The sequence below is a fragment of the Pinus tabuliformis genome, chromosome 2_1 (assembly GCF_031772625.1).
Source record: "Pinus tabuliformis cultivar Carrire ecotype Pingquan chromosome 2_1, CPIR1, whole genome shotgun sequence".
Taxonomy (NCBI): Eukaryota; Viridiplantae; Streptophyta; class Pinopsida; order Pinales; family Pinaceae; genus Pinus; species Pinus tabuliformis.
In genome coordinates this window covers 179,699,462-179,843,640 of record NC_142299.1, presented here as the reverse complement: position 1 = coordinate 179,843,640, position 144,179 = coordinate 179,699,462, and the positions used below count along the sequence as shown (strand labels likewise).

Here is a 144,179-nt window from a genome sequence, read left to right as displayed (position 1 = left end):
TATTTAATTATGTGACACAATATGATCTAGTATAGACCAAGTGATCTGTGATTAAATAATTTATCCAAATAGCTTAAATTATTCTCAAATCACTTTTACAAAGACTCGATATAACATTAGGACTCACCTAAGACCTTGTCAATGAATTCCACCCTAGCTTTGGGGTTTAAGCTAGAGGAAAAACTCTGCCGATTATCTGTGTTTAGAAACACACATAATTCAGTGAGGTTAAAAAATCTCCTATGATGAAATTCGTCACCAAAATCAAAGGCTTACCTAGGTGTTGTTACAAAATTAAACGATCATACTAGCATCATTTACATTACAAATTGCAGAAATTGCGTTTACAATGATATAACATGTGGTTAACTGATGATTTTGATCTTTGAAAAAAAACACTGCTTCCTCGGACTTGTGAAAAAATGGGTACAATAGGCCCCAATAAGGAAATTTGGACCCGACAAATAATTACGATAGATGAAACAATAATATGACCTTAATAAATAAAATTTCTTCAGAAAATATCCAAAAGTAATTTTGCCGAAATTTTAGAAAATTCCAGCAAAAATTGGACAGCTATTGAATCACAAATTTTTATTGAAAAATGCCACAATTTTCTAGCTCCAACACTTGAAATAATTATTCTCCGGAAAACAGATTGAGAATTTTAATCCACAAACTTATTTTTCAATAACCATTTGGCAATACAAGAAGTTTGATTTTAGCCTATAGCTGGCCAAAATCATGCTTTGATACCATTGTAATATCCCTTTCGGAATATTTGGCTAAAATAATGGCTATTTCATTATAGCAAAATTATCCTAGAAAGTACATGTAAAAACACCATAAATTTACAGCAATTTTTGCTAGTAATATTCTTAATCTGCAATATAGCCTAGAAAATACACAATACTAATACTAAGACAAATTCATGAAAATTTTGCAACACGGTAAATAACCAGAAATGCCACAAGAAAAAGTGAACACAAGGAAAATGTAGCTAATCTTAGCTTTATTATATTAACCATAAATAGGAGTACATGGCAATATGAAATAGCTGGAAATAGTTGAGAATCTCGAACAACTGCTGCAAACTAGATCCGACCTCAAAATATGTCTGTTGTGCCACTAGACCTGACCTCTCAAACTACAAATCAATAAACTACACTTATGAATTTTGGATGAATTCACCAAAGGGAGAGATGGGTACTCACCCACTCTCACTGAATTACACGAGGGTTTTCTTCCTGGGCCTACTGCTGAAACTGGGAACTCTCGATTCTCCAAACCTCTCCACAAGAAATAAGCTCAAATCCAAGATATCCCAAATGATCTCCTCCTCGTACTTTTAAAGACTCCATAGATAGATCTCCCAACTTTTAGAAGTATTTTATTTTATTATTTTATTAATATTTTAGAAACTCCTCCTTGACTTTGTCTCAAGTGACTTTTAGATTTATTTAAGTCATTTTTGGCCTTTTCCCCTTAATTAATATTTTCCTTTTTTAATTAAATGACTAATTAAAGTCATTTTTAGGTTGGGAAAATGGTAAATCATCCACCATACTCTCTTCGGCCACTGTAAATCGCTTCTAAACATACCATCTGGTAGATCTTCTCGTTCTGGTTTCAATGGGCTAATACACTAAGGTGTTTCTTCAAATATTCCTCTCAGAATGCCACCTTGAGTGTAATTAATTAAGTTATGCCCAATAATAACCTCATTTTATGGGAATTATCATAAAGCCACAAAATGTGATATTCCCACTTAGCAACATTGCTAAGGGAAATATCAATTTTTCCCAGTTTTGAATAAATTTGCATTAGCACTTAGGAAGTGTGGGTTTAGAGGCCCCACATGTATTTTTGGTCAAAAGGGAGCCCAAACATTAGAAGATGGAGGAGGAAAATCGAGCCTCTAGTGGAACGTGGGGGCCACCCATAGAGAAATGCGACCCACAAGGGAAACACGCACCCATTGGAGCGAAGTTGGTGGGGGAAAGTCGAGTTGGGCCCACATGGGCATTTTGGAGGCTTTTGGACAAAAGGAGCAAGAGGCACTCATTTTGGTCATTCATGAATATTTGAGAAATTGTCTTTGACATAGCACACTTGAGTTGAAGCCAAGTCTGCAAGTGTTGTTTAGCACAAGAGTGTTTCCGAGCGGAAATCTCAACCCTTGCTTCGGTGGACTTCGAGTGCCAGCCCAAGGAGGGAGTCCCATCTATTCTAGTTCATACCAGCAGTAGGGAGTGCGAGTTTGTGGAGAGGTTCAACAACAACAATGCAGGGATTGCACAGTTCTTGGAGGAGGCATGCTTGGAGGTTGAGGAGTGAAGTGAGTTTGGGGCTGAAACTTGAGGAGGAGTCCGGGGAAGTATTTTGTTGGAGATTGCAGCTATTTTGGGGGTTTTTTGCAGCAAGTTTTATGGTGGGTCAAATTTCCCAGCAGGAGAGCCATTGAGGGAAAATAGGGCTGAAATTTCAAGGTCAACCATTGGCCAATTCATTAGTGGGTTATTCTAGGTATCTGGTGGAGAGCCTGGGGTTAATTTCCCAGAATGTTTTGAGCACCGAAGGAGGCCCTAGCAACCATTCGACACAGCCAGAAGCTCATTTTCTAGGCATTTTAGCATAGAGCCAAGGAGAACTAGCTAGCACGCTTGGAGGAGATCTCACACTCATCACTTGGGCTTAGCTAGCTTGCCTTGGGCAAGCCCAAGTGCATACTTTCCAAGCACCTATTGTACTTCATGATTTATCAATAAAATGGCTGAACAACGCAATTTTTGGCTCTACGTTGGTATTTTGATGTTTGAGTAATTTTTTGTGTTTATGTCTATGCATGCTTCAATTATTTACTGTAAAATTTCCTTAGGGATATTACACGAAACCATAAACAAGTTGTGTGGAACTGCACATGGTGATGAAAATTCCAAGCCAATGTCATCGGATCCCATAAAAACTCCTCAAAACTCCCCTGGAACCCCTAATGACATTATCTTGCTCCTGTGACCTGGCCATCCTATGCCCTGAAAATCCACCCTCATTGTACTATAGAGGAAAATAAAAATGGGGACATCACAAGAAAATAGGGTATTCCATACAAGATGAACACTTTCAATAAATATTCACACAACTAGATCAAATATCATAATTCCAATACTTTTATGTGGTTAAAATCCTCTAAGTGAGAAACAATCCATGGCCCTAATCAATGTGGTCACTTGAGGCAATTTTGTTAATGCAAAAAAAATCGTGCATAAGAGAATTTTTCACATTCAATTATTAGCAAATAACCCTCCATGCTCTTTAAATAGAGATCATGGATCAAGCGGGTGTTAATCCATGGATCAATAGTTGTTCATATCGAGGATAAAATGAGTTGTTAGATCACTCTATGTCTAGAACATATTGTGAACATTGGATTACTAATGCATACTAAAGAAATACAATTTTAGCTAAAGACACATTAAACCAAGTTAAACTTAACTAACTCCTAAGTGTTTAAAAATCCTAACAAAAAATTTCTTCAAAATTCTTGGATTTTGTAAATTCTAGGGCTAGCACTGGATAACCCTAGAATTCACCATAGATCCCCTTAACCTCTCCAAGGGAGTCCTTAGTTGACTCCATATGCCCCAAAAATAAGTAGGTACTAGTGTTTCTTCCAATAGTCAATCATAAAAACCAAACTATTATTTTTTTTTTTTGGGGGGGGAGGGGTTAGATTAGGGTTTATAACATCACAAAATTCAATTTCAGCCAATAGCTAGAAATCTAGAGTATATGAGTATTTGTATAGTTCAAACAGATTTATTCATCATATATCGCATTGCTAATTTATTTTACAGCCCCAAGAGGGCTGGATGTCTTGCATTCTAGGGTTGTTATATGCTCTTTCAATTCGAGAATTTGTATGTTAATTAAATTGTAGTTTAATTCTTGTTTTCAATGCTAATTTTCATTACTATTTATTTTGTTCAAGGGATATTTTATTTGCTGTTGTAATAACTTGTTACATTGCTGAAATGTACTATATTAATTGCAAGTTTTACAACAACCATATCTTTTCTTTATTTGTAGTGTTTGGGATTCCCTATTTGACCTATATAGATTTGATAACCATCCTACACTATCTTAGAAACCTCATATACTCAAACTTGGAAATCACCTTAATAAACTACCTTTTTCTTTAACTTGAATGTTTAAGATTAACTTGTGGTATTTAGTAGTTAATATAGGAGGCCATAGACTTGATTTCTTCTTGCCTAAGGATTTCTTAAAGTTACCTAAGTCACCAGATTTGGCGAACAAAATCGTTGAATTTCGAAATTCGCCGAATTTCAAAGGAAAACGAATTTAATCGTTCGAGTTTGCCGAATTTTATGGCGAACTCGAACTTAATCACGAATTCGAATTTTTTGGTGAATAAAATCGTTGAAGTTTGTTTGCAATTCGAAAAAATTTATTTAGGGTTGAAAAAAATTCGTTGAAGTTCGTTTTTTATGCGCGTTTTACCAAATGAACAGTCTACGGGTTTCATTGTTTGCGGGTTTCATTGCATGGGTTTCATTGTTCGCTAATCGCAACTTCGCCGGAGGGTTTCATTGTCTACAGTCCAGTCACCAGTGTACAAGTCATTGTTGCCAGTTGGGAAAGTTTCTGCCGGGAGTCTTCACTGATAGTCTGATACATTACAATTTACACCGAGCGGCTGTTAATAATTTCCAGTTTGCTGAAACTTGAAGAAACAGATTTTGGTGTTTACCAGGCTTGATGTTTATGTTGGCTAGCCAAGACTTTGGTGTGACGTTTTCAATGCATCTTTATGTGGAACTACATTTTGTCAAATTTACCATGAATTGTTTGTTTAATTTCACAATGTTGCTGCCAGCTGGAGACGTGTAAATCTTGTTTGGATTTTCCCAAAAGTCTGAGCTTTCTAAAATGCCTTTTTCACCCTGCCCAGTTCTGCTTTCAACATGATGAATACTGGAGAAGTTCACTATTGCTTGGGCAGATGAATGGAAAGAAATATGAGCTCTCATTTGTTTTATTATTTCATATCAATCAGCAGGCATATGTAAAAAGCACAATCAAGAGGTTTGGAATGTATAATTGGAAACCTGTTACTACGTTTATGGAAGTAAGATTAAAACTAACGTGTAAGATGTGCCACCAAAATGCTGAAGAGAAGCACAAAATGTTAGTGATTGCTTGTCAATCTATAGCCAATAGCCTCATGTATGTTATGGCTTGTAACTTCTGCCACAATCTCCTGAGGCACTGTTATTTTCAGATGAACATGGAGAATCATTACATTTAATCAGTGAACTGCTGTTGTTTTTTTAGAAACTTTTTTGGGTGTCAAATGTTAATGCATTCATTCATCTTGGAATTATGTAACTTCCAGTCATAGACTTAATGTTCAATTTAGTTGTTTTATGATTTCATAAGAAGAATACTATTATACTACATCACTGTCATATGAAAATTCTAAACTGTTATGCCAACAATCCTTTTGAAAATGCTCAACTTTTCTAGCCTCTGTTCTCTTGCTAAGCCAAAAATTTATTTGAATTTGACTTTAAATTGATTATATATATATATATATATCTATATATATATATATATATATATATATATATATATATATATAATATACATTTTTTTTCGAATTTCTTTATGTCGAACTTTATTGACAAAATTTTAGTTGCCGAACTTTATTCGAATTTCATGGTTGCCGAACTCGAACTCGAACACGAACCTGGTGACTCAGAAAGCTACTAGGGAAGTCTCCCTTGTGTTGGATATGTCCTTCACTAAAGAGAGGGAAATGATTACTCAGGTGACAATTGGTAACGCTGCCATGTTACACTTTTCTTAACACCTTGTGAAAGGATTTGTAGTAAGGTATTAGATTTTGTGATAACAAGCACAAATCTCCTAGATGAGAAATTATCTTCTCATACTACTTAGCAATTATCAAAGAGACTATTGAGTCTTGTCTACCTTTGGTATCTTATAGAGCTGATCTCCCAAAGTAACAATGATACTACAAGGCTTAGATTGGTAAAAAACAAGATGCTTCCACATATATGGTTGTCCTAAAAGAACTTCACAAGCCTAAAATGGGACAACATCATATAGTACCTTATCTTTGAAGGGATTAGTGTTGTATTGCAAGTGGCATTGTTGATTGACACAAATGTCTCCTCCCTGGCTTAGTGAATTGATGTTGTATGGTTAGGGTTGTGGTGTTGTTAGTAGATTTATCTTCTTGATGTTATCCAATAAGATCAAGTTCTTCTAGTGATTATTGTTAATCACGAAATGCAATGCTATCCCTTTCACCCATATCTATGAGTAGAAGAGGTGCTCATCTTCCTTTGGTTCCTTTATCTAGACTTTGTGGTGGAAATAGTAACATTAGATTTCACCTCAATGATTCATTTTCCCTTATCCATGGTCTTTGGTGACATCAAGATAAATTAGAGGCTTCTCCCTAGCTTAGTGAATCAATGATGTACAGTGGGGCGTGTGATGCCATTGGTAGCTTCATCTTCATGACAACATTAGTTGAGACCATGTTCTTTTAGCTACCACTATCCAGCATGAAAGTTCGCGGTGTTCCCTTCCCCCACATCAATGAGTGGAATAGGTAACCACCTTCCTTGGGTTCCTTTAGTTCCTTTGGTTTCCCTTTGGAAAAACCTTAGTGGTGGCTATAATAACATTAGTTTTCATGTCAATGATCTATTTTCCTTGCCATCGATGGTCAAGGCTAAATTAGATCTTGACGTTTTCAACTAGGAAAGTAATCACGATCGGGAAAAACATCCTCAATTGTTAAGCCGAGGGATTTTCCTATATCCTTCTTTGACTTTCCATTTTTCTTCTTTGGATGCTACTTGGATTGGTAGATTTGAGGTTATTTATCCTTAATTTATCTTCTCTTTTGAGATTTAACATTGCCTTTACCCTTATTTTTCTACAGTGTGTATCTGGCCCCAGACTTTTTCTTAGCCTTCCCTTGAAAATTTTCCTCAATATTGGCAACATAATCATAAGCAACTCTTAGTGAAGAGATGTCTAGAAACTATAGTTCAGTTTGGATGTATCTATGTAGGCCATTGTTGTATTTGAAAACCATTTGTTGCTTCGAGTTCTGGAATCTCAGCTTTGAATGCAATTTATGAAAGATGTTGGTGTACTCTAGCATGCCAGTTTTTGTAGCATTGGAGGTGTTCTAGTCTTGAAATTTTGTGGAGAGACTAAGACGCAGGAGCTCTCCATAACCTAGAAATTGTTTATGGAAATTCCACCTAGAAGTGTCTCAATTAGATTATTAGCCTATTTTTTAATATTTGCTAAGTCTAAACTTAGGAAAAGTGGTTAATTAATCAGAATTAATTGAGATAAGGCGTGAATCATCTAGAAACTCACACGGATCGACTTTGATATGATCTTGGCCCTTGATTAAGTTTCTTGGCCGTTTGAGGTCCAACAGAGGATTATAAGAAGAAGTCAATGGGTAGATGGAGAACACACTTAAGGAGTTCGATTTCCTTGGAGAGTTTGATTTTCTATAGAGTCAGTAGTTGTCGGAAGAGTTTGAGCTTCAGAAGGGAAGCAGAGACAGAGAGGGGCAGGGACAGTGAGACCAGAGGAAGATTTTCCAAACCCGACGAGTGCATTGTAGAGAGGCAGAGATAGCCATAGTGAGGCTAATGCAAGGGCTGCACAGAAGCCTCTAGAGGTAGTTCGATTCTGCTGGTGAAAAATTGAGTTTCAGTTCCAGAGGCTAGGAGAGACGTTTTCCCAGTTAGGAGCAGACTAGATGGCTTGAGAAGAAGTTGATTCAGATTGAGTGTGGAAGGGATTGTTGAAAATGGCAACAAGAAATGCTAAAAATAGAAATGATAAAAATAGCATTGCCATAAATAGCATTTCAGGATATACTCCAACTCTGTTGGAAATAATAAAAAATAGAAATGCTAAAAATAGCATTGCTACAAAATAGCATTTCAGGATACATTCCAATTTTAGTTAGTCCCTGAAATAAAATTGAGAATTCAAATTCGAATTTGATCTTAGTAGCTATTTGAAAGATAATTAATTAATTCATCTTGAGTTAATTAGTTGGAGAAAACAAACATGAAGTCTAGGTGAAGACATGCAACAATTATCCCTTTGATTGAGGAAGTTATCCCTTAATTAAGGAGATCAGGATGAGTTGTACTTTGAGTTGTAATTAGTTAACTCAGTTAACTGAGTTAGGTCCAGTTAGATTAGTTCAAACAGTTTTTGGAACTGATTGTGAGTTTAGTTAGTTAATGCATGCATGCAACTGCTGCACTTCAGATAATTGAATATTCTCTCATAAATAACTCATGCATGTCAGTTCAGTCAGAGACGCAGTTGAGATCAGAGGAAGGGACAGTGTATTATCAGTTGGAGGAATTTTCCTATATAGGAAACTCATCCATATAGAAGGAATCATCTCCTTCAGGATTGCGCAGTTAGTTTAGAGGTTAGTGTTGTGTGTGGGGTGAGATTCATACAGGTTGTAGCTGGAGGAACCAGGAGAAACTGCGCAAGGAAATAAGAGGTTTGGAGGATTGAAGGAAGGCAAGGTGTTGTCTATTCTGTCTATGAGTAGCATTGTTGCATTGTACTGAGAGCAGGATAGCTTGTGAGCTAATGCTTTGTGTAATCTGGATGTATTTCCACTTGTATGATAATACAAAGATCAGGGTTTTTAGCTGAGGCATTCCCCAGGGTATTCTTCTGTGTTCATGTGTGATTGCTTTCTCATTCTCAGTTATATGTGTTCTATTTGATCTTGCTCAAAATTGATTAAGCTTCTGCAAGTTTGTTGTAGAAGTAGATCTTGTATTTTGCTTTAGTATATTGCATAATTTGTTGATCTACAATGGGAAATTCTACATGGTATTAGAGCAAAGGTGATCAAAGCGAAGAACAATATACAAAGAAGGGAGAAGTTGGAAGATTGAAGTTCCTGATTATAGAAATTGAAGTTCTTATCACATCTCAATTTCACCAATGGCGTTTAGCGGTTTGAGACTTGAGTATGCCTTTGATGGCAGCTCGAATTATATAGCCTGGAACGATACCATGGAAGTGGTATTAGAGGACAATGGTTTGAAGGACTTCATTGATTAAGAAGTCCCCAAGCCCACAGCAGCTAGTGCCCAAGAATTGGCGGAATGGAAGAAATGTGTGGCTAGAGCGAGGAGAATCCTTTTGGAGGGAGTTCGAGACCACATAGTCTCAAGTCTCCATGGGAAGGAGACACTGTTTTCAATGTGGAAAACATTGAAAGATCTATATCAGAACAACAACGATCAGAGGAAGCTGGCGCTGAAAGACAAGCTTCGGAAAATCAAGTGTGAAAAGGGCGACACGATCTCTACATATCTGAACAAGCTCACCACCTGTAGGGATGAGCTTGGAAGTGTAGGGATCATGACAACCGATGATGACATGGTGAGTCTTGCTCTCCTTGGTCTTCTTAAGAGCTGGCATAGCTACCAAGACTCGGTAAATGGAAGAGAGAAACTGCCAGATTGGGAACAACTTTGGTCGGATCTGATGCAGGAGGAGATAAGGAGAAGCACCAGAGATGGTTCTTCATCCAAGGAGGATGAAGAAAATTGTGCCTTAGCGAGTAAGGCAAAGAAAGGGAAGGAGAAGGATTCTCATCCCAAATCGAGTTCTTCCTATGGTGGGAAGAAGTTTGACAAATTAAAAGTGTGATGCTTTCATAGTCATGAGGTGGGAAATTTTGCTACAAATTGTCCACTGAAGAAATCCAAGAAGGGATCCAAGGAAGGATCAGAAGGTGAGGCACTTGCCTCACAGTTCAAGTTCGATTTCACCCTCTCATGCATGTCAGTTCAGTTAGAGACCTAGTTGAGATCAGAGGAAGGGACAGTGTACTATTAGTTGGAGGAATTTTCCTATATAGGAAACTCATCCATGCAAAAGGAATCATCTCCTTTAAGATTGCGCAGTTAGTTCAGAGGTCAGTATTGTGTGTGAGGTGAGATTCACACAGGTTGCAGCTGGAGGACCCAAGAGAAACTGCGCAAGGAAATAGGAGGCCTGGAGGACTAAAGGAAGGCACAAGTGTTGTCTATTCTGTCTATGAGCAATATTGTTGGATTGTACTGAGAGCAGGATAGCTTGTGAGCTAATGCTTTGTGTAATCTAGACATATTTCCACTTGTATGATAATATAAAGATCGAGGTTTTTAGCTGAGGCTTTCCCCAGAGTATTCTTCTGTGTTCATGTGTGATTGCTTTCTCATTCTCAGTTATATGTGTTCTATTTCGTTTTGCTCAAAATCGATTAAGCTTCCGCAAGTTTGTTGTAGAAGTAGATCTTGTATTTTGATTTAGTATATTGCATAATCTGTTGATCTACAGTGGGAAATTCTACAAGGATTGTGCTAGGGTGATGCAGGTCAGTGTAGAAGCAATTTGGATGGCTCATTTGGAGCTATAGTCATAGCCCGAATTTGCCTGTGGGGTGAGGAAAATTCCTCACTAGATTTTTGCTAGTAATTTTTTTGCAAGATAGCCAATATTCGACATTTAGATTGTACTAAGAGAAATTCACTGTTGCTTACTAATATAAAACCCTCAGCTATTGCATTGGTTTTCCCATGTTGGGTTTTCCGGTGACATTTGTCCAAAAATAGTTACGTTAATTTTTATGTGTGTGCGCTAACATTTCTCAGTTTCTAGCGCTATTATTTCTCACATTGTTATTTGTGAAGGTTGCAGTGTGATTTATTCGATATTTGTCGTAGCAAATAAATTATTAATTTAATTAGAATTAGAAGAATTAATTCCAGTTGCTACAATAGGATTTCAGTATTGAAATTTTCACATAGTACAATCTAGTCTTTTGCCTTGGAACAAGGTTGTCCATCTCATGTATTGGTATTTATAGTTTCCAATAGGGTGTTACTCTTCTTTGAGGTCATCTAACAAATGTCCACAAGTGGGTTCTACGTTAATTATGTTAGAGTCATCTCCTCTATGTTGCACATAGAAAGTGTCCCACCCATGTTGGACATGGGAAGGGACTTCAAGAGTGTGAACGTAAACTTCTCATTGTTGGAAAAGTTACGAATAAATAAATATCCCTCTAGCTAATTTAAGTATCTCTCAAAATCTTCTACATCTATCATTCCTTCAAATAGACAAATAACAAAGTTAACTTCTACCTTGAGGGTTGTCATCCCTTCTAAAAGACTACTTGTCGAAGGTGCCTTCTTTATTTTGGATTCACTAAAGGATATAGGCCAGAATAGTCCATCATATTATTCCTTTGTTGATTAAGGAATTTATGAGGAAACAACTTGATCGGATCTCCTACTTCAACATCTTTCTTTAGTTCATATGCCATGTGGGGTTGCTTAGGCAAGCAAGGAAGATCGTCACTTTGCTTGGATAGCTCAAGGATCAACTTCTTGTACTTTGACCTCATGGTAGAGATGCATGAACAAAAAATAGAGAGAAAATTGAACTAGTATCATTGACCTAAACTAGACCAAGAATGAAATGAGAGAACACATACATAAAGAACACAAATACATTACTAAAAGTTGAATGTTACAGTAAAAACCCATTTTTATTAGTGATTAATGATGAAAAGCACTACACTGTAGATTGTAGCACATAATGGCTAGAATGATGGTAACTCATCTAGAGATGTGATGGTTGAGATCATTCATAAAACATAAGAAGAGATTGGAACTACATTTTATAATATTTGTGAAATACCCTAAAAGTGAAAAATCTTAATATGCAAGAATGCTAACACTAACATCAGTTAGGGATGAATGTGAACACTAACCTAGATGAAGCTAAGTTGTAAAAGGGAGAATTGTTGAGACCATACTATTTTTCTCATTGTTTCGTTTTAAGTTTTGTTCAGTTCATTGGAAAGATAATTTGCAAGTTGGGTTGGATGCCTAATTATTATGCATTAAAACCTTGAAAAAATGCATTGGTAGGTATTGAAAAATGTATTTGGAAGTTCATGACTAGAAAACGACTAGTGTCAAGACTATTTCTGAGATAGCCTTGGATGGTCACCTTGGTTTTTTTTACAACAAAAATGAGGATTTGTATTGCATAAAAATTGTGCCTAGTCACAACAAATACTCAGGGTATACATCGACTTTGTTCAACATACTCAGGGAATACATTGAATTTTTTCAACATGCCCCTTATTCTTATACTAGCCATGGACTTCTATAACTTCAAATAGACTACAAAATATCACAATTTTCATTATGTTCCAATATGTATATATCCAACAAAAGGTTCCTAACAACAAACAAAATTTTCTATAGTACATAGATCATTTAGAGTCCGCACCCTTTGCCACTGGTGTCTAGTTCAAGTCTAGACACCTGTGTACCTCTGTCCAACTTCCAGCAGTAAATTCATTTATATTTGAGTTCAATAGCCTGACTTGCTCTTGTAGATTGACAATCTCAAGACAAAGTGCCTAGATCTCATCCCTTTGCTAGAGTATCGTGTCTTTTAGGTTTTGAATTTCTTTTAGCACATTCACATTGGTTTAGATCTATTGTTGTTGTTGCATGTTCATCACTATCATGTCAATTTGGATAGCATTTGTTTCAGCTACCAGTTGAGTTACTTTCTCCTTACATCTGCAATTGTATTGCCTTTCATGGCCACTGTCGCCCCTAGTTGTCTCCTTGCCTCTCCACATCTTCCCTTTCCCTATCTTGAGAAATTCATTGTCTTCCTTTGTGTTCATCATAGTCTCCCCCTATCTCTATCTTCAGTAGGGTACGTCGTCTACTCCAAATCACCACCAATATTGTAATGCACCTCCAAAATCAAACAACAATACTTCCAACTAGTCAACTCAATGTTGGAAAAGACCTTCGTCTCTTGTTGCCAATTGTTGCTAGTGAAATCAATATAGAGTCTGCACAATCCTTAGATTCTTCACCCCTGTTCGTAATCATCGCACCCCCAAGTAATGCTCTAGTAACTAGATTGGGCCACAGAGAATACCCTTGGGGCGACCTAAGTCCCCACAGAGAAAGATAAGCCCAGTCCCAAGCTCCGCAATACTGCAAATATGACAGCTGCTTGATCGAGTACCAGGCATTGAATTAAGAGCCAATAATCTCTCCTATAATGAAATTCAAACCAATATATTCTTTCCCATATCTATTCCGTGCAATAAACACACAACTTTGCAACTAGAATGCCCAGGCTGAATCATCTGTCCATCCAGTCCATATGAAATTCCAATTGACAGTTAATTCCCAGACATACAAACACAATTGACCAAGCAATAAACAAGGGTTAGGACCAACTTGGAGGTCAAAGATGTAAACAGGGGAAGAGGGCATACCAAATAGGTTTTGGCTCCATGGGACTTGCTAGACTCAACGAACTTTTCCACTACTTCTCCTCACCAATGTGCCTCTCGAAATTGAAACCCACAACATTCAACTTCTCTACATCTATTTCAATTTACGTTGTTTCTTACAAATCCAACATGATCTCAGAATTAATGTTGCATACCGGTTCATAATGGCCTCTCCTTTCTCTGTGATCATCATGTGATGTGGGAGTACTGCAACATAATGGATGGTTTCTTTCATTACTAGAATTTTGAGGTCTTAAATGGGTCTCCTAAGGAAAATTATAAAATAATAGTTAAAAATAATAAAATAGGACTTATGAATTTTTAAAGAAAAAGAAAGGAAAGGATTTTTTAATTGTATTTTTGACTTATCTCGTTGTAGGTTCACTCAAATTTGAAAAGTAAACACCCATTGGATGCATAATTGAATTCCACAACCAACGAGTACCCATTCTACATAGTTTTGAGTAGATCCACATAAAAAAAAGTTGAAAATACATGAAAAAATGTGTTTTCATTGATTTTTTTTTTTTTTTTAATGTGGATCTACTTAGAATTATGCCACAACCAACGAGTACCCATTCTACATAGTTTTGAGTAGATCCACATCAGAAAAAGTTGAAAATACATGAAAAAATGTGTTTTCATTGATTTTCAATTTTTTTTTTTTTTTAATGTGGATCTACTTAGAATTATGCATAATGGGTACTCGTTGGATGTGTAATTTAATTCCATATCCAATAAGTTTCTACTCTTGAAATTTGAGTGAATCTACAAGGAGATAAGTCAAAAAATACAATAAGAAAGTAGTTTTCTTCTTTTTCCTTTAAAATGTTTTCCCTAGGGATGACATTACCATCTTGAATCCTATTGTTTTTTTAAAGTTAGTTTTTTTAGTACATTTTTTGTTTTGAGGCCCATTTTTAACCTCAAAATTCCCCTAATGGGTCTACTTCTCTTATGCAAGGAAGGTGTAATTGTTTTTCTTTTGCATGCCCCAAATTGACTTTAGGCATTGTTACCCACCACCAGTGGGTGATCCCTATAGGAGAAATTTTCTTCTAGACTTGTCTTCAGCTATTAGCTAGTAGCCCCTTGTAGCCACCAGATGGCTCTTGTGCCACCATTCTCTGCCACGTAATCCAGCCATTGTGTTCCCTCACCCATCTATTATGATCATATGTTTGAAGGTGGGCCTTCCAACCCTGAAGGTATGAATTTTCATTATGTAATTGGGTGTTTATGCTTGCTTTTCTTGGGCACATTTGGACATGGATTAGTGGGGGGATTCGATGGAAAGAATGGGCTTGGACTGTACTCTTGTTCCCTTGTCCCAACCTAGGGGTTAATCTTGTATCCTAGTCCCGTGGGATCTCCTCTATTGGCTACTAGTTTTAAGAGTAGCATTACATGGGAAACCTGATTTTAGTTGCGTGGTCCTGTTTCTGGACACCATATATTTCACTCCCCTTCGCTCATTACAAGAAGTTTTCATATTTTACCTATCTGGGTCCACATTTGCCCATTGGGTCCACAAGGCATTAGCCTCCCCCTCCCCGTGTCCACACTTTGGGTCGGGCTTGGAAAGATGCCTCAGAGGTTGATACAACTAAAAAGAAAGATAAAAGCATAATTTGGCCACTTACAATAGGAAATGTACCACAAAATGCAAAAGATGGCCGAGACATAAAAATTTAGTGCGTGGGCAAAAGCCAAACATGAGCTCTACCCCATATCACTATGGCAATCACCTTGGTTCCTAGGGCCCCTATGGGTGCCCCCTACATCATTAAGGAACCCATGATTATCTCGAACCCTGGTGGGCGATGAATTGTCCAAACTTAAAAGGGCAATCACTGCTACATCATACGCATCATGCTCTCATCCCCTGGAGCCCTGAGCAGTAAAATGAAGAAAAATCAATAAAAAGGCAAAAGGGCATATGAAGCAGGGTGGAAAAACAAGGTTGGGTAACTCATGTACCACGATTGCTGCGTCCTACATTCATATACCCAAGGTGTGGGCTTCCCTAATTCTAGCTTCCCTTGTACCATAGCATGTGGCTTGGAGCCTTATCTATTGCCTCACTCCATTCCATCATCATTTCACATGACCCTGCCATTTGATGGATGTACCATGGACATGTCATTCCCTTAGAGGTTGAAACCAATTAATGGGGTCCTTTATTAACCTTTCTTTTCGAGCAAGGAAACTCCTATACATTTTGAAGCCCATTTGGAAGTCCATGGCACTATGAAGTTTCCACTTCTTCCCTTGATTAGCAAGCTTATTTACTCAATTGTACTAATGGATTGTTGTATTGGAAGGTGAGGAGACACATTGGATCTTACACGGGATTGCAGGTGGGTCTCCATCTTAGACTTGACCTCCCTATACAGGATCCAAGTCCTCCAGAGGATCATAATGGCACTTGTAGGGTAAGCATTGAGAGCCATGGGCCTCTACCACAACAGAGCATTCATTGCTATACCATGGACTTCTTTAGCACCACACATTGCTTGTTCGTGCCCCAACCATATAGAGATGATGATGCACTTGGACCATGTTGCCCAGTTGGCCACACATTTGCACCCAATACTTGGCACTTGATCTAGGGCCCAAGTGAGGTTTTGTCTCATTTGAAGAGATACAAGAGGGCATGTATCATATTCTAACCCTCACTGATGGAGCATCGACTTGTTATTGAGCCACTGGAGACCCATGAGACCATTGATTGTGCCCCACAACCACTTTGGAGCACCACAGGATGTTTTGCTTGGAAATCAAAGGGCCACCCCCTTGATCATCATTAATGGAGCCCTCTTCTTCATCATGGCACTTAGAGGACTTGTCTTGGCTTTCCAATGACCCTTCTTACTCCATTTTGCACTATTTCAACCCTCTAGGGATGACTTATTTTTCACTTATTGAGCTATTTGGTGGGCTTGTCACCAATAGAGATGTTATTTGCACATAAAATATTATTAAGGGCTTAATTAGGCCAAATTAGACAAATTCAAACTTGAGGAGACTCATATAAATACAAGAGGCCTCATTTGTATTTGACATCATCACTTGGATTTCGATCTCTCTACTTGAGAAACTCAAAACCTGCAATTTTGGACGAAATTTTGGATGTTGGGATGCACTTTGACGGAAATTTTCGCTATCTTTTCTTGTATATATATATATATATATTTTTTTTTTTTATATATTGATCGATGGATATATTCTCATTGTCTTGTAAGTACATTTTGATCCTATATTTTACAAAGATTAATGTCTAATTTATGGAATGTATTTTCATGATCTTTAATGTGCCCTAATTAATGCGAAATTATGAGAACATTAAAATTATTGGAAGTATTGCATGCATTACTCATGGACTATGATGAATGAATGTTCTGTTGTCACTCAAATTGTACAGGCACGGTGCGACAACGAATCAGGGTAAGGGCTATCACTTTGATCCATGCCCTCTCCTTTCTAGCTGTCTCCCAACAATAGGCTATGGGGGGTAGTCCCTATGGAATATGAGAATGTAAGACTCATTGACAACCAACAAGTTTGGGAGAAACGATTGAATGGCCTAGTCACTTCGTTGATTTTAGCAAGTTAAGATATTAGATTGGATTATTTATGTGAGACCAGTTGGCAGTGCCTTATGGAGTTAATTACTTGCTTTATATCGATTAAGTACAAAATGACCGGATGAACAATCGTTGCTTAATAGATGCTTTGCCATCCTATATGAGATGCAAGTCTTACAATCTAGATAAGATGCAAAAATCTTGGTTTATTTTAATTATATGCCTAGCTAAATGTATTCCTTAATCCTCAGTGGTTTTGAGGTTAGTCTCTAAAGTAAGTTGTAGAGAGACATCAAGGGGAAACAAGCAAAGGCTTCGTTAACGATACCTCCCCTTGAAATCTAACATCCCAATGCCTCTGGCACTGTAGAGACTGTGGCTCTGACGACTGTAAGGTCATCGTGTTAACCACTAGATAGGGTCTATTCTTCGCAAGCTAAAAGAAGAAGGGTGGCTCTATATGTCTATCAACCAAGCTTATGCTTGGAAGTATATTTATTAATGCCAAACTAGGCCTAAGATACAAATGCAAGAAGTGAGCGACTTCTTTAGGTGAGATTGTTTTAGATATTTAAGTACTCTTATAACGGTATTTGATTTAAAAGCATAAGGATAAGTACTTAACAAAATTCAAGGACAATCTCCACTTAAAAGAAATGCTTAAAAGATTCCAATGATTAAAATTAGAATATCAAGTGACAAGGAAATGTTAAATGCTCTTCAAAATACAGTGGACAAGTTATAAATATCAACAACTATGAAACCACAAGTCCAATGTTCAAAAGTTAATGTGCCAATTTAGAAACAATTTTAATAGGGTGATTAGCAATTTGATTAGCAAATTTGAGTGGTTTATTATTTGCAACGATTACGATGATGAACAATACTTATTGCAGAAGTGAAATGATCACTTATGAGAGAAAATTACCAAGTTAGCAAACTCCTTTACAAATATGTGAAGCAATTATTACCACAGTGATTTTGCAAGAGTAGTATAACTACTTATGCAGGGGCAAATGAAACCAATCATGTAAGAGCAACAAAGTTTATTTCAATAGCCAAACTACTTCTATGTAACGCTTCTCAAATGATAATCAAAAGGAGAACAATGCTACTTGCTAACAGAACTAGCAAATCAGATTTGTAAGTAATAATGCAACTGTTAGAGCAACAAGTCTACCAAGATGGGACTGCAAACAGATTTTGCAACTTTAAGAGCAAGGACTGAATGCAAAATGCAATTGATGCTAAGATGCAACTACAACAAATGCAATCTTTGGATCATGAGACAATGCAACAATACGAAAACGATGCAACTACACAGAAAATTGCAAATGAGAGAACAAGAACAGTAGACAAATGATGTCCTTTACCAATGCGTCGAAGCCAACCTACAAACCTTGTAATTTTAGAGGTCCTTAAATTAGGTTTTCCACTGTAAATTTACTAATCAGACTTCAAAAGATAATATCAAATTTTCAAATTAGTATGCAGCCTTCCAAACACAGATATATTTTGCCAATTCAAAATAGAGATATGCTTTGCCAATTAGGGATGTTTGCTTGTGTGTTTAGTGATCTTTCAACAACTTTTAGTCACTGCTACTTTGTATTCATAGATTTGTCATATATATATATCAAACCATCAAATTAACATATCAGTCACTAGCAAATCAACTTAAATGGAAAGTATTGACTGTCAAGCCCTTGTTATGCCATTGTAGGCTTATGATCAGACCTTAGAACATTCAGATCAGACCTCAAAATTGAAGTATCAGTCCTCAAAAAAGCAAACCATGAAGATGCCAAACAGTGACTGATGAATGCAAATGATTTCTCAATGAAACTAGATGACTGTAGATTTGTCTTTTAGGCCACTGTCATGTAATTAATGCCACTGCAAACAAGTGTTTCAGTGATGCAAATGAAACAGTGATGAGAAGAGGAGAGTTAGAATGCAAACCCTTTGGCCTAAGGCCCTCCTTTGATGACTCTACCTGCAATCACCAACGTTAGGAAAACAAAAAGCGCTGCAAAACAAACCTCAGTACTGAGAAATTTCTGTGAATTAAAATATGACAGAGATGAGGGTTGCATGAGGGCACAAGGGCTAAGGGAAGGCAGCAAGAGGGAAAGAAGGCTTGTAGGCCTGCGATAGGGGAGAGGGAGACCCGTTGGGGTCTGCGGCATACCATAGAAGGCAGAGGAGGGGCTGCTGTGAGGGTTTGAGGCCTGCCAGGTGGAGGGTCAAAGGAGGCTGCAGCTGCAAGGAAAAGGGGCAGGAAAGGCTGCCGAGAGGAAGAGGAGGGCCCTTAGGCCTCATGTTAAGGATAAAAGGGGCAGCAGATTACTGGAAAGGAAAGAGGAGACTGTGGCAAGGGTAAACTAGCCGTCAACTAGGCCTAAGAACACCTAAAAATATGAATCAGACCCCTACACACACTGAAAGGGTCAGCAAAAGAACAAAATTTGACTCTGAAAACCACAAAGCTTACCCTAAAATGACTGCAGCCCTCTCTTTTTGCTTGAGCGTTGAGCTTGTAGGGCTTTGGGAGGCTAGATCTAGGCCTCAAGGGCTTGACTCAACCCTTCTCTTGCTGAAGAATTTGTCAAATAGGCTAGATGTCTTGCCTTGGAGGAGAAAACCCTTGAAACCCTAGCCCTAGGGTAGCTCCTCCACCAAAATTTTGATCCCCTTTGGTGGCTTGGGAATTTGCCTGCACAAAATGAAAAGGAAATTTCCCAAAACCCCAATATATACAAAAATAATAACACCCACAAGACCCCTTTAACTATACAAAATGTTGACACCTAATCTTAAGGATTGGGTGAACAACTGTAATTAATGTAAATGTAAATAAATAATAGAGAAGATAGAGAGTCGGGAGATGAACCGAACAGTCACTCCCTCTTGTATATAACAATGAACAACCTGAATGAATAATATAGAGAGTTCATGTTTTGAGGAGTTATATCCTAGTCTGACATGGTATCAAAGCAGGCACCATTTCTGGCCTTCCTTTTAAATTTTTAACTCCTTCACTCTCTGTTTTGCATCACTTGCAGGCTGACATCTTTGTCAGATCTCTGCGAATGCTCATCATTTGAATACTGTAATATCCCTTTTACGGGATACCCTTCAAACCCCAGCAAACTCCAACCAAATACGTACAAATGATATAGTAACCAGGAAGCTCAAAGTGATAAAAATAACAGTGGGAGAACATATAATAATGTAAACATGAAATATAAGCAGATACTCAAGAAATGCAGAGAGAAATGCTAAGCCATTTTATTATAATGAGTAATGGAATGAGTATAGGAGGTGATCAAGAAGATGGCACCTCGACTTGCACAGGGCAATTGAAGAAATACACTCAGAATAGCAAAGGAATGGCCTCTCTCTGAACTGCGTCCAAGCTGTTGGAGAACTGCCGTGCTGCAGCCTGCTGCTACTAATGGCTATCAAATGTGGATTTGGGGCTGTTCCCCTCCTCAGAAAATGTTGAAACTCTGGAATCAGACTCTACTCAAGAAACCCAGAGAAACCCAGAAAGCTTTTCTGAAATATCCAACCCCCGAAAATCACCCCCTTGGGAATCTACGCTGTCCCTCAAAGCTCTGCGCTGCCACTGAATAGAATCCTCCAAAAATCAGCCCGAAACTCTACCAAAATCCTCCAATATGCAAGAGTTGATCCCTTGCTCAATCTCCCAGCTCAAATCCTCCACAAAACCCCAATCTGGAACTCCTACCAAAAGAACTGCATCCCTCTCTCTCAAGACTGCGCAGTCATCCAAATGCTCAGCTCCTCCACAACGTCAAGGATCAATCCTACTGCAAAAGACTACTAAAAACTACCTTGCCCGAGTAGGCACTTGAAGTCCCCCGAGGCTAAGGGTGAGATCTTTGAACGAAGACACTCAATGCACTAAACAGTGTTGCAGACAGGCTAAACAGCCAACGTGCTCTCAGTCGAAGTGACTAGCTCAAATGCACATAATCGAATGCAAAAATGAGGAGGCTCCTCTCTCCTTTATAGTGTTGGCCTCTCTCAATCCCAAGGCCCACCTCCTCCAACGTAGTCCCTCTCTTGCCACATGTTCTTTCCCATCTGTGCAGTCCCTCCAAGTGTCTGCGTGGGCCCCATCTCTGCGTGGTCCTTGGCCCCCTTGGCTCCCCTTTAAGTCACAACGTTGTGCTACTAGGGAGTGACTTTATTTTAAAAGTGAGTTATGTCCCCTTTCCCTCACCTTTTATTTATAAATAACTATAGAAGGCAAAATTGAGCAAAATCGAATATTCCAATTAGCCATGGCTAATTAGGAATATTACAAATACTTTGCTGCTGTGTTGAATAATGCTGCAATAGCCTGATTTTTCTTTGTTGCTGCCCTTTCGTCTGAAGAACAACATGTACTTGTTTGTATTTTTTACCATACTTACCGTATTTCACCATCATTTCACATATTCACCGTATTTCACCGATTCACCATTCTTTTCCTATTGCTTGATGCATTTACCGGACCCCACTCGGACACAGTTCCCGAGGTTTTACAGGCTCATTCTCGACCGTTGATCTCCACCCTCAGATCCAACGGCTGACGATGATATTGGGCGCATTAGTTGCACGGTGGTTACCCACCCGATATGTGCACCTTTTTCTCTCTCCTCCCAATCAACCTCGACCATAGATCTCTTGACCTCAGATCTAACGGCCCACATCAATATCGCATGGCCAACATGCTCGACCATTTCACGCACGATATAAGCGGTTTCTTCTCTCTCATCTGAGCCACGTGTCCGTCGCTCTATGGAATTACATGCTTCCCTCTCTAAACCACTTACTGCCTTGAGCCCGCGCGATATTCCACCCATCGCCCTAAAACCACTCTCCGATAACCGTTAACGATTGGACTTCTTCGCCCCCGATAATCGTCGATCTTCGACCCGATAACTGTCGATCTTCGACTCTGATAACTGTCGATCTTCCACCATCAACGGTCCTCCTCCGCATTATTTCTCCGCTTATCTGTCGCTCATTCTCCACTCATCCGCTGCTCATTCTCCACTCATCTGCCGCTCATCGTCCTCTGTTTATTTTTGCCATAGACAATTACAGTCAGACTTTGACTCCAGTATTCGGGTGAAAGTTGAATGCTGAAGTATTACGTTGTTCGATATGCATTCAATCATATCTATTATGGGAAAAAGAGAATTATCCAGAATGGTTGAGGAAAATCCAACACACCCTTATTTTTAATGAACTGTGGAAAGGAGTGTGTGTTGGAGAAGGAGACAAGGATCCAGTTGAACCTACCTCTGACAAAGAGCTCGCCATCTGGGAGAATAAAAACAGCAAAGCATATGCATTGATTGCTGCATCTGTAAGTGAAGAGGTGAGTCAACACATCAAACCATTTTCAACTGCATTTGAAGCATTACAAAAGCTGAAGGAACTCTATGACTCACACTCTGCACTTGAAATTGTTCAACTCATGATTAAACTCTTCACCCTTGAATTACAAAATAATGATCCTCTTGCTCTGGCATCCGAAGTAAAATCAATAATGCATGATATTAAAGCCACTAAGGTTGAAATGGATATTCCTCTGATTTCTTTTCTCAAGGCACTTTATCCTACTTACTCTAATTATCTTGAGTCATTGCAAGCAAATGGAAATCTCAAAGATATTTTTTTTTTTTTCTCGATAAAGACTAATTCTATTAAGTGGAAAATATAGTACAATCAAGAGAAGCATGAGATCCGCAGACCGGAAATGATGTATCCATCAACCTCGGTCCCGGTGAAAAGATATAAACTTAAGGTGATAGCAGATAGCAAGAAATGACAGACAAATCAAATGATCTTTACCCCATAGGGGTAGAAGCTACAACGCATTGTTTTTTCCCTTTCTTTTTGTTGACTCTTGTCCAGCCATCCTGGGGAGGATGAGCTAGGACAACTTGAAGGCTGGGAAATTCTGACGTCTGAAATTCCTTTTCAGATTCTGAGGAGGTCTCATGGCTGCGCTTCAGGGCAATTGTTGCGTCCGGGGGCAGGTCCTCAGTGACCATGGGGGGATCCATCAGCTGAGGCCCCTGCTCTGGTTCTGAATCACTGTCTTCATCCTTCGAACCTGGGGAGCTGGGGCTCCCAGTCGGCGGAGGAGGGCGGGGAGTCCAGCGCTTGGGCTTGGATTTTGCATTATAACCCTTTTTCGATCTTGCTGTCAGCGATGGGCAGGAATTCTGCAGGTGTCCTGTAAGGCGACAGTGGCGGCACCGAAAGGCAGTGTTCTCGTAGTCTAGAGGCTGAGTCCAGACATAGTCCTTGATCTTGAGATTGATTTGCTCTGGCAGTCCCTTGCTTAAATCTAGCTCCACACAAATTCTGGCATATGTGAAAAGACCCTGTATTTCCCTATTGTAATCCCCCATTAAGAAGCAACCCAAAGTGTTGCCTATTTGCCTGTAAACCTCTACGCGCCACAGGTGAATTGGGAGATTTGGAAGTCTGATCCAGACAGGGGCTTTTGTAATAACTGCAGATGCTGGATCGAAGTCTGGGAACCATGGAGTTAAGAAGAGGCCTGCCGAACCCATGAACCAAGGGCCTTCTTCTAATGCCTCTTTGTAGTCCTCGAGATTGTCGAACAACACTATAAAATATCCTTTTGCACAGAAGTAAATCTTGCATCGATGAGTCCAGTTTTCCTTGATCCAGTCATATAGATCCTTTGAGCGTGGCCAGAGACCATTGAATCTACAGATGATGGCCCTTTCTGCAAATTGCTGGGTGTCATCTGCTAAATCAGGGTAAGAGATCTCAACAGAGGGGACCTCTTCCAATTTGTCAACCAGAAAGGGCTTGGGAGGAGCCTGCACTGGCGGATCTGTCTTTTCAGGCTTGTTAGCATGGACTGCATCTTTATAAGAAAATGCCTTTGCTGAGGAGGATTCTCCGGCAGCTCCTCCCCTCAAACGAAGGGTTAAAATAATGCATGCGTCTTTTTCAATGCCGAAAAAAGAAATGGGATATAGATCCTCGAGTTGTTTACCTTCATAGAGAAGTCGTTGAGCTGCAGAGGGGATTCCCAGTTTGATGCTCAGTGCATGCTTGAGATTCTGCACTAGATCCGTCCGGTTGACCCATTGTAGCATTGTTTTGCCAGTAATGAGCTTGATTTGTATCTGGAATGATACAAAGAAGTTCGAATGCCTCTTTCCATTGCAGATCTGTGCATTGAGGCAGCATGCGTGATTGATTTGCGAATCTTGGATTTGCCCCATATGCCTAGGCTGCATACTGCCCTTCGACGCAGGCTTGTCTTTCCCCTTTTCCAAGATCAATGGAGACGCTTCGTGGGAATCCGTTGGAGCGCCCTTGGCTGCTGCGTCGACAGACTGAGGAGGGCTCCATGGGATTTTAGTGGAAGCGGGGAACTGTTGCCGTTCAGCTCCAGGGCATTTTGCAAAGTGTTCCGCACGAGCAGTCTCATTTGTTGCCACATCATTCATCCAGTGTGCAGCCTGTGCTTCTGCCTTGAGGGATAAATTCCTTGTTCTATGCTCACTGTGCACGATTCCTCTTGCTGCAGGCGCGTTCTGAGATGCCATGGCGTCCTGAAGAGGGCCATAGAAGCGCGTTGGGGAAGCAGGGGGTCGAGGCCCTGCTGCCCTAGATTTCACGGCAAAGAGATCTTCATACGCCTTCGTTTCTGCGGCGCCAGCGATCATGGTGTGGCCCTTTTGTGAACCTGCATAGGGGAGAAAGCTCCTTGTCCCTCGCCTGTTACTTTCGAACCCATCCTCTGCAAGAACACTCAAAGACCTGATGGCAGCCAAGGGCATGGATGCGGCAGAGCTAGGGTTCATCGTGCTCTCCTCTAAAATGGAAATCTCAAAGATATTACCTTTGACTCTTTTGTGAAAAAATTTGTTGAAAGAGAAAAAGCTTTTGGAAAGAAGACAATCCCTGAATCTTCTGAAGAGGCTATGTGCCTTGCTCATAAAGAAAAGAATCCTGCTCAAGATTCTTCCAGAGGAAGAGGTGGTCGAAGAGGAAGAGGAAGATATTTAAGAGGCGGGGGGGCAGACACTCTCAAGGAGAAAAGTCAAATTTGCACTGCATACGCTATAAAAGAAATGGATCACATGATGCCTCCACATGCAAGATACCTTGGGATAAAATTGAGCAGCAAAGAAACCAACAGAAAGGTAAAACTAATGACACAGACAAAGGTAAAGCACCTGAATCAGCTCATTATGCTGTGGCACAATGTAATATTGGAGTAAATGAAGACTTATTTAATGCTTCACTTGTTTCTTGGAAAAATGATTGGTTGCTTGACTCAGGAGAAACTTGCCATATGACTCATAGAAAAGATTTTTTTGAAGAATTCACTGACAATGTTGATGGAGCAGTATACTTTGCAGACCAATCAAAACTCAAGCCATGAGGGCTTGGCACAATCAGGCTTAAATTTCTTGGTCTTCCAGACTTTCTTTTGCATCATGTTCTATATCTCCCACAATTGAGGAGAAACTTGCTGTCCTTGGTCCACATCCGCCAGCAAGGTCACTCCATTCATATGTTTGATGGCAAGCTTGAGGTGAGAAAAACATCTGACCACTCACCTGTCATGAGGGGGATGGAAGAAGAAAGGCTTCTCAAGCTGCAAGGTACCTCTGCTTGTGCACAACATTTATCATACAATTCTAATTATGAAGAAGGTACACTTCCATCAAGTTTATTATGGCATGCTAGATTTGGACATTTGAACTATGACAACCTCCGCTTGTTGAAGAAAAATGGTGTTGCTGGATTGCCTACAATTCCTAGGAAGCTTAAGCAATGTGATGCTTGTATTCTAGGAAAGCATAGCAAACAACCCTTTCATGATTCACATTCCAGAGCACATAGAAAACTTGAACTTATTCATTCAGATTTATGTGGTCCAATGCCTGTCTCTTCTGCAAATGGAAATAAATATTTGATGACTACATTAGAATGTGTTGGGTATATTTATTGAAGAACAAATCTGATGCTTTTCAAACATTCAAGAACTTTCATGCATGCATTGAAAATGATGCACAAACTCATATTAGCTCTATTCGCACTGATAATGGAAAAGAATACACTTCAAATGAATTTGGAAACTATCTTTGCCAACATGGGATCAAACATCAAACAACTGTGCCTTATAATCCCCAACAAAATGGAGTAGCTAAAAGAATGAATAGGACAATCTTAAATATGGGACGCTCCATGCTCTTCTTCAAAAATGTAAAAGTAATGTTTTGGGCTGATGCTGTTCTATGTGCTGTATATATAAAGAATAGATGTCCATCTAATGCTATTAGAAACAAGACTCCTTATGAAATGTGGTATGGGCACATTCCTTCGGTAAAGCATCTCAGGGTCTTTGGTTCCACCTGTTATGCCTTGATACCAAAGGTACATAGAAACAAACTTGGTGCAAGAAGTCGTAAATGTATCTTCCTGGTTATTCAAACACCTCCAAAGCATACTGTCTCTATGATGAAACCAACAAAAAGTTTGTGGTATCTAGAGATGTAATCTTTCTTGAATCATCCAAAACTGACAATGTTGTTGAAAGACAACTTGATCGCTTGGATAGATTCACAACTGCAAATCATTTCAAGAATTTGATAATCAGATTCCACATCTTGAAGGGGGGATTCCTATACTAGATCAACCTGTGGAATCTTCTTCAGAAGCACTCTCTCCCCTGCATGAATCTCCAACAACAGATGATGCTTTGAGTGATGTGATTGATAGAATTGGGAGACTCAATCTTGATTCAGTCCCAACTCAGTCAACGGAGCAGCCTGGACCATCTGAGAAAGGTCCCCCAAAGTGGCTGACAAAGACACTTGAAAGTGTTCATCCTGATGAGGTTGGAAAGACAGGAACTAGAAATTCAAATAAAAAAAATGGAGATAATGTAGATGACTCTGATTCACCAGTTGATATGGATGTTTCTTATGATTGTGAATTAAATTTGTCTACAGATTTTGAACCAAATTCCTTCAAAGAAGCTGCTTCTCATGATGAATGGAAAGAAGCAATGCAAAAAGAGTATGATGCCCTGATAAAGAATGGCACTTGGAAGCTGGTTGATCCTCCATTGGGAACCAAACCAATTGACTGCAAGTGGGTCTACAAGAACATGTATAAAGCTGATGGCTCACTTGACAAGCACAAAGACAGACTTGTGGCAAAAGGTTTTGCACAGAAGGAAGGGGTCGATTATGAGGATGCTTTTGCCCCCACAACAAAATGGGGCAACATCCGAACACTCTTTGCCCTAGCAGCTTAGAACGGTTGGAAAGTCCATCAAATGGATGTAAAAACTGCTTTCTTGAATGGAGATCAAAAAGAGAACGTTTTTATGTCCCAGCCTGAAGGATTTGCTGTGAAAGGACATGAACATAAAGTATGCAAACTTGTGAAATCCTTGTATGGCCTCAAATGTAACAACCCAGCTAAATTAATCCATTTTATAAAGTTTTAAACTTTATAATAAAACCAAATGTGATGAAATTTAAGCTATAAGTATGTTAAGTTTATAAATACATTATAAATTTAAAAACATATATAAGTAAAAGTTCTATAAAATATATAATTACACTTTATAATATATATATATTAAATTTACAAAATATATAATTAAATTTTATAATATAAATGTTATAAAGTATATATAAATGGAACTTTATAATACAAATGTTGTAAAGTATATTAATGGAACTTTATAAATATAAATATTATAAAGTATATAAAACGAACTTTACAGATTATGTGATGATATTATATGCTATAATATACGTAAAGGGACTCATGAAAATAATATACGATAACCTACCTGACACTCATGACTGAAACCATTTAACCAAGGCGCGTCCAACCAGCTGAGAAGTTATGGCAGAGCGGCTTTTCCAGGACAGGAGCTGAGAGTTAAATTGCATGCAGAGGCGTGTCAGGAGGAAGAAGAGCGGTGGTCGGAAGCAGGGGGGTGGCCACCGCCAAGCCTGCCTTTATAATCGCTATTCTGAACCGATGAGCATGGGGGGAAACCAGAGAGGGGCAGCAGAGAACGAGAAGCATAAATTCATCAGCAGGAAACCGGGAGAAGGGAATTATCAATTGAAGAGCTTTAAGTGGTCTGGGGTTCTGGGTACGGAGGGACAGGGAGCCTCTGTGGAGAGCTTTCTGGATTGAGCAGCTAGGTTTGCTCAGTCTGGTTGGGTGGTATTGGCCTCTCGAAAATTGGGTCAAAACAGCCACGACATCACCAGCAGCGGGATCGCCAGTTCAATAGCAGAATCAACAATCAGCTAGCAGTTCAGGTATGTGCAGATTACATTTTTATGCATTATTGTTTTCCAGTTTATGAGTATTTACATGTTTACTGTATTTCGAAATATGGACATTACACATGGTATCAAAGCCCGTGTTCAAACCTTCGAGACCTCCCAGGCCTACGCTCCTGTACGCTGTGATTTAATTCGTTCTGGATACGACAGTCTTAGGGTTTGTATCGAACTGAAATGTGGAGTGAATCTTTTCGGCTTTCCTCTTATATTTTTTTTTTTGCGTACATCCGTGGCCGTTTCACTAAATTGCAGTCTCTCGGCTCAAACCCGCACTCATCGAAAATGAACGTTGTGTTCTCATGAATTGTCTTTTCCGCTATGTGAATTGCTTGGATTCGAATGTTAGCTTTTGTTGGAGCTTTCAATCCATAGGTGAGATTGGGATTAATTGTTGTCACAGGGTCATCGTGATCACCAATCATATTCAAAAAATTCTGTCCACTTATCTCCTCTGGAAGTATCTGTGAATATATTGCCTCATATCTGTGAGGTTGGAGGTTACAGACGTAATCCAGCGTTGCTTCTTTTTCAATCAAAGCAGGGTCATGTTCATCAAGTTCATCACGGATAAATCCATTGCTGTCTCCCTGTGAAGTCTCTGCTGCTCGAGGCAACAGAGATGATGCAGTTGACTTTATAATCTGGCGGCCCGTGAAAGTTCCGACCCTTACAGAACCATAGTCTGCTCCACCAACACTAGGAAATCGCCTTTTTGTTGGGGTTTTAATTTTTAACGCGCGCCTTGAAGCTGTGGTCACGACACTAAATTTGATCTGAAAGTGTTTCCTAATTCAACTAAACAATAAACAAATTTATATGTTTAAACATTTTCCCAGTGGAAGTTTGGTGTTTCACCGTTTAGTCTGTTGGTTCTATACAGAGAATTGCGGGAATGAGTCTTACGGTCCCAATACGACATCTGTCCGAAAGGTTCGTTTTTTTTTTGGGATTCATTTTTATCAGAGTTTTCGTTGTTGAATTCATCGATTCCTCCATTTATTTTGCGTTCTCGACAAACCCATATTCAAGTTATTGTGATTCATCGTCGTCATCTGCATCATAATTTATTTATTTTTTTCTTTTTCTACTTCCTTGGCATTTATTAGACTCGGATCTTGTGATTGATTCACTGTCTTCACGGATTTCCACACACCTCATAACATTCGTGGCTAGCCTTTATACAGCCCGAGAAATATTCCCATTTTCTCTTCTTAAACTGCTAAGTAATATTGACGATAATCGCTCCGAAATGACTTCGCTTTCACTGAGCGCATAAGCAATCAGAAGTAAAAGTTCGCATTACAGATTAGAATGTTCTAAAAACTGTGTTCAACCTGTGACAAGAACAATCCGTGTGCCATTTGCTGTGGTAAAGATTGTGGAAGACTGGGATTATTACTGTAGGAAAAAGGGAAATTTGAGCTACTATAATGACCACGTTCCCCCTAATTTTATGCACTGTATTCCTGATAAAATGACTGTGATAATGCTTGCACTGATTGCTGATTATATATATATATGGGTTATTTATAAAGGAGAAACAGTGGTTTGATAGCTGTAGCTTTCCTGTTTCAGTGCAAATGTTATATGTGCTATATGTGTCTGTCATTCCTTGTGCTGAACGATATATTTGGAGTCTATGCATTTGTTTTGCTTAGTAAATTAAAAGAGAACACCTACAACAGCTTGTAAACAAACTGTTTGACCAAATTCCATAATGACCAAAACCATATAAACTCTGATAAAATATAGTGGGTATTTTGGTAAAATCTAAGAAGGAATACTACTCATTCAGACCAAGATCTGGCAGATTTCGGGATTTCAGTTCAGCTTCTTCTGTTCCACGTTTCTCTGTAGAGTGATTTCTTTTAGGTGTTTTTCTTGATGAACTTCCAGCATTAGTAGTTCTATGACCTTAGTCCAATTCCTAGGTGAAAATGCAAATTATGTTTTAGGGGCACTGGCAGCCTTTCATCCATGTACATTCCTATGTCTAAATGGGAGACCATTTCTATGGATTTTATCACTGGACTACCTCTCACTTCTCAAAGACACAATGCCATTCTGGTAGTGGTGGATAAATTAACAAAAAGCACCCATTTCATTCCAGTACGAGATACTTATGATGTTGCGGACGTAGCTCGAGTATTCATAAATGAAATTATCAGATTTCATGGAGTACCTAAGAAGATTATATCCGATAGAGATTCGCGATTCACTTCCAGATTCTGGACTTGCATGCAGACAGCCTTAGGTACTCAGCTAAATTTAAGCACTGCTTACCATCCTGAGACTGACGGGCAAACTGAAAGAGTAAATCAAGTACTTGAAGACATGTTGCGAATGTATGTAATGGATCAACAATCACTCTGGGAAAAGTATTTACCCTTAGTCGAATTCGCATACAACAACAGTTACCTCAGTTCGATTGGGATGCCTCCATTTGAAGCTTTATATGGCAGACCTTGCAGAACACCGTTAAGTTGGGACAAGTTAGAAGATCGAGTGATAATAGGACCAGAATTAATCCATGAAATGGAAGCGTAGGTCAGACAGATTAGACAACGACTAAAGGAAGCACAGGATAGACAAAAGAGTTATGTTGATGCTCACCGAACTGATAGGAAGTATGAAGTAGGGGACCAGGTCTTCGTCCGCATCAAACCAAATAAAAGTACTATTCGATTCGGAAAAGGGACAAAGTTGTCACCCCGATTTATAGGACCGTTTAAAGTCGTGGAAAGAGTTGGACCTGTTGCCTATCGTCTTGCCCTGCCACCCCACCTGCATAGAATTCATAATGTATTTCATGTTTCTGTATTAAGACATTATGTAGCTGATCTATCTCATAACATCCAGTGGAAAGAATTGCAGGTATCGGACGAGGGAGTCATAACGGTCGAACCTTTACGTATACTGGAACGTAGAGTTCGACAGTTAAGGAACCGTCTGGTGGACCAAGTTAAGGTCCAATGGGACAAGTATAGTCCTGGATCAGCAACTTGGGAGAATACGGAGGACATATGTCAGAGATACCCTAATTTATGTCCATTTTGAAGAACTTTACACTATGTTTAGTATATATTTACTTCACTACAGTCAGAGACCCAAAAACATTTGAATGATTAGTGATAAACATGAAACTTTGTGGCATAATATATGTTTAAATTCCTGCTGGTACATGGATACCAAAATAATATGTGTTTAATTCCTGCTGGTACATGGATACCAAAACAATATATATGTGACTATTTTACTAAATTATGAATGTTGAAGTAAAGTTAAGGCCGTTAAATGATTTTACTTCGGGTAGAAATTGAAACAATATAAATCTGTTTTATTTATGCATGTCAAAGATGAGCAACTGAAATGGAAGACAGGAAGTGAATACATCCTAAAGAAAAGTCAGAATACATGCATAGAAAATGACAAAATTATGTTATGCTGTAGTATCATATGTAAATAATACATAAGTTATTTCGAATATGCTGATGCACATTTTACAAATGCATGGGTAAGTGTAAGATTGCAGATAAACTATGATTGCAGATAATTGATCCAATTTTCGAGATGACCACGTGATGACAGAACCTCAGATCAGTTAAAGCTCAAAGTGATTCTATGATAAGGTGTTAGCCCAAATTTTACTGGGAAGGGTGGAGGTGTTACCCACCGTTTATACTTCGAACCCTGGAGTCATGGGAGGACTGTGCGAGTCACGCTCCCCTAGACGTGTGATGATGACTGCCGGATGCCTACTGAGAATCAGGTCGGTATAACCGACGCTGTCACCTTAGAGTTATGAATGGTTAGGTCAGTGAAACTGACGCCACGGCATACTCCAGTAGAGGACGGATAGGATGGGAGCGGAAGAGATTAGGAAGGATAGGATGATTTTGAATAGCTTGGGGACCTGGATAGAAAAGGTCATGTCCATTAAAACCTTGACCCTAAAACTCTAAACTTCGGGACGAAGTTCTCAGAAGGGGGGGTGTATGTAACAACCCAGCTAAATTAATCCATTTTATAAAGTTTTAAACTTTATAATAAAACCAAATGTGATGAAATTTAAGCTATAAGTATGTTAAGTTTATAAATACAATATAAATTTAAAAACATATATAAGTTAAAATTTTATAAAATATATAATTACACTTTATAATATATATATATTAAATTTACAAAATATATAATTAAATTTTATAATATAAATGTTATAAAGTATATATAAATGGAACTTTATAAATACAAATGTTGTAAAGTATATTAATGGAACTTTATAAATATAAATATTATAAAGTATATAAAACGAACTTTACAGATTATGTGATGAAATTATATGCTATAATATAAGTAAAGGGACTCATGAAAATAATATACGATAACCTACCTAACACTCATGACTGAAACCATTTAACGAAGGCGCGTCCAACCAGCTGAGAAGTTATGGCAGAGCGGCTTTGCCAGGACAGGAGCTGAGAGTTAAATTGCATGCGGAGGCGTGTCAGGAGGAAGAAGAGCGGTGGCCGGAAGCAGGGGGGTGGCCACCGCCAAGCCTGCCTTTATAATCGCTATTCTGAACCGATGAGCAGGGGGGGAAACCAGAGAGGGGCAGCAGAGAACGAGAAGCATAAATTCATCAGCAGGAAACCGGGAGAAGGGAATTATCAATTGAAGAGCTTTAAGTGGTCTGGGGTTCTGGGCACGGAGGGACAGAGAGCCTCTGTGGAGAGCTTTCTGGATTGAGCAGCTAGGTTTGCTCAGTCTGGTTGGGTGGTATTGGCCTCTCGAAAATTGGGTCAAAACAGCCACGGCATCACCAGCAGCGGGATCACCAGTTTAATAGCAGAATCAGCAATCAGCTAGCAGTTCAGGTATGTGAAGATTACATTTTTACACATTATTGTTTTCCAGTTTATGAGTATTTACATGTTTGCTGTATTTCGAAATATGGACATTACATCAAACAAACACCACGAGCCTGGTATGAAAACTTAACTGAGCATCTTCTGAAACTCAATTTCAAACATTATGATCTTAATGATGCAACTCTGTTTGTAAAGAAGGTTGGAAAAAGCAGTTGTATATCTTGTGGTATATGTAGATGATCTTTTGATGACAATGAACAATGAATGTTACATTGCATCCATAAAGAAGGAATTGAAGAAAGGTTTTGAAATGACTGATTTGGGCTATGTTCATTACTATCTTGGTATTGAAGTAACTCAACATCCAAAGTCCATATTCCTTTCTCAAAAGAAGTACATTGGAGATTTGTTGAACAGGTTTGGCATGACTGAATGCAATCCTTTGACTACTCCAATGGAACAAAACTTAAAGCTCACATCCATTGAAGGAAAAGAATTTGAGGATGCAACAAAGTATAGACAGCTTGTAGGAAGTCTCAACTACCTGACTACTACCAGACTAGACATTTCATTTGCTGTTGGAATCCTCTCCAGGTTTATGCAAAAACCGTGTGAGGGACATTGGTCTGCTGCAAAAAGAGTTCTAAGGTACTTGAAGGGAGCTCAAGACTTTGGAATTAAGTATACACAGGTGGGCGACTTCCGCTTGATTGGATACTCTAATTCAAACTTCGATGGAGATAAAGAAACAGGGGTATCTACTTCAGGCTATGCTATGAGTCTTGGATTAGGAGCTATCTCCTAGAGATCACACAAATAGTCAGTCCCGGCAGATTCCACAACAAAGGCAGAATACGTGGTAGCGGCTGAAGCAACTAAAGAAATCGTGTGGCTCAGGAAAATTCTTGAAGATTTGCAGGTAAAACAAATGCAATCCACTCCACTCATGATTGACAATACATCTGCAATAAAGTTGGCCAAGAACCCAAAGTTCCATGATCGAACAAAGCACATCGATACTAAATATCATCTGATTCGACATCATGTTGAGGCCAAAACAATTCATCTCCACCATTGCTCCACTAATGAGCGAATTGCAGACATCTTCACCAAAGCACTTGGAAGAGAAAAGCTTGAAAGATTCAGAACGATGCTTGGACTCACCAACACTCCTTCAGATTAGGGGGGGAATGTTGACACCTAATCTTAAGGATTCGGTGAACATTTGTAATTAATGTAAATGTAAATAAATAATAGAGAAGAGAGAGAGTCGGGAGATGAACCGAACAATCACTCCCTCTTGTATATAACAATGAACAAACTGAATGAATAATATAGAGAGTTTCTGTTTTGATGAGTTATATCCTGGTTTGACATAAAATTAAAATTAAAATACAAGAGTTAGATTAAATTACAAAAAATTATAATATTAAATTTAATTTATAATCTCTCATTAGCAAAATAATTCTCTTTAGCCCAGGATCAAAATGAAATTATTTTTTGACAATTTTCGAAATAAAATTTATGGATTGATAATTTCTTTAGATAGCCAGGCCAAAACCCTGTTGCAAAATAATTTACCAAAATGAAAGCTTAAAGCCCAAACAAGGTTGGCTCTTCTCCACAATCTGTGAACAGAGAGCCCAAGGGCTAGTGTACTTGTAAATCTCTATAAAAAATTCTCAAGATTAATTGTTAATTCATATAGTGAATCAGATCACCTCCGATACTACCTACCAATATTATGTTCTTATCACCGACAAATGAAATAATAGTTAAAATTCATTTAGCACGATATAGGATAAACACATAGCTAACACATACCACAGATCAATAGATATAAGAACATCGTGAACTGACCCCAAAGTCTTTTTATTATGATAAAAAAATGTTCCCAGCAGAGTTGTACCCCAATACAAAAAAATCATCCCATCCAAAGATTTGAAAATAGAAACTAAATGGCATTTTTATATAGAGAAACTCCTCCAAGTGGAAAATAATGGCTAGTTGGCTTGATCCTTATCAAATTAATCACGACAGTTGAAAATAGCTTGATCATCTTTTAATCTCCATCGTCGATTTTTTAATTTTGAGGAAAAATTCGATTTTTTCTTAAAACCTAGTTTTAATTAATCCAAAATTTATTATTTTGGATTAATTTCCTCAAAATTTTGACTTTGACTTAACTACCAAGGTCCAAGGGGTCAAGTTTTCTTAAAATACCAATTTTTCCCTTGGCGGGGGCCTCCAAAAATTGACTTCTTTTTGATCCACAATTTTTTTATTATTTTCCACTTGGAGAGAAATTAATTTCTCTCTAATTGTTTTTTGACTGAAAATTAATTAATTTTCTGGCCTAAGCTTTTAATTTAATTTAGCCAAAAAAATGATTAATTGACACTAGAGGGGATTAATAATTTTTCCACCCTCAAATATTTAAGCCATAGTGTCTGAGTATGAGGGACCATGCACAAAAATATTTTTTACATCATATATTACAATTAATTCAACCCTCAAAGGGAGAATACACCTTTACATATAAACCCTCTTGACTCTACCCAATTTTGCAAATCAACATGATCTAGTATAAACCAAATGGTTTGTAATAAAATAATTTAGTCAAATGTGCTTAAATTATTCCCAAACCACTTTTACAAAGACTCAATATAACACTAGGACTCATCTAAGACCTTGTCAACAAATTGCACCCTAGCTTTGGGGTTTAAGTTGGAAGAAAAACTCTGTCGATTATTTGTGTTTAGAAACATACATTATTCGGGAGGTTAAAAAAATTCCTAGGATGAATTTTGAGCCAAAATTAGAGGCTTACCTAGGTGTTGTTACATAATTAAACGGTCATACTAGCATCATTGACAATATAACTTGCAGAAATTGCATTTACAATGATAAAATAATGTTGGCTGATGACTTTGAACTTTGAAAAAATTCCTTCGCGTCTTTGCATTTTGTTTCTTTGGAATGTTGACAAAATGTGGTCAACATGTTCCTAAGGGTTAGTCTTGCATATTGCAACCTTGAAACTCCATCAAATATTGACAACAAAGTATAAAATTCTTTTGTAGCTGCCTCCTCTACGGTTAGCGAAGCTGCATTAGGCCTCCTTGAAGAGTGAAATCATCATATATAAGTAATTATTGACTCCATTTTTCTCCCAATAGGCAAGCACTGGTCTAGAAATCGTTGGTGATCACCTTCTCATTGAAAAATCTCTTTTTCTTCACCTTCTTTTCTCTCTTTTTCCTTGTCCCTCGAGGGTTAGGGAGGCTCTTTATGAATTCGTGCGAAATTTTAGGGAGGAGGAAATTTTGGATTCTGTTGAGACGTGACTCTTCCTTAGTGTCTCCTCTAGGTATACACAAGTTTTGAATGAATTACGATGGTGGAATCTCATTTTATTTAATGCCCTAGCTATCACACCAAGTGGGAACCCTTGAAGTTGCCCTTCAACTTAGGGATTTCTTGAAGGTTTGCGCTTTGATAACATATCATTCGTGTGAAATTTTCACTCTATCGCAACAACTAGAAATTATTCTTCTAACTCAATAATATTATGTGTAGTTTATTTGCTATTACGACAAACAACTAATAAAATCACTACTGCAATTTTCACCAAAAATAAATACGCTGCGGAAATAAAACTGGAACTGAGAAAATAAAGCGCACACACAATAAAATTGACACTGTTTTGTTTAGACAAAATTCCCCAGAGAAACCCAATGTGGGAAAACCAGTGCAAAAGATAAGCGTTTTATTATTATTATTATGCAGCAGTGAAATCTGAGTACAATATCTGGATGCCCAAACTAGAAATCCTCAGCAAAATAATTTGGCCTGAAATTAGTGAGACAATTTTTATCTCACCCAATACTAGTCTTAGCTCCGAATCTAGCATCAACTGGGCCATTCGAAATCCCTGCGTCAGCCTCTACGCTGCCTCTGCACTAGCAAAACTCGCACTTCTTGTGGAACTGCTATGATGTTGTCGTTCTGCCCAACTTAGCCTCTAAAGATGACTCGCTTGGCCTTTTGGAATTTTTCTCCACCACCAGTAACTGAATCAACCCTCTCTCCAGCTAAATCGAACTGCCTTGTGAAGCTACCAGCGCAACCTCACTAAGGAAAAATCGACCCTTTTGCTTCTGACTCTGTCATTGGAAAATTCCACCGAAATCACTGCCTCTACTCCCTCAAGCCTCTACATCCCTTCTGGCTTGAAATCTACTTCCTTGCTCAACCTTTGCAGCTGGATAGCTCGATTTGCTAAGAAACTTGCTCTCTTGATGTGTGTATCTCCATCCCCATCATTCTGCTCTTATAATCTCTCATTGGTGAATCAACGACCATGACCTCCATCAACAGCTAAGACCATCTCAAACTCAATTTGTGTGAGTTTCTAGAGAATTTTCACCTTTTCTTAATTAATTCTTATTAATTAACCATTTTTCCTAAGTTAGACTTGGGAAAAATTTAAATGATGGTTAATTAATTTAATTAAGGTGTTTCACAAACTTATCTCATGAAACCTTTTATGGGTTTTGAATATCTCGTATTCTTAGCCTCTCTGGCACAAGTCGAGACTGGAACACATGTCTGATGCTACACAAACTAACACTTCTTCTTAGCGAGGAAGGTGTTATATCCCATAACATCTTCCCTCACGGTGTTGATCTCTGACATTTGTGACAATCTGCTACTACCCACTAAGCCACTGCACATACTCTGATTCATCTACTAACCCTGTAGTTGAACCATACTACATTTGTGCTGTTGTTGACATTGCACTGTGCTTGTTTCCAACTCTGCTCTGCACTGCAACTACTGCAACTAAGAAAAAACCTCTAAATCAACTATGCCCTTGTATTGGCTCTGCATCTTTCTCCTAAGTCTCTAATTGCAACTAGCCTCTGTACTATCTACTGAGTATCTGTCTGTGCCCTGACTGGTTTTGCGTCCCTCAATGACTTACTGCAACTAGTTCTGCAACTGTCCCTCAACATCTAACTGCAACTATCCCCAAGATCTAACTGCGCCATTTGACATTGATCCATCTGCTACTAAAAACTGTGGAACCTCGTAGCAAAGGTAATGATTCATGAGGAAACATTTGTTTGATGTCGTCCTCTATAGATCCTTCCCAAATCTCTGCAACTATGGGAACTAGAGCTTAAGATCTCCCCACCTCTCTCTTGGAGGTATAGCTGCATACAAAGCGAATTCGTCCCCCAACCTGTTGGACAAATTATCAATCTTTGTGAAGTTGCTACTTGCTCTTGCTTCTCCTTCTTGTCCTTCTTCTTCTTGGGACACCAAGTACTATAGTAACCAAACTCACCACATTTGAAGCACTTGATCTTCGATAGATATTTCTTCTTCTTTTCTTCTCCCTTTGAACTTTGTCCCTGACTGGGACCTTTCTTTGCCTTCCCTTTCGATGTAAGGGCTACATTCTCCTTGTCTTTCACACTCTTTGGTCCTTTTCTACTAATGTCATTGATATTAATCTTGACAAAAGAAAGCTTCATTTATTACTGAGTGGAATCGCTCCACAATCGATTCCATCCAGGTTGTTGATTTCTTCCAGTGATATCTTGGACGAAATTTGCCCAATCCTTGGTGAAATTGTTGAGATTTGTATGCACTAGCTCACTCTCATGAGGTGTCTCTCCAACTGCTACAAGCTCATCTCAAACATTCTAAATTCTAGTGAGATAAGGTGTAACTCTTTCACCCTTTTGCATCCTAGTGGTCTTCAAATTCTCTTTCAAGAACATCTTCTAGTTCTCGAAAGGATTTTAGAAGAGCGTTGCGACTGCATCCTGTTGGAAAATACAAAGTGGCAACTTTTTAATTCAATTTTCCTTTACTTTAATACTTGCTTGTGAACTTAGTTATTCTTCTTGTGTTCTTTAGTAAGATCTATTCATCAAACAAATATTAAGAATGAAACAATAACAATAAAGGACATAGAAATTAGGCTCTTAGCTAGGGAAAAAAACCCTCTAAGGGGAAAACCCACAAAACTCTTCTCTTCTTATAGAATTTGCTTCAATTGAGACACAAAGACCCAAACCCTAGACCAAGTACCAAGTCAACCCTCCAACAAGTCTTTCCCTAATTTTGCACCAACCAGCTTCAAATTGCAACTTCGACTTGCCAACTTCAATACTGCAACTTCGACCTTTTGATTTCAGCCTTGTAGCTACTACATAAATCGTAATCCATCTTCCTCCTAAGACCTTCCTGGAGAAAGACGACTCCTCCCAAGGTCTATGAGGTCAAGGTAGGGTATTCTTCCCTCCAGCCACAAGATACTGCATTTCATCCTCCTGCAACTTGGACCTACAACTTTGGCCTCCTTTTCTAGCACTAGAAACCCTAGAATTTGCATGTGTGAGAGAGATAGAGCCCAAAAACAAGATTCTTCGTTCTTCTTTCTTCTCCTAGACTTTCGCTCTTATTTTTCTAGCTACACATCGAATTCTTTCTTGAGAGATCAAACTTCTTGAGTGAGTGAGTGGTAAATGAGATCAAATTGCCTCTTTATATAGCCTTTCTAGGGGGTCAAATTTCCTCCTTTAGGCCAACTTGTAACTGCCAGGGCCGACTTGTACTTTTGGAGTTTCCAAGACTTTCTAGACTCAAAATATTTTTTTTCCAATTACATTTTTCCTGAAAGGGTCTTACAAACATCATGTTGACTCCTTTGAGTCATGACAATAAATCCTAAGACCTAGCAAACCCTAGAATCATGAAGAACATGCTTTTATCTAAATGACAATCAATAAGGAGCATGAAAGTCATCCTTTAATAATAATAACTTTTTTATTTTCTTCTCTTGTTTGTTACATAGGATACATATTGAAATGAGTACAACAACAATTATGAAGACCAAAACTAGTTACATTTTCAACACATCCCACATTTCTTTGGCAATATTCTTGCCAACTAAATGCAAGACTATATGATCTCGAACTCCATTGAGGATCATTCTCTTTGCCTTGTCCATCTCCTTATTGTAATTCTCTAGTTATTGTGGATTTGTAAGTATGGCCTTAACTCTTTCTGCATACATCTTCAAACCATGCTCATCTAACAGGAAAGTCATTCTGGATTTCCAGATACAATAGTTAGAGGTTCCTTCGAGCTTGTCTTGATCTCGAAGTCTTGCTGCGACCATTTCTGCAAAACTCAAATTCAGGAAAATAAACAAGAATCTCCTCTCTTTTCTGCTCGGTTTCCTGCTATGCTACTAGCACTCCCTCCTGAAATGCGCATATTTTCTCTACCATTGCCTTCTTCTCTAGAAGTCTTGGATTTCCTCCAGAAAAATGGATCTGGAAACCCTTAGGGAAACTTTGGAAAATTCCTTTCTCTATGTGTTATTTCTCTTCCACCCAACACTGTTCTACTACTGCAAAACCTGCTGCAAAATCACTGTGCCCAGATCTGCTCAATGAAATCTCTGATTTGCTCACCAGAACTGCTTCCTGGCAACACCACTGCCTACAAATCACTGCAACTAAGGCTCTTCGATTTTTCTGTTGCCTGCAAACTGGAAATCGAACCCATGCCTCTACTAATTCACACTCCCTACTGGTGGTCTGCGTAGATCCAGAAATTTTGCCCATAGACTCCCTCTGAAGCTGCAAAATTTCTCCCTGGTCACCGAGCTACTAATACATCTTTAGAATGCTCTTATGCCATGTGAAATTTTCAATCTATTACAACAACTGGAAATTATTCTCCTAATTGAATAATATTATGTGTAGTCTATTTGATGTTACAACAAACAATGAATAAAATCTATACTGCAATTTTCACCAAAAATAAATACATTGCGGAAATATAACTGGAACTAAGAAAATACAGAACACACACAATAAAATTGTCACTGTTATTTTTGGACAAAAGTCCCTGGAAAAATCCAATGTGGGGAAATTGGTGCAACAAATGAGGGTTTTATTATTATTATGCAACAAAGAAATCTTAGTACAATATTTGAATGCCCAAACTAGCAATCCTCAACAAAATAATATGGCCAAAAATTATTGAGATAATTGTTGTCTCACTCAACATTGATCTCAGCTCTGAATATGGCACCAACAGGACCATTCAAAACCCCTTCATTACCCTCTGCACAGGACAAACTCACACTGCTTGTGGAACTACTCTGATGTTTTCGTTCTGCCCAACTTAGCCTCTGAAGATGACTCACTTGGGCTTTCGAAAATTTTCTCGGTCACCAGCAACTGAATCAACCTTCTCTCCAGCTAAATTGAACTGCCTTGTGAAGCTGCCTACGCAGTCCTTGCGCAATCTCACTAAGGAAAACTTGACCCTTTTGTTGTTGACTCTTCAACAATTGAAAATTCCACTGGAATCACTATCTTTGCTCCCTCTAACCTTTGCATCCCTTCTGGCTCGAATTCTTCTTCCCTGCTCGACCTCTGCAACTGGATAGCTCGATTTACCAAATTGCTCTCCTGATGCGTGTATCTCCATCCCCATCATCCTACTCTTATAATCTCTCATTAGTGAATCAACGACCATGATTAGATCTCTATCAACGGCTAAGATCATCTCAAACTCAATTTGTGTGAGTTTCTAGAGCATTCTCACCTTTCCTTAATTAATTCCTATTAATTAACTAGTTTTCCTAAGTTAGACTTAAGAAAAATTTAAATGATGGTTAATTAATTTAATTATGGTGTTTCAAAAGCATATCTCGTGAAACCTTTTCTAGGTTTTGAAGATCTCATGTTCTTAGCCTCCCTGACACAAGTCGAGACTAGAACATCTGTCAAATGCTACAAAAACTAACAAGTCAAAACCTTTTCTCCTAGCTATCTTGACCTTGGATGAACTCTTAACTCGTCAAATATCAAAACCCTAGGTCTCGTATAGTATTTCTCTCAAGGGATTTTTCACAGAAAGTTATTTTGGCTTCTCCCAAAGCTTGAACTTTAACTGAAACTTTCTGCTGAATGAGCCATCCTTGCCTCACTTTGGACCCCATCATAGACATATTAATCGCAAGTGAGGGATATTGGGACTCCTCTTGTCGGTGAAAATCTAAGAAGAGAAGGGGACATAGGTTGTGGTGACAATGGGCCTTTGTCCCAAAATTTTGTTGTTCCCTTTAGCTCCAACCTATATAATAGGCCTGCTAGTTTGTGCAGGAACAAGCGCCATGACAACCATTAGGCCATCTGCCCACTTTTTAATTTGGATTGCTTCCCAATCACTAAGCTGGACCATGTTAATATTGAAATTGAAATTTTCTTTTGGAGAAATAAACTTTACCATTTGAATTATGGCAAGGACCACTAACTTGAGTCCTCGTTGACCTTTAAATGCCTTGCCTTAAGCTAGCAAGCTTGATTAGCCCATTTGTCCCTTCTTCATTTTGAGTTCTAAATATATGGAAGTACTCTTTTTGTGGTATGTCTTCAAGGAGCCTCTTTAATTGGTTTAATAGGGTCCTCAAATGCTTGTCTCAAGGAAATGTTCCTTTGAATAAGTATTGTATCGTAATAAGTGAGTCATCCAAAATTTTGATGTTAGACACCTGTGAGGCTTCAACCAAGATCAGACCTTGCAACAAGCCATGCATTTTTGCTTGATTATTTGTAATTGAGCCAAGTCCCCATGCAAATGCTTTGACCAAATTTCCTTCAGGGCTGTATAACACCCCTCTCGCTCCTTCCACCCCTTGGATGGCTACCTTGGATACTCAAGCCATTATAGTCACATTGCATTTGTGGGTCTAGTATCTTTCCTTCTCCATCTCTCAGCTTTTGTAGTCCCTCTACCCTTTCAAGTTTGGTGACTTTCTTTCTACAACTCTTTGACCTTTTCAACACTACAACTCTATAGGTAGAGAAGCCTAAATTTCAATTGCCTACTACATTGCAACCAAGACTTATAATTATCTCTTGGCCCACAAATCTCCACATACACAACTACATCTTTTGGTGGTTTTATACAATTACTACCTCTGAACTTTTTGTTCCTTCAAAATCACATTAGAAGATTTGTATCTAGATTATAAAGATTATCAGCTAGATCTCCAATAATCAACTATTTTTCTTTTACATTCTATCTTTTAACAACAAGAGGATATTGTCTACAAGGACTAACTTTTTGTTAATGAAAGTCAACTATCAAAATACTATTTTTTCTTGTTCGCTCTTGGATGTTTAATTAGGGGTTTAGATTGTCTTTCACAATGTATTTCTTTTACAAATATTTCATTTTCTTAGGAACGAAAATTCCACATAACTAGATATTTTACTTATATTAATGTACACTAGTGGCCATGATTGGATATTAGGACCATCAAATATTGCAAAAGATGAAGATTAGGTATGTTAAAACATCTATAGAAAGTGATAAGGAGTGACAAAAAAGAAAGACTCAAACCATAGGAAGTCTAAGAAAAGTGAATGGGAAAGGGTCGAAAGAGTATCGAGCGAGTAGTCTTAAACCAACAAAGCTATCAACGATTAACTTTCCTCACATTCAAGGTTGAGAAAAAATGGGAGATGAGATTTCAGAGATTGACTAGTTGCGAGTCCTTATCTAGATTAGCAATTGACATAGTATTGGGGTGCTACTCATGATGCCTCTTATGAAAATAACCATCTAGCTATTAAGATTTGACAAGCTTGAAATTAGCAATATGGAAAGGTATATTACTACGGTGATATAATTTTGGTCCTTGTACTATGTAAAAATCCTCAAAAGACATGCGACTCTTTAAACTAGTAGTGAAAACAACAATGAATTGTACAATAGATAAGGTATTTGAAGATGGAATGATTTTCTAATTTGAGATAACATATATGCAACTTACATGTGCAATGATGACGATCCATCTCCATCTGCAACTAACGGAAAGAAACTAGAAGTTGTGCTAGAGATTCTCAAAGAGCAAAGTAACTACATTTAGGTGTATCTTAAAGTAAAATGGAACTCTTCTTTAAAATGCATAGTGTGGTGGAAATAACAACAAGCTAGTTTACCAAAATTATTGCGCTCAAAAACTACTCAGGGCATGTGATAAACTATGAGAAGTATAAGAATTAAACTTCAAGGTTACAAAAAGATAATGAAAATATCATTAAGGCTCAATATAAATGGGATGGATCAGCTTCGATGTTTTACTATCTAATTTCCATGTTTTGCAGTGGGTCATTGGTGAGGCTTTTGAACTCCAACTTGATGGTAATGCGCTCTTAACACCAATCCTCTACAAGAAATTATTTCAAATTAGCTAATAAATAAAATATATCAATGTCCATCTTAAATTAAATATTATATCTATATATATAGAGAGTAATTGAAAGTAATTTTTTTTTTTTTACATTTTACATCCTAGTATCAAAAAAATGTGTAACTAGTACACTTTTCAAAATATATACCTAAAAAATCAATTTTTTAAATAACCATAAAATATTAAAAAAAACATTATATTTCAATATCAACCATATGTATGTGTATAAAATTATAAACTAATTGAAAATAAAAATTTTCTTATTATAAAACAATACAATTCTTTCTTTCTATATTGCACATGAAATGAACATAGACATGCCTAATTTGTTTTATACATCCGGTATAAATTCATTTTTACTCCCCATCTATCGTAAGTCATTAGAAATCAAATTCTTAAAACTGCAAACTTTTTCTAAATATTAAACTTAATTTTTTTTAATAAATTTAATTTCTCTTACTTCATAATAAATTCAAAGTGCTCTTGCTTTTCTTTCCCTAATCCACCACTCCACGTATATAGCTTTTGGGTTCGTGTTTTTGGCTTTATAGTTTATAAAAAAGTACCCATGAAGATTAAAGTTTTACGAACAAAGTCCATGTTGTCTTCCTTTTAAAATGCTTAATATTTTATAATAAAAAAATATAATCTATATATAGGAACCTGAAATTTAACTGAACAAAACGAGCCCCAAAAATAAACCCCAAAATTAAATGAACAAAACACGAGGCCCAAAAATATCATAACAATTGAAAACACACTCCATATTAGTTGACTTGGGATGCAGGCAATACGTTTGGCAGCGGACTTACCTCGAGCTGATTAATCAAATGTGTTTGCTTCAGTCATTAAATCAATCTTGATGCAGTGGAATTGGTGTCGCTCGGGTCTCCACTTTGCTTGAAGCACTTTGCGAGCTTATCAATTCGAATACGCGTTCTCACTTTAAGTAGATTTGTATTCGATTCCATGGGCGGGGATGGTGGCACATCTCTGTTTGGGTTCTCCTCTGTAATGAAACTCCAGCAGCTTGTCAATATCACCTTCCCACCAAACGAAACCCTCGTTTTTTGAAATAAAAAGTACAGATCATGGTAAAACATCATACACTTGCCTTTCCCTCGTTAAGTCCCTTTATTATAGCTGTGTGCAAAGAGGGCCCTCTTGTATTTTTCACGTCTTTAATGCTGCCTCCGCAACCGAAAGCTCTCATCCATTTCTCTTCCACGATAACCCTTTTCTCCATATGTTCTCCTTTACCTAAGACGTTTATATGTTTTCCTCCTCATCTTATTAACATTATATAAGAAATAGGTGCTCTGTTTTGTGTCTAAATATTCTGCCGTTATGCTCTAGAAAGCTTCTCTGCTTGGTGGGCTTTGCCATTTGCAATAGTAAGGTAAAGTAGCAACACGAGCACGAGGCAATATCATTTTTGAAGGGAAGACTGTACTATCTTAAATGTCTCCGGTACATATCCCTGTCGTGGGATTTCATTCCATTTGAGGAAGGCCAACCTGGGTTTTCCAAAATTTTGAATTCTTCAAAATCCGCTCTACCTCCAACTTTTCTTTCCACTCTTCAGTTAACAAAATTATTTGATTAAACATCGCCCAGGTTCCTCTATGCTCTGTCACGCCTCGCTCTGCTGGATTTCATAGAAATATTGATTGTTCTTAATCGGGATCTTTCATTGCCGGGCTTAGTTGAGTTTTATAGCAATGGACGGCGACAGAATGTGTGACTTCGACACTGTTTACAGATCCATTTTGGAGAATTTTGAAATATTGAGATCAATTCATGTATCCAATAAGACGGAAAACCATTTGGGCATTCTGGAAAACGTGATAAATGCTGAAAGGAGCCAATGTCCCTCTGTCAGGCCCACAGAAAATACCATTCAAGAATCAATAACTGATAAGCAGATCCACCGAGCTGCTACGGAGGATGGAATGGCGTTTGAAACTCAAGAAAGAGCTGATAATCAGACACAGGGTGAAACATCTTGTAAAGACAAGGAAAACGGGGGGAGGTTGAGTAAGACTGTAATTAGACCATCTTCTCAATCGATAGAAGATCTCAGGAAGCAAGCGAAAGAGTGGGCCTGCGAGCAGATCATTGGAGTATTTGAAGACCACTCTCGGGAGGTGGGGAAAATTGGGACTCTTAATCACGATATGAGTGAGATATTAAAAAATGTAACCAAAGTTCTGCAAGAAAAAGCGGAAGAAGTCCAAGTTAAGCACAAAAAAGTAACTGATTTAGAGGAAGCCTTATCTGCGGAGAAAAGTCTGGTTGATGCTGTCCGACAGAAGGAGCGGTTTCTCCAAGAGTTATTAGACAAAGCTTTCGACATTGCTGAAAATGGCATCTTGTATGTTTTCCTTACATCTTTCTGCTCACTTTTCCTTCAAGCTCTTCCCAATAAATTAACCACGAATTTATCTACCTCTTGTGATTTGACAGCATTGTATGATTTTTTAAGCGTTGCTTTTATTCGTTGGAATTCAGGCCTAATCACTTCCTGGTTGCACAGCTAACTAAACATCTTTAGCCACATAACTTTGCTCTTTTTATTTACTGTGTTTGTAGAAGCATACGGTCGGAAATTGTTTACATGTGCTGAGTTGTGTATAATTATTGGGTTGGAAATTGCAACATGTGCATGGTTTTTAAGGCATGTTTTGTTTTGATGCTCCCTGACTAACTTACCTGCTAATTGCAACCAGAGAAACTATGGCGTATCATCAAAACTTGATGCAATGAAAATGTGTTAACATTTATTGGGCCGACTAACGAACCAAGTAAATATAAAAATTGGGAAACCCGATGTCAATATTTCACATCCTATTGCATTATTAAGGTCTGTGTTGATTGCTTGACGGTGATAGACGGATATTACAGGCCAATCCTCAGGCTTGGACACAGATTAATGACAGTTCTTGTAAAGAGGGCTTATCCTTTATGTATTTATCTCCATTCTCTAAAGATATACTTTTCTTTATTTTTTGTCTGAGTTTTTCCAGCTGTAGGAAGGAGAAGATTTATGCACTCCTATTTTCATTTTTTATATTTGCTGTGTGTTTTATGTAAGAAATTTTTACACTTTCAACAATGATTCTTCATGCGGAATAAACTCAAAGAATCATTAACTCTTAATGCCCAGGGATACGAATTACCTCCAGCCATTGGTGATGTATTGATGCAGGCCACAGTCCACTTGCTTCTTCTTCAGCACTCCAGCTTCAATCCAAGTAAAAGAAAAACATACAAAATTCTGAAGGCACTTGCAAGCTCTACTATCTCAGCTAGATGGTGTAAAACTGAAGGGGATTGAGATATGAGCTTGGGGACCAAACAGATGAACATATAGCTAAGCTTCCATCAAGCTTCTAAAAGCTATGTGTTAGAAAAACCACAAATCAAGGTAGAGACCAGATCAAAGTAATGGACCACTTTAGTAGCTCCCAATTATAAATTTAGTAATTGCAGTTGATTTTTTTAACTTAAGGAAACTACTGCAGTTGGTTTCCATAAGTTAAGAAAAGATGCAATTCCATAAATCAAGGTAGCTTTTGTGTAAAATCAATGGAGCTTAACATTCTCCCACTTGGTCCATACTTCCAAACTTAATGTCTCAAAAACCATTGACAATCTTTATTAAGTAATAGATACATGAATCATGGCGATAAGTCCTCTAATGACGAGTATTATCTTCCATGTATTACTATGCATTTATTCTTATTCTAATTTATGTGGCAACAATTTCTTAATGAATAAACCTTATGTTTATTCTTGGTCCTTCTTAAATGAATTTTCTCAAATCAACTTAAGGTGCACATAAATATGAGAAAAAACATCACAATAATTAAGAATTTCATTAACATTGTCCATACAATGAAAAACTGCATAATGGAACCAAGTCCCATATTCAATACATGATCCTTGAATTTAAACGGTGGCATGCCCTTAGTCAAAGGATCAACGATCATTAACTCAGTGCTGACGTGCTCAATGACCACTTTCTTTTCTTTAACACGTTCCCTTATAGCTAAATACTTAATGTCGATGTGTTTATTTCGACTCCCACTTTTTTAGCCATAATACCAGCAGCTGAATTATCACAATATATTCTCAATGGCTTAGAGATAGAATCCATAATTCTAAGCCCAGAAATGAAATTCTTAAGCCATACACCATGTAAAGTAGCCTCAAACAGGATATACATAAGCATGTAGTCTTTGGTCCCTTGAAGGTACCTCATTACTTTCTTTGCAGCTCTCCAGTGGTCTAAACCTGGATCACTCTGACATCGTCCCAACATTCCCACAACAAATGCAATGTCAGGTCTTGTGCAGACTTGAGCATACATTAGGCTTCCGACAGCAGAAGCATATGGAATGTTCTTCATTTGTTCCCTTTCATAGTCGTTCTTCGGGAATTGGTTCAAATTGAACCTATCACCCTTCACAATGGGAGCTACACTTGGTGAACAATCCTTCATCCGAAATCTCTCTAAAATTTTATTAATATAAGTTTCCTGGGACAGACCCAAGATGCCTCGAAATCTGTCTCTATGGATCTTAATGCCAATGACATAAGATGCCTCACCCATATCCTTCATATCAAAAATTTTAGAGAGGAATTGTTTCACCTCATGTCGCAAACCCTTATCATTGGTTGCTAGCAAAAGATCATCCACATATAAAACAAGAAAACAAATTTTACTCCCACTAACCTTCAGGTATATACATTGATCCATAATGTTTTCAAAAGAAAACCAAAAGAAGAAATTACATTATGGAATTTCAAATACCATTGGCGGGATGCTTGTTTTAAACCATATAATGACTTCTTGAGCTTGCAAACCAATTTCTCACCATCACTAGAGAGGAATCCTTCAGGTTGTTTCATATAAACCTCCTCCTCTAGATCTCCATTAAGGAAAGCCGTTTTCACATCCATTTGATGCAACTCCAAGTCAAAATGGGCTACTAATGCCATAATAACGCGCAAGGAATCTTTCTTAGATACAGGAGAAAAAGTCTCCGTGTAGTCGATTCCTTCTTTCTGAGTGAATCCCTTAGCAACAAGTTTTGCCTTGTATCTCTCAATGTTGCCCAATGAGTCTTTCTTTGTCTTAAAGACCCATTTACATCCAATGGCTTTTGCACCATCAGGCAACTCAACAAGATCCCAGACTTCGTTACTCTTCATGGAATTAATCTCTTCCTTCATGGCATTGTACCATAGTTCTGATTCTTTGCAACTCATGGCTTGTGAAAATGACTCAGGATCATTTTTGGCTCCAATATTATAGTCAGATTCTTGTAGATACACAACATAATCATTAGGAATTGCTGATCTCTTAGGTCTAGTAGATCTTCTTAATGTTGTACCATCATCTTCCTGAGAATTATGTGGTTCAACTTGTTGTTCAAAAGTTCCTTGCAATTTTTGAACTCCTTGATCTACTGGAATATCGTCAGCAGCTTGTGGAACTTCAACAATTGGTTGTTCGACACCAGTTTGTACTTGAGGGGTGCTCTGAACAACAACCAATCTATCACTTGAAGTGGAAGGTTGAGATTCTGAATGATCCTTCTTAGAAACTATGTTTCTGGTTTAATCGCTCCCACTGATCAAGTCATTTTCAAGAAACTTTGCATTTCTTGATTCCACAATCCTAGTGCTGTGAGATGGACAATAAAATCTGTAACCTTTAGACCTTTCAGCATATCCAATGAAATACCCACTAATGGTCCTTGGGTCCAGCTTCTTCTCTTGTGGATTATAAATTCTTACTTCAGACGGGCATCCCCAAACGCGCATATGTCGCAAACTCGGTTTCCAACCTTTCCATAATTCAAATGGCGTTTTAGGAACCGCCTTGGTTGGAACTCGGTTTAATATATACACTGCCGTCTTAAGTGCTTCAGTCCACAAAGATTTAGGAAGATTGGAGCTGCTAAGCATACTCCGCACCATGTCCAACAATGTTCGATTTCTTCTTTCTGCTACACCATTATGGTCGGGTGAACCAGGCATGGTGTATTGGGCAACAATCCCATGTTCTTGAAGAAACTTAGCAAATGGCCCAGGTGCTTGTCCATCTTCTGTGTATCTACCATAATATTCTCCACCTCTATCTGATCTCATGATCTTAATTTGCTTGCCGCATTGTTTCTCTACTTCAGCCTTAAAGATCTTAAAGGCATCTAATGCTTCGCTCTTATTATGAAGCATGTAGAGATACATATATCGTGAGTAGTCATCTATAAAGGAGATGAAGTATCTCTGACCATGTGAGTCCATGTCTGGACTACATATATCAGTATGTATGATTTCTAATATGTCTGAACTCCTATTGGCACCTTTCTTTGACTTGTTGGTCTGCTTTCCCTTTATGCAGTCCACACAAGTCTCAAAATCAGTAAAATCTAGAGTATTAAGTATTCCTTCATTTACCAATCTTTTAATTCTATCTATGGAGATATGACCTAGTCTCCGGTGCCATAATGTAGAGGAATCTTCATTGATAACACATCTTTTAGTGCCAGTGTGAACATGCATTGAATCATAAGTGACATTGTTTTGTAAATTAATGCAGTAAAGACCATTAGACAAAATACCATTCCCAACATAATCAGATTTATAGAATAGACTGAAATATTTTTCTGAAAAGTTTAAGGAATATCCAAAAGGTACAAGCCTTGAAACTGAAATCAAGTTTCTAGAAAAACTTGGAACATAAAAGGTCTTTTCTAACTCCAAAACAAACCACTACTTAAAGTCAAATAGCATGTTCCTATAGCTTCCACATGCGAGCCCATCTTGTTTCCTGATAAGATGCTTTGCTCACTTCCCACTGGCTTCCTTAGGTTTTGCAAACTTTGTAAGGAATTCGTAATGTGAATTGTTGATCCAGAATCAATCCACCATGTGTTAATATTAACGTTAACCATATTAGATTCATAACAAACAAATGAGATTGTTTCCTTAAGTTCGGGAATGTCACAACGAATTTCAGAGAAATTTCCAGGTCGTACTGCTGCATCAAAAGGATCACATGCTTATGTTAAAATTGAGGCTTAATAACTTTCATGTTTTACCAATGTAAATCATGCAAAAAAGAATTGAATCAAATGACATGAAAATTGTCCGTGGGCTAAATTTTCAATTCAAACAGACTCAATAAAACTTTATGAACTTTCATGTTTTACCAATGTAAAACATGCTAAAAAGAATTGAATCAAATGACATGAAAATTGCCTGTGGGCTAAATTTTCAATTCAAACAGATTCAATAAAACTTTATGATAAAACTTATTAATTCATAACTCCCGTGGGTAGGTTATGAAATTTTATCCTAATTAATCACATAAATATAATAAAAATTCCTGTGGGATAAAATTTATTATATTCAGTGTAATTAATTACAATTTAATGTCTAAATAATCTTTATGTGATCTTGCCAATCAATATATAATTTTATTTAATTAAAGATGCTGTGGCTACTCTCTAATTAATTAAAATTACATGGATCACTAGACATTAATTTTGTTGCATAAACAAAACTTAACCAGAGAGAAAAATAATGTTTACTGAAAGGAGTAAGTCAAAATGACATTTAATAAACTCCATATAACTGTAATATTTTTCCGCTTTAACATTTAATGCTCTCAGTCTCTGGATTAGTAAAACATCAAAGTTTTAAATTGAAATCCACTGAATTGAGATACTTCCAAATGAGCAAAAAAAATGTAAATTTTACATTAAATATGTAATAAAAATTATAAATGGCTACTCTACCCTAACCCAATATCATATGATACAACATAGAATATTTAGAGTGCTGAAGTGACCCATTATGGTAAACCATATGATACGTGTATTATATTCCAAAACTAAAGTTGAGCAAGCCCCACATAAATAAAGCACATAATAAAATATCATTAAATTTCCAAAATGTTCATATTTCACCCGCATTCCAAAAAAAAAAAACGCAAAACACCAGCTCGATAAGTATGGAAAACGGTCAATAAAAGAGATTCTCAGTAAGATTCACCATTTTCTTAAGGGGTGCAAAGCCTACTGTTATGCATGAACAGGACAGATCCATTTTCAGCTAGTGGAGGACTTGAAGAATCGTTACAGAGATTCAATAGCAGCAAAAGTTTCATCGGTGAAACGGTGATTTAAATTTTTAAGTTGATCTTGTTCAATTGACTTCAAAAAATGCATGCATTTACTTCATAACAGAGTTATTACTCGCAATCAACACAACATAAATAACGGAGTTGGAAGATATGAATCCAAGACCCAACACAAACAAATTATTTGTCATCGACTCTCCACAAAGAAATGTACAATATATGTAAATTTAAGAAGACAGATCCATCTCAATACTGACTGTTACGCAACTTCAAGCTTAGACGTCACGCAAACTATCTTCCCACGGACCCACAACAACCTACACCCTTCGAAAATCGACCTCAAAAGAACCGGAATTCAAGACCGCCGCACATAAACTTTCAGGAAATCCAAAAATTCTAAAAAAATAAGCAAAAAAAAAAACGCCATGCTTCACGAGCGACGTTTCAAAACTCTTAGAATACATGGCAAAAGGTAATATTTATCAAAAGAAACTACAAACACGATTTGCATGCGGACCCAGAAAACCAAAGTTGACAAATGCCCTCCACAATTCGAACGCGGATTCAGATCAAGAAACCTCGCAAAAATCAGAACTAATTTCTAATGCTATTCGAATCGCACACCAAGGCAGAGGCAAAAATGGCGCTCTGATACCACATGTTAAACATTCTACAGTTTCAACAATGATTCTTCATGCGGAATAAACTCAAGGAATCATTAACTCTTAATGCCCAGGGATACGAATTACCTCCAGCCATTGGTGATGTATTGATGCAGGCCACAGTCCACTTGCTTCTTCTTCAGCACTCCAGCTTCAATCCAAGTAAAAGAAAAACATACAAAATTCTTAAGGCACTTCCAAGCTCTACTATCTCCGCTAGATGGTGTAAAACTGAAGGGGATTGAGATATGAGCTTGGGGACCAAACAGATGAACATATAGCTAAGCTTCCATCAAGCTTCTAAAAGCTATGTGTTAGAAAAACCACAAATCAAGGTAGAGACCAGATCAAAGTAATGGACCACTTTAGTAGCTCCCAATTATAAATTTAGTAATTGCAGTTGATTTTCTTAACTTAAGGAAACTACTGCAGTTGGTTTCCATAAGTTAAGAAAAGCTGCAATTCCATAAATCAAGGTAGCTTTTGTGTAAAATCAATGGAGCTTAACATTTTAGTGTAATTGATAGGCTTTGTTCCTTTGTGAAAATTATTATAATTTCTTTGTTGCTTCATTTTTTATGTCAAACCGGCCAATTTTTGAAAAGCTGAATATTGTTTGGCTCGGCAAAAGCTCATAAGAGTATTTTCATAAAACTGATTTAAAATCTTATTCAAGTAGTTAGCAAGTTTGTTTTCTTCTGGCTTTCAATGTTTTGCGTGCATTGACTGTCATTTGAATCAACAACCCTTTTTTGTTTTGTTTTTGTCTTTGTCATTATTGCTTCTTAACAATTTGGATTCATAATTATTCACTAGTTATCTTCCTACGTCCTTTGTGTTTGAAGATTTTTTTTTTATACATCTTTATATTTATAGAAAAATATCTTAAAGCATGAAAAAAAATGTGGAAGGTTAGATACAACTAACATCATAACCTATTTTACAATCACCTTTTCTTTAACATTACTTTAATAATAATCTTTTAGCTTTTCAAAAAAAGCACTTACAATTTGACTGGAATTGAAAGCTTATTATGGCCATTTCATTTAGCTTAACATCTTACATAAGAATGAAATTGGTCATTGCTTCAGCTCAAAATATTTTCCATCGTAACAAGCAATGACCAATTTCATTTTTCTGTAAGATGTTAACCTAAATGAAATGGCCGTAATAAGCTTCCAATTCCAGTCAAGTTGTAAGTGCTTTTCTTGAAAAGCTAAAAGATTAGAAAAATGAAATTGGTCATTGCTTCAGCTCAACATATTTTCCATCGTCATATATATATTATAGAATAGTATCAATCTTATTGCCTATATCTAAACGCGGGCTGCATCCCAAGATTTAGGGCTTTACCAAAAGAACACAGTTTCCTGTGTAACTGAGGTTGACACTTGATACGAAAGATTTAGAGGGGCTTAAGATATTGTGCCGCCAGAATAATATTAGATCCACAAATAGCCATTGTATAAAATGAAGATGTCATTTGAAATTCTTCCATCCTTAGTGATATTTTTGATGCCTACTAGAACATGGTGAAAAAATCCATTTTTGACATGTATCTGAAACTCTTTCACTATTTGAACAATAATAGGTCTTTCAGAAATCAACAATATTATGAGTTCTATTGATCCTTGAAGTCAATCAATATGGTGACTGATGAATGTATAACTTCACATGGAACTTTTGGAGCGTCTTCTTGCAAAAATATTCTTAGGGCAAGTACTTAGGTACAGGTTCAATCTTATTGGATGCCACTGTAATCCAAGAGTATATCAAACAGCTTGCAAGCTAGATAAACCAATAGCTTGTGACTTAGCATGGGCTGAGGCATCCGTAGGCACACCCTAGTGGACATCTATGCCAAGGGGCATCTACCTTTCTAGTCTTATTACAACAAGCCAACATGACACTTGCCAGAATTGAACTTGGGTGGGAAAGAAAACAAATAGTATACCTAATCACCCAAGCTATGAACAGTAGACTATTCATCTGAAATTGTCACATAAATAATATATTCATTGTTAATATCTTGCTCATTAGCTTTTGCTTCACAAAAATATAGATTTTCGGCCTTCCAAAAGTTACCTTTTCTTATACTTATCATGGTACTTATAGCACTGTTTTGTAGGCTTATGGGTTTCTTTAATTGGAATTTGATCCTTCTAATGAGAGTGGAAGGTATTTTTTAGAAGATACATTACTGGTGGGAGGAAATGAGTTAAAACATGATTTGAAGTTCTCCTGACATGGCTTTTAGAAGGCCTTGTCATTCTTCAACTTTTCCTTGTGATTTTGTTGATTTGAAATGGATCTGAACAAGTAAACGGTTGTAAGACCTAGTGCCATAGTCCAATTCAACAATTAAATCATGGATATATAAAATATTAAAGAGAATGTGAATGTAAAAGTAAATGAGACAAAAAAGAAGAAGAACAAGAATTAAATAAAATAAATAATAATAATAAGAGAGAAGATTGAGGAATAGGAAACAAAAGTTCATGCTGGTTGGCTTTCCCATTACTCTATTTTTCCTTACTTCTTGTAACTTCACTCTTAGAAGGATTTTAGTGGATTGCTAACCAAGCAGAGGAGGATGCACAAAGAGACATCTAATTGCATTGCAAATATGGTTACTGAAATAAGATTGAGCAATTCATTTGATGAAAGCGTTTTCTCCTTCCGGTTTCCCCAAGCGAAATCATTGTATCCATTATGTGATTAATGTTGTGGGCAATGAAAATCTCTTATATGTTCTTGATATATTTCCCTTCTTTGTTCCTAATTGTTATTGGTGTTTTTAATGGAAGCTACTTTGTGTTAATGGCTACCTGCTAATTTTTTTATGGTGCTATGCTTAAAGAATTTCCTCATGGCTCCCTCTCCATTTGTCTAATATGAATTCTGAAATTTCTATTTTCTCTACCATTGGATTTGCAAAGAGATGAGAGATCTATGGATTGCATTATTGGATTATTGCTTTCTTTTAGGGGTTTCTAATTCCATTCTTGTGTTTATTGAGTGTTGGAGTCATTTTCCAATGAAATTGAATTTCATCCTTCACCATATGCTTCTTATTGCTATTTGTTGAACTCATACATGGAAAAGAGGCCACCCTTGAGGTCATATGTTGCATTTAATCTACTAGGATGATTGTGCATTGCCAATCCTGACCCAAGAGGTTGTACATGGTACGTACAAGTTCATTGGATGAGTAGGGGTTTGTCAATGTGTCCACTTTCTCTCTTGCAACTACGTTGGATTCTTTGGGGCTGTAGACAACATATGAAAGTCTAATTAAACAATATACGTTGGGTTTTTTGCGCTATAAACAACATATGAAAGTCTAATTAAACCATACATGTACCGACCTCATTTTTCCTTTCTCTAACAGTTGTATACTCTTATTAGTTGAGGTGATGAATCAACGAACAAATGTGTGGGCTCGTTATTGTTTTGTTTATTGCCATAAAGTGTTGAAGTTGTCCACTGATATTAGATGTAAGTTGTTTTCTGGATTATATTCACTTGGCATTGTTTAGAATTGAGATTGATCCAAGCATGTGTATGATCACCGTCATTATCTTGAATTCTAGTTGGGAGAGTGATTAAGGTGGAATCGAAGGAACGAAGTGGATGGATAGAAGCTTATCTCTGCAACAAAATGATAAATGGAATTAATATTTCCTGAATTGTATAAGAAATTTGTCAAATGTTTCGTAGGCATAGAAAACTGGACCATTGAGCTCAGTTTTATTTCAAGCATTGTTTACATAATAAATCTTTTTATCACATTTATTAATCAATATCCATTTCATATATGTGATTTGTTTATCTGAAACCTCATATAGATGTGGTTGGATTGGTATTGAAGTTGGAGGTAGCTGATTATAGATACAAGACAATCTGGTATGAGATATGTGTAAAGGAACAAAAGGCCCTATGTTAAGGCCCTAATACTCATTCCTTATTAGTTGATTAATTATGGTTAGGTTGGTTTAGTGGTAAGTTACATCATGTTCACTTTATCTTCTATTATAATTTAGGAGATTCATTTGTAGAAGTATCTTGTTTTGTGCATTGGATGTATTGTAAAACAAGGTTTACCCCTCGAAGTTCATTGTTATTCATTGACTTGTTATCATTATCAAGGCGTGGAGTTTCTTATTCTTGCTATCCTTCTACTATTTGTAGAGTTGGGTTTATAACATTTGATATCAAGAGCATACAATCCTAGGGTTTTTGTCCTTCAACTAGACACATTTTGACATTTTCACTATAACTATTTCTTTGGGATGTTTTAGACAATGAAATTATGAGGATATTTACGAGAATTATTAAGGTACATGTAAACAAAATTTTAGGATCTAGTTATTATAATTTCTAAGATATAGCATGAGAAGTTAGGGTTTGTCACTAGTCCTTAAATCAATTTCAAGAGTCATCTCAAAATTTCGCTATAAATTTTTTCCTAATATTTTCAGACTAGAATTTTTAGGATCCCGAGGAAACATAGAGAATTATTCGTGGTAAAAAATTCATATTCTATTTCATGATACTTTTTAGATATATCTTGTGGAAGTTAAGGTTTGTGATTAGTCCCAAGATCAATTTCAAACAAGTTATCTTGGAATTTTCACTATAATATTTATTTAAAGAGGTTTCAAGATGTGGAATTTTTAGGATTTTTAGAAGACTTCTCTTAGTACCTTTGGTCGAATTTTTAGGTTCTAAGCTAAGTTGCATGAAATGAGGAAACGGGTACGAGTTTCTGAAACACACATGGGTACGAAACGTGACCCCCCAAATTTTGGAAACGGGGAAACGCGATCTATCTATCTATATATAGATATATATATATATATATATATATATATATATATATATATGTATGTATATGACATTTAAGAAATGTTATGTTCAATCATAAAGCATACATGATACATTATAATTTATTACATTTAAAGTTTAAATATTATTATTAAATTTATATCACATTTACTCATGAATTATCACATAATGAAAATAGCAATATCCGAATATCCAAAATCAACCTTTATTATATATCCAAATCTCAAAATCAGTGCAAGTACAATAAAGACTATGAGGCTGCAAGAACTATAAAGACAAAAGACCACTGTTCTCTTCCTCTTTTCTCATTTGCTAAAATTGTCTGTCTCCAAGAGAAACAACTTGCTCAATTGTGTGATGAGGGAATGAGGTGGGAGTCTTTTTATAACTTTAGAGAGTCATCTAGAAGCATCCAAAAGATATTTTATTCGCCCAATAAAAAATTAGAACTGAAAAAACAAAAAATAAATAAAAGAAAAATCACAATATGAAGTGGAAACTCTGTCGTATGGCCAGAAAACTCATTTCCGGCCGTACTGGCGACATTTCCCCAGCGTGAAACATGCCAGTACAACTGAAAACTCGTTTCCAGGCCATATGGTACGCGTTTCCGCATTTCGGTTTCGTTTCCTAGTTGAAATAGACCTAGGGCCAACGTTTCTTGCAACATAGGTTCTAAGACACTATCATTTTAGGAATTAAGTTTGTGGAAATTAGGGTTTTTGATTAGTCCTAAACCAAGTCTCAAACAGGGTTTTTAATAGAATTGTCATATCTGAAGCTTGAAAAGTTTAAATTGAGTGCCATTAGTTTCTTTGGAAAGTAGATAGGCCATATTATTTCATGTACAAATTTATAAGCAAATCTGAAATATTGGAGACGTGGCATTTCATGCATGTTCTCTACCTGGAAACAGAGAAGAGTCAACAAGTTTTGGGAAGGTTACCATATCTCTCACTTGGCACGTCAAATTGTGGTCAAACTTGCAAAAGATATATCTGAGTACTATGGGAAGAAATTTCAAACTCAGAAGGGCCGAAATTTCAGAGATAAATCAAGACAATAGTTAATTAGAAATACAATATCAAAGTTAGGGTTTTAAAGGTACATAAATTATAATTGGTTTAAATTTTGAATGGAAGAATTGTTTGTGGTGTTTGAAAATTTGTGATAAAGAGGAAAAAGGGGAGTATTATTATTGTTGTCTATCATGGCTAAGGGTGTTTAAAAAATTACTACACCCATGAAACCTCTTGAAAGCTCATCCATGACTCATGAAGAAATTGAAGAGATGTTGAACTAGGTATCCATCTTGGAGAATCGTTTTAAGGAAATTGTGATACTATGTTAAAAAAGGTTGATTTGTCACATTTGCAAGAAGTAATTAAAAAATATTAAATCAAAAGATGGAAAAATTACAAAATTCCATGGAACAAAAGATGGATGAAAAGTTGGAACAAATAAAACATAAGTTGGTGATCAAGATCATACAAACCCTAGATGGAAGGCTCCCTAAAATTGATAATATAATTTAAAGGATTCATGAAAATGAAGGTAGCATTCTTGTCAAACAATTTTCCAACAATAAGCATTTGTTAAGCGGATATAACTTAGAAGTTAGAAGTAATGGAATTAATTATGTATGGGTTCTTGTGGATATCAATTTTCCAAAGTTTGAATTAAAGAAGTTTGATGGATCAGAGGTATTTACATGGATTAACCAAATAGAGCAATACTTTGAATTGCATAATATTGTGGATGATAAGAAAATGATATCCTTAGCAACTTTATACTTTCAGACAAAACCCTATCAATGGTATCAATGGGTAGTGAAAAAGAAGCCCCATTATTATCATTACATTTGAAGTTATTTACAAGAGACTACACAATATGGAAGTTTGGGAGCAAGACTAATTTAGTCAATTGAGAAGAATCAAGCACTAGGGTGATATTAAATATTATAATTCAAAATATCAGGTATTGGCCACACGGGTAGATAACATGTGATGAACATTTATTGGAAGCTTACATGGGTGGATTAGAAGAAGACATTAAACATGGGATTTTCTAAAAATGTCCTAATAATATTTTGGAAGCAATCAAATTTTCTCTTCATATTCTAGCCAAGAATAGGGCTATACACAAGTTCACCACTGGAACACATGCAGGAATCAAAGATCATTTTGGGGTTCATAAGACAAGCCTACCTCAACCTATTTGATTATCACAAAAGGAAATGTTGGAACGGAGAACAAAAGGACTATGATTTGGTTGTAACAAGGAATGGTCAAAAGGGGATAATTGTTAAGGGAAAAAACCATTCACCTTGGAAAATAATGATGAAGAGAAAATGGAAGCATCTACACAAAGGCATGAGGGAGAAGTTGTGAATTTAAAATAGCAAGAAATAGATGTTGAAATTGTGCACAATATTGATTCAGAAAGTGTGAAATATCTGTTCATGCATTAGTAGGTTTGTTAGCACCTCAAATCCTTAAGAGTGCACGATGCATTAAGAAGCAAATAGTTGTAGTGATTATTGACTTGAGCAGTTGCCATAACATCATTGATAAATGTTTAGTAGAGTGCCTCAATTGTTTTTTGTATCTAGTGATTAATTTCAAGTTTTGGTTGCTAATGGGGGGAATATTGATTGTGTAGAAAAATTCAATAGCATTAAATTATGTGAGTATAATTTAGAAAGCCCAATGAATGTCATTTCCATGGATGAATAGATGTTATTATGGGGATTCAATGGTTGAGAACATTAGGTATAGTTTCTACCAACTATAAGGAATTATTAATGAGAGTTTAATGGCAAGGAGTTCAATATGAACTCAAAGGGTTAAAATCTACACCTTCTCATGTCATTAGCTCTCACAAAATGGAAAAGATCCTAAAAAAGGGTCTTGAGGGAGTTGTGGTTAGACTTTATTCTATGGAAGTAAAGAAGGAAGATGCATATATTCTAAAGGAATTAAAAGGCACCTTGGAAAAGCACCATAGTGTCTTCCAAGTTATTCTCAAAGGTTTACCTCCACCTAGAGATAATGAACATTAGATCAAATTGAACTAATACTTGATACCTAGTAGTATTCCTCCAAATAGAAAGACATAGATATCCTTATTAGCAAAGGGGGAAATTGAAAAAATGGTACAAGGAATGTTGGATTCATATATTATTCAAACAAGTAGGAGTTCATTTTTAGCTCCAATAGTGATGGTGATGTTGGGATCACTATTGTCGTTACACCAAAACCCATAGGTGTTAGTAAATGGATGCATCGCTAGAGTTAACGGATCCTCGAGAGGCGGTTAAGCACATGTCGCTAAACACATGGGGAGTGCTGCCAAGTCCAACAATCTCCCCCCTAACATGAGTCGAGGGTGTTTTGAACTTGAGACCTTTGGCTTTGATACCACTTGTTGGGATCACGATTTCCATTACACAAAAATTTGCAAGTGTCAGTAAATGGATGCATTGCCAAAGTTGTCAGATCCTCGAGAGGCGGTTAAGAACATGTTGCAAAACGCATGAGGAGTGCTACCAAGTCCAACGGTGAGGAAAATGATAATGCTTGGATGATGTGTCCTGATTATAGATATTTAAAGAAAATCACTATCAAGGATAAATTCCCTATTCCAAATATTGATGAGTTATTAGATAAGCTTCATGGAGTGGCATGTTTTACGAATTTAGATTTCAAATCAAGATACCACTAGATGAGACTAAAAAAAAGACATTCCCAAAACAACTTTTAGGACACATGAAGGATGCTATGAGTTCTCAGTTATTCCTTTTGGGTTGACTAATGCTCAATCTACTTCCCAAAGCCTTATGAACAAGATTTTTCGACCCCATCTTTAAATATTTGTATTGATTTTCTTTGATGATATGCTTATCTATAGCAAATAATGGGAAGACCACATTAAACATGTGGATAAAGTCCTACAAATTTTGGAGAATAATCAATTATATGTAAAAGGGGAAACAAGAAGTAGAGTATTTGGGTCATATTATTTCAAGGGATGGGGTTAAGGTTGATCCTTAAAAGATGCAGGCTATTACAAAATGACATATTCTTAAGAACATCAAGAATCTTGAAGGATTTTTGGATCTTATAGGATATTATCAAAAAATTGTTAAGAATTATGCATGCATTGCAGGTCTATTCACATCTCACTTGAAGAAAAAATAATTCATATGAAATGAAGAGGCTACCTTTGCATTCTCTCTCTTAAAGAACACATGTCCTCTACACCAGTATTGGCAACATCTGATTTTGGTAAAACTTTCATAGTTAAATGTGATGCAATAAGAAAAGTAATTGGAGTGGTATTGACACAAAAAGGGAGACCATTGGATTTAAAAAGTAAACAATTCAATAGAAAAGACTTGGTGAAATAACCATATGAAAAAGAAATGGAAGCAATTTTACATGCAATTAAAAAGGGTGACAATATATCATTGAGAGGAATTTTAAAGTCAAGATAGACCATCATAGCCTAACGTACTTTTTGAGAAAAAATTGTCCTCAAAAGAGCAACAAAAATGGGTAGAAATAATGTAGAGGTTTGATTTTGAAATAATTTACAAAAAGGGTAAAGATGATGTGATAGCAGACGCTCTATTGTATTTTTATTACATCTTCTATGCCAATGTGGCTGAAGGAAGCTTGCCATGAATGGGAAAATGACAACAACACTAGATAAAAGATACAATGTGTAGAGGAAGGGATGAAATTTATGGAACATTGAGAGTGGAAAAGAGATATACTTTGGTACAATGGGAGACTTACTTTATGCCCTCAATCAAGTTGAAGAAATGAATGGTAAGGGAAAACATATCAAAGGATCAAAAAATATTGTCTCTGGGGAAGGAATGAAGAAAGATATTAAAAAATTTGTAGGAGAATGTCAAGTTTACAAAGAAATAGAGGAGAGACAATTAAAGCTACAAGGATGCTTTAGTTGTTACACATACCTAATCAAATATGGGAGGAGATATCAATGGACTTCATTATAGGTTTACCAAAATCTAAGGATAAGAATGCCATTCTTGTGGTCATGGATAGACTCACAAAATATGCACATTTTTTTGGAATTCAAAGTACATATATGATAATGCAAGTAGCAAAAACATTCATGAAGGAAAAACATAGAATTCATGGATTTTCTAAAGTAATAGTAAGTGACAAATATTCAAAATTCATAGGAAATTTTTAGAAATAATTATGGAAGATGAGTGGAACTACAATAGCTATGACTTTACCATATCATCCACAAATAGATGGTTAAACAGAAATAATTAAAAAATATTTTGAAGGTTATCTATGATGTTATTCTTCAAACAAGCAATCTCAATGAGTGAAGTGGCTTCCTCTAGTAGAATGGCGGTATAATACCACCTATCATGTCTATTAAAATGCCCCCATTTAAGGCCCTTTATGGATATCCAACTTCTACTATCTTGTACATCTTGCAAGATGAGTCCAAATTATAGGAAATAGAGTTATATATGGACAATACTAAAGAAACTTTGACAATTCTTAAGGGAAACGTTCAAATGATGCAAATAGGATGAAGCAACAAGTAGATGAACATCTAAGTGAAAGACATTTTGCCAAGGGTGATTGGGTATTTTTGAGACTGCAACCTTATAAGAAATCTACACTCTAACAAAGAAGAATTAGAAATTAGCTCCAAAATTTTATGGACACAACAAGATTATTTGCAAGTTTGGACAAATAGTGTATGAGTTAGATTTGCCTTCTTACATTCTATAGGCAACATTCATAAAATTCCTAACTATGCAATATACATATTTTATTTATTTATAATTTTAAAAGCACCACAAGGTAAATAATACACAATTTGTTCATACACAATACCATACACAAATACTTTATCAACAAAATAAGTTACGTCTTCCAAGTCACTGAGTTACAAGAATAATAACTAATAAACAATGAAAATTTATCTTTCTTCATTAAATTACCCTTTGAATAATTACAACCTGTTAAATTTGGAAACTAGGGCCAAATTCCACTATTGGACAGTTCATTTGATGGAGATAATTATTGCATTGAATTTCTCTTTTCAAGGACCAAAATCGACCTAAATATCATCAAATTTGGACAAGCAGAAATGTTCTTTTTAATTTATGCTCGTACATGTGCAAATTGTCAAGGTCAGCCACATCATCATGTAGGCTCAGGAAGCTCAATGGACATGTCACTTCACCCTCAATGACTTGTATAAATATAAGTGACCTCTCACCTCATTTGGCATCATCATCACTCACACGTTTTTTCTCTCTCCTTATCTCATTGGTTTGTACAACTATTGAGCATACCTTTTTCTCTCACACATGTGGCAAGGAGGATGAATTTCAGACTGAATTACAGGGCCGAGAATTTCAGATTTTCCTGCAATTTGACTAATGTTGATCAGTGTTCACTTTGACTTTCGAGGCAACTTTTGACTTCGATCTTTTGGGAGGATCTCTGTGCCGCATTTATTGGCCCAAAAATTGAGGCTTTCTATTGACTTTGACTGTGTTGACTTCAGACCTGCAACTAGGGTTTCTGTAGCATATTTGACTTTGACTTTGACTGAGTTTAAGGAAGAATTTTGGGACTATTTTCAAGGCATCTTGACCAGTTGATCAGGCCGCATTTGACCAAGGTTGACCGAGCTCTTTTGTGGATTGTTTGTTGCTACACCATTGACTAGTTAGGGCTGATTTAATTGTTGTTGATTGAGAACAACATTGTAGATTTTGACAGGGTTGTTTTGGACATCTATTGGCAAGTCAATTTTGAATTTTATATTCTCTCTTTCTCTGCTGAACATTTGATATAATAATAAGAAGAATTGATCAAAGGGTTTTCCCCATCTTGGGGTTTTTCGCTGGCATCCGCCAAATCTGTTGTTCTCTTATCTTGGCTTGTCTTCTGTATTTTATTGTTCATGTTCTATCTACATTTATTGTCAATGTGATTTATGGTTAATGTGATTGCTATTGGAAACTAATTTGGAAAGTTTCATTAGGCTGTTAAAAGAACATTGAAGTAATTGTGTTAAGCATAGAACATACCATTGTCAACTAAAATTGAGCATGGTTTCAGAGCCTAGGTGAAGATAAAGCCCAAGCAAGAGAAAGAAAAGAAATCACTGAGAGATATCTGTTGGACAAGACTATTGGACAAGTCTTCATGGCTTCTACATCTTACTTCAAGGCTGAGGACAAGCTTAATGACATTTGACTATCATGCATGGAAGATGACTTTGGACTTGACTTTGGAAGAGCATGATGCAATGGACTATGTGCAGGGAAAAGTGGTGGAGCCTCCTTCAAATGCATCAGCTATTGCAAAGATGAAGTATAATAAAGGTGAGGTCAAAGCTAAGAAAATTATTAGAGACTATATTTAAAAGCATTTGGTTGATTATATTTCTAATTTAGGAACATCTAAGGAGATGTATGATAAGTTGGTTGGGATGTTCAAAGTAAGCAATGCTAATCAAATCCTCTTTCTCAAGATGAATAAAGGGGAGTCCATCCAATTCTACTTCATGAGAATAACACAAATCGAGAATGACCTACTATCTATTTAAGAAGTTATTGCTAACAGGGAGGTCACTCTCATTGCACTTGGAGGTGTTTCAAGAGCACGGGATGTGTTTAACATCGCCATTCTCAACAATGACAAGATTCCTAGTTTCGATGATTTATTGGCTAGATGCACTCAAGAGGAGACGAGGATGATTGAGAGAGACAAGCCTTCCAATGGAAATGAACCTACTTCCTTCTTTGCTCATGCAAAAAGGAAGAATAATGATGGTTCAAGGAGACATGGTCAAGGATCAAACAAGGGATTCAAAGAAGGGAGAAAAGGAAGATGCTACAATTGCATCAAGTTTGACCACTATGCTCAAGAAGAATCATCCAAGGGATGATGGTGACGACAAAAATAATAACAATTTCAAAGGCAATGGCAATCAAAGGAACAACACATTCAACAAGAAAGAAAAGAGGAATTCTCTCGTTGCTCAAAATGGAAATGGTCAACCTCCCAAAAGGATGAGAAATACCAGGTATGATGAAAGTAATATTGTAGAAAAACAAGAAGATTTTTATCTTATTTCTACTCTATCCATTGCCTCTCCTCCAGACACATTGGATCATTAGTTGATTGATTATGGATCCTCAAGGCACTTCACTGGGTATAAGGAGGCCCTTTCAAATTTGGTTGAAAAGAAGACTAATCTAGAGATCATACTTGGAGATAATGCCTCCTACCCTGTGAAAGGGATAGGTATTGTCACTCTTAACCTGAATCAAGGTCAAACCATTCACCTACAAGAAGTATTGTATGTGCCCAATTTGAAGAAGAACCTGGTGTCTATTTCTGCAATGGAAGATAAAGGCTTTAAGGTAGCATTCATTGATGGAAAGGTAATTATTTGGCAAAGAAACCCTCAAGATGCATTTACTCTTAGATTTAGGGTTGATGTGAAAAATTGAAATCCTATTGTAGCAACTGGAATTAATTCTTCTAATTGTTAATTAATTTAATAATTTATTTGCTACGACAAATACCAAATTAATCACATTGCAACATTCACAAATAAAACTGTGGAGATAAATAGCGCTAGAAACTGAGAAAATACTAGCACACAATAAAAATGACACCGTTATTTTTGGACAGAAGTCCCTGGAAAATCCCAACTTGGGAAAATTGGTGAAGCAACTATGGTTTTTATTATTATGCAGCAGTGAAATTCTAAGTAAAATCTCTGGATGCCCAACTGGAAATCCAAACAGCAAGAAAATCTGGCCAAAATTATTTAAGCGAATTTCCCTTCTTCCACAAGCAACCTCGGCACAACTTCCCTTCAGAAAATTCATCCTCCTGGACCCTCTACGTCAGCCTCTATGCAGTGCTTGCGCAGACCCTTGGACGTCTAAGCCCGAAATTGCCTCTGATGAAGTCATTCTGCCTGTCTTTGTTGAGGAAACTGATTCTCCTGCCCTTTAGAAAACTTTCCTGGCCTTTGGAAGCTGAATCAATTTTTCCTCGAGCCAAATCAAATTGCTTTTTTGAAGCAACTATGCAGTCCTCTGTGGCATGTGCTACCTCACTTGTAATAACTCGGTGTCCTTGCCGCTACCTCTTCGGATCTGGGAAAATTCCTCCGGATCACTGTCTCTGGTTCCTCATTGAAGCTCAAACTCTCCGACAACTGACTGCTGCTACTTTGGAAAATAAAATTCTCCAAGTGACTCTGGTGTATTCTCCATCAGCACATCGATCCCTTCTTATATCTTCTTGTTGCGACTCCAACAACCAAGATTAAATCCTAATCGATGGCTCAGATCATTTCTGGATCGATCCGTGTGATGGTTTGAAACGTCGATCACAACTACAAACCTAATGCGAGATGAATCTGGAAGAAGATGTACACAAATATTAAAAAAATCGGTTAATAATATAATTAAGTCATCTCTAGGTGGAATTTCTAGAAACAATTTATGGGTTTTGGAGATATCATGTATTCTAGCATCGCCACCAAATTTCGTGGCTAGAACAGATATGATGCTACAAAAATTAACGGTTGATGGTCTCTATCAAATTGGTGGAAGTCCTTTGGGAGCTTTGGCAAATGATACTCCACTTCAATCTCAGCTATGGCACTGGAGATTTTCCCACTTACATTACAAAGCCTTACTTGGGGTAAGGAAGATGGTCACAGGTATGCCAAGTTCAACATGAATCATGACGGTGTTTGTCAAGTTGTGATGTTGAAGAACTTACAAAGGGACCATTCCCTTCTAGTGAAAGCAAGAATACCGATATTCTTCAACTGGTCCATTCCGATCTGTCTGGTATGTTTCCCCTAACATTGTTGTGAGGATATTCATATCATGCAATCTTTGTAGATGACTTCTCACGCAAAACATGGATCTATTTCTTGAAGAGGAAGGATGAAGTGTTCAAATGGTTTTGTTCTTTCAAAGCATTGGTGGAAAATAAAACAGGGAAGAAGATCAAGATATTGAGGACCGATAATGGAACCGAATATGAATCAAATGAATTCGGTGACTTTTGCAGAGAGGCTGCCATCAAGAGGGAGACAATTGTTACATACACTCCTGGGAAAAATGAAGTTGCTAAAAGAAAGAATCGAATAATCATGGAAGCCACCCGTGCATTCTCCATGATCAAGGTCTACCGAAGTTCTTATGGGGAGAAGCTTCAAACACTGCCGTGTATGTTCAAAATAGGAGCCGCATCAAGCATTGGATTTCAAGCCATCTGAGGAGATATTTACTGGTAAGAAACCTAATGTTTCTCATTTTAGAATATTTTGTTGTCTCGCATATTTTCATGTACCAAAAGAGAAAAGGAACAAGTTGGAAGCATCCAGGAAGAAAGGTATATTTGTTGGCTACAGTGAAAATTCAAAGGCATATAGAATCTATGTGCCTGGTCAAAGAGATGTGGAAGTAAACCATGATGTCACCTTTGATGAAGATACTGCCCTTGGGAAAGCCAGAGATCTCCCTATCCCAAGGAAGGATGATGATGCTGCGGAAAAACAAGATGAACCTCCAACGGATGAGCCTATGCCCGATGTTGAAGGCCTGATGGATCCCATTGATCCACCTCCTGGTGATCCCTCTACCTCGAGGAAAAGACCTTTGTAGCTCAAAGATACTCTCGAAGATGATAAAAAACATATTGCTCCGAGAGGGACATTCCGTGAAAGTAAGAAGCCAAATAGGTACCAAGGACATTTGGTTGCTATGAGTACTATTGTTCAAGTTGAACCATGCACGTTCGAAGAAGTTGTAAAGCACCAAGTATGGAAGGATGTGATGAATGAGGAATACAAATCAATCATGAAGAATGATGTTTGGGACGTGGTGCCTAAACCCAAGGACAAGTTTGTAGTCACCTCAAAATGGCTTTACAAAATCAAACATGTAGCTGATGGGAGTGCTGAAAAGTATAAGGCCAAGTTCGTTGCTTGAGGCTTCTCTTAAAAAGGAGTGGACTATGATGAGATATTTCCACCGGTTGCTCGATATACTACTATTCGATCTATTATTGCTCTCGCTGCCACTCAAGGATGGAGCCAACATCAAATGGATGTCAAGCCTGCTTTCTTGAATGGCTCACTTAAGGAGGAAGTCTACTTGGAACAACCTCAGGGGTTCGAAGTTCAAGATCAAAGGACACATATGGAGGTTGAAGAAAGCTCTTTATGGGTTGAAGCAAGACCTTAGGGCTTGGTACAATAGGATTGATAGTTATATTTTGAAGCTGGGATTTATGAGGAGCTATGTTGATCCTAACCTATAGTTCAAGGTTGAAAAGGATATGCATCTTATTTTGGTTCTTTATGTTGATGATCTCTTTCTGATCGATGCGGACCCTCACATTTATCGATGCAAGAGGGAGTTAACTTCCGAGTTCGAGATGAAGGACCTAGGTTTAATGCATTACTTCCTAACCTTGGAGGTCTGCCAAAAGCCAGGTGAGATTTTCCTTTCTCAAGGAAAATACATTGTGAAGCTGCTAGAGAGATGTGGGATGGTCGATTGCAAGTCTGTGTTTACTCTGATGGAACTCAACTTTAAGAAGCTATTTGGAGTGAAAATTTTTGAACTTAGCACATCAGAAATCCCTACTGCTATTTCTGGTTTATTATCTCCTACTTGTTCTTTACATCAACAAGTTATTTAATCATATAAACATCGAAATAAACAAAATAACAACCTTCACAAATATACAGATCAACAACTGAAATAAATTGAGACAACACAAGGAACACTGTTATTTTTGGACAATCATCCCTAGAAAAACTCAATGCTGGAAAACCGGTGCAGTAGATATGAGGGTTTTCATTATTATACAGATTTCTAAATACAACTAGGTTGCCAGAAATGGCTCACCCTTCAAATATTTTCCTTGGCAGAAGTACCTTTCTCCGAAGACAGATATTTCGGCTAATTTAGTAACCAGATGATTGGCCCCACAATGACTTCGATTGTTCCTTAGTAGGACAACAAAAGCTACTCCAAGTTAACTTCCGGAACTGCGTCACCTTCTACGGCTCTGCGTTTGCCTCTCATCTCTCAGTCTGCTCCACAGAAACACCACAATGCAGCTCCTTCAGCCCAACGTCAGCTCTGCTAGCCTCTGTGTCTACCTGCATCAACTTCTCGACCTCTTGCGTCCTCTGTGCTGGTCCTCTAAGCCTCTGTGTCAGCTCTGGTTGCCTTTGCGTTGTCTCTCTGGCACTTTCTCTACCTATCTGCTATGTATTCTCGACCTCCTGCTGAACTGCTCCTCACTGCAACAGATCACTTGTTTGATTTCCTCTGCAAACCTTGCCCCAGAAAATCGAACTGACTGATCAACTTGATGTGTCTCTAATTGACCCTCAAGCCTCCTCTTATACTTTTCCTGTTGACGATTCAACGGCCGAGATTAAGTCTCTAATCAACAGCTAAGATTAGATCTGGATTGATCCTCGTTATTTAGAACTTTCTCACCCATATTATATTAATACACATTAATATTATAATTTCCTAACTTTAGACTTAGGGTCTCATTAAAAATATTAATTATTTTAATATCTCTCTATCCTGGTGGAATTTCCCCAAACGATTTTTGGGTTTTGGAGAACTCATGTGCCTTAGCCTCTCCACCAATTTTCATTGCTAGAGCACATCCGATGCTATTGAAAATCAACACGTGGAAGTGTAGTTGGGCCTGAATTGGCAAACCCTTTCGAGTATCGACAACTTTTGGGGGGCCTAATGTTTTTGGTGAACTCCAGACTAGACATATGCTTCATTGTGAATACTTTGAGTCAATTTATGGTTGAGTCTTATCACATACATTGGATTGTTGCTACGAATCTCTTGAGATATCTTCGTGGCACATCAACTATGGACTGAGATACATTGTTGGGAATTTGAGGCTACATGGATATACCGACGCTGACGAGGCTGATAGTGTGGTGGATAGAAAGAGCACGTCAGGTTGCTGCTTCTCAATGGGGGTTGCTTCAATTTCATGGATGAGCAGGAAGCAGAAATTGGTTGCTCTAAGCACAGCCAAGGCCAAATACATTGCAGCTAGTATGGCCTGTTGTGAAGCTATTTGGTTGAGGAAGTTATTCAGTGAGCTATTTAAGCATGTGCTAGATACCATCGTGATCTTTTGCGAAAACCAGAGTGGTATTCGCCTTTCAGAGAATCTAGTATTCCATGACCTCTCCAAGCACATTGATATCAGGTACCGCTTCATTCAGGATATGGTACAACAGGGAGTAATAAGGTTGCAACACATTAGGATTGATGAGCAGGTTGCAGACATCCTCACGAAGCCCTTGGGGAAGGTCAAATTCTTAGCCTTCCAAGAGAGACTTGGAGTCTTGGAAGGCCCTCCCATTAGGGTCCCGCTTGAGTTGGACATTGAGCTTTGGGAGCTCTTAGGGGCTTGGGGTACTTCTTGGAGCTATGACCAACCATAGGGTGAGTGGTTCACCTTCCCCTATAGGTGTGCTATGTACAGGGTGAGTGGTTCACCTTCCCCTATAGGTGTGCTATGTACAGGGTGAGTGGTTCACCTTCCCTTGTGATACGCCCTGTTGGTTGACATGTGTGTAGGGTGAGTGGTTCACCTTCCCCTACGATTGATATCACATGTGTGTAGGGTGAGTGGTTCAACTACCCCTACGATTGATGATATATGCATAGGATGAGTGGGTCACCTTCTCCTGCGGATGCCCCAACATACATCCTACACATGTAGTCCAAGGCTTATGGGAAGTATCTCTCATCTGGCCAATGAGTTGGGAAAAGTGGATAGGGACCATAACACTAAGATGGATGCATCGTGTCCAGTCGTACTGCCTATGTCTAGGATGCATGGTTTTCAACAACTTGATTATTTAGGATCAAATCTAATTGGGGTTCTACCCCTGGATTGACTTTTGTCAGTGGAGAGTGGCAAGGCCTTGTGACTCACTCTTGATCAATTAGTCTTCATTATTACTTCATTGTTCAACAAATTTGAGATGAGATGCAAAGATGGTACATGACAATCGGATGGCATGATGGTCGATGATGACAAATGGATTGACAAGTGGAATTCTCCCTAGTTTAGAGGGAGTGTTAAAATTGGCAACTAGGGCCAAATTCCACTATTGAACAACTCATTTGATGGAGATAATTATTGCATTGAATTCCTCTTTTTGAGAGGATGAAAGTCAACCTAAAGATCATCAAATTTGGACAAGCATAAATGTGTTTTTGAATTTATGCCCACACATTGCAAATTGTCAAAGTAAGCTACATCATCATGTAGGCTCAAGAAGCCTAATGGACATGTCACTTCACCCTCAACGACTTGTATAAATATAAGTGACCTCTCACCTCATTTGGCATCATCATCACTCACACATTCTTCTCTCTCCTTCTCTCATTGGTTCGTACAACTATTGGGCATACCTTTTTCTCTCACACGTGTGGCAAGGAGGACGAATTTTAAACAAAATTACAGGGCCAAAAATTTCAGATTTTCTTGCAGTTTGACCAACATTGACCAGCGTTGACTTTGACTTTCCAGGTAGATTTTGACTTCAATATTTTGGGAGGATCTTTGTCTCAGTAGGCCGCATTTATTGGCACAATAATCGAGGCTTTTTGTTGACTTTGACTGTGTTGAATTCAGATTTACAATTAGGGTTTCTGCAACAAATTTGACTTTGACTTTGACCGAGTTTAAGGAGGAATTTTGAGACTCTTTTCAAGGCATCTTGACCAGCTGATCAGGCCACATTTGACCAACGTTGACCGAGCTCTTTTGTGGACTGTTTGCTACTTCACCATTGACTGGTTAGGGCTGATTTAACTATTGTTGACTAAGAACAACATTGCAGATTTTGACAGGGTTGTTTTGGACATCTATTGGCAAGTCAATTTTGACTTTTGTACTCTCTCTTTCTCTGTTGAACATTTGCTATAATAATAAGAAGAATTGATTAAACAGTTTTACCCATCTTTGAGTTTTTCCCTGGCATCCGCCAAATCTGGTGTTCTCTTGTCTTGGCTTGTCTTTGGTATTTTATTGTTCATGTTCTATCTACAGGTAATGTCAATGTTATTTATGGTTAATGTGATTGCTATTGGAAACTAATTTGGAAATTGTCATTGGGATGCTAAAAGAACATTGAAGTAATTCTGCTAAGCATAGAACATACCATTGCTAACTAAAATTTAACACAACCAATCATAAGAAATACACACTAGTTCAAGATACATATATCCACAACCAAGAATTTCACAACTACACATTATTCTTTAAGACAATGACCATAATAAATAAGAGTTTTTTCTAACACTAGTAATATCATGCACCAAGGGGAAATGAAATCTTGATCTTAGGTTTGTTGATTATTTCGCTCCCATGATGTAGTCCTAGAACATCTGTGGAGATTTTTGCATCCCAACCGAACGTTGCTAACTTATCAGTTGACCTCCCAACCTACTCCTTGGGTATTCTTCTTCCTCATGGACCTTCGAGTTGCAATGGGGCTGTATGGAAGAAGAAAAATACTAGCAAGTGGAAGAGAGCACTCTGTGAAATTTTAAATACTATTGCAATTTTTGGTTATTATTCTCCTATCTGATCAGATTATTTGTCTTCTGCAAAGTACTTGTGGCAAATATTGAATAAAAAACACAATTTCAACTTCATTGAAAAATAATTAACCACAGAAGTTGAGAAAATTATGCCCACACAAATAATGAAAACCAATGTTTTCAGAGAAATGTCCCTGGCGAATCCCCAAAGGGAAAACCAGTTTGCAGATTATGGTTTTATTACTAAATTTTTTCAGCAAAAATATTGCAATTGGTTTCCATAAGATGGCAAACCTCTGGAAAATTCTTTTGATCACTTTTGCAAGTCTCCCTGGTCTCCTAGAATCTATTCAACCCACCAAAACAAATTCAACCTCTCTTTGAAGCTAGTTTTGTCTCACACGTGCGACTTGGAAGATAAACTCGACCCTCTTGGCAACTCGCACTGGGTGGGAAAATCAACCCTACCTCCACTGAAAATCTTGACTTCGATTGGAAAATCGATCCTCCTGTGCAAATCGATCTCTCTTGCAAATTTTCTTTGCTCCAAAATTTCTCCCTCTAAGCAATTCACATTGTCTGCTAGGCTAATTCGCACCCCCATTGAAGCAACTCACATTGCTAGAAAATCGGCCTCTCTCGGTAGAAAAATCGCTCTCCAGTTCTCCATGGAAATCTCTGTGCAAAATATCTCCGACAATCTTTGCTGAAACCCCTGCTGTTGATGTCCCTTCCCTACCTCTGCGCCTTTGCTATCACTGCAACTTTGTGTGTTGATGTGTTTTCCTAATGCTCTTTGATTTCCTCTATAATATCTTGTTGATGAATCAACTGCCGTGATCTAATCACAATCGATGGTTAAGATCATCTTGACCCCATCAAGTGACTTTTTTGGAATTCTTTAGAGAAAAAGCGATTTACCCCAATTAATACCGATGAATTAAGCTTATTTCCCTAAGTTAAACTTTAGAAAATTAATTAACTGCTTAATTAAATCTAATCAAGGCCTTTTCTATGCGAAATCTTTTTTGGGTATTGGAGAAAATGTGTTCCCTAGACAGAATTTGAGACGAGAACACCTATTCGAGCTACGCAAACTAACACTCCCTCTTAGTGAGGAAGGTGTTCTACATAACACCCAACATGTCTCTGAAGAAAATGAACCTCACCTTCCCCAAAGCCTTTGTCCAAATATTTGCTACTTGCCCATCCTTCTTCTAAATCACCCCATAAGCCATATTATATGCCCAAATACGAACAATCATAAGCACCCGATTGCATAATTATTAAAGTACCTTTGGAGAGGAAGCCCACCTTTGTCCATGGGCTCATGCCAAATGGGTGAGAAGCATATGGTTGATGCTAGTGGCAGAGATGTATGGAAGATCATCAGCTAGTGGTGGTTGTAAGGGGTTGCTGGCTATATGGCTGGCCGACTACCTGTCACAGATAGGAGAAACGTTTTCTCTTGTAGGGTTACCCATTTTGGTGGGTAACATGACTGTTGTAAGAACGATTGGTGCCTACTTATTTTTGGGGCATGTGGGGTCAACTAAGGACTCCCTTGGAGAGGTTAAGGGGATTTAGGGTGAATTCTACTGTTATCCACTACTAGGCCTAGATAATTTACCCAGTAACTTAGAAAATTCAAGAAATTCAAGGAAGCTTGTGTTAGGATATTTAAACACTTAGGAGTTAGTTAAGTTCAACTTGGTGTAATCTATCTTTAGGTAAAAGTTTATTTCTTTAGTACTCTTTAGTTGCATAGTAATCCAATGGTCATAGTATGTTCTAGACATAGAGTGATCTAACAACTCATATTCTTCTCGATATGAATGACTATTGATCCACGACTTAACATCCGCTTGGTCTATGATCTCTATTTAAAGAGCATGGAGGGTCATTTGTTGATAATCGGTAGTGAGAAACTCTCTTCTGAACAAATTTTCTTTCGTATTAATAAAATGGACTCAAGTGGCCACATTGGCTAGGGCCATGGATTGTTTCTCTCTTAGAGGGATTTAACCATAAAAGTACTAGTGTTTGATATTTGATCTAGTTGCGTGAGTAGTTATTGAAGGTGTTCATCTTGTATGGAATACCCTTTCCCAAATATGGTATTAGAGCTTGTTTCAAGAGCTACTTCCATTGCTGATCGAGATCTTGAGCCTATGTTTCCACATTTCTCGGATCTGCTGTCTTTGTGCAATTTTGGGCTAAGTGGAATATTCCATTGTGTCCAAAGCTTTGCTTTTAATTATAATTTTATTTTTTCTCAAGGTATGATTTTTTGGGTCAAATTTTGATGTATATAGTTTGAATATGACCTTTTAAATTTTTTTACAAAGTTCATATTTCAATTTTCTACTTTTATTCCCAATTTGCCACTCTTTTTGGTCTACATATATTCTTTGTCATGTACTCTATGTGATCTCATCATATCATATAAAAAATGTTTCTTTATTATGTATGCTCTTTGTTGTGCACTCCATGCGATATCAGGAAATCAGAAATAAAAATAAAATTTACATTTTCTGGTCAAGCTAACCAAGATCTAACCCGTTTATTGTTGAGGTTTGGAAATTTTGTTCTCAAAATATTGCCTATTTTTGCATGTGGTTGTGTTGAAGTTTTTTTGCAGGAAAAATAAGGGTTTTGGGGGTAAGCATGCACAATGAGACAAAGAGTTAAAAAAATGCCCTCTCCTATGTTAACAAGCACATATATTTTGCATCATCTCACTTGGTTGAAAGCTAGTTTCTTGATTAAGAGGTCTTGAGTTCAAGTCTCTCTTTTGTTAAGTTAGTTTTTGAAAAAGGTCTTGCAACCTTGAGTTATTTCACAATTTATTGTAAAAGTGAATTTTATTGAAATTATTAAAGTGAATCACTATAAAATAATTTTAATATTCTTTTTTTGTTACTTTTTGCATGCGACTTTAATTTATAAAGTAACTTCATTTCACTTATTCTATAAAGTTGGGTGACTTAATGAGATAAGTTATATATATATATATATATATATATATATATATATATATATATGTAGACACTCAATAACCTCATTGTGCATCTCTCTCCATGTGGGTTTATTTCTACCTGCCACATGGTGCTTTGGTTACTTGTTATACCTTTTTTAAAAGGGCATAACTTTCACATTCAAAGTCCATTTTCAGTTCTGTTTTTTTAAACATTTTATCTTTTCGAGTTTTCCATTCAGATAGTCAATTTTAGATTTTGAATCTATATTATCTACATATTTTAATATGTCTACTCCAAGTGAACTTTTTCTTACCACTTCCCTAAGTCATGTGGGTCGAATTCAAATTCGAGTTCGACAACTTTAAAGTTCAAAGAAAATTGGAGAGTGAAATTTTTTTGTAATAAAATTTGGCATTAAGTTTGAGATACTACAAAATTTAAAATTTAAAAAATATGTAATAAATGAAAAATATATGTATTTCAACAGTTGAACCTTGAGTTAGAGGCACAAATCTTCAACTATCTTCCTGCCAAACAAACTTGTGAGAGTCATGGAGACGCAACTTGCAAAGGCACGTTTGTACTCAACACTGATGGGTAGTCTGGAAAAGTCAATATGTGGAGGACAACGTGGTGGGTGCACTATGAGGCAAAGAATCAGAGTCAACTCGTAGAGGGGGCGGGGTGCATAATGGACTATAGTCATTGGTAGTTGTTAGGGTTATGTTGTTGCCCGGATTCTACAGGCACTGCGACAACTGCTCAGGGTGGGGGATGTCACTCTGAGCTCTACCCACTTCATTCTAGCTTTCTCCCAACAACAGGCTATGGGGGGTAGTCTCTATGGAATGAGGTGAAGGGAAACAAGTTGGGATCCAACTCGCTTGGGAGACATGGATGACTGGCCTAGCTACTCAGTAGAATTTAGCAAGATCAATGATTAGATTAGATTTTAAGCTGAGACCAATGCCTTATGGAGTCACAATTCTCGCTTATTATAAATTGAAACCAAGTAACTGGATGGACACCTGCTACTTAATATGATGGATTAACCTGTATGAGATGCAATCCCTAAGAGCTAGGTGTGATGCAAGGGAGTTGGTTAATTTTAGATTAAATGCCTAGTCTAATTTGAACCTCTTCCTTAACTGTTTTGAGAAACATTCTTTAAAGTAGGTTGTGGGGTGGAAGCCAACGGGAAGCAGGCAGTGGCCTAATTAACAATACCTCCCCTTGTGTTCCAACCCCCTAGTGCCTCCGACGTTGTAGAGACTGTGGCTTTAATGACTGCAAGGTCATTGTGTTAACCACTAAGAAGGGTTGAATCCCTCAAGCTAATTGGGAAAGGGTTGCCCTAGGATTCTATCAACCAAGCTTATGCTTGGAGATAAGTTATTAATGCAAACTAAGTCTTAGGATGCTTTTGCAACAATGATGAGTGAAATTATCTTGAGTTAAGATTAGTTTATGTTACTTAAGTACTTGATATGAATTATCTTAAAGCAAGAGTACTTAACAATGATGAGATAACAATCTTAAACAAGATAAGTGCTTAAAGATACAAGTGCAAGCTTCAACTATAGATTAATCCACAAGATGTTTAACCAATTATATCAACTTATCCACTTATCAATTAGCCACAAAGTTATAAGATGCCAATCACAATTACCAAAGATGTTTCCAAACAAGATTATGTGTGATCTTATTACTCAATGCCAATTATTAAGAGAAACTCAACCAGATTCACAAGATACCAATATGCCCAAGAGACTTATCACCAAGATGATTTATGATCTAAGTGCTTTAGTGAGTTAGGATATTAATTGTGAAATACAAGCACATAAACTCACATGAGAAACACTATGTTAGCCACTTCAGTAATGTAAATGCTAGGAACAAATAACAACAAAATATAGAGCTATGAAAACACTTGTGCACTTTATGTTCCAATGATCCTTTTATGAGAAATAAGTGACTATTACGACAACAGTAAAAGACTTATGATAGCAACAAGTAAATTAGCTTTAGATGTCAACTTCAAAGTGTATATGCTTGCCCAATGTCACAAAGAGTAACCCAACTACAAAAAAAACTTAGCCAACTCAAGAATTGAATGTATTAGCCCTCTTAAGATGTAGTATTCAGTGATATATCAGATCTGAAGTAACTTATTACAGCAATAAATAAATCAGCACATCAGCAAGTTAATAGTGTTATGACAAGTGCCCATTATGCCCAAAGCTAGGAAAAATTTGTCAAAATTGAAAAAATCAAGTTTTAGGGCTTTTAGAGTGTGTGATTCAGAAAATTTCAGAACTGATTCAGTGAGTTATGCAGAAAATTCCAGCAAACAAATATTTAGATCTAAATTAAATCCCAGATGCCCAAATGGCCAAAATTTAGGAAAATTCAAATTTTGCAATTTTGTGTTATTTTGACCAATTTAAATGTGATTTTAGGGCTATTATATCACTGCTATCATTGTTGTAATAAAACAGAGGCAAAATGAGGGTTTAGAGAGCAAACCCTAGGCCTAAGTCCTTGAAAATGAACTTGTCTAAGTTGCCCAAAATTTTGGGATGAAGATGCCACCTGAAAATAAAACTTTTGAAGCCCAAAAACCTGCAAAACCACCAAGTATCTAGTCCAGAAAATTCAGGGATGAATTTAGGGCAAACTAGGGTTAGACAAAGGCCAAAGAGGATGATAGAAGGGGGAAAGAGGCCAAAGAAGGGCTGAAAAGGTCAATGGCTAGGGAAGAGAAGGGCAAAGGAGGCTATAAATGGGCAAGAAGGCTTGATGCAAGGAGGAGGAGGCCCTCATAGGCCTGCAGCTAGGTCATTAGGGGCTTAAAATCCCACGACATGCCCTCTAGGGTGAAGAAGGGTGGTTGAGGCCTCCTAGGCCCATGACAAACCCTAAAAAAGGGCTAAAACCCTTGACGCAAGGGACTTGAGGGAGGGTCAAGGCCTTTAGAGGCTACGACCTGCCTCCAAGAGGCTGAAAAAGATGACGTAGGCCCTTGGAAGGGTGATGCAAGGGCTCAGGAGGAAAACGATGGCCTTGGGAGGGCTAGATTCGAGCCTAGGAAGGCTAAAAAATGAAGCCTTTCTCCAAAAAATTTCTTCTCTTCCAGATCTGAATTTTGCTGAAAATTTCTTAGTGGATGGCCATGCAAGAATTTTTATAAACTAGATCTTACCCCAAGGGCCTAGATCTAACTCTATTTCAACCTCTTCTCTTGATTTGACTTACAAAAATGAAAATAAAACATCTAAACCTTAAATATATACAAAATTTTAAAACCCCAAAACTTTAATTAGTGAAATAATTTACAAATTAATTAACAAATATACAAGGATTTTGAAAAATAAATTTTTGAGAAATACAATTTTGTATTGCTATTTTCTTTGTTAAATGGCTAAAAACACTTTAGAAACCCCATGCACACTTATAGCCTTACCGAAGATTTAATCCACCACATAAATATTCAGGATCCAAGCAAAGTTGGTTCCTGCGCACAGTTCTTGAACTTGGAGACCAAGGACTGAAGTAGCTGCAACCACTATGTATTTATCTCAAGACAATCTGTTAATCATATGGCAAATCAAATCACTTAATATTAGCCCAAAACTATCAATAGAATGATTTTATCTCCATCTAATGAAAAACAAATCTTACCATTTATCAACACAACATAGGAAAACCCGTAGTCAGTACATACCACAAATCAATGAACATGGAACACCTTGAGTTGCACCCCAAAGTCTTTATTATGATAGAAAAAATGGTTCCCAGTGGGACAATAGTTTACATGAATGCTTTAGCAACAATTTATTGGCCAGAGATCAGATGGCTAGAGACTCAAATGACTCTCCAATTTATAGATAAATCTTCCAAGTGAAAAATAATAACTAGTTTCTTTGATCCTTGTCAAAATAATCTTGGCCATCAAAAAATACTTGATCATCTTTTAATCTTAGCCGTTTAATTTTTATTTTTGAGGAATTTTCAAATTTATCATTTAATTGCATTTTAATTAGCTCACAATTAACTATTTTGAAATAATTTCCTAAAAAAATTGACTTTGATTTTGACTTAACCACCAAGGCCCAAGGGTCCAATTTTTCTTTAAATATTTGATATTCCTTTGGTGGAGGACCTCCAAAAATTAATTCTTTTAAGACCAATGTTATCGGAACCGAATCGGTCATCGAACCAGAAAACCTTGTGGGCCGAGAATCGGTCAGAACTGGATTGGAACAGGAAAAAAATTGGTTTATCAAAAACACATAAAATATTCATATTTAAAAGAAAAAACAGATATATTCATGTGCATCCATATGAATCCAAACCATTTATACACAAATATGCAAAAATTCTCATTTATATAGCAAGTAATAGTACATATAACCAAAATAACGCTTTGTGCAAAACATCGCTGAACCAAAAATGTTACAAACATTAAGAAGCACGCTCTAAAAGGCCTTTATAGTCCAAAATAACATGATATATCATAGTGTTATACTACAACCTACAATACTACAAGCTACAACTACAACAAATCAATGATCAAATCATCAGTCATCATTTGAGTCATGATGATCCTCCTTATCCTCATTTGAAGAATGAGTAGCATCCAAGTTTGCAATGGGATTATGGCTTGATTCCCTTGGCCCTAAAGTTGCTATTGGTGCTTCTAATATATTTGCCTCTGCATCCTGTGGAGGTGGGTCCAAGTCCAACCAAAAAAGCGTTGATTTTTGGGTAGCATCGGATATGCTCTAGCTCTGAAATTTTGTGGAGGGGCTAGAACACATGAGATCTGCAAGACCCAGAAATCATTTGGTGAAATTCCACCCAAATTGTATTTTATCAAAATAATTAATATTTTTAATGGGGTTCCTAAGTCTAAACGTAGGAAAATGAAAATGTTAATGGGTATTGATGAAAATATGGGTGAGAAACTTCTAAGAGACGAGGATCAAGTGTGTCCTTTGCATGATTGTCTCGTTTATTTTTCAGTTCTTGATCTGTATAGTGGTGTAAGTTGCAGTGTATTTACATCAATATTTTCTGAACATTTCTGAAAATAACTTGTTAAATGAAGAATACAAGTAGGTGATGTAAATCAGTTTGCTGCGGTAGGATTTCTGGTTTGTTCGATTCATAAATTTTCATATGGTATCAGAGTGATTGCAAATCAAGGAGGACTAAAGCCATCAGTGAAAGGACAGAGGAAAAATTGTGTTGAAGACAACTGTCCCGAGAGACAACGCAGTTTCTGGCCGAGAGAGTAGAGGAAGGGTGACACAGTCACTAGGGGAGGCTCACGCAGAGCCTGCGTCAGCCTGATTGGGTGACGCTATTGTTGCAGAGAGCATCACAGTGATTAGTGGGCCAGCATAGAGACTACTGAGTCTCTTTTTCCGGTTGCCAGGGCTAGAGTTGCAACGCATATTTCATCTGGAGTTGCTGGTGGGGTGTTCATTCTGTTGGTGCAAAACCGTACCTAGTCGGGCAGAAGCAAAGTAGAGGGAATTAGTTGCTTAGAAGATTTCTTGCCAAGAAATCTAGAACCATTGCTAGGCAAAAATAAGGAGAGATCAAAGAGGGGTGGTTCGATAGTTGTTGGAAGAAGGATTTCCGTGAAGGAAATCGAAATTCAGAGGGAGCTTGTTCCTTAGAGGATTTCTAGCACTAAAGAAATCCAGATCCGAGTTTTGCTGGGGTAGCAATGAAAGAGGGAGAAGAGAATCAGTTCGACATTCATTTGAGCAGAGATGGTCGTCAATGGACTGAGGGATCAGGATGGATTGGATGGAGTATTCAACTTCACCATCTGGAAAACCAGGATCCTAACAGTTTTGGACAAAAATCATATCAAGGATTATGGCTCGAAGACGGTTGTTGTTTCGGTTGATGTTGATCCTCTCAAGTACGAGGAGGCTCAGGCTAAAGCAAAGTGCATGATCTTGGACGGGGTCAAAGATCATGTGATACCACATATTGCTGAGAAAGACACAAGGGAAATGTGGGAGGCCTTGACCACTTTGTATGGGGGAACTTCCGTTCAACGAAAGATGTTGCTTGAGAGTCAGTTGAGAGAGTTTCAGATGCAGAAGGGAGAATATATTGATCCCTTCCTTCTCAGGTTGCAAGGGATCCAAGACTAGCTAACTTCCGTAGGGTCTACACCAGATCCTGAATTCATGGTCAGGACTGCCCCGAATGTAGTCACTGAACACTGGGAAACCTTTGTCCAGAGCATCTTGGGCAGAGCTTCTCTCCCTAGTTTGGAGGAGATGCGGGCAACTCTTCGACAGGAAGAGATCAAATGGTTGACCAAGGAGGGAAGCAACAACAAAGGGATTAGATCCAGGAAGGAGGAAGAGGAGGATGCAGCTCTCGCATCAGCAGGACAATAAGGCCAACAAAAGAGGAAAATAAAGACATATCCAAAGTTAGATGCTTCAGATGTGGAGAAATGGGTCATTTTGCCACACAGTGCCCTTGGAAGAAGAGCAAGGAAGAAAATTCCGACTCAAAGGCTGCTTTAGCGAAAGCTGACAAAGAGGACGATGATGAGGATTGAGCCATGAGTGCTCATACACCTTTAGAGAAGAGGTGGGGTGATATTGAGATGTAGACGAGAGGACTACAAAATCGGGGCAAGATCCTTGAGGTGCCCAAACTCTTGGATCACATACGGCTACGAGAGTCCTTAATGACAGTAGTAGAATTACGGGAGTTAGTTGGTGCGAGGGATGATGGAGCGACAGTCGCAGAGCTAGAGTGCCAAAGTTTGAAGCAGTGCAGTAGAAGTGTTGCAGGAGTGCGGGAGGCACAGAGCAGATATAACAGCAGCACAATAGCATCAGAGGGTCAACACAGATTAGCAGCAGAGGTAGCTTCAGCATCATGGGGTATCCAGATTGACCAGCGTGTCAGCCCCCTTGGGTGACTTTTTCTGTTGCTTACTTCTCAGCAACTGAGTTGCAGTGCAACAGTGAGCAGTGGCAGTGCTATGGGCAACATGATGCAGCATATTGAGACGGAGTTGCAGTACAGATGTAGCAGTGACAGTGGCAACGTCATAGGCAACAATACAGGTTGCAGCAGCGCAGTGGATGAGGGGCAGCAGGCCGAGCATCAATAGTGCAGAGGACCGATGTCGTGGATTAGTGTGATACTTCTGCTAGGAAGATTACTAGAGCACATTCCTTGATAACAGGGAGTATTGATTTTTGGGTAGCATCAGATGTGTTATAGCTTCGAAATTTTGTGAAGGGGCTAGAACACATGAGATCTCCAAAACCTAGAAATCATTTGGTGAAATTCCACCCGGATTGTATTTTAGTAAAATAATTAATATTTTTATTGGGGTTCCTAAGTCTAAACTTAGGAAAATTAAAATATTAATGGGTATTAATGAAAATATGGGTGAGAAGCTTCAAAGAGACGATGATCAAGTTTAATTTAATCTTAGCTGTTGATTAGAGACTTATTGTCGCCCGTTGATTTTTCAACAGGAAAAGTATAAATGGAGGCTTGGGGTCAGTTGGAGAAGACACATAGAGAGATTTAGGAAATCGATTTTCTGAGGTGAGAAGTTCTCAGGAGGGAAATTGATTGGGGGGATCTTGTAACTGAGGGGTAGTGATAGTTCGGGAATACAGACAGAGAGGCGGAGAGAAACTTGTGGAGGTAGCACAGTAGTCGGGAGAGTTGACACTGGGCCAGTCTGGGCCCACGCAACCTTGATGCAGAGCCAGTAGGGCCAGTGCAAACGAAGAGCTGCCTTCCACACAGAAAGTCCAGGAACAGCCAGAAATTACCAGAACAACTGGGAAAGCTGACGCAATGGGCATAAGTGCTGACGCACAGCCTTAGAAAGCTCCACGTAGGCCCACACAGTTACTACGAAGGGGCAACGAAGTTGTAGCTGGGGCCAGCCAGTTTTTGCTGCCGGAACAACCGGATTCTGCCGGGTGAAGTGAGGTAAAATTTAAAACTCCCTCAAGTTTTGCGCCATTGTATTTCTTTGTTGCCGGAAGGGAAACCAACATTTGTATTCAAAGTTTGTATTTCTCTGTCATTGGTTTTCCGGGAGGGCAACCAACATTTGTATCAAAACTTATGCTTAATAATAGAAAACCCTCAGAGTTGTTGCACTGTTTTTCCGCATTGGGTTTTTCCGAGGACGTTTAGTCCAAAAATAAGTGTGTCCTTTGCATGATTGTCTCATTTATTTTTCAATTTTTGATCTGTATAATGGTGTAGGCTGCAGTGTATTTCCATTAATATTTTCTCAACATTTCTGAAAATAACTTGTTAAATGAAGAATACAAGTAGGTGACGTAAATCAATTTTCCGCAGTAGGATTTTTGGTTTGTTCGATTCAAAAATTTTCACAGAAATGTTTTCATTGTCAAATGCTAGTGCTTGACTCTCCATTGTGAAAAATCGATTCCCCGAATCACCACTGCAACAACTGATTAAGTTCCTTCTATCTGTTAATTACTGAACAAATTATTTATTGTTTCCTACAGTAAACACCGAAACTAATACATTGTAGTTTTTGTTCTAGATGAGGACTACCAAAAAGCTTTAACAGCAGGCCCGTGGTTCTGGGGCTCAGCAGGTTTATTCCTCACCCCTTGGTTCCCAGATTTCGATCCCTCTACAGCAGTCATCACCAAGCTCCCCATCTGGGTCAGACTTCCGAATCTCCCAGCGCACCTATGGCATTTTGCAGTATTCCAAGGGATCGGAAATTCTCTAGGCCGCTTTCTAGACACAGACGTATCAAGAGGGGAAAAAGGAATATATACCTTTGCCAGAATTTGTGCAGAGATAGACATGAGCAAAGGACTTCCTGACCAGATCAATCTCAAAATTGGAGACTTCCATTGGACTCAGACCCTGGATTATGAGAACACGGCGTTTCGTTGCCGTAACTGCCATCACACAGGGCACCTTAAGGGCTCTTGTCCCACGATGCCTGCCCAAAAGAAGAAAGCCAGTCCTAAGCAGAAATCCAAAAGCTGGAAGCCTCATGATCCGCCCCCCATGGACGACTTCGATTTCAGCTCGGATGAAGAGGAAGAGGTTGAGGAAGGAATGGAAGCAACACCGGCACAGGATCCGCCCTTGACCGATCCTGAGGTTTCGTCTGTCCCTCCATTCTCACAGAAAAGGAATCATGAATCCTCCACTTCGGACTCAGACAAGGAACCCTCCCCCTCAGCTCAGTGTGCAAATCATGCCGGTTCAGCAAAGTCCTCTTGATTGGGTCAAAGTTGGTAAAAAGAAAGGGAAAAAATGCCGTATAACTGATTCTACACATGTTGGGTAGAATCCTTTGTTCGGCTCTGGCTCATCTGTTCTTCTTGTTTCTTCGTGCTCAGCACAACTCTCTTCTCTTTCATTTTTAGGGGCCGAGGTGGATAGCCTATCCTTTCCGGCAGCCTGTGTTCTTGCCTCTCTTGGCTGTATCTTCTTATTGTACCATACTTCCTCTTAATAGAATTAGTTTTTACCGAGAAAAAAAAACACCGAAACTAATACACTATAGTCTTCACCAATTAAATTATAAGCAGAAACAAGAAACTGAGCAAGAAAGAAATACACAACACATTACACCGTTGTTTTTCGACAAATGTCCCTGGATAAACTCAACGCGGGAAAACTGGTGCAACAGCTGAGTGTTTGTATTATTAAGTAATAGTTTAAATGATTACAATATGTGGATGCCTTGTTGGCTATCCAATACAGAGAATATTATTGACAGAATATTAGTGAGAAATACCTCACACTATCATTGGCGATCTTGATTGATCCAACCCGAGAATGGCTAGTCCCTTGCTGCCTGTGTGCTGCCTCTACGTAGTCACTAGGTAGGCCCGACGTCACAGCTCCTAGGGACCGCGTCACTCCCTCTACTGATTGATTTGCCTCTCTGAGACTTCGATTTTGTCCTCCTAGTCTCACACCCCGACTTCCAACTTCAGAAATCGATCTATCCAGCAAAAATACGGATCTCCTCAAGGCTTTTACGATGCCTTTGCGTTAGCCTACGCTGGCTAGCGTAGCCTCTACGCTGCCTCTCCCGGATCTCTCTCTGCCTCCTCTGCTGAGTATTCCTGGATCAGGAGAAATCTCCAACCGGAACTATCCCTACCCCTTTCTGCAAGAAATCACTTTGAATTTCTCTGGAAATTGTTGCGCTGCTCACTTCAGAAATAAGATCTCTGATCTCCCACATGATGTTTTTTCGAAATGTGCATCAAGCCTCCTCTTATAATCTTTCTGTTGAGAACCAATGACCAAGATTAGATCCTAATCAATGGCTCAGATCATTTTGGCTTGATCCTTGTCTTCTTCTAGAAGTTTCACCCACAATTACATTAATACTCTTTAATTATTTTAATTTCCTAAGTTTAAACTTAGGCCTCCATTAAAAATAATTAATTATTTTAATAAAACTGTCTCTGGGTGGAATTTCTCAAAACGATTTATGGGTATTGTGGAATACATGTGCCCAAGCCTCCCTGCAAATTTTGAGGCTTAGAACACATCCGATGCTACTAGAAATCAACACTCCCTCTTAGCGAGGAATGTGCTCTAGTAATTGAACCTGTTGAAGTATCACTCTTCTTTGTAACATCTCTCTCTGCGCTGATGATGTTTGACATTGCTGCCCACCAACTACTGCGCAAATGCTGCATATGTACTACTGCTGACACCGCCACTTCCAACACTGCATCTGTACTGTAACCCTCATAATTTCTGCATCTGTGCTACTGCTGGCACTGCCACTGCCTGTTGATTTGGGGTAGCATCGGATGTGCTCTAGGCCTCAAATTTTGTAGGGAGGCTTGGGCACATGCATTCCAAAGAACCCAGAAACTGTTTTGGGAAATTCCACTCAACAACGATTATATTAAAATAATTAATATTTTTAATGGGGTTCCTAAGTCTATACTTAGGAAAATTAAAATGGGTATTAATCTAATTGTGGGTGAATCTTCTAGATAAAGATGAAAATCAAGTCAAAATGATCTGATCCTTTAATGAGGAGTTAATCTAGGTCGTTGGTTGTCTAACAGGAAGATGTAAGAAGGTGCTTGAGGGTCATTTGGAAAATACACCAAGAGAGATCAAGAAATTGATTTTCTGAAGTGAGAAGTTCTCAGGAAGAAAATTCGATTGAGGAGATTTCTTGCAATAGAGGGGTAGGGATAGTTGGGGTTGGAGTATCTTCTCCGGGACACTGAATACTCAGCAAAGAGGCAGAGAAACACTAGTGGAGGCAGCGCAGACCCAGGAAGGACTAACATTGGGCCAGGAGGGCCCACGTAGTGCTTGGTGCAAAGCCAGAAGGGCCAACGCAGAGGCAAAGCTGCCTTCCAGTAGAAGTTCGAAATTGCCAGGGAGTTGTCGGATCAGCCGAGAGGGTTGACATCAGAGTTCTAGGAGGCAAGGAGACCCAATGCAGAGTTGACACGGAGCCTCAAAGAGCTCCACGCAAGCCCATGCAGTTACTGTGAAGGGGCAACACAGTTGTAGTTGGGGATAGTTAGTTCAGCTGTCGAATCAAAGGGATTCGTCGGGTGAAGTGAGGTAATCTCGATCCATTCCTTACAAAGCTTAAGGAGACCCGTGATGAATTGTCTGCTGCGGGGCATACACCTCAGGATTCAGAGTTGGTTAGATTGGCCCTAAATTCTGTCTTAGATGAGTGGCAAGTCTTTTCCAAAGTATCCTGGGCAAAGCAACGTTGCCTAATTGGGATGAGATGTGGGCAGCTGTAAAACAAGAGGAGCTGAGGAGAGACCTGGTCAAGGTCAAACTTGACAGAAGCAGCGACAACAGTGGGTCGATGCCCAAGGAGGTGTTGATTTTTGGTAGCATCGAATGCGCTCTAACCATGAAAATTGGTGGAGAGGCTAAGGCACATGAGATCTCCAAGACCCAGAAATCATTTGGAGAATTTCCACCCGAATGAAGAGATATTAAAATAATTAATATTTTTAATGAAATCCTAAGTCTAAACTTTGGAAAATTAAAATATTAATGTGTATTAATGTAATATGGGTGAGAAAGTTCTAATAAACGAGGATCAAGCCAGATCTAATCTTAGTCGTTGATGAGGGACTTAATCATGGCCGTTGAATCGTCAACAGGAAAAGTATATAAGGAGGCTTGAGGGTCAATTGGAGATGCACCAAGTTGATCAGTCAATTTGATTTTCTGGGGCAGGGTTTGATGAGAAATTGAGCTAGTGATATGTTGCAGCGAGGGGTAGTTCGGTAGAAGGCGGAGAATACATAGTAGAGAGACAGAGATAGTGTCGGAGAGACAGCGTAGAAGCAGCCTGGGCTGATGCAGAGGTTTGGAGGGCCAACAATTGTGACACAGGATGCTGAGAAACTGACGTAGAGGCTAGTAGACCTAACGCTGAGAAGAAAGAGCTGCGTTGTGGTGTTTTCGTGGGGCAGACTGAGAGCTGAGAGGCAAACGCAGAGCCATAGAGGGTGACACATTTCCAGAGGATAGCTTGGAGCAGTGTTTGTAAAAGATAACATTCATGATGGAAAACATCTCAAGCATCAAGATGCATTAGAGCTGAAATAGAGATGACGTTGTCATAGAAGCTTGAAAAGATAGTTGAAGTAAAACTCTACATAGTTGTAGCAGTCATCATGATAGAAAGAAAGTAGCTCATGACATCTCCATTAGAAGCATATTGGGACAACCATAGTAGCAATATGTATGGTTGGAGGAAAGTCATCTAGCAATATAAAAAATAGAGAAATCATCATACATTAAGAAGGGAAATTTGTAGGATGAGGATAATCAAGATCCTCCTTTGGAATCTTCATTAGAAGGTTCATCTCTACTAAGAAGAAGAAAATGTCTCGCTGATGGTCTACGGTCCATCTTGTGTGTGATCCACTAGTAAGGTATGATGACAAAGATGTACAACATGTTGAGTTGGTTGAAGTACTTTCATCTTTAAGCAAGGAAAGGAAGTTGTGAGAAGGAAGTCTAGATGACCAAAAAGAAGGAAGAGGTATGTGTATAATTAGTAGATAATGTCATGTCATCATATGGTTGCAGATAGTATGGGTCAAAATGCTATATCTCATGAGCATGACGAAAGAAGAAGAATCTCTTTATATTGAAATGATGCATGAAGGCATGTAGACAATTTGTCTTGAACTCTGTACATATTGACGAATAGGAAATCAATATTATATGACTTCATATGGAATATGAGGTGGTTGAAAATCATGGTTCCTATGTTGAAAGAACCATGTAAAGCAGATCCTGAGGAAAGCAATATGTGAAGAAAGGAAGAAGAGTTCGTAAAAGATGCAACTATGGTCACATAAGATAAGATATGTAATCAACATCCGATAACTAGAAGAATTAGCTATGACATCTCCATAGAAGAAGAAGGTATGAAGACCCTGATATGGATACTGCAAAATAAAAATCTTGGTAATGAATTTCTTGGAGGTGGGTTCATACATGTGCAGGATGTTGATGTTGCAAGACGCTGATGTCATGACAAAAGACCATCTTTAAAAAGATAATTTTGATGTGATGTTCATCTTGATTTTTGAAAAACATCTGGTTGGATTGAAATAGGGGTACCGAAAGAGGGTTGTAGAAGTCACCTACAACTAGTATTCATGAGATTGTGTTAGGATATTCCGACACATAGGGAATAGTTAAGTATAACTTGGTCTAGTGTAGAGTTAGGTATATGTTCTAGACATAAAGTGATCCGACGGTCATAATATGTTCTAGACATGAAGTGATCCGACAGTTCATTCTCTCCTTGGTATTACCGACACTTGATCCGTGGCTCAACACCCGATTGGTCCATGATCTCTATTTAAAGAGCATGGAGGGTCATTTGTAGGGTAACCATTCATGAGAGAAGCTTATGTAAATTTTCATTCTTTTATTAATAAATTGCTTGAAGTGGTCTCGTTGGTTCAGGCTGTGGACTGTTTCCCTCTTTGAGGGTTTTAACCATGTCAAGGATACTGGTGTATTGATCAGTGATCTGTTTGTGAGCAATGTCCTTTGGTGTTCTGTCTAAGGAATTTACCCTGTAGGTATTAGAGCTATTTGAGGACCATATCCATTGGTGATCCAAATCTGAAGCCGGTACAACTGCATCCAACTACCGTTTCCTAGATCTATTGTTTTTGATTGCTTTTGGGCCGAGAGGATTGCTCTATTGTGTTAGAAGCATCTGACCCAGTGAGGAGCCCCTTTCGTTTCACGCGAAAAGGTTTCTGGTAGCCCTAGCTACGTCATGTTTAAGATCTGGAGGTATACAGTCTTTATTTGCAGTTCTAGCTACTCATCTCTCTGTTTATTTCGGTTTATTTAGCTCTATGTTTTTTATTACCAGATCTACACCTTTCATTTCTGCGTATGCTCTTTGCCCCGTGACTCTGTGCGATCTGGGAAAATCAGAAACAGAAAGGAAGGATTTTTCTCATGCGTATGCTCTTTTCCGCTGCGCCTTAGTGTGATCTCGGAAAATAAAAAACATTGAGGAAAATATTTAGTTTTCGGTTAAAGCTAACTTCAAGCCGTAAGGTTTTTTTTTTTTTTTGTATGTATGTGTTGGGTTTTGTGGTTTTTGTTTTGTAGGCAAAAAAGAGCTTTTTCAAGTAAGCACGCACTCCAAAGCTTCAGTGACAAAAAAGAAAAAAAGAAAAAAAGGAATCCCTTCCTCTTATCCAAAAATTACTAACCTTTTAAACTATCTCACTTGGTCCAAAATTACTTTATGAGAATAGAAGTCTTCAGTGCAAGTCTTTCTTTTTGTTGAGTTACTTTTTCAAAAAGCACATGTAACTTATGTTTTAAAGTTACTTTATGTAGAAGTGTTCTCACCCATTATAAAAAGTGAGTCACTTATAATTCTAAAGTTTCTTTACCTTTTATTTAAGTTACAATTTAGTGAGTAGCTCATAAAGTACCATTGTAAAAGTGATTTTCACTTATTTATAAAAGTGAGTCACATAATTTTTTTTTTTGTAAAGTGAGCTAATTAGATTAAGTTTGGAAAGGGGGTGATTTTTTTTATAAATATAACATTATCATTCATTTCCGCACATTCACGCACTTCATTGGCATCTTCAACAATTTCTTCAAAAAGCCATAACTTCTTCATCCAAAAGCCGTTTTCAGAGCCGTTTTTTTTTTAATCAGCCTATTTTTTCGAGATCTTTCCATTGGAACACTTAGTTTTAGTACTACAACTTCAATTTCTGTTAAAATGGAAAGTCCATGCCAAGTTATTTTTGACAGCACCAACTACTTCCAATGGTGGTCCTACATTGTGGATTTACTTAGAAGTAAAGGTCTTTACAGAATATCCTTAGGTCAAGAAACCAAACCTCAAGGTGAAGATAAGGCAGCCAAATGGGAAAATATTCAAGATCAAGCATGTGCGTTGATAGGGATGTCTATTTCTCCAGACCTTAGATTCCATATCGCAGAACATGATACTCCTAATGAAGAAATGAAACAACTCACTAAAGTTTTTGGAATTAAAAATGAAATTAGAGCCGATCAACCTGAAAATGAGTTGCTTACATTGGACCCCAATAATTTTTCTTCCATTGAAGATTTTTTGTCCATGTTCAATACCCTTTGATTTCTCTTGGAAGGTGTTAAGGTTAAGAAAGAAGATGGTAGCCTTATCTATTCCATTCTTACTTAAGTTGGGACCAGCCAACTCTGTGTTTGTTTCCACCTTCCATTCTACTAGAGAAGCCTTTATTTCTCAAGGACAAGACTACAAGTCCCCCTCTTTTGATGCCTTCTGTGATTCTTTAATAAGAGAACAAGAAAAGCTCTTATATCTTGTTCTTCTTAATCTTGGAAACTCTTCTAAGAAATCCTTAGCTGCCCAGCAGCAACCAAATTCAAAGAATCCTACGAAGTAGTATCCTAAAAAGAATGGTCCTAAACCAAACAAGGGTCCTGTTGTGCTATACAACAAACCCCCCATTTCAAATTTTTCTTAATCTTATTCTAAGATGCTAAATAGGAAATAGAGCGCCTTTAGTTTTAAGAATCAATAAAACCTTCACATAGATATAACTTTCTTTGTTTCTTGCTTTTTAAATAAAAAGTGCTCTAGAAAACTTTCTAAAAAAAACACACATCGCAGATCGCATTCACTTAAGGCTAAGGTACATTCAATCCAAATATTTATGTTGTGATGCGAAGTTACCGCAAAAACCTCAATCGTAGAGCTTCTTAAAACAATCCATTGACAAACATGCGATGCGATAAAACTATTGCATATCGCATATCGTTGATTCCAATAAATAAGTTTTAACGGTCCGTTGAAACTTTGCGATGCGATATGATTCTCGCATTCCGCATATTGCCGAAAACCAAAGGAAGCTAGCCCTGAAAACTTGCGATGTGATATACATTGATCGCATATCGCAATCCCAGCGGAAACAAGTGATACTCACCTCGGGGACGCGCGATGCAATGTTAAAATATAATAAAGTGGTTCAATAATAATAAAGGGAAAACATGATTCGAGCAGTTAAATGAGGAATTTGCCAACTCTATATGCGAGGTCAACACTTATCGCAATCACAGAAATTCAAAGAGTCTTAGAACATGACACTTATAACTCCCGACTTGCGATATGCGATTGCTCTTTAAATATTAAAATAATATATTGAAATCGCTCATCGCAAAACCGAAAGTTTATGGCACACATTCTAATAAGACCTTTGGAAACCTGCGATGCGATCTATTCATTGAGCATTAAAGTTTCACGTCATTGGTTACGGAAAAACATTAAGAATAGTTATGACTGCGGTCCTTCAAGATTTCATCCTTCGTGTTAATATTAATTTACAATACGAAATCTTTCGCATCAAATGCTCCTGCTCTGATTTTCATCTGTACTAATCTCAACACTATCTTTACAAGCATTAGCTGCTCTGAAAGTTTTAGCCTATCGTTGTCCTCTGTCTCATTTTGCAGTTTGAATCTCGAAGTACGCAATCAGCCAAAATGTCAAAGAAAGCTCGAAAGACGAAGGTTCCCCTTGCAGTGGCGGAAGGATCGGAAAAAATTGTGTTGATCTCGGATATGACATGTCAAGATTGTGTGAAAATTTCATGGGAAGGCATATATGATATGTTAGAAAAGGAAAAGCCAAAGGTAACAGAAGGACATGCAACAACTGATGGACCTGCAGAGTTAGAAAACACACTTGGTGATTTAGCAGACTCTTTTCTTCATCGAATAGTGGCCCGCCCAAAGGTTGTGCCATATAATGACATGGTAAAATGGGTAATTGAAAGCATCAATATAACGGATAGGACGTTCTTCACAGCTGGCGGAAGAATGTTTGGATCCTTTAAGCCTGAAGACTTGAAGAAAATGTATCATTTGCCAGAGCCTCAGAAGTACTACAATAAATCATTCCTTGAAGCTTTCTCGAAGGAAAATCAAATAGAGTTGGACCCCATTAGACAATGGAGGCACTTCCCTAACAAACACAAGCACGAATCATCCGGTATGTATTCTGTGGACTCCCTAGTGTCTCCATATTGTTATGTTGCTGCACTGATGTGTAGACTATTTGGAAGCTCCAATTCTGCTAAGTTTTCCATTGAAATGGTTCCATTAATAGAAGCAGCATTGAACTGTTTTGTGATGGATTGGGCTAATATCCTATCAGATAAAATGGCCATTCAAATACTTGATTATAGGAAAAGTAGGTTTGTTTCCACCCAAGTTGTTCCCCCATTTTATATGAGTGCCTATATAGTTGATACCATTTGTTTCAATTCCGATTTTCCCATCATGGGATGGAAATGAACAATCTAGGATCCAACCCCTATCCATGTTTACCATAAATGCCTGTGGAAGACCCAATATAAGAAGCATTTCTACAAAATTTGTCATGGTTTCATCCTACCCATTCATCAGACCATTTTTAATAGACCAGCTCCTCGGCTGTCCGAGAAGGCTAGTATTGATCTAACTTCAATTGGCAGTTGGTTTGGGGAAGAATTACAGTGTTGCGGGGGAGCGCCGCCCCCCCTCGATCCCGCTCCCAATCCGCGCTCCGGGCAGGAGCGACTCAGGAGCGGGTTAGGAGCGTGCTCCCTAAAAAAAATTTCGCTCCTTGCCTTTTCGGGAGTGTTTTGCCTTTTTTGCAATTTTTTTTGTAGTAATGTTCTAAATGCAATTTTTTTTTAAAGAAACAAATAATTTTTGAGTGGGGCAGCTTAATGATCAAGTCTAGGCCCTAGTATTGATATGCTATTCATGGTAATGTTAAATTCTTAAAGTAAAAGGATGAAAATGAAGATTAAGGAGAATGTCACTTTTACTTAAATTTTTAACATTACCATGAAATGACTTAGGATGTTTGAGAGTGGTTCTGGCCTCATTGGATTTCATATGGAGAAAGTAGAATTTTAGATTTCATTCAAAATCCAGCAGACTTATCAGTTTTTCAGGATTTCAGGATTGGGGGATCGCAATGTTTCCATTGAATTTGTCATGTATTAGGGGATGGAACTCGTATTTAATCAAGAGCACCAATCCCTCTATGTACCTTGATGTTAGTGACATTGGTTGTCGAACTCCTCTATCATGACCCTCTTAAAAATGTACGCATCACTCAAACAAAATCTTGACTTGACATGCTATGCTTTTTCTATCTTATGTTAATGCTTAGAGGGTGATATTAATGACAAAGATCCCTATACAGATACAGAGGTAACGACAAAGATACCTCTGGATATTAATGCTTAGAGGGTGATATTAATGACAAAGATCCTGATTTTCCAACAAGATTAAAAAATTAGACATTTCCCGCAATGTTACTAGACTCGGAATCGACAATAGATCGACGAGGCAAAAGATCTAAGAGTTTTAATCGGATCGAGAAAAAATCGGCGAAAAATCGGCAAAAAATCGTTGAATTCATTAAATAAAAATATACACATATATTGAATTAAAAAACCATTTTTCATTAGTATTGGGTAAAGGCATGTCCAAACAATGCATAATATCAATAGATGTCCAAAATATCATGAATAAATAAGTATCTCATATATGTTATGAGTCCAAACATGATCCAAAGCACTGAGTCTTGAGTCCTTAGAAGCATATGCTTCTAAAAGTTTACAAAAAACTGCATACTAATCAGAAAAAAATCAGCAACTAAGAGTCTAAGACTCTTAAGAGTGAGAACTAGAAGCGATTCCTTCCACTCCTTCGCTTGCTTGACTCTCAAAGTTCTCCAAGTCATGAAGGCTTAAAAGAGGAGGCTCATCTAATTGAACCCAGTCTGCCGCATTTGTAGCTTGCAAATCTATCTCTTCAAGGTCGATTGGTGAATGATCCATACCTGTCATTATCATGAGACATTGAAATGTGAATTAAAGTTTCACTTTGAAGTTTGAAGTTTGAACTTTAAAGTACGAACTAGATTATGAAACCTTCAAATTCAAGCTCTCGAATCTCACCTTGTATTTGTTTGTTGCGAAGTCGTAGATTGTAATGGACAAATGCAAGGTCCTTCAAGCGTTCTTGTGTCAATCGGTTGCGCTTCTTAGAATGTATTTTCTCAAACATGCTCCAGTTGCGTTCACAACCTGAAGCACTGCATGCTTGGTTTAAGATTCGAATGGCAAATCTCTTCAAATCTGGCGTATCACTACCAAAGTTTTGCCACCAAAGACCTAGCAAGTGGTAAGGGTTTGTGAGTAGAAGACTAGAAGTACTAAATTAGTAAATAGTAAAAACTTAAAAAGAAAAGAAAATTTAATAAAACATTTAACATACAAAATAAAGTTTAAACAAATTTAATGAATTGATGAAGCCTTCAAGCTGGGTACCTGGCAACATCTTAGACCTTTGTCTTATAGCACTGGTATAGGCAAACAATTTATATGGTGCCCTATAATCTTGTAGTTGGGAAAATACATGACTTTGTTGTTCTGGATCAGGGAAGCACCTTTCCACGCATGTCATAAGTCCTTTGCCAACCTCCCCATCCTCATTAAATTTGCTCTTATCATAAAAATATTGTGGGTTTAAGAAGTACCCAACAACATGTAAGGGGGAATGCAATTGCCTATCCCAACGTGCATCTATAATGTCCCAAAGAGGCATATACTTTGTCTCATCATCCCCATATCTTCTTTTGATGGCCTCCTTTGCGAGATCCATCGCCTCATAAATGTAACCCATAGCGGGTTTGTCACCATCAACCATCCTGAAAGTTCAAGCATTCAAATTTAAAGAAATATGAAACATTGTAAATAAAAAGAAGCTTGAAATGAAATTTAAAAAATGAAAAAGTTAAAAGACTTGAAGTACCTGAGAACTCTAACAAGGGACTCCGTCACAGCAATAATCTCTTCGACATCTTTCCAGAAGCCATCATTAAACACAAGTGCATCAATTTCGATGCCTTCAGGGGTCTTGGAATGTTTAGATCCCATCCACTCAGGTCCTAAGAACATCCTCTTCAGATTTATCTTTTGCTCAACCACAAATTGCAAAGATATGAAATTTGTTGCAAATCTAGTCACTGCAGGTCGAACAATTTCTTTACCTTCAGTGTATATTCTCATAGTGTTTAGGACAATAGTGTGGTTGTATAGGTATTTGGTTATGGATTTTGCCTTCTCCACAACCTCATGTATCCAATGAAGCTTACCAATGCCCTCAAGCATTAAATCTATGCAATGGGCAACACGAGGTCCAAAAAATAGTGGGGTGTCTCATCTCAAAAAGTCTACCAGTAGCCATATAATTAGCTGCATTATCGGTGACAATTTGTACAACATGTTCTTCTCCCATTTCTTGAACGACTTCCTCCATCATTTCACAGATAAGTTGGGCAGTCTTAACCTTGTCTGAAGCATCCATTGATTTGAGAAACATTGTGCCTGCGGGACAAGAGACAAGGAAATTTATTAAAGTTCTATTCCTCTGATCTGTCCATCCATCACTCATGATGGTGCACCCTGCTTCTACCCATGATGAACGAAACTCAGCTAGCACAAGCATGACATCTTCAACACTCTCTAACAACATATCTGTCCTAAGGCTCTCTGATGTAGGGGCTTTGAACCTTGGACCTGCAATAGCAATTGCATCAATCATAGCTTGCCAATAAGGACTTCTGGCACAGTGGAAAGGTATGTCAGAATAGTACCAAAAGTTAGCAATGGCCTTCCTTGCCTGACTATGGATATTTTTTTTCCAACCAGTGGCATCCAAGGTAGGTTGGGAACCGAGTTTTGTGCGGGGAGCAAAAAAGGTGTTTATGTTTCCACCTCCAGTGTTGAAGGAAGGAGTCGAAGGACTCGTATGGCTTTGAGTTTGACTTGGCCTTGGAGGCATGTGTGGAAAACGTGGGAACGACATTGAGGATTCAACAGAGTGAGGTGACATGGGGCTAGTGGTAGAAAAACTATCAACTCCAAGAGTTCCTATTTCAATATTTTGCTTTGCTTTCTTGGCATTATGCTGATCTAACATCTCAAGGGCCAAGGTTGCTTGGTATTTGACATTATCATCAACCTTGCCGCAAAGACCTATATCATGGCCAGGTATTTGTGCAAGGTGGAACTTGAATCTATAAATGCCTCCACTACATTCCTTTTTGCAAAATTTACAAAGGAGCTTGGATTTTCCGGGAATCTTGTCACAATAAGCCCAAGCAAAGTCCATCTCTCTCGTTATTGTTGTTGCTTTGAACTTGTGTTTAATTTGTGGCTTCTGTTAAGATTTGGAGTCGTGGCTTCTATTTAATTTGTGGCTCCTGTGAAAGACAACAAAAAATCAAATTTAAAAATGATCCAAAAATTTAAAATATGCTATAAATCTAAAAAATTAAATGAAGACAGATGTCAGTAAACATATAGAAATGTTTCCTTTCAATAAAACCAAAAATCATGCAGAACCTTGGTTTTATTCAATGGAGCACAACATAGCTCTAAAAATTGGCACAAAAGCACACCAAGAAAGTGCCATGTCATGCTGAAAGGCCAAAGTGCAGTACTGCCTTTTAAGTTTTGCTGGTTGAGAACAGTCATAACAGCGGCACAGATGACATGCGAAGCAGACCAAAAAATGGCACATTAACTGCTTGAAAATTCCTTAAGAAGTGCGTCTCCTTGAGTCCTTACCAAGCAAACATACTCAACAGTCAACACCCTATCTTATGCGAAAGAGATCCAAAAACTGTGCTCTCCATCACACCAACAACAGTAACAATAACACCCTCCTCTAAGGTTGACTTATCTCTCATTAAATCTCGAAAAAGGTGCTATGAAATTGGAATAAGTAATTTTCAAGCTTGTTTATTGATCATGCAAAAATTAAAATAACAGAAAGTCTTCACAAGTGAATTTGACTTAGCCTGAGGTGTGAGCAACCTCCATAATGATAATACATAACTTCAATGGTAGAGAAGAAAGTTGAGATCCATGATGATATGGTATCTGACTTGAGGATCAATGGCGATGGCTTGAATTTTAGTGGCACTATAGAAGAGGATAACTCAGTTCTTAAAAGTTTCTGGATGGAAATGGATCAGGCTTTCTATATAGTATAGAGATGGAAATAATCTCAGTCTTAGCCCAAAGAAGACTAGTATTCACTGCAAGCCTATTGTAACAGATAATGTGGAGTACAGAGAGATAGGTTTAGTAGAGAATAACATTAAAGAAAGGCTTCAATGCCCTTTTGCACACATAGCAAATGAAATTGATAAACCCTCAGTTCCTATCTTGGCCAGATGTCCAACGATAGAAAGGAAAGCTCAAGTCCATGGTGATTTGATATCTAATCTCAGGATCAATGAGGATTTCATGAACTTTATTGGCATATTAGAAGAGGAAAACTCAATCCTCAAGAATCTTTGGGAACAAATGGAGCATACTTCAGATGGGGATGAGAATAATTCTGATCTTAGTCTCGAGAGGAGTAATATTTGCTGTGGGCCTGTTTTTAACTTTTTATTACATATGTTGGTCCTCCATGTGCATATCCCAAGAACATAGCTTAGGGAGTATCAGTAAGCTACCTCATTAGACGTGGATTTGAAATAGATTTGATATGCTTCATATAAGAGTTGGAAAACAGTGCAATTTGTTTCTCAAACTAAATAAAATAAGGATAAATAAATATCAGAGTTGGATAAATAAATATCAGAGTTGGAAAACAGCTTGATCCCTATAGGATGTTGCACCTTAGTACTACTGTCAGATACATATATGGCAGGCATGGCATCTCTGCGATATGGTTATGTCTGTCATCTCTCTGCGTTATAGTTGGTCATAGTTGTAAACTTGTATGGATTCCGACTAACTCTGCGTTATATATCAGGTAGATACATATATGGCAGGCATGCCACATAACTGTTATATATATGGCATTGCCGCATTAACATCTGTTCTTCTCTGTTGTATTGCAATTAAACAATCTTTTGATTCGATATTGTCGTTATATGTGAATGTTCTGCATTATATCACTTTTGAGTAAGTTGGAATTGATACTCTTAAACACATATGCTGACAATTGATGTTATTATGATATGCAATATGTTTTATATCACTTTGTTTAAAGTGATCATCATTCATGCTTAACTTTCTGTAGCCAAGTGATTGATTTTCATTAACATTTGATTACTAGAAATCATTATAAATCGCATTGATATTGGATTACCCTGGTTATATATATATATATATATATATATATATATATATATATATATATATATCTATTTGTATATTTTCATAAGTTTACAGAGCAAACCATCTATCATATTGTTATATATTTTAGACACCTATTCATCAAATCTCACTTTATTGGGAAACTGGTCCCATATTATCCAGTCGGAGCCACCATACCAAATGGAAAAGGAACTACATTAAAGGCCGGACCGGGTGGTTATCCCCCAATGTTGGTGCAACGATTTTAGAGGCATCAACAGGTCCTAAGCAATTTCAGTCTCAAAATGAAAAATCATTTCAACAAAATGATAAGGCAAATAAAAACAAAGGGAAGAAGACTGATAGACATTGCCACTTTTGTAATCGAGATGGCCACTTAGAATCCAAATGCTTTAAGAAGATGGAAGCCTTGGAAGCAGCAATGAAGAAGCATAACATCCATTTGGAGCACTCTTCAACTTCAACTTCATCTTCAGGAATAACACTTTCTGCATGTGGTTGTCAAGCATCTCGGTTTGGTTATGCACTAAATGCATCTTCTTCTTCTCATTCTCATGAGTGGCTCATTGATTCTGGAGCTTTTTATCACATGGCCAAAAACAAAGCCATGTTTTCTTTTTTAAATGATTGTAACACCAAATATATATATGTTGGTGATGATAGATCTCTTTGTGTTGTAGGGACTGAAATTGTTCATCTAGACAATGGTCAATTTAATGATGTATTATGTGTTCCAACCTTACCCTGCAACCTTCTATCTGTATATCAGATAACTCATTCAGGTGAAGGTAAAATTGTTGAATTTTCACCTCACGATGTTGTAATTAAGGACCTAAGAGATCTTAGACAGATTTTAGCTACTGGCGTTGCTGATGATTCTACAAGGCTGTATAAGTTTAACAACTTTGTGTCATCAAATCTTCCCTCGGTATTTGTTGCTCATAATGATGAAGTGAGCAAACTTTGGCATGAGCGATTTGGTCACTTAAACTATCGCTCCCTTCAGAATCTATGTAAATAAAATATGGTGACAGGTCTTCCAATGGTATCTTGCAGAGATGGAATTTGTTCCGGATGTGTACTCCAAAAACATCATCGGGATGTTTTGAAAAACGTGCCTCTTGGCACGCCTCAGCCCCTTTACAGCTTGTGCATAGTGATTTATGTGGTCCACTTCCAGTTGTTTCATTTTTTGGCTACAACTATAACTTTCATTGATGATTTCTCCAGACGCACTTGGGTATACTTCTTAAAATTCAAGAGTGAAGTATTTAACATGTTCTTGGCCTTTAAGGCCTTTGTTGAAAAACAATCTGGACATCAAATTCTTAAGCTAAGATCTGATAATGGTGGAGAATATGTTAACAACAAATTCATCAACTTTTGCACTGAGAATGGAATTCAAATGCAACATACTGTTCCATATACTCCACAACAAAATGGTGTAGCTAAAAGGAAGAGTCACACCTTAAAGGAAATGGCTAATTGTATGCTTCAATCTAAAGGACTTAGTCTTAATTTTTGGGCAGAAGCAATTAACTGTGCAAATTAAAAAGTAAATCGCACTCCTACTAACGTTTTAAAGAATATCACTCCAGAAGAAGCATGGAGCTCAATTAAACCAGATGTAAGTCACTTTCGTGTTTTTGGAAGTGAAGCATGGGCCCATATTCTAGATGAGAAACATAAAGCTTTAGAACCTAAGAGTGAAAAATGTGTTTTTATTGGATATTCTGAAGATGTCAAAGGATATTGACTTACTCCACTTAAGTCCAAAAATGTTCTCATTAGAAGAGATGTAAAGTTTGCTGAAAATATATAGGCCTACAAGCCTAGTTTGGCGGATGTGCCACCTCTGTTTATCCCTTCGGATTCTGAAAAAATTTCTTCTTCAAATGATGACAGCGAGGATGACAATCCTCCCCCACCTTCTCAGGATCCTCCTTCAACTCCCCAGCTTCCAAAATGGGTCCGTGCTACTCGAGATGCAGCAGGTGCTCTTCCCGGTGATCCTACAAATCAACGACGTACACGTTCTCAGTTCGATAGAGCCTCTTCTTTATTGGCTCAAGCTTCAGCGAATTATGATCCTGACACCTTTGCAGAAGCTTGAGGCCATCCAGATTGGGACACATCTATGAATGAAGAATATCGTTCATTATTGGCAAATGATACATGGGATCTTGTTCCTCTTCCAAAGGGACGAAAACTTGTTAGATACAAATGGGTTTACAGAACTAAGTATGGACCAGATGGAAAAGTTGATAAACATAAAGCTTGTCTTGTTGCTAAGGGTTTTTCACAAGTTGAAGGCATTGACTATACTGAAACCTTCTCCCTTGTTGCCAAAATGAACTCTATCTACCTTGTTCTTTCCCTTGTTGCCTCTTTCAAATGGGAAGTCCATCAGATGGATGTTAAATGTGCCATCTTGCATGGGGACTTGGATGAAGAAATCTATATGGAACAACCTACTGGCTTTATACAAACAGACTCCAGCCTTGTATGTTGGCTTAAGAAATCCGTTTATGGTCTCAAGCAAGCCCCTCGGGCTTGGTATGCCAAAATGGATAGCTTTATTTTAGAAACTGGCTTTTCTAGGTGTCATTTTTGACAATACTGTCTACACCAAGAAAGTGGGCAAGTCTCTTATCATTCTTGTCCTTTATGTTGATGATCTTATCCTTACTGGTAGTGATCCCAACCTTATAAACCATGTGAAGTCCAGCCTTAAAAAGAAGTTTGAAAGACTTAGGACACTTGCATTATTTTCTTGGTCTTCAAGTCTTGCAATCTAAGGAAGGTATTTCCCTTTCCTAGTCCAAGTATGCCTGTGATATTCTATGCCATTTTCACATGGAAGACTCTAAGTCAACCCCTTCTCCCTTTCTGTCTGGAGCCAAACTTTCAGTCACTTGTACTTCCCCTGAAGTTGATGATACCTTATACCGTCAACTTGTCGGAAAACTTTTGTATCTGACCCATACTCGTCCTAACCTTTCCTTTTTTGTTGGCCTTATAGCTCGGTTTTTGCAAAACCCACATGAAAGTCATTGGAAAGCAGCTAAAGGAATACTTCGTTATGTTCGAGGTACAGTTCAGTTTGGGATTCATTATAGTGCAAAAGCATCTCCTCTATTGGTTGGTTTCACTGATTCTGATTGGGCTGGTGACCCTGATGATCGAAAGTCTACTGCAGATTATGTGTTCACTCTTGGTTCAGGACCTATTACATGGACTTGCAAGAAACAAAGTGCCATTTCTCTTTCTTCAGCATAAGCAGACTATTGTGGTGCCATAGAAGCTAGTAAGGAAGCCTTGTGGCTTCGTCAGATCCTGTCAGAGTTTGGCTTTCAACAGCAGCATCCGACTACACTTTGGTGTGATAATCAAAGTGCCATTCAACTATGCAAAGATCCAGTCCAACATCAGCGCAACGAACACATTGAACTGCACATGCACTTCATCAAAAAACTCATTCATGACCATGTTCTTGAAGTGCAATATTGTTCAACTGATGATCAAGTTGTAGACATCTTTACAAAAGCTCTCACAGAGGCAAAGTTTACTAAACTTCGATTTATGGTTGGAGTTCAGGAAGTTGTCACTAAGGGGGGATATGCTCTAATGCCTCCTTCCTTCTCCTGTTGTATCATATTTTCACATCCTTCAATCCTATCCCAAGTTGTTCTTAAGGGGGGATGTTAGGATATTCTGACACATAGGAAATAGTTAAGTATAACTTGGTCTAGTGTAGATTTAGGTAAAGTGTGTTTCTTTACTATGTACTTTTGTAACTTACAATCCGACGCTCACGATATGTTCTAGACATGAAGTGGTCCGACGGTTCATTCTCTCCTTGGTATTACCGACACTTGATCCATGGCTTAACACCCGATTGGTCCATGATCTCTATTTAAAGAGCATGGAGGGTCATTTGTAGGGTAACCATTCATGAGAGAAGCTTATAAAAATTTTCATTCTTTTATTAATAAATTGACTGAAGTGGCCACGTTGGCTTGGGCTGTGGACTGTTTCCTTCTTTGAGGGTTTTAACCACGTCAAGCATACTGGTGTATTGATTTGTGATCTGTTTGTGAGCGGTGTCCTTTGGTGCTCTGTCTGAGGAACTTACCCTATAAATTCCTACAGATTGGATGGAAGATCTTGAAAGAAACATGACTTGGAAGAGGTAGTTGTCTGAAGGAAAGCCATATGTGGACTACAAAATCACTTTCCAATGAGGAGGATGACATGAATATTGGTTTCATTGAAAAGAAAGTGATGTAGAAGATGGTTGATGCCCTACAAAGAAGATCTGGAAAATGAGGGCTCCATGATGAAGTTGAAGTTCATGACATTAGAAAGAGGAGTCCTACAAGCAACTGATAGTACCATGATCTCCACCAAAGAGTAGAGAGATGTTATTGGAGACAAGTCCTTAATTAAGAGGGAGCTTGGGTAAGTCCCTGGTAAAAAGGGAGCTTGAGTATATTCCTTTTATAGGAATGAGTATAACTTCCCTAGTTGATAGGAAGAGATAGACACATCATTCTTTTCTTCATGTTATGAAGAGAGAATGGAGGATTGGGTAAGCATCTGATATTGATTCCGATACTCTTTGAGGATGTGGTAGAGCATCCAATAGGCAAGAGTAGTTGAAGAGGAAATTCCTTGAGATGTGTTATTCCAAGATAGGAATTGTCTTAAAAGGACGTACCCTTTGAACACCCAGGTGGGGGACGTGCCTTAAGAGACAATGATGATGGTGTCTATCAGTCATTTGTCTTGCCAGCATTGTGCTATGATCTTGTGGAGAGATAGAGTTGTTAGTCAAGGCCTTGCTATGTGACAATGTTGGTTGATATTATGAGATGCAGTGAGATAAGATCAAATAATAGTATATGAGATGGCTTACCAATCCAACTCTTCTTATGAGAATTCTTCAGTATGAGAATGTCCAAGTGCCTTGTGTAGATTATGAATACCTCCCTAGTTAAGAGAGAGTGTTGAAATGTGTAACTAGGTTTGGTCTTCATAATGACATATGTAATCATGATTTGATGTAAAGAGAAAAATGAATTTATTATTGTCATTCTTGATGCATGGGTTTCATTCTCAAGTTTATTTTATTTATAGGTCAAAGCATCCATTGAGTGCTTCTAGGGCTTTTCATTAAGTTAACAAGTCAATTGAGTCACCGTCATGTATGAAAGACCCATTTGGGCATCATGTATAAAGTCAAAAGAATTATTTAAGTCAAAATATGTCAAAGACCTTCTCTAAAGACAAGTCAACCTTCAAGGAGAGATGTCGGCCTACAAGAAGGGATAAGTTGACTTCCAGACAAAGCTATTCGACTACCAAAAGAAGACTATAAATAAGAAGCACTTAGCTCATTTGAAGATACCAACTCAAGCAATCAAGTTCGATAAAAGGAGATAAAAAGACAAGAAGGGAGTGAAGAATAAGGAGAAGCAAGGACACTTAAAATTTGAAGTTTTTGGGCCACAATTCCTTCCATAAGTTGGAAATATCAGGGCATCAATCTATCGTAGATAGACTGAATTGGAGTCACTACAAGAAATCAAGTTTTGGGTAATATTAGTCTAGTATACAAGCCGAATTGTTGGAGAAGGAACCACTGCCCAAGCGAAGGAGAAAAGTGACCATTTATACCATATTCCTATTAATTTTTGTAGCATTAGATGTGTTCTAGCCACAAAATTTGTTGGAGAGGCTAGAATACATGAGATCTCCAAAACCCAGAAATCGTTTATGGAAATTCCACCTAGAGATGACTTAATTAGATTCTTAACCAATTTTTTTAATGTTTACTAATCTAAACTTAGAAAAATTGGTTAATTAATCAGAATTAATTAAGTCAAGGTGAGAATAGTCTAGAAACTCACACGGATCGATCCAGAAAATGATTTGTTCCATCGATTAAGATTTAATCTTAGTCGTTGGAGTCCCAACAAGAAGATATAAGAAGGGATCGATGTGGTGATGAAAAATACACCAGAGTCACTTGGAGAATTCGATTTTCCAGAGTAGCAATAGTCAGTTGCCGGAGAGTTCGAGCTTCAGTGATGAAGTAGAGACAGTGGGGTATAAACAATGATTCGGAGGAAGTTTTCCAGATCCGAAGAGGTAGCAGCAAGAGTCCGAGTTATTCCCAGTGAGGCAATGCAGAGAACTGCACAGTTGCTTTAGAAAAACAATTTGATTAGGCTAGACGAAAAATCGATTCAACTTCCAAAGGCCGAGATAGTTTTCCAGAGGGTCGGAGAATCAATTTCCTTAGCAGAGACACGAAGAACGACTTCATCAGAGGCAATTTCAGGCTTAAATGTCCAAGGGTCTGCGCAAGCACTGTGTAGAGGCTGACACAAACGGTCAAGGAGGACGAATTTTCTAAAGGGAAGTTGTGTCGAGGTTGCTTGTGGAAGAAGGGAAATTCCCTTAAATAATTTTGGCCATATTTTCTTTCTGTTTGGATTGCTAGTTGAGCATCCATAGATTGTACTCAGATTTCGTTGCTGCATAATAATAAAAACCCTCACTGTTGCACCGATTTTCCCAAGTTGGGTTTTTCTGAGGACAATTGTCCAAAAATAACGATGTCATTTTTATTGTGTGTGTGTGCTAGAATTTTCTCAGTTTCCAGCACTATTTTCTTCTGCAATTTTATTTGTGAAGGTTGTAGTGTGATTAATTTGATATTTGTCATAGCAGATAAATTGTTAACATAATTAACAATTAGAAAAATAAATTCTAGTTGTTGCAATAGGATTTTAGTTTTGGAATTTTCACATGGTATTAGAGCTTGAGTGATCAACTAGAAAGCTTAGAAGCGGAGGAGAAAATTTTGCTGCTCTAAGGGAGCAGTAGGTTGAAATTTTTAGAGGCAGTGCAATGCTTAGGCAGGAAAGACAAATTGCTGGTGTAGGAAGTCGATTTTTAGTTGTAGGGTTGTAGAAAAGTCGAGTTTTCCAAGTTAGTGATTCTAGCAGTTAGAGGGAGAAACAACAACTCAGATTTTCACAAAGTGGATTCTTTGGTTGGATTCAGAGGGTTTTGCAGTAGCAAAATCAACATCAGGTGGAAGAGAAAAGCACACACAACAGAGGGGAAATTTCTCTCAGGGAACTTTGAGTCTCAGACTATGTTGCAGGAAACATGGGGTAGGAGGGCGTTTCCGTATGGAAACGAGTACGAAACGCTGAAACGCGTTTGGTACGGCCCTGAAACATGTTTCAGGCCGTATTTCCACGTTTCACGAAAATGAAACGTGGCCAGTACGGCCTGAAACGCGTTTCAGGGCCATACGACACACGTTTCAGCATTTACTTGTGTTTCTTTAATTTTTTTATTTATTTGTTTTGTAATCTATTCTTACGTTAGCCTAGTGACTTCTAGTTGCTTCCAGATGCCTGTCTAAAGTTATAAAAGTGAACTTTTGCCCTAGTGTTGATGTGCAGTTCATGGTAATGTTAAATTCTTAAAGTAAAAGTGATATTCTCCTTTATTTTTCATTTTCATCCTTTTACTTAAATTTTTAACATTACCATGAAATGACTGAGGATGTTTGAGAGTGGTTTCGCTCTCATTGGATTTCATATGGAGAAAGTAGAATTTTAGATCTAACTCAAAATCCAGCAGACTTATCTGTTTTTCAGGATTTCAGGATTGGAGGGATTGCAATGTTTCCATTGGATTTTATAATGTACTAGGGTATGGAACTTGTATTTAATCGAGAGAACCAAGCCCTCTATGCAGGGGAGACTCCCAATAATCAAGAGAATACAGGGTACTAGGGTATGAAACTTGTATTTAATCAAGAGCACTAAGGTCATTCGACTTTGTAGGAGGAGACTCCCAATCAAGCACGAGACAAAAAATTAGAAATTTCTCGTGGCTGATTTTAGATATTTCTATTTTCATTATGTGATTATTCATGAGTAAATGTGATGTAAATTTAGATACTTATAGTTTATGCATTGACAATTGACAATTTTATCATAATGTAATAAATTAGAATGTATCATATATGCTTTATGATTGCACAGATTTCTTAAATGTCCTAATATATATATATATATATATATATATATATATATATATATATATATATATATATATATATATATATATATATATATATATATATTCGCGTTCCCCGTTTCCAAAATTTGGGGAGGTCGCGTTTCGTATCGCTTCCCGTTTCGGAAACTCGTACCCGTTTCCCCGTTTCGTGCAATATATATATATATATATATTCGCGTTTCCCCGTTTCCAAAATTTGGGGAGGTCGCGTTTCGTATTGCTTCCCGTTTCGGAAACTCGTACCCGTTTCCCCGTTTCGTGCAACCTTGGTCTCAGAAGTTTGATTTTCCAGATAGATTGGCAATAGTTGAGTGTAGATTTCCTCACTCCAGAAGGGAGTGCGTACAGCAGAGCAACAACCAAGTAGAGGGAAAGAGGGAGTTTTCGACTTGATCAGAGATGGCCACAACAGGGCTTAGAGATCATGATAGGTTGGATGGAGCTTCCAACTACATCATCTAGAAGGGTAGAATGTCCTTGTTTCTAGATGAATATGGCCTGAAAGCCTACATAGATAATGTGGTGGAAATTCCCCAAGATGCAGACTAGCTCAAGGAATACAGGAAGGAAATGGCAAAGGCAAAGCAATTGATCCTAGATGGAGTCCAGGATCATATAGTCTCACATATAGCGGCCAAGGGAACGACCAAAGAGATGTGGGATGCTCTCTCCATGCTATACCAGGGTACTTCCGAGCAGCGAAAGATGTTCTTGGAAGAAAAGTTGAGATGCATCAGGATGCAGAAGGGGGAAGGCATAAATCCCTTTCTCACCAGGATTCAGGAGGTCCGAGACCAGCTTGCAGCTGTTGGGGCAACACCTCAACCTTCAGAGCTAGTATAGTTGGCACTAAACAGTGTCTCGGAGGATTGGCAAGTCTTCGTCCAAAGTATATTGGGTAGAGACACGCTACCAGGATGGGACAAAATATAGGATGACTTGCAGCAGGAGTTGAGGTGAGCTTTGCTAAAGAGCTCCATTAGTGGCAACAGTAGCAGTGGGTCGAAGGGTGTGAAGGAGGAGGAGAATGTGGCCCTCACATCAAAGGGTTCTAGTCAGGGGCAAGGCGAGAAAAAGAAGAAGAAGAAGGAGAAGGACCTATCTAAGGTCAAGTGCTTCGGGTGTGGTGAGTTTGGCCACTACAGTACCCGATGTCCTCTAAGAAAGAAGGAAAAACATGAGAAGTAGGACCAGGAAGAAGCACATGCTGAGATAGATAGGTTGTCCTCCAAGTTGGAGGAAGACTTCGCGATGATGGCAGCCATACCTCCAAGAGTGAGGTGCGGTGACTTGGAGTTGTAGCCCCAAAGAGCTACAGAGATTGGGCAGGGTCCTTGAGGAGGCCACCTTATGGATCATTACCTAGCTGCATGGGCCCACAATATTCAGTAGCAGGATGGATCAGTGGTAGTTGATGTAGTCAGTGTTGATTTGGGATAGCAGCGGATGTGCTCTAGCCATGAAATTTGGTGGAGAGGTTGGGGCACATGAGATCTGAAATACCCAGAAAGGGTTTGGGCAGATTCCAAACATATAAGGAGATATTAAAATAATTAATATTTTTGATGGAGTCCCTAAGTCTAAACTTAGGGAAAATAAATTATTAATGTGTATTAAATTATTAATATGAATCTGTGTTAGAATGGTCCAAAAGACATGGATCAAGCTAGATCTAATCTTAGCCGTTGATTAGAGACTTAATCTCGGCCATTGATATGTCAACAGGAAAAGTATAAGAGGAAGCTTGAGGGTCACTTAGAGAATACACTAGAGTGATTAGTCATTCTATTCTCTAGAGCAGGGTTTGCTAAGAGAGATAGAATTAGTGATCGGGAGAGCAGTTGAGGGGCGTTGAGTACAAAGAGACAAAGAGGCAGAGTAGTGCCAAAGAGCAGCCAGAGAGAGAGACGCAGGAGCAACCAATGCTCACACAGGGGTAGCTAAGTGCTGCGTAGAGCACCAGAGGGGATAGCGTAGCTAATGTAGAGGCTTAGAGAGCTGACACAGGGCCTCCTAGGGCTGACGCAGGCCAAGATAGGCTGACACAGGGCTAGCACTGGGCTAGGAGAGGCTGACGCAGGCCAAGATAGGCTGACGCAGGGCTAGCGCTGGGCTAGGAGAGGCTGACGCAGGCCAGATTGGGCAGACGCTGGGGTTTCAGAGGTAGATTGGTGCTGAGTAGCTGCCGGAAGGATTATCCGGGGTTTCAGCAAGTAGATTTGTCAGAAACTGAGAGGTATTACTGCCAAGGAAATTCTCTGTTGGGTAGGCCAGTGTTAGCACCTAGATTGTACTCTGATATTGCTTAATAAGAAAACCCTCAGATCACTGCACCGGTTTTTCCACATTGCGTTTTTCTGGGGACATTAGTCCAAAACATTGGTGTCATATGGTGTGTTTGTTTTTGTTTCTTTTAGTTGCTGATCTGTAATATGTTGAGTGTGCACTAGTGTTTTTTTTCAGCATTTACATTGTAAATAACTTGTTAAGGAAAATAACAAGTAGGTAGGAATAAATCAGAGAAAGTGCATGGAAGGTTTCTAACTAAGCAAACTTAGAAACTTCAACAGTTAGTACCAGAGTGATAGTTGCATACTAGTAGCAATCAAATGCTGAGGAGCGTAGTGCAGTGTTGACAACAGTGCAGAGTCTTCAACAACGTAGATTCTTTAGTGACAGTGCAGATGCTAGTAGCAGTCAGAGACTCAGGAGACAAATGCATCATACTGAACATAGTTGATTCATTATTTTGGATGCTTCTTAGTTCCAGTAGTTGCAGTTGCAGCAACAACAAATGAGAGGGAGTCGCAGTGCAGATGCAGTGTTGACAACAATATGGCAGTGTCAGTAGCAACACATATGCAACATCAGAGTTGCGCAGTGGTTAGCGGGAAGTATGGCCAGACATCAGCAACGTGACAAGAGGTGATATAGAGACAAGGTGTTGTGGCTGGATGTGCAGTACTAGAGAAAACACAATCCTCACTAAGGAGTGTTAGTTTCTGTAGCATCGGATGTGTTCTAGGTATGTCATTTGCTGGAGAGGCTAGAATACATGAGATCTCCAAAACCCAGAAATCGTTTCTGAAAATTCCACCTAAAGATAGATTAATTTGATTATTAACCAATTTTTTTAATGTTTTCTAAGTCTAAACTTAGAAAAACTGGTTAATTAATCAGAATTAATTAATTCAAAGTGAGAATGGTCTAGAAACTCACACGGATCGATGCAAAAATGATTTGAGCCATCGATTAAGATTTAATCTTGGCCGTTGGATTCCCAACAGGAAGATATAAGAAGGGATCAATGTGGTGATGGAGAACATACCAGTCACTTGGAGAATTTGATTTTCCAGAGTAGCAACAGTCAGTTGCCAGAGAGTTCGAGCTTCAGTGAGGAAGTAGAGACAATGATCCGGAGGAAGTTTTCCAGATCCGGAGAGGCAGCAACAAGAGGTTGAGTTATTCCCAGTGAGGCAGTAGGAGAGTTGTTTGTGGAAGAAGGGAAATTCCCTTAAATAATTGTGGCCATATTTTCTTGCTATTTGGATTGCCAGTTGATTATCCATAGATTGTACTTAGATTTCACTGCTGCATAATAATAAAAACCCTCACCACTGTTGATTTTCCTAGGTTGCATTTTTCTCGGGACAATTGTCCGAAAATAACGATGTCATTTTTATTGTGTGTGCTAGAATTTTCTTAGTTTCCAACACTATTTTCTTTTGCAATTTCATTTGTGAAGGTTGCAATGTGATTTATTTGATATTTGTTGTAGAAGATAAATTGTTAATATAATTAACAATTAGAAAAATAAATTCCAGTTGCTACAATAGGATTTCAGTTTTGGAATTTTCACAATTCCTGTCACATGTGTGAGTTATGGTTGTTGTAGGAGGGTCGAGAATCATAGCAAAAAACTAAACGTTGAGGTTGAAGAAAAAGCAAACAGTTGTTGGAAGGCCAGTTTGACTAACATTGACTTTGTGGAAGAGAAGCTCATCAAGGAGAGGTTTGACTTGGTCTTGGAGGGATCTTGGTAAAGAGTCATAGGTCTTGGAATTCGTCATTTGAAGTTCTATAAGAAGATAAGAATTTTTGTGGGTTTTCCTCTCAAGAGGAAAGGTTTTGCCCCTGGCTGATAGCCTATATCTTGTGTCCTCTTGTCTATTTGAATCTTCATAGTTTGGTAGTTGTTTGATGATAAAAACATAATAATAATCAAGTGAAAGAAGCAGCTAATTAAGTTAAGTAAAAATATCACAAGCAGTTATCAAAGTAAGAGAAATCACTGTAATCTAGCTGCCCAAGATTTCTCAACACTTTTGAGGAGGTCTGGTGTCCTTCCGGTTGAACCTCTCGATGAGCCCTTGCATGGACTTTGTATATGATGTGATCCCTGTATGACCAAAGTGATCAGCCCTCGATACCACCACTCTTGTGCATCTCCATCTAAATGTAAGGTGGCATACTTAATAGCATCCACCTCTCTCATGGGGTTTCGCTGGAGGTATGCGTCCAATTTCCACACCCACTCTCTAGCAGAGCTCGTAGCTGAACCATCAACGCTGGTGAGGGTTAGTTTTTCCACTGTTCTTTGTATGCCTTGATTCGACTGATCTCCCCTATATGGTGTAAATGGCTTCACCCTTGGGGCATGTGCACCTCTAGGGTCTGCCATCTCACTATTACTCAACTGGGCCAACATTTCATTTATCTTCTCACTATTCCTAAGGATCTCATCCACAATTCCTTGTGTAACTCCTTTTTCCTTAAGTCACTGGAATGCCTATAGTTATTGTGCATGCATGCCCAATTCTTCCATGAACTTGCTGGCTTCCCCACAACTGGCCAAGATTATACTCCGATAGCACTGTAATGTTCTTCACTGCAAATACCTAAAGTTCACATGAATTTTCTTAGTTTTTTTCTAGCCTGGTCTTAGTGAGATTTCATCAAACAGAGGGTATGGAACTGCTATAGGTAACCCCTTTTGATATTTACTCTCAAATAACCATGCATAGAACCCATGAACTCCATAATGAAAACATCATAGACTGATTTTTGTTAAGCTCAAAAATAAATATACTGCTGATATAAAGTTAATACCCAATGAGTTCAAACATGAGAACTCCTTAGAGATTAAATTAAAATTGCACAGGACTTTCACCAAACAATTTGAGAGCAACTGGAAAATCACTTTATTAATTTTTGAGGCAAGTTTGATTCATTAATTTGAGAGTCAAAATTTAGAATTTACAAGCCATTGGAATGTGACACCTGGAATGTGCTCCATACTGTTGAGAATACAGATTTGACGATCTGAAAAATGCTCTTGGAATCAAGGGAACAACTCGGCCCCCTGGAGGTTGGATACCATTCAAATTACAATCTGCCACAACATTAATCTTTGGCTTACAAATAAGCTCGGTCCAAAGTAAAAATCAGATCTGAACTGATTATTATTTATGTGGCAAAGGCTCAGTCTTGTGATGAATCCATTTGGCCCTGAGGGATCAGAGTGCTGGAAACACATTAATTTCAGCCTCTCTTTAATAATAATTTGGACAGCCTTTGGATACCAAATGATGAGGAATCGAACTCTATTTTTGCACTGAAATTCTGGAGATAATCAACTCTGCTCTTGAGAGATGGATGAACTAGAATACCCAGGTTAAATTAATTTGGCCATCCTTGTGCATAATAAATTTGGCCTTAATTCCACTGAATAACCTGGGCATAAACAATCAATTTGACACCTGCAATTAGAGCGACCTTGGCACTGTGATCTCACAAAAAATTAAATCAGAGGTGCAAGCATGATCTCCCTCTTCAAAGTGGAAACTCTGCCTCTGATTGCTTGGCTAATAAATTGGCCTTGAAGGTACTAACTTGGCCCTCTCGTCTTGAAGGGATTCGGTCTGGAGTTTGAAGAGAATTCGTCCCTCTAATCCGTGCAACTTGACCTTAAAATTTATCTTCAGAAATCAACCTTCAGACCTAGTTACTCGGTCCTCTTGGAAGGAATGAACTCGATTATCTTCGAGATTTGTGAAGCCCCGCAACAAACTGAATCATAATGCCAGAGAAAATGATCACAATTAGATTTTCAAGAATGAACAAGTAAATCAATCCAACTAGGGTGGAAAATAGTGTCCAGGGAAGAAAGAAGAGTGCTAAGTTGCTAACTAGGGTGGCACTTAGTGTCCACTGAAATCAGCTTAGAGGGAGGATTTTGCTTGAAACCCTTAAGACTGAAACTCGCTTGAGTTTCTTTTCAATGAAAATAAGTTATGATAGGAACAGAATGTTTTTGCAAATGAGTCCACCCTCCTTTTATAATTCTTCATTGAGCCTCCCTCCAACTTCTAGATTCACCTTTCTAATACTATTTTATTAGAGGGGGCCACTTTCCACTAGATGGCTTTTTGCCGCCATTTTAATAAAATAATAATGTGCCACCATTCTCCAATAAAATGATAATATGTCGCCATTCTCCAATAAAATAATATTTTCCTCCATTCTTTTTTTTAATAAGATAATATGGCCGCTTTTATCCAAAAATAATATTTTCCCTTTTTAATTAATTTGACCAAAATTGGGCAAAACTCCTTAATGATTTCCATGCTCACAAAATTGGGGATATTACATATGCATCCATTAGAGCAGTCATGTCCATTGCTTTAGAGTCAGACATGGGGTGGAGGATACATCAAATCGATGTGAAGATTCCCTTCCTCAATGGGGTGATTGAAGAGGTGTATATTGAGTAGCCTCATGGTTTTGAGGTGCATGGGAAGAGAGTCTCTTGTATGCAAGTAGAAGAAGGCCCTTTATGGGCGAAAGTAAGCTCCATGCACATGATATGCTAGGATCGATGGATATCTTCTTAGTTTGGGCTTCAACAAGATTGAGGCAGACTCTAACTTGTAGTATTTACTTGTTGAGTGTGAATTGCTCATCTTGGTACTTTATGTTGTTGATTTTTTCTTGACAGGATTAGAGAAGCTTATAGGGATGTGCAAAGAGGACCTTGCTTTGAAGTTTTAAATGAAGGACATCTGCTTGATGCACTACTTTTTGGGATTGGAGGTGTGGCAGCAGCCATGAGAGATTTTCCTTAGGTAGGGAAAGTATGTAGTTGAGATCTTGAAGAGGTTCAGGATTGAGAATTACAAGCCCATGTCTACACTTGTAATCACTAACTTGAAGAAGTTGAGTGCTTCTAAGGGCGAATTGGTGGATTGCAGACTATATAGGCACCTGATAGGTTCCTTGATGTCTCTGGTCAACACCAAGACGAATATTTGTTATGTTGTGAACACACTTAGTAGTTCATGGTGGAGTTGAGACAAGTTCATTGGGTGGCAGTGAAACATGTGATGAGATACCTACAATATATAATGAACTTTGGGCTCAGATATGTTAGATTTGGCAGAGTTGCAGGGGTACATTGGTTTTGATTGAGATGGGAGTGTTATGGACAAAAATTCCATATCTGGATGTTGTTTGAGCTTGGGATCAACCATGATCTCGTGGTACAACAGGAAGTAGCAATCAATGGTACTTAGTTCAGTAGAGGCAGAGTACATGGCAGTGAGTATTGTTGGATGATGTAGCTCCGACAGGTTTTCTAGCCTTATGTGGTGTTAGTGAGACTAGGAAGACAAGAGCGGAAAATCTCTCCAAGCTCAAGTTATTCTTCTAAAAGTAAATTTCTTAATTGAATTAATTAATCAGTTTTTAATTATTTTCCTAAGTTTTAACCTAGGGAAATAGATTAATTAATTAGTAATAATTAAGACATAGTCGATTTTCTTCTACAGGCTTCTAGTAAAGTTTCTAAGTGATCTTAGCCATTGATTAGATAATTTCAGGACAAGATATTGGCCATTGATTTCTCAATGAGAGATTATAAATGAAATCGATGGGTAGTCTTGGAGATCAATTCATTGTAGTGAAGAGGACGCAATGATAGCGTGGGGTTTGACACCAGTGAAGGTTTCAGTGGTAGTTGAAGCAGTGAACATTTCTTAGGTTTTCTTTCATCAGTATTCTTCCAGTTTCCTAGATCTAGAGGAATTCTCCTAGCGTTTTTCTTTAGATAGGGAGGTCAAGTTATTGAGGCTGTGGGGGTTCCAAGAGAGGCCAAGTTTTCTTTGAGAGTGACCGAGATTCTTTGCGGAGGATGAGATTGCCAGGAGGAGGGCATACAAATTGCCAGGAGGCGGCCGTACATATTGCCAGGTGGGTCGTACGAGCTTCCAGCATAGCCGAGAAGCTAATTTTGTCCAGGCCATGAGCATCAAAGAGCCAGAGGAGCTGCATGTGTGAGGTCGTATAAGTCATATTTGTCAAGAGATGCCATGTAATGTTGTAGAGGAAAGTCATGAGCCTTTCACTGGTCAGATCAACTTGTGAAGGTGAAGAAATATTTTTCCAGGGTTTGGTAACCAGTATAGTAATATTCATCAATTCCAAAATTTGTTGAAGATCAATAAGACTCTTAGATCTGAGGAATTGGTTTTCCCTTTAGGGTTTTTGCGATGATGTTTTGTTTGAAAATATTGTGTCCATTTTGTGATTAGTTTTCTATTAGAGTTTCTGCAATTTATTTTTGTGAATATCGCAATCATGTTTTTATTTAGTATTTGCAATATGTTAATTTTGCTCAGAACTAAATACATTGGATAATTATCAGTTGATTGCAGTAAGCGATATTTTTATCGATTTTCAGAAGTATGGCAAATTGTGAGGCAGTATGGCTTCGCAAGATGTTTGTAGGATTATTTGGTCTAGAGATGGGGCCAATAGTGATTCACTGTGACAATTGGAGTTGCATTACGCTCTCCAAGAATCTTGGGTTTCATGATCAATCCAAGCATATCGAAATCAAATATCATTTCATCAAAGACAGAGTCCAAAGAGGTGTTGTGAGATTGCAATGCATTTCGACAGAGAAGGTGGCAGATATTTTCACTAAGCCTCTAGTGAAAGGGAAGTTTGTGAAGTACACAAACAAGCTAGGGGTTAGTGGAGAATCCCTTCCATGCTAGGAGGCAGTGTTGAAGCTTGTGGTAGCTTTGGAAGGTCTTCTGCATAGGCTTTGTTGTCGCACAAAGTGTCTAAGCACCGCGACAACGCTTAGAGTAAGGGCTATTACTCTTAATCCTTACTCACTCCGTTTAGACTCTCTCCTAGACAAGTCAAGGGTGGTAGTCCCTAAGGTGAATGGATGGGGTAAATCTGTGAAACACATGGTCTAGGAGATTTTAATGTTGGACAACTTGGTGAATTTAAATGAATCTTGATTAACTCAGATGAATAGATTAAATGTTAATGTAACCAAGACACGGCCACAAGTAAGAAACATTTATAGACCAATGCCTTTGATATTTGAATTAACTATCGACTAAATAAAACAAGTTATCCAGAACAATTTTCCAATATGTGACGAATAATGACAATCATGAATAATCAATATAAATGACTAGAACCGTATCATGCAATAGATTCTAGATTTAGAATAATTTTCAATTAATGGCCAAGATCTAGAATTAATTAACTTTCTTGTATCGCCAATATAAATTAAAACATTAATCGCACTTTGTCCGTAGAAGAATCATGAAAATTTAAGATTTAGCATTTAACATCAGAAAAACCAAGGAATTTTAAGTTAGCGCTTTAATTATTCCTTAGCGAACGCTTTAATGTGAAAGATGAACAAATCAAAGTGTCAATGAATCTAATTTTTAATGGGCCATAGGCCACATTAAATTTTTTTTTTTTTTTCTCCGTAAAAAACTAGCTAAGCCATATATTATATGTACAAGTAAAAATTACAAACAGTAAGATATGTCTTCCAGGGCCTGCAGTAGCACCCTGGGAACCTTGACCATAGATCTAAAAGCTCCCTCGCAGGGGTAGCTTCGCCAAAACCATTCAGACATTTCCATGACACCAAAAGCTCCCACGCAGGGGCAGCACCGGACCGAATTCTCAAAACAGTATCAGAAAAATTCAGACTCCCTAAGGAGCAACAGAGTGTAGACCCAACACATGACTGCCCACGCAGGGGCTTACTACCAAGATAGACTGACTCAAAGACCAGACAGATGTGAGCATGACAGAGGCACTCATGTCAGCTATCAGCTTAGACCACCCAAAATTAAGACTGGACCAGAGACTTAACAGAATTAAACAAGGCAGAGATGTAAGTATCAACTGCCAGCAAGCAATGCCAAATAACAAGAGAAAAATACCCGCGGCTGCGCTAATCCTGGAGCCGAGCTGAAGATGGAAGGAGGGCCGCGAGCTGGGCATCCGCTTCTTCACCGAGGCTCTTGTCTTCAACCACGTACGCCCAACCATCACCCTCTGCTTGTCCCTCCCACATTTTCCTCCATATCTCTTCTTCGACGCCTGGAGGGGGTGGCCCCACTGGAGGAAAGGGGGCTTGCGAGCTTTTTTCCCCCATGCTTCAAGCTTCAGACGCTGGAGGCACCATAGCTGAGCCCTTTTCCGCCGCCTCTTGTTCTCCACTGTCAATTTCCTTGCCCGTGCCTTCCAATTGCTTCTCCTGCAAGCCCTGAGGGATGTCATCCCCATTGCCTTCCGGAATTTTGGTAAACATGACTGATATGTGGGCATTAACGCCTGGGTTGTCCTCAGAGCTTTGCAGGGTGAATACCACAGAGCCGAAGGAAGGAAGCTCCGGTTTCCCTTCACTAGAACTCCCAACCTCCATGAATTGTCTAATGGGGAGCGGGGTTGCCCTGGCTCGCCTATGACAGTAACAGCAGCAGCAGTGGTGATGCTCATCTGCTGCAGGGGTTCGTGAGGAGGAACCTCTCGCTGGACCCCTTCTGCTGGGCTGTCGTTCTCGAATTTTGACCATGGTGAATCTGATGCTTCCTCTGTATGCTTGAGGGTGAGTTTGAAATCGCTGGCAGAACCAATTCCTTTCCAAATCTCTCTCTGGTGCCCAACCCTCACCTTGAAATCCTCCTCTTGGTAGCAGACTATACCATTTCCAGAACTGTCGCTGCAATTTTGCCAATTGCCTTCTCCTGCCAATCCAGCGACCAGGATGGCAATGGCTACGGGAATCCAAGCCACTGGGTGAAGAAAACTGCCACAGCTGAGGCCCTCTGTGCTTCCGCCTCCTCCAACTCTTCTCAGACCAGAATTCCTTGCCCGACCCATCATGCCTGTAATATGCTGCCTCATTCCCTCGTTGCAGGTGCTCATTAACTTCGCCCTGCGCCTCCATCTACCTTGCATCCCCGCCATTAAATGCATTAACACTGTAAGGGCTTCATTTATCAGCTGACGGCCTTCTCCGGGTGGCCGTGGTGTTAACACGGGGCAGCCCATGCGTGGCATGTGGCTCGCCCGTCCTTCTCAGTCCAACACCCGCATCCGGGGGCCACATTAAAATTTTTTAATGTTTAAGCGTAATTCCTTTAATTTACTTTAGCTCCTTAGTCACAAAATTTAAAATTTTGGGAATTTTTAAAAAAATTTAGAATTTTTTAATGTTTAGGATTTTTAGATTTTATTTTTTTTCCATTTTTATTTTTATTTTTTTCTGATTTTTTTATTATTTTATATTTTTTTAAAATTTTATAATTTTAAATCAAAAAATAAAAATAAAAAATTACAAAATGAAAAAAGAAATAAGAAAACAAACCTAGATCACAACAATACAAATGAAAAAAAAAAATTGAAATGTTAAATTTTTTTTCTCTAAACCTAACTAATAAATATACAAATGAAAATCAAATGAAACTAAAAAAAATGTGCATTCGCTAACCCTACAAAATAAAACAAATCGAATGAAAAATAAAAAAGGATAAAAGGAAATCGAAGAAAAAAGAAACTAACCCTAAGTCTAACTATATACAAACACCTAACTTAAATCATAAGCCTACACACTATACAAATAAAAAAATCAAAATGTTGTTTGCGTTTGGGCAAGTTCTGACGGGAGGACGAGGGAGCTGGAACTTGCAGGCTAAGGCAAAGATGGACAGCGGCGGATGACAGAGAGGCTGAGGGTTTGGAGGTGTGGATGGAAGCTTGCAAGTCGAGGAGCATGGGCAAAGGTTTTGGCAGCGCAAATCTGGAGGAAGGAGCAACGGACAAAAAGATATGGGAATGAGGGATGGCGTGCAGGGCAAGGGTATAGGCAGACATCGTGAGAATGATGAGCAACAGTGGACAGAAAAGCTCGAAGGCAGGTTGAGCAAGCTGCAGGCTGACGCGGAGTATGAGAGAAATGGGTTGGCATATTATGCAACGTTTTAGAACAAAAGTTTGCGTGAGGGATTTGAAGAATAATGCAGATGGAAGGAAGGAAATATGGCAAGAGAGAAATGGAGCAGTAGCACGCAGTGAGGGTTTGGTGAGGAAAATGCAGAGAGAGATGGCAGCGAAGCTGGGACTTTGTGGATTCGAAGAGAATGCAGGCAGCAAGGTTGGGGTCTTGTTAAAAAAATTCGAAATTTTCTAATAAAACCCAGAAATTCAAAAAATGATATCCCAACAGTAACCCAGAAATTTCCAGATTAAAATGTTATATTCTGCTTCAGGATTTATGAATAAGACCCTTAAAAATTTTCTCCAGATTTAGAAAAGATTTGAAACCCTGGACTACAAAATCTAGATAGAATCTCTGCAAAAATGATGTTGCTGAACCCTAGATCTTACCCTCCAAGGCCTAGATCTAGACTCTATACAGTTTTCTCCTTCAGATTTGTATCTGCAAGACAATAAGAAACACCTAAACGATATATACAATGACCCATAAAACCCAGAAAACCCAAGTCAGAAAACTGAAAATAATTACAGATCTACGAACATGAATGGCAGATCTATCAGATATGGGGAGTGCGAGTCCAACTCCGCTCTCAGATCTGGTAATCTAAGGCTCTCAACAACTAGATCTATCGATTTAGCACATAATATTTTTTGTTGAAAGTCTAAAGGAGGTGTTGAGCTCAAAACCCTTCATGTGTCCCCCATAAAAAATATATTATGATAGGCCCGGGATCAAATTAAGCTGGGCTTTTTAGAAAACACGGATCGAGAGTTGGCTAGTCCAACTGAAAAGTTCCCCGAATGCACGATGATCTAATAATCAATAATTTCTTACAAAACACAATTCAACCATCAACATAGAGTGAAAAAACGATAATAAAATTTAGATAAATAGAGATCCCTGCTATTATATTCAAAACTTAAATTATCATTCAAACCCCAACGATTGAGAAAGATACTTGTACTCAAATCACTCTTCAGAAAGCTATCATCAATGGCTAAAAAGAAATCTATGCATGAAAATGACACGCCTTACAGTATTTCCATGAAGAGTAACACCAACAGAAATTAACCCTAAAGTCTTTCTCTATTGCTCGTAAAAAGATTACAAGAGAGCTTTTTGCTTAGCACATGGTCAAAAGATTAGATGAATTGACTGACAAAAGACCTCCTATTTAAAGATAAATCCTCCAACGACTAGTTCGAGTGATCCTCGTCAAAACAGTCTCGATCGTTGATGAGGATCAAAATTCCTTTTAATCTCATCCGTCGAAATTTTAAATTCTCGAGGAAATTTGAATTTTTCAATTAAATGTATTTTAATCAATTCAAAAATTAAATTTTTGGATTAAGTTCCTCAAAATTTTGTCTTTGACTTAACCCTAGGGACCAAAGGTTTAAAATTTAGGAAATAATCAATTTACCTTAGTCTCGTGACCTCTTAAATTTAATTTTGAAGGACCAATGAATTTTTCCTTTGGAGAATTTAAATTTCCCTAGGACCTAGAATTAATTAAATTTCTGGCTTAGGATTTTAATTAATTTTTGACCAGAAAATTTAATTAATTAACCTATGAGGGGATAAATTATTTTTCCAACCCTCAAGACAATTTACATCATGATTTTCACATTTTTTACATCTCAAGGGGAAAAACCATTTTTTTAAAGACCCTCGTAGATTACCCAGTTCTGCGACACAAATATAATCTAGCAGACTAAGCAATTTGTAATAAAATAACCTAACCAAATAGTTAGGATTATTGCCAAATCACTTTTACATAGACTCGTTCTTGAACACTAGGACTCCCCTAAGATCCTAGTGACAAAACCCATTCCGACTTTGGGGTAAGGTTGAAGGAAAACTCTGCCGACCATCCGAGAATGGATCGGTGAGACAAAAAACCTCCCGGAATGTAGATCATCACCATAAAAGTAGGTTTACCTAGGTAATTACATACACGACACAGATCTGCTGAGATTATTTACATTATACACGTAGAATGGGTTTACATTATAAGATGATGATCAAGTTGATGATGATAGCTGGACGACACAAACATATGTATTAGGCACTATCTCTTTTGCGAGAAAAGGGGGTGTACTGCTATGGGTCGTTGACACGTAGTGGTCAACATCTGGCTCTACTTCGGGACACGTTGCTGCACTAGAGGAATGTGAGAATCTAGAATCTGCATCCACGCAGCACACAACATAACATAAGTAGCGTCCATTCAAAAGTCATTATATAACGTTAAGCACAGGAAAGATATAATCTTTTTATTTATTAACTAGTCTAATAACATGAAATCACAAATCTAACTACAAAATGAAATACTGAAATCACAGGGCATAAGGTTAGAAATACAATACAAAGATGCCACATGGCATCAAATGCGTTCAATATAGTGCATACTGAGCATTTGCCTACTTTGAGGCAAATCTTTCGGCTGTTTCTTGGATGTGCCTTGTCCAATTCTGCATACGATAGGACTTTTTCCTATCCGAAAATCAAGTTGTTCACGACCATCTGATGCATCAAATCGCTTTCTCATTCTCTTTCTCTTGCGTTTTTTCTTTGTGGTAGGCTGTGCCACTGATGATGTGGAACATTTTGCTTCAAAACTCTCAGATGAAGTATGTAAGATATGCATGACATGTATTTCTTCATTTTGCATCTGCTCTGTCGAGAATGATGGATTAGTCGCACATGTGTCATGATTTATAACTTAACCTTTTTTAACTTCTTCTTGGATCATGTCATTCTTAGTTAAATCTTCGTTAATGGAGTTGGCCTCTTTCTCGGATATTCACAACAAGACGAGACCTGTGATTTCCTCTCTTCCAGCCTCTTATGTAGTGAACCCATTTCTTTGGCATGTCTTACTATTAACTTCACTTGATTGAGTTTAGTTTTCACGAATCTTTCTTGCAGAGTGACATGATTAGCTTCAATAGCCTTTATTTGATTCTGAATAATGGACATCTGATTAGAATGATTAAATTCCATTATTTTTAATTTGTTTTCGATGATATGTATTCTGTTTGTATTTATGACACACGGTACCTGTTTTTCTTCTATGGCCAATAATCTATTCTGAAGAGATATTTGACCAACTTCCATGTCCTTTATAATTTTATCATTCTTTGCTTTCATGCCCATGAAACAATTTTGCATATAGTTTATCTCTTTCTCATGATTTGCTTGCATGGTAGCTAACTGATTATTATAATCGAATCTCATGATGGTCATTCCTTCATCCATAGTTGACAATTTGTTTTGAATCAGACTTATTCCTTCCTGATAACTTGCTTCCATGGCAGTCACTTGATTTGAATGATTGAATTCCATGATCGTCATCTTTTCCTCTAGGGCTAATAACTTGCTTTGCATAGAATTAATTTCTCTGTCATGATTAGCTTTCATGGTTTCCATTTCCTTAGCACGCTGACTCTACATGTCGGTTATGTGATTAGAGTGTTTAATTTTCATGATTTCCATCTCCTTATCACGTTTTTCTAGGTGGGTGTATAAAGTTCTCATATCCTTGACGTAATCAGTTACAAATTTTTCTTGATTAAGCTCCATATTTTTTACCAGCTGCGTTTGACTAAACTGCTTATCATTTTCCCTTTCATTGTCGACACTGATTTGATAACTTGTCCCTGTTTTTCCACTATCATGGATTTGTCTAGAAACAGTACAAGTGGATGACACATTCTAATATGAAGCATTGTCTTGAAATCTTTCATTGACAGTTGGATCCTTTACAAGATCACTTTCATTCTGCTGCATAATTTTAGGGGCACAAGGCGAGCCACCTTGATCACCATATCTATCTGTAAAAGCATTGACAATATCTTGTAAATAAGCGAATGAATCTTTAGGACAATTATTAAACCAATTCAAAGCATCACCCTCTAAAGAAAAGGCAAATAGACGCATTTTGACATCTTCATGATTATACTGGGGAGAACTACAATATTTGATTATTGTATGAGAAACCCTGCATAGATGCTTTATAACAGTGACTGAATCACCACCTGAGAACAAAGGCAATTTATGAATGGCCGCTTTCGGTATATCATGGAGAAAATCAGTGAAATGACACGGGGTAAACGAATCATCCATGATGACTTTCTTGAAGGATAAGGAGAGACCAAATAGATGCTAAAGAGAGATCCCTGCTCAAGAAAATAAAGAGATCCACAAGAAGCAAGCTTCTAGTAGAAATTCTTGTAAGAAATGAAAGGTGATCCAAAAGGAAAACAACTGGATATAAGGGAGGGTTTCTTGTTTGAGAAATAATGGATGAATAAGTGGAGTCGCCAACCAAACAAGAAACGAACTGATATGTACAGGTGCTAAAAGTGCAGATGAAACGATTAATGAGATGACGAAAGATGAAGCGATGAAAAGATCAAATGACACTAAAAAATGTTTTGCCGCTTGACAGGGTCAAATGAAAAGATGAGAAATGAGAAGAATGATGAGCAAATGTCGATGAAATGCCGAGAATAAAATGTCCCTAGTAACGACGCCAAAAAATGTTGTCGCACAAAGTGTCTAGGCACCGCGACAACACTCAGAGTAAGAGCTGTCACTCTTAATCCTTACTCATTCCATTTAGACTATCTCCTAGACATGTCAAGGGGGTAGTCCCTAAGGTGAATGGATGGGGTAAATCTCTGAAACACAGGCTTTAAGAGATTTTAATGCTAGACAACGTGGTGAATTTAAATGAATCTTGATTAACTCAGATGAATAGATTAAACGCTAATGTAACCAAGACACAACCACAAGATAGAAACAATTATAGACCAGTGCCTTTGATTTTTGAATTAACCATCAACTAAATAAAACAAGTTATCCAGAACAATTTTCCAATATGTGACGAATAATGACAATCATGAATAATCAATATAAATGCCTAGAACCGTATCATGCGAAAGATTCTACATTTAGAATAATTTTCAATTAATGGCCCAGATCTAGAATTAATTAACTTTCTCGTATTGCCAATATAAATTAAAACATTTATCGCACTTTGACCATAGAAGAATCATGAAAATATAAGATCTAACATTTAACATCAGAAACACCAAGGAATTTTAAGTTAGTGCTTTAATTATTCCTTAGGAAACGCTTTAATGTGAAAGATGAACAAATCAAAGGGTCAATGAATCTAATGTTTAATGGGCCATAGGCCACATTAAAAATTTATAATGTTTAAGCGTAATTCCTTTAATTTACTTTAGCTCCTTAGTCACAGAATTTAAAATTTTGAGAATTTTTTAGAATTTTTTAATGTTTAGGATTTTTAGATTTTTATATTTTATAATTTTATTTTTATTTATTTTTCATTTTTTTTTTTTTAATGTTTTTTCGGATTTTTTAATTATTTTATATATATATATATATATATATATATATATATATTTTTTTTTTTAAATTTTAGAATTTTAAATAAAAAAAATAGAAAATGAAAAAAGAAATAAGAAAACAAACCTAGATCACAACAATACAAATGAAAATAGAAAAACAAATAAAAATTGAAATGTTAAACTCTAAACCTAACTAAGAAATATACAATGAAAATCAAATGAAACTAAAAAAAATGTGCATACGCTAACCCTACAAAAATAAAGAAAATCGTATGAAAAATAAAAAAGGATAAAAGGAAATCGAATAAGAAAAGAAACTAACCCTAAGTCTAACTATATACAAACACCTAACTTAAATCATAAGCTATACAAATAAAAAAAATCGAAATGTTGTTTGCATTTGGGCAAGTTCTGACGACGGAAAGGGAATACGTGAGGAGGCCGAGGGAGCTGGAACTTGCAGGCTAAGGCAAAGATGGACATCGATGGATGATAGAGAGGTTGAGGGTTTGGACGCGTGGATGGAAGCTTGCAGGTCGAGGAGCATGGGCAGAGGATTTGGCAGCGCAGATCTGGAGGAAGGAGCAGTGGACAGAAAGATATGGGAATGAGGGATAGCGTGGAGGGCAAGGGTATAGGCAGACAACGTGAGAATGATGAGCAGTAGCTAACAGAAAAGCTCGAAGGCAGGTTGAGCAAGCTACGGGCCGACATGGAGTATGAGAGAAATGGGTTGGAAGATTATGCAGCATTGTAGAGCAGAAGTCTGCATGAGGTATTTGAAGAATAACGCAGATGGAAGGAAGGAAATATGGCAAGAGGGAAATGGAGCAGCTACACACAGTGAGGGTTTGGTGAGGAAAATGCAGTGAGAGATGGCAGCGAAGTTGGGACTTTGCGGATTCAAAGAGAATGCAGGTGGCAAGGTTGGGGCCTTGTTAAAAAAAATTCAAAATTTTCCAATAAAACCCAGAAATTCAAAAAATGATATCCCAACAGTAACCCTGAAATTTCCAAATTAAAATGTTATATTCTGCTTCAGGATTTATTAATAAAACCCTTAAAAATTTTCTCCAGATTTAGAAAAGATTTGAAACCCTGGACTACAAAATCTGCATAGAATCCCTACAAAAATGATGTTGTTGAACCCCATATCTTACCCTCCAAGGTTTAGATCTAGACTCTACACAGTTTTCTCCTTCAGATCTGTATCTACAAGACAACAAGAAACACCTAAACAATATATACAATGACCCAAAAAACTAAAACCAAGAAAACCAAAGTCAGAAAACTAAAAATAATTACAGATCTATGAACATAAATGGCAGATCTATCAGATTTAGGGAGTGTGAGTCCAACTCCGCTCCTAGATCTGATAATCTGAGGCTCTCAATAGCTAGATCTATTGATTTAGCACAAAAAAAAATTGATTTTTTTTTTTAAGTTTAAAGGAGGTGCTGAGCTCAAAACCCTTCATGCATCACCCATAAAAAATATATTATGATAAGCCCGGGATCAAATTAAGTCAGGCTCTTCAGAAAACACAGATTGGGAGTTGGTTGGTCCAACTGAAAACTTTCCTGAATGCCCGATGTTCTAATAATCAAGAATTTCATGCAAAACTCAATTCAACCATCAACATAGAGCGAGAAAACAATAATAAAATTAAGATAAATAGAGATCCTTGCTATTATATTCAAAACTTAAATTATCATTCAAACCCCAACGACTGAGCAAGATATGTGTACTCAAATCACTCTTCAGAAAGCTATCATCAATGGCTAAAAAGAAATCTATGCATGAAACTGACACATATTACAGTATTTCCACGAAGAGTAACACTGACAGAAATTAACCCCAAAGTCTTTCTTTATTGCTCATAAAAAGATTACAAGAGAGCTTTTCGCTTCGCACACGATCAAAAGATCGGATGAATTGACTGACAAATGACGTCCTATTAGAAGATAAATCTTCCAATGGCTAGTTCGAGTGATTCTCATCAAAGCAATCTCGACCATTGATGAGGATCAAAATTCATTTTAATCTCGTCCGTCGAAATTTTAAATTCTTGAGGAAATTCAAAATTTTCAATTAAATGCTTTTTAATTAATTCAAACATTAAATTTTTGAATTAATTTCCTCAAAATTTTGACTTTGACTTAATCAAAAGGGACCAAAGGCTTAAAATTTAGCAAAATAATCAATTTACCTTAGTCCCGGGACCTCTTGAAATTTAATTTTGAACAATGTTCCACTAAGACTCTGGGATGGGGAGACACGGGTGTGGGGAGACGCACAAGGGGGACGTGTGGGAATATCCTCAAAATTTAGGGAAATTTAGGGGGGACAGGGGGACGTTGAGGTATATCTATATATATTTTTTAATATATATATATATATATATATCAAATTCATATTCAATAATGAAAGCATAAATACAATGATACATACATAATTGAATTAAATAATGAAATACATTGATCCATACTCATCATCCTTACTAATACATACATGATTCATCCATAGATCACAAGATTCAATAATGAAATACTCCAATCCATATTCATTATTCGTTATTCACCATTCTAGAATCTACATTGATTTAAAAATTAAATTCATCATTCATCATTTTAGATTCTAAATTGATTTAAAATTAGAATTCATCATTCATCATTCTAGAATCTAATTAGTACTAAGCAAAATAGATTATAATAGATACTGAAATATGAATACTGGAATAGTAAATTGATATAACAAAAACTCAAAAACAGTGGAGTGATGAGTCTAAAAGTCACTCTAAAGTACAAAGAGGGCTTGGTGCTCTTGATTAAATACTAATTCCATACCCTTGGACATGACAAAATGTAATGGGAACATTGCAATCCATCGAATCTTGAATTCTTGAAAAACTGTTAAGTCTGTTGGATTTTGGGTGAGATCTAAAATTCTAATTTCTCCATATGAAATCCAATGAGGTTGAAACCACTCTCAAACATCCTGAGTCATTTCATGGTAATGTTAAAAGTGATATTCTCATTTATCTTTCATTTTCATCCTTTTACTTTAAGAATTTAACATTACCATGAATTGCATAGCATTAGTAGTGAAATATGGTCAAATACTAGGTTTTCCCTATCATAAATCATTGTTTAAAAGCAAATTAAATGGGGGACACATAGCCCATATCAAGGGGGGATTCCCAGGCGTCCCCCTTTTGGGGAGTCGTGTCCCCCACACTGGGGAAACGTCCCCCCCCTGCGTCTCCCTGCATCTCCCCAAAAGGGGGACATGGGGAAACGTTTCCCCAGACGTCCCCTCGTCCTGGGTGCATGGGGTGCGAGGGTGCGCGCACTCGACCCTTGGGGACGTATCCCCGTGGAACACTGATTCTGAAGGACCAACGAATTTTTCCTTCGAAGAAATTAAATTTACCTAGGACCTAGAATTAATTAAATTTCTAGCATAGGATTTTAATTAATTTTTGACCCGAAAATTTAATTAATTAACTTATGAGGGGATAAATTATTTTTCCAACCCTCCAGACACTTTACATCATGATTTTCACATTTTTTACATCTCAAGGGGCAAAACCCATTTGCAAAAGACCCTTATAGACTACCCAGTTCTACGACACAAATATAATCTAGCAGACCAAACAATTTGTAATAAAATAACGTAACCAAATAGTTAGGATTATTTCCAAATCATTTTTACATAGACTCGATCTAGAACACTAGGGCTTCCCTAAGATCCTAGTGACAAAATCTATTTTGGCTTTGGGGTAAGGCTGAAGGAAAACTTTGCCGACCATCCGAGAATGGATCGGTGAGACAAAAAACCTCCCGAAATGTAGATCGTCACCAAAAAAGTAGATTTACCTAGATAATTACATACATGACATGGATCTGCTGAGATTATTTACATTATACACATGTAGAATGGGTTTACATTATAAGATGATGATCACGCTGATGATGATAGCTGGACGGCATGAACACATCGATCAGGCACTATCCCTTTTGCGGAAAAAGGGGATACACTGCTATGGGTCGTTGACACGTAGTGGTCAACAGGCTTTGTGTCTTAGCATGTAGAAGATGATTCATTACCTCTTTAGGTTCTTGCTTGATGGAGTAAGTGATTTATGTCTTTTTTCTTAAGTCTAACTTAGGAAAAATACAATAATTAAGGTCAATTGATTATTATGGACTATTAAGTCAATTTGTAAGGATAAATAATAAAATTATTTAAGTGACGTAGAAATGATCTCAGTTGAGCTCCTATATCTTCTAGAAAGGAGATTAGGTTTAAGGATTTGGGCTTGGTGAAGATTATAAAATAAGCCTAAGGGAGAGGTGAAGACACACAAGTGGAGAAAATGATTTTCTCTAGAGCGAGAGGCTCAACTAGACTGTAGTGTAGAGGAGGAAGAGTGCAGGTGGATTTGAGAGCATTTCTAGGAAGCTAAATCGCTGGAGATTGTAGGGCTGAATTTCTAAAGCAAGGAGGTTGAATTGTTTGAGAGGCCAATTTACCAAGGTTGAATTTCCCGAGGCACAGAGGTTGTTTGATGGGAAGGCACAAGGCTGAGTTTCTGGTAAGAGGTGGGCCAAATTCTTCTAGTGGGGCCAAGTTGCAGGTTCTAGTCAATGCATATTTCCTTGTAATTTCTCTGTTCCTGATATTAATTAATGAAGGAGAATTGTTCTGGGTGTTTATCTGTTGTAATGTGTGATTGATTGGTTTCTCTATTTTTATTTCTGCTAGATATAAAAGTTAAAATACCAGTGATTTTATTTTTCAACAATTCAGAATTTATTTGGTTAATAAAATAAAATTATGGAAATAAATAATTGTTGTGAGAAAATAAATATGGGTTGGTATTAGGAGATTTAATATGACCTGCAGTGAATGTAGTTCTTTAGTAGGTGGACATTCAAAGTCATATGAATAGTGACGTTGTAATGGGATGATCATGTATTAGATTTCAAGTCTCTGGTGGGTCATCATTTTGGCTTGTCTCCTCAATGCAACTAACTGAACCTTACTCATTTATCCATGATGTCTTAAGTGACTTTACAATTTTTGGTGTTTGAATCCTAGGGAATAGATTAGAGAAATCCGTTCCTAATAGTAAGAAAGCAGAACCTCTCTTATTAAGGACTCCAGCGTTTAGTTTCAAATTTAGATTTTAATCCTGTTGATTTGATGTAGCATCGAATGTGCTCTAACCATGAAAATTGGTGGAGAGGCTAAAGCACATGAGATCTCCAAGACTCAACAATGGTTTGGGTAGATTCTAACCAGTTTGGGAGATATTAAAATAATTAATATTTTTATTGGATTTCTAAAGTCTAAACTTAGGAAAAATAAAATATTAATGGGTATTAATATAAAACTGGGTTAGAAGGGTTCAAAAGTCATGGATCAAGTCAAATTTAATATTAGCTATTAATTAGAGAGTTAATATTGGCTGTTGATGGACCAACGAGAAAAGTATAAGAGGAGGTTTGAGGGTCAATTAGAGAATACATTGAGTTGATCAAGAATTCGATTTTCTGGGTTAGGGTTTTCTAAGGAAATCAAAGGAGTGATCAGAGTTGCAGCGGAGGGGCAGTGAATGCAAAAGCAGAGATAGTACTGGGAGGATCAGGGCAGTGCCTCAGAGAGCCAACGTGGGTGACGCAGAGGCTCTAAGGGCTGACGCAGTGCCTCTAGAGGCTGACGCAGGGCGAGTTGGGGTGACGCTGGGCAGATGCTGGGCCAGAAAGGGCTGACGTTGGAGATTTCGTGGGGCAGATTAGGCGCTGAGAGCTGTGGGATTGTTTATCCATGGTTTTAGCCAGAATATCTGCCTCCGACTGAGAGGTACTACTGCCGAGACCATTCTCTGTTGGGTGAGCTAGTTTTGGCACCCAGATTGTATTCTGAAACTGCTTAATAATTAAAAACCTCAGATAGCTGCACCGGTTTTCCCGCATTGGGTTTTTCCGGGGACATTGGTCCAAAAACAACAGTGTCACTTGTGTGCTTGTTTTTGTTTCCTTCAGTTGATGATCTGTAATGTGTTGAGCATTTACTTGTATTTATTTTTAGTATTTATATGGTAAATATCTTGTTAATTAATCAAAACAAGTAGGCAGAAATAAATAAGAAAAGTACATGAAGGGTTTCTAACAGTTAAACTTAAAAATTCCAACATGGTATCAGAGCGTGGTTGCAGATCATAGGAAAATTGAGGAAATGAGCCTAGCAGATCAGCAACAATAGAAAACAGTTGTCCCGAGTGACAGAAGTTGTTCCTAGCAGAGAAGCAGCAAGAAATGGGTGACGTAGTGCCTGCGTCATCAAGTTTGACCGAGAAGAGGATCAGCACAGTGGCAGAGGGGAGTAGACTCTATCTACGTAGTGCCCGATAATTTTTCTCAGTCAGGATGGATTGACGCTCGTGGCCAGGAGGTGCAGATTTTGTTGGTGTCGGGATTGCGCAAAGCCTAGAAGCTCTAACCTTCAGTTTACTGGGGCTTAGGACGATGTGGGTTAGTTGCAGAGTAAAGCTGGTGGGGTATTGTAGTCAGAACAATACCTAGCAAGGCAAGACCACTGAGGAGGGAGTTGTTGCCGGTGATTTCTAGTCAAAAATCTGGATCAGTGGTGCAGTTGCACTAACGATCGGAGTGGGGGCATCTTGACATTGGCAGAAAGGTTTCCAGGAGGGAAATCGAGGCTTAGAGAGAGTCACGCCAAGAACTTCTAGGAGGGAAGTAGAGGAGCAGTGAGATGGCAGTGAACGGGGTAAGAGACCAGGACAAACTGGACGGAGCCTCAAACTTCATAGTTTGGAAGGCCAGAATCTTATCCGTTCTAGACAGAAACCGTCTCAAGCAATTCGCCTTGAGGACAATAGCGGTCCCAGTTGACTCGGCTGATAACGATAGGTACGAGGATGCAATGGCGAGGGCCAAGAGCATCATCCTTGATGGGGTCGAGGACCATGTAGTACCACATATTTCCGAGAAGAATACGACAAATGAGATGTGGGAGGCCCTAACAAAGTTGTATTAGCATATATCTCTGTAGAGGAAGATGCTACTAGAAAATCAGTTGCGGTCATACCAGATACAAAAGGGAAAACAGATCGACACCTTCCTCGGTTGATTGAAGGAGATTCAGGATCAACTGACTTCCATAGGGGCCACGCTGGATCAAGAATTGATGGTGAGAACAACCTTGAACGTAGTGTCAAAAGACTGGGAGGTGTTTGTCCAGAGCATACTGGGGAGTGCAACCCTTCGAGATTGGGAGGAACTGTGGGTGGCTCTTCGCCAAGAAGAGATCAAAAGGCTGACCAAGGCAGGAAGCAGCGGGAAGGGGGTTAGAATCAAGAAGGAGGAGGTGGATGTTGCCCTAGCATTTGAGGGAAAGCAGGAGAAACGGAAGAAGGACCTCTCCAAGGTTAAGTGCTTCCATTCTGGGGAACTGGGTCATTTTGCGAATCAGTGTCCTAGGAAGAAGAGCAAGGGAGATGCTTTCGAGACAAAGGAAGCACCAGTGAAGGCGGAGAAATAAGTTGAGACTGATGACGATTGTGCCATGAATGCTCATGTGCCACTTGAGAGGATGTTGGGAGACATCGCGTTGTAGTCAAATGGACTATGGGCGATGAGGGGCAAGATCCTCGAGGTACCCAACCTCTTGGATTATACCTTGCCACGGGAGCTCCGAAGAGGAGTAGCAGGACTAGCAGATGTCGGTAGAGACGGATGTGGATGGAGCGGCAAAGAGTGCTACAGTGCAGGAGACCCGAGACAGTGCAAAGGCTAGTAGGATGCAACAATGTGAGAGGCACGGGAGTTTTGCACTAGTGCAGAATGGCATGGAGAGGTGTAGAACGGTGCGAAATGCATGGATTTGTTGCAGTAGCGCAGAGGTCAGTAGAGGGAGCACTTGTTAGCCGCAGAGGGAGCTTCAGCATCGGGAGAGTCTCCAACCTGACAGGGATGTCAGAGTTGGGTGGATCAGTTACTTCCTTCTCAATAACTGAGTTGCATTGCAGCAGTTAGCAGTGACAGTGCTATGGGCATCACAATGAAGCATGATGAGAAGGGGATGCAGTGCATATGCAGTGCTAGGTGTATAGACCAACAGCAACACGGATGTAGAGGGAGCTGCCGTACAGATGCAACAGTGGCAGTGGCAGGGCCATGGGTAGCAATACATGATGCAACAGTGCAGAGGATGTTGGGTAGGGAGGCCTAGCATCAGCACAGGGACCGATGCTGGATGATTCAGGATGATACTCAGTGAGGAGTATTACTAGAGCACAGTTCTCGCTAAGAGGGAGTGTTGATTTGGGGTAGCATCAGATTTGCTCTAGCCATGAAAATTGGTGGAGAGGCTAAAGCACATGAGATCTCCAAGACCCAGAAATGTTTTGGGCAAATTCTAACTGGTTTGGGAAATATTAAAATAATTAATATTTTTAATGGAGTTCCTAAGAAAAATAAAATATTAATGGGTATTAATATAAAACATGGTTAGAAGGGTCCAAAAGTCATGGATCAACCGAAATCTAATCTTAGTCGTTGATTAGAGAGTTAATCTCGGTCGTTGATGGACGAACAAGAAAAGTATAAGAGGAGGCTTGAGGATCAGTTGGAGAATACATCGAGTTGATCAAGAATTCGATTTTCTAGGGCAGGGTTTGGTGAGGAAATCGAAGGAGTGATCAGAGTTGCAACTGAGGGGCGGTGAATACAGAAACAGAGAGGCAGAGATAGTACCGGGGGGATTATCGTAGTGCCTCTGAGAGCCAGCGTGGGTGATGAGAGGCTCTAATGGCTAACGCAGTGCCTCCAGAGGCTGACGTAGGGCGAGTTAGGGTGACGTTGGGCAGAAACTGGGCCAGAAAGGGCTGACGCAGTCCCTAGAGGCAGTTGCTGGAGATTTTGTGGGGCAGATTAGGAGCTAAGAGTTGTGGGATTGTTTATCCTGGGTTTTAGCGGGAACATCTGTCTCTGACTGAGAGGTACTACTGCCGAGATTATTCTCTGTTGGGTGAGCCGGTTTTGGCACCCAGATTGTATTTTGAAACTGCTTAATAATTAAAACCCTCAAATAGCTGCACCAGTTTTCCCGCATTGGGTTTTTGCCGGAGACATTGGTCCAAAAACAATGGTGTCACTTGTGTGCTTGTTTTGTTTCCTTCAGTTGATGCTCTGTAATGTGTTGAGCATGTACTTGTATTTATTTTCAGTATTTACATGGTAAATAACTTGTTAATTAATTAGAACAAATAGGCAGAAATAAATCAGAAAAGTACATGAAGGGTTTCTAACAGTTAGACTTAAAAATTCCAACAAATCCATGCTAGCATCAATCGAAGTAGAACATGTTTTATCCATGGTTTCCTTGCTATACTCAATATAAATGAAAAGAATATTAGAGCTTCCAATCCCTCCATATAGCGCAGATATCACTTGGAAGCCTTCATCTTTGGCACAAGGAAATACTACAACCAGGACCACAACCAGCCATTGATTTCAGCAAAGAGAAGCACATAACTCATTCTACTACTTTGAGGTTCCTACCTTATAGGGTTTTTCATCTAACTCTCCTTTAGAACAGCTATGGTTTCTTTACTCATTTTAGGGATTTCTTGACAACAATTCTATGATTTCTTATTTGTTTTTCGAAAATTATGTCTTTTATATATATATATAATCAGAAAACCAATAAAGTGATCATCGTAACCTCTTCTAAAGAGCTTCAAAATTTTATTAGGCCAGAGTTCCTTGTATTATCCATGTAGGGCGTTAAGAGCCTCTCCTTCCTTAAGGAGGTATCCCTAAATCTACATCTTGAGCCCAATCTTCAAACAAAGATGAGAGAATAGTAATACGTACCAAACAAGGTCAAGGCTTTTATTTTCTCCTTCAGAAGAGAATGAGGCACCGATTGGCTTTTATCGCTTGGTCCCTTTGTAATTTATAAATTATAATAGTCATTGTTCATCCTTCAAAAATAACTTAATCTGTTGTTTTCTTTCTTCGCATCATTCGTGTATTTTATATTGAAGTCTCTTATAATTGTGCGCTGAGCAGATAATGTCAATATAGGGATAGATAACAAGTCTAAAGGAAAACAAAAAAGATTATCTCTCCTACCAACTACCACTGTTTTTTATTCTGAACTATTTTTATTTTTTGATTTATCGAATTTTGTAGTTGCACTATATAAAATATAAAATACATAATAGATAAAGATTGTGACGTGATCTTGAACTATTTTTATTTTTTGATTTATCGAATTTTGTAGTTGCACTATATAAAATATAAAATACATAATAGATAAAGATTGTGACGTGATCTTGAGAGAACAATTTTCTATTTGACAATTTTATCAAACTGTATCTGAATAACTTTATTCTATGTTGATGTTTTAATCTGAAGCATGTGCGGCCAGTGCCAATTTGTAGCAGAGAAGGTCAAAGAACCACATATTCATGCTAAGAAGGATCCCAATCCTATAAATTGTCAATTTATAGTAAAAGGACAGATGGAAACCTGTCACAGTGCCAACAAGCTTCAGAGTACCAAAGATTCTACATCCTCAGTGCATTATTTGTTCGAGACGGAAGATGGTAAAAAGGGCAGTTTCATCAGTTCTCCAAGTCAAAGAATTAATAATTTAGACAATATCTGTGCTAGAAAACTCAACGGAACACACCAGATTCTTGGTGAAAATGGCTGTGCCGTAACAGGTTCAAAACTAGCAAACGGGAATGATAGAAGAGCAGATCCAGAAATTGAGATTGATGTCACAACTCATTCAAACCCTCTTTCGAAACGTAAATGGTTGGATGATGGTCATGACAAAGAAGGTGAACCTTTGAAGGCTCCAAAGATTTCTGCGCAGGTTCCAAATATGCAATGTTCAGATGGCAGCAAAGCGTGCTATTCAGTAAAGACACCGGAAGCTTATTATATAAAGGATTCCCATTGTCACAGTACTGCTGAGCAAGATTTTATTTGTGATCTTGAAAAGAACGAAGATGGAGAGCACTCAGTGGGCCAAGCTGCTGCTTTCACACTCCTTTTAGAGGAAGAATTTGAGGATGACCCCAAGTAGCTTTTCAATGTCATCATTCATGTTGTTCTTCTGAATGATTTTTCGTCTACTAATTAGCTGTGTACATTGAAGGACAAGGTTGATAAACTTGAAAGTCATGGATACAGTGAATTTCTTAGTTCCTTCAACACTGATTTAACAGAGAATCATTCACATCAAGAAGAAAACTAAATGCTTTACTTCATTCTATTAATATTGAGATTATTACAAGGATTTCTCTGTGAGATTAATGACCTAAATTTTTATAAATTGGCATGATTTTGCTGGAATTCCAATTTTGAAAGATTGGTAATGCACAAATAGTTTTCACGATTTATGTTGTCACAAGTTTTGTAGGGAGGTAGAATTTCTTCTCCCCAAGCTCAAGTAATTCAGATCTCTCCAGTCCGTTTTGATTAACTGTTTGAAGCATTCAGAATCCCCAACATGCTCAACAAGTTGCTGTTTTATGTTTCGAAGAGTTTGTCCTGGTGAATCTCCAAGAATTGAAGATGTTATACGGAAAGACAGAAGTAGCCTTGAAGATGTTGGCCAACTTATTAATGTCCATGAATTCACACAGTCATAAGTGTTGGAAAATAGGGGTCACAGGAACGGAGAGGAGCTTTCGTGGAGTGGAGAGAAGCTTTCTAAAATGGAGAGCTTAGGGTTTCTGGAACCTAAATGCCCTTCCATAGAGACAGCGGTAGTTTCTTTGGGTGATTTCAAGATTCCCTAGCATGTTCTACCTGGCTGTGCTCCCATGATGATCTCATGTACAATCTTCAAGAGGAAGCGTACAGAGAGAGGTCATTCCTCACCTCCCCAAATAGATCTGCATACTTCGAGCATATCATTGATATTGACAGAGGGATCGATTCTAATATTTTCAAACACAAATTGCAAGGTTCGATTTATGAGTTCACGGGCATATAGCCTAGTAAAAGAATGGTAAGGAATGGGTTATCAGATAACTAACCTCTCAAGGGCATAGAGTGTTATTATATTTGCATTAAGAAACTAATAATTACAGTCTACTTCAAGGGGGAAATCTCTTTTTACAATAACTACAATGAACAAGACAATATTTGATGATTGTAAGACAAGGTCTCTTTAGTATATGCATAGGAGACAAATGATACAATTATAATAAAATGGGATCATATGACATTCTAACATACATAACAATATAACAATTGAAATCTAATCACTCAATATCTATGGCTTAACAAGGGGATTTTGGGTTAACACGGGGCTTATATAGGGCTTAACATGCCCCACCCATTCAAAGAAGTGTTGTCCTCAACACTCAGGCTATTTGTCGGTGTTTCTACATGAACAACTCATCTTCCGATGTCACTTCTTCCACCAGTGGGTTCTTCCGTTTGATGAGGTACTCAGTAATTGCTCGATTTCTCAGTTGCTTTGTCCTTGTTTCTAAAATCATTTTTGGTTCTAGTATTATTTTCCCTTCTTCATTAATCTCTGGAAGAATAGTTTGGACTAAGATCTTATCACCAATTACCTTCTTTAAGTATGAAACATGGAATACTGGATGTACATGTGACGACAAAAGTAGTTCCAATTTGTAAGCCATAATTTCAATTATCCACAACACCTTATAGGGGCCACAATACCTTGGAGCTAATTTATTTTCCTCCTTTTGTTACTTGAGGGATATATGTTTATATGGTTGTAGTCTCACAAATAGCTAATCCCCCACTTCAAATTCCTTTTCATTGCGATGTTGATCTTGAATTTAATGCACAAAACTATGTGCTTTGGAGTCAAAGGATGAAAGCATCTGTGCAAGCACAGGGATATGATGTTTGGCATTATGTAATGAGTGGATACAAAGAACCCTCTACTCCTCCAACATATGATGCAGGTACAAAGCTTTACGATAGAAATGCTAAAGGCAGGAATGCTATTTTGAATGGTCTAATAGAGTTAGTGTATATTGAAGTAATGCATTACACATCTACCAAAGGCATTTGGGATAAGCTCCAAAACATATATGAAGGGGACAAAAAGGTCAAGAAGGTAAAGCTTCAGACTTTCAGAGGACAATTTGAGCAGCTAAGAATGGATGAAGACCAAAACATTGCAGCTTATTTTCTTTGGGTTGATGAAGTAGTAAACACCATACATGGATTGGGAGAACCAGTGGAAAACAAGGTAATTTTTTGAAAGATACTGAGATCACTTTGTTGAGAAATCTAGGGCATAACTTAGATGATTTCTCTTCTTCAGATAACTTCTTGTGAATGCTTTTTACTTTCTTAGATTAGGATCTTCTTTTACGTAGGTTATTAGTGTTCTTCTTCATCAAACAACTACTAATGCATAAACCATAAAGAGACAAGAGACACAAAATGTAGGCTATCGGCCAGGGCCAAAACCTCTCCCACTTGAGAGGAAAACCCAAACGAATTCTTCTTCTTATCGAGACTTCAAATAATGAATACCAAGACCAAAACTCTTGACCTATTCGCCACTCCAAGACCAAGACACAAAGCTTTTTTGATAAGATCCTTCTTGCCTTAGTCAAACTTCTACTCCTTCCTTCTTCTCAGCTACCTTTCATACTTCGGCTTATGCTTCAGATCTGTACCTTATTTCAGCCTCCTCGGAAACCCTAGTTCCAGCACATAAGAGAGATATATGGTGATTCAACCCCTTGACCTTCTTCGCTTGGACTAAATGGCTTTCTTCTTTAATTCAGCTTGATGAATTAACTCAAATATTTCTTGATTCGGCTCCTAGCATAGAAAGACAAACTTTGGCCTTTTTTGGTAGTTAGAGGCAGTCCTTCCCTTCGCACGAATGATTGGAGATCAACCCTAAAACAAACCCAAACAGTCCTCGCTCTTCCTTCCTTCCTTTCACTGGTAATGAGACCTGTTTCTTGCACTACTAATTGTAGACCTCTTCACCGAAAATATTTGCCTCTAATGGAAGTCGAGTTTCCCTATTTATAGTGATTTCTCGATCAATTAGGTCAATTTGAGTGAGGGTGAGCTGACATGTCCTTTGGTGAAGATCATTTCCACCATCTTGTAGCCGACTTGAAGGAGATACTTTTGCAAGGTCTTGGAGGGACTTCCTATACTTTTAATGACTCATACAAAAATGTACCATGTCCAAGAAGGGTCCTTCATACAAGACATTGAATCAATTTGACTTTTATGGCTAGATGACAAAACCTAAAGGTTCACAATGGGAACCTTATCTAAAATAAAATTTCTTGATCATGAAACCCATGATTCAAGTATTGCAAAAATAATTTTATTTTTATTCTTTGCATCAATTACATAAAATCACAATTACATGTGTCATTATAAAGATCGAACGTAGTTACACTTTTCAACACACTCCCAATGAGATTTGATGCTAAAGTCTTAGTGCTAGAAGAAAGATTAGACTTAGAAAATGTTAGCATGGATGAGCTACATGGAATTTTTTCAGCCTACGATAATAGAGCAAGGTAATCCATCTAAGAGAGAAGCAAGTTTTACCGCATCCAAGAAGACAAAGAAAAACAAGCAATAGTCCAAGCCAAGCTCCAACTACAACTGTAGCAAAATTTCAAATGAAGAAATAGCCAACTTCATGAAGAAGTTGAAAAGAGGACGTAGGTACAAAGGTAACCTTCCCTAGAAGTGTTTTAGTTGTGATGAAATTGGTCATTTTGCTTCAAAATGTCCTTATGCAAAAAGTTCAGATAATGAAGAAGAACAAGCTCCTAAGAAGGCAAAGAAAATTCAGATAAGATACAAGAAACGAGGTAAAAGGAAGGTATTCAAGAAAAGTATCTACTCAAAAGAAGACAATTCTTCATTTGATGAAGAAAGCAACAATGATAGCGAAAGTGACATAAGAAGGGTGTTATTTATGGGAAAGGACAATCAAAAGAAATCTCTTAAAGAAGATGAAGAGGAAAGTGAGGTAGACCTTGAAAGAGAACTATAGAAATTAATGTGTAGATTCAATATTCCTCATGAAATTTACTAAATCACAAGACTTGAAGCTACTCTATTGATCTGCAGAAGTTAATTCACCATCTAGAATAAGAATCATAGACATGCAAAATGAAACATCACACATGCACAAAGATTTATCTAAGGGAAAGCAACTGCTCAAACCCCTTACTATCTATATTTCGCTAATCAGAGAATAGAAATGAAATACATATGCTTGCTCAAGCTTGAGCACACCCTGCAAGTGTATAGTCTATCCATATGCTTGTCTAACTGACTCTGGTCAACACTTCACCAATTTTCAAGCCCTCCAAGCTCCTATTTCCTTGCATTGTTCCCTTGGGAAATTGGCCCCTATTATTTAGTAATTTCCCACTATTGAATTGCGCAATTCCCTAGGGTCATTCCTCTGACTGCATGCACCAACTGTACATATTCGAATACGCTGCAATTGATAGTAAACTGCCTTGGAATCTCCATCTCAACTGGATAACTCGAATTCTCTGCGTGCAACAATTATTTTGGGCTAATTGATCAGTGAACTAGCTGATCACTGAGTGTGGTCGAAGTTCCACTTCCACAACCTCCACGAGTTCTTATGACAATTAGAACTAGTTTAACTGAAAATAGCTCAAATTAACTAAAATAGATTGCTACAAATTAGCAATCAAACATGTTTAACTGAATTCAAGCTTCCCCAACTCAAATTCACAAAGTTAACTGAGTGACAAGTTCCATGTCACCTCAATTAACTACCTCCAAGATTTCTGTTGAAATAGAAATTCAAATTTTCTCTAGTTTGACCAAGGCAAAGTCAAACTAAGATTTTCTTGCTGCATTTTCAACACTCCCTCTCAGCAAGAAAGGGATTATCAACCACCCCTATCCTGCACTTGTGGAACTCAAACTTCCCTCTTGACAAGGCCTTTGTCAAAATATCAACATCTTGTTCCTTTGTCGAAATGTACTGCAACAACATAATCCACCTTTGCACATAATCCCGTAGATGGTGATACTAGATATCAATATGCTTGGATTGATCGTGAAAAATAAGATTCTCAGAGAGTTTGATGCAACTCTGATTATCACAGTAAATCACAATAGGATCCATCATCTGACCAAACAAGCCAACAAATATCTTTCTCATCTAGATCGCCTCACATGTATTTTGCTTCTGCCAAGCTGAGTACCATCGATATTTGCTTCTTGTTGTACTATGAAACCGCTGCGAACCCAACACTGAAAATTCCACCTAATGTACTCATCCAGTCTGATGTATCTCTCGCCCAATCTGCATCTGTGAAGCTACACAACTTCACTCCCTCTGTTCGTCTTTACCGTAATCCAAACTGGGTAGTGCCTCTGAGGTACTGTAGAACATGCTTAGCTTCCCTCCAAAACAGTTTGGTTGTCCTAACCATAGCTTGACTAAGTTGGTTAATTGCAAAGCACATGTCTAATCGTGTGTTCATAAGTACATGAATGAACCCACCAACTATCTGTAAACAACCGCATCCACTTCCTCACCTGAAGTGACATCCTCTTTGCTCCAATTGGTGGCTAGAGGAGTCTCTATGGCTTTGCACCTGTCCATGTGGAGCCTATGAAGTATCTCGTTGGTATACTTTTCCTGAGAGACAAGCAACTCCCCATCACCTTTCCATACTGCCAAACCAAGGAAGTAGTGCATGAGACACATGTCCTTCACCCCAAACTCTCTTGCAAGGTCCTTGTAAGATCTGATTAGCTTCTCATCACTAGTCAAGATCAAGTCATCAACATATAAAACAATAATCAACAATTTATCTTCTACCAAAATATGATAGATATTTACATCCGCTTCACTTTCGGTGAAGCATAAACTGCTGAGATAGCTATCGATCCTGGTGTACCAAGCACGTGGTGCTTACTTGAGACCATACAACACTGGCTTGAGTTTGCACGCATGAGACTCTTGATCAAGAGTCTTGAAGCCTTCTAGTTGCTCGATATACACCTCCTCAATAACTCCATTGAGGAATGTCGTTTTCACATCCATCTGGTGGATCTTCTGTCTCATCTGTGCAAACAAAGAAAAAATTGATCTGATGAATGAGTACCTTGCTACAGGAGAAAAGGTCTCCTCATAGTCAATCCCCTCAACTTGAGAGTACCCCTTGGCCCAAATTTGGCCTTGTACGTTTTTATGCTTCCGTCTGTTGCCTTCTTTACCTTGAAGATCCATCTCGAACCCACAATTGATTTGTCTGTGGTTTTGGAACGACTTCCCAAACACTGTTCTTCACAATGGAAACGTACTCCACCATTGCATCAACCCATATAGGTTGCTCTACTACTTCCTCGAAAGAGGATGACTTAGTCTCTACTAGTTCAATCATTAGAGCCATGTAGCCAATGTATCGATCTAGTGACTTTCTTTGCCTATGTTAATTTGAAGGAGCACCCACATTCTCCCTCACATCCTACACAAATCTCTTAGCTTCTCTGGTTATCTTCCTACCTTCTTTGGATGGTTTTTCTTGAGTGGTTGTCTCCACTCTCTGCTCCTCAACTTGTCGTTGCTCCACAACATCCTG

General features: G+C 38.0%; 1 protein-coding gene across 1 annotated transcript; it reads left to right on the top strand.

Annotated features, from left to right (window-relative positions):
- The first annotated feature begins 45,368 nt into the window (after positions 1-45,368).
- On the top strand, positions 45,369-137,913 carry LOC149199301 (uncharacterized). Its single transcript, XM_089402371.1, has 2 exons — positions 45,369-46,983; positions 136,966-137,913. Exons 1-2 carry the CDS (start codon positions 46,331-46,333, stop codon positions 137,642-137,644), a joined length of 1,332 nt encoding a protein of 443 aa, XP_089258497.1. The 5' UTR covers positions 45,369-46,330; the 3' UTR covers positions 137,645-137,913.
- Positions 137,914-144,179: the final 6,266 nt, after the last annotated feature.

What these genes read in the sequence shown, in the direction of transcription:
- LOC149199301 (XM_089402371.1), top strand. Translation starts at nt 46,331, where the DNA reads ATGGACGGCGACAGAATGTGTGACTTCGACACTGTTTACAGATCCATT. An exon ending in ATTGCTGAAAATGGCATCTT is followed by an intron (nt 46,984 to 136,965) that starts GTATGTTTTCCT and finishes TTTAATCTGAAG; the next exon opens with CATGTGCGGCCAGTGCCAAT.